Below are 144,179 nucleotides of genomic sequence, written 5' to 3' on the forward strand. Positions count from 1 at the left end.
CACAAGGGGCTACACACAGAGGAGATAAACAAGGACAGACAAACGGATTAAGTCGATTATATTGACCCCAGTGCGTAACTGGTACTTATTTAATCGACCCCGAAAGGATGAAAGGCAAAGTCGACCTCGGCGGAATTTGAACTCAGAACGTAGTGGCAGACGAAATACGGCTACGCATTTCGCCCGGTGTGCTAACGTTTCTGCCAGCTCACCACCTTATTTGATTTATACAGTTTCTACTGAACAGGTCACATGGATGAAACAGCTCAAAACATTCGCCAATAAATGCAGTGTTTATGAAATAAAAGTCAATTATACAGTCACTGTGGAAAAAAATTCTATATGCCACGTGATATGTACTCACTTTTAAATAGGATATATACAGCAATGAATATGCTTTAATATTTACCAATGAAGGAAATCTAAATGTCCCCGAAAATTTTTTAGATGTCTTCCCTTCAACAATGTGTTTTTATAAATAAATAGTTTGGATACTCATAAATGAATGTGACAGATAGAGAAAAATATCTTACAGTCTTATAGTTTCACCAATGCACAAAGGCAGGTATGTAAAAAATTAACTGTACATTAACAAATGAACAGGATGTGTATGTATGTATATATATATACACTCAACCAATATAAAATGTAAATTAACAAATGGTTATGGTGTATACATCAAAATTATGTGTTAGGGTAATCAATGAGCAAATGTGTATGAGTGTGTGTGTGTGTGTGTGTAATATATATATGGTTATGTTTACAAATGGAAGGAGTACTCAATACATAAAGTAGAGTATATATTTATTGAAAAACAGTCTGGATTCACTCTGTCATTACTCAGAGTTTCAGTTATACATGTGAAGTATGTGACTCTCTGATAAGCTGAGTAATAAGAGAGTGTATTTACTATTTTTCAATACATATATATATACACACACACACACATGCGTGCATGTGTGTGTGTATGTGTGTGTGTGTGTGTGTGCGTGTGTGTGCTTGTGTGCGTGTGTGTACATACACATAGATAAATATATGCATATAAATACATACTCTATACATGTTACAGTGTGTATAATTGTATGATACATGCAACCGGTGCCTTCTGCAACAAACAAAAATGGCAATCTATAAAATAACAGTGAACTATCAACAATGCTTTGTTCACAGATCAATGAACATACAAGTCAGTAAACACAGATTAATTAACACAAATCAATGAACACTTTCTATGTCCAATGGATGTGAATAACCTCCAATAAATAAGTCACCATTACGAAATGTCCAAATTCTCCTCATTCCATGTAGGGATCACGACAGTGATGGGTCCAGTCTTGAGGTCACCATAGTGATGGTTTCTATGGAGAGGTCATCATAGTGTAAAGGTCAGTGAAGTCTTATGAAAGCTGCACAATTTGCACAATTTTACAGAGAATCCTGTTGTTATAATTATTAAATTAGGCAATTTAATTACGAATAACCGATGTTTAATTTTGTTATTTTCTTTAATTTCATTATCATTATAATTATCCTCCTCCTTTTCTGCCTATTCTCGTTATAAGATTTAATGATCATGTTATCATAGTGTCATGGATCCGAGTGCCTACTGTCCCTTTTCTCTAACATTTCTGACCCTAACCCCTGGAGAATTCAAGGTACACAACCGTCACCCAATAACAACAACTACAATAACAACATAAAAAACCTGTCCCACATGTCCTTTGGATGGGATAGTGACTTAGAAAGCTGGTACCATGTCCTCACAGACAACATGTCTACGTTGGAAATGCAAAAGAAAGAATGAAGAATGGTGAACAGGGAAAGAGTGAAGATGGCTAAGTCTGGGAATGGTTCATGTTTTTCATTTGCTTTCCCCCATTACAGCAATTGGTGACATTACTATTCCATTTGGGGTACATTCTCGTACACATCTGGCAGTCATCCAGTATTTGTTCTGGACACATATTGCCAGCCATGTTTGAGTTCATGCAAGTGTTTTTCTGCGACCGAGACGACACATTCTCCGGAGGGCCGCGCTGACACATACCGTGACCAGTGGCTGGATTCATCGATAGATTCGAGGACATTGGTTGGTTGGACAGCTGTGAGCACTGACACTGACAAATCGCCACAGATGGTGAGGCCATGCACGGAGCCTGGCAAGGAAGCATGCAGTTAGACGAAGAACACGCAGACAACGATGACGAACGCTGACACTGGTTGTTAGCCGAAGTGTTCGACTGTTGAAACGTCGTCGACCGCTGTAAGTCCTCGCTACTATGGCTTCGTTCATGTTTTATCATGTGCACCCTCTGAGGAAACCCTTTGCCACAGACTGTACAAATGAACGGCTTCTCTCCAGAATGAGTTCTTTGGTGAATGGTCAAATGTGCCTTCTGGGCAAAGGATTTATGGCATGTGTCACAGCTGTAGATTTTCTCTCCTGTGTGTGTACGATGGTGGTTGTTCAGATGGCTCCTCTGTGAAAATGATTTGTTGCACGTAAAACAAGTATATGGTCGCTCCCCTACAGAAAGAAAGAGAAAGAAAACTCATAAATATTATGACAAAGTTCATACATAGATATGTGTGTGTGTGTGTTAAGACTAATCCTTCTGGTTGCATAAAGCACCCATGGCAGTGCCACATAAAAGCACCCAGCACACCCTGTAAAGTGGTTGGTGTTAGGAAGGGCACCCAGCCATAGAAACCATGCCAGATCAGACTGGAGTCTGGTGCAGCACCCTGGCTTGTCAGCTCTGGTAACACTGTCCAACCCATGGACAACAGACATTAAAAGATGAGCATAGTGATGATGATTACATATATATATATATATATTACGGAGATGTACTTGCATAGCAAGTGACTTGATCTGAGATTGTGTGCTGGAACGAAAACAATTGCAGTGTGGAAGGTGTTCATAAGCAAATTTAAGAAACACAGCACGAAGCTTTGTCAGTGAACAGGTTGCAGTCTCAAAGCAACGAAAATATTTTGACAAATTAAATTTAAATGTTGAAGTGAATCTAACGGTTTTGTGTGTTTCTGAAATGGCTTATAAACACCTTCCACGCTGCAATTGTTTATATATATATATACATGAGGTGCATTAAAAAAATAGCCAACTTGTTTTTTCCTGCCAAAACTAAGGCCACATGGGCAAAATTATTTGTGTGGAAGGTGATGTCACTCTTCATGTGTATGCATGAAAATTTTTGCGCCAGTAGGCTGCATCAGTTCCCAGCTGTTACACCCAGAGTACAGACATGTAGTATGCACTGGGTCGATATAATTGACTTTCCTCCAATCCCAAAATTGCAGGCCTTGGACCAAAATTTAAAACTGATATTAAAGGATATTTCACACACACACACAAAGATGTATGGAGAAAGAAGAGCAATACATTGGATCAATTCCTGGTAAATATTTTGTCAAGCCCTTGGAACTGACTTCAAAAGGATTTGAACCCCGAAATAGAATGACTCAACTTGACTAAATGAAATATCAGCTGAATAAACAAACATACCAACCCCTGTTGCGAGTGGATGTGGATCATGTATCTACACATGTTTATAGGGGCCAGGGTAAGAATTTGTTGAGGAACAGTTGCTCACCCATGCAGTCAAGTTTATCTTCCAACACCCCACCACCCCAACCACCACCACCATCATCATCACTACCACAGATGTTATCTCCAGGAAAAGGACCACCAACTGGGGCTGATACAGATTGACAATAATGTCACTGCAGGCAATGCTGTTAGAACATAAAAGGTCAGAACAGACACCACAAGGCACCTCCAACTCTTTAGGGGTCCCACCAATCTACTTTCATGGTCGATACTCTTTTATCAGCCCCAAAACAATAAAAGGCAAACTTGACCCCAGCAGGATTTGAACCCAGATAACAGTCAGAACAAATACCCTAACAACTCTGATGATCTGTCTTACATAAAGCATAAATCTCTAATAATTGGGTGCCCCTTATCAATTTGCTTGGGATGGGGACAGAAAAGGGTCTGTTTACTTACCTGTGTGTGTTCTGATGTGGTTGCGTAAGTGAGAACGTTGCGCAAATGCCTTGCAGCAGAATGTGCAATGGAATGGTCTCTCGCCTGTGTGCACTCGTTCGTGGTTGCTGAGGTGGTCCCGCTGTGCAAATGCTTTTGAACAGTAAGTGCAGTGATAGGGTTTTTCTCCCGAGTGAATCCTCGAATGAACTTTCAAGTGGACCTTTTGAGCAAAAGCTTTCGGACAAGAAGGGCACTGAAAGGGTCGGACCCCTGTGTGAGTCAGTTCGTGGTTTTTCAGGAACACTTTCTGAGAAAAGGTTTTCATGCAAAAACTGCAGGTGAAATGCTTCAAAGGAGCAGCGGAAGCAGAGATGTTCTGTCCGTCTCCGGTGCCAGAGGTTGCTGCTGCTGCTGCTGCTGCTGCCGCTGCAGCATGTTCATGGTTGCTAAGGTTTGCCTTCCGAGAGAAAGACTTACGACACACATCACATTTAAATGGTTTATCTGAACTACTAGTTCCAGTGCTACCGCTGCTACTAATACTACTAGTAAGACCACTAACAACACCACTAGTGATACCACCACCACCAACACCACCAATACCACCACCACCACCGCCGCCACCAATTGGAGTGGTACTGTCACTGTAGGCAACACTAGTTGACGTGTTTGACACTTGATGCTCCGCCGAGTCAATCGGTTGGTTCTGTGTGTTTGCAATATTTTTAGAATGTGTTTTACTTGCAGTGTGATGGTGGTGATGGTGACGATGGTGAGGGCTGGACTGGTAAAACGCTTGGTTATGGATATCAAATTGAAACTGGTTACCCATCGGATACATGGGTTGGATTGAGTACATGATGTCTGGTGGTGCTGACCGATGAGGCCGTCTCTAGAATTAATACTGCTGTGTATCTCGTTAGGCTTTTAAATTTGCAACAAACTATTTTCTTCAGGCTGGTCCTTCATTTCTTAAACACATCATCATCCTTGTCTAGCTAACATCCCTAATTAATTCTGTATAAATGTACTGCTTGCTTTCAAATTACTAAATTATAACATGACTCTAAATGATTACGGAGTTCAATATAATGCTCTGTTAATTAATCATAAAGCTATAATTATGAAGAATATTTTGGCCAAGGAGCTGCTGCTAAAATCATTAGTTTACAAGTCTGTTTCAAACTGTGTTTGCTTGGCTTAATCAAATGTTTAACGAAGACATGGTAACCCACCCCAGGAAAACCAGTTTCATTAAGCAACTACAAGAACAGGGAGAGAAATTTAACACAAATGCCTTGAAGATAAACTGTGAACTTCTCTGCACCACAAGTTACTGGTTATTATTAAGGGTCAAAGACAACAGATGCCTATATTATTGTAAGTTAAACAAGGAGAGATTGAAGCGGTGGAAATAGGGACTTGATAGGGAGCTGGTTCAATGACGAAAAGATGATACTGTAAATTATTTCTTCCAGAAAGCAGAAAATGTTATTTCGGGATCAGCGTTGGTGACATTTCTGACACATCTCTCTCTCTGTTGTTTAAGGCCATCATATCGGATTCACACTCCTTGTTATTCCTGTAAATATAAATTTAAGACATGACAGACAGATATAAAGCAAAAAAAAAAAAATTACAACAAAATCTAAAAAGAAAGTCACTTTTTTTCCATCTTGTGAACACATATATGTAAATCTCTGCCTGGTTTTCGTATGTAAAATGGATCTCTGTTGGAATTTCCAGTCTTGAGGGCTCACTTGTCCAATCAACTAAACTCATTGAATTACTAGGTAGCAGAGTATTCCACAGACATGTTTATCCCTAATGTAATACAGAGTCTCACAGTCACAACCTTATAATAACTTTCCGTTCCCCACAACATGCTCTGTTTTAGCTTCCATTACACATCCATCTTCCTCGCTGCCCTTCCCAGCATTACTACTTTCGTCCCACTCCTGGTCCTCAACATCATTAGTTGATCACAAATATGTGACCTATTTCCTTATTACCCACAATGGGCTAAACATAGAGGGGACAAACAAGGACAGACATAGATATTAAGTCGATTACATCGACCCCAGTGCGTAACTGGTACTTAATTTATTGACCCCGAAAGGATGAAAGGCAAAGTCGACCTCGGCGGAATTTGAACTCACAACGTAACGCAGAAGAAATACTACTAAGCATTTCGCCCGGCATGCTAACATTTCTGCCAGCTCGCCACCTTTTTGATCACAAATATTTATTTGATCACAAATATGTGACCTGCCTTTGTCATTCTGCTAAGATATCCATTTGTTCCAAGTCTGTTTCGGTGAGCCCCATATATCCTGCAATGTACCCATGATCTCTTTCATTCTCAGAGAGGGCCCTGTCCCTTCCATGACTCACACTGCATTGCCTTCTTTATTATCTGGTCACACAAACAGTGGCATCTACTGAATTCCATCACATCATGAGGTAGACAGAGTTTTTACAATAGCACCCTACAGCCAACTCCTGTAAAACTTGTGGCAGATCAAGCCAGTCTCACAGGGAACCTGTTGGCATCCTTTTCTAGTCTCTGTCCCCACCCCACCCCTTCACTTTATATATGTGTCACACCTTGGATCAGTGTCTTCCACTATAACCCCAGGCCAACCAAAGCCTTGTGAGAGAATTTGGCAGATTGAAATTGAAAGTCTGTTGTGTGTGTGCATGTGTGGTGAGGTGTGTGTGTGTGTGTGTGGTGTGTGTGTGTGTGTGTGTGTGTGTGTGCGTGTGTGTGTGTGTGTGTGTGTGTGTGTGTGTGTGTGTGTGTGTGCATGTGTGTGTGTTGACATCACACAGTTTTTAAAATAAGTGTCACTGTTAAACAGTTAGCATTGTTTCTTTTGTGACTTCTGCCAAACGTCACCGTAACTTAGCAGTTCGGCAAAAGAGACTGATAGATTAAGTACTAGGCTTACAAAGAATAAGTCCTGGGGGCGATTTCTTCGACTAAAGGTGGTGCTCCAGCATGGCCGCAGTCAAATGACTGAAACAAGTAAAAGAGTAACCATGGGAGAAATATAATCCAGGTTGGAAACAAATGGAGGTTGGTGACAGGAAGAGCATCCAGCTGCAGAAAATCTGCCAAAATAAACTCCATCCAACCCATACAAGTGTGGAAAAAGGGATAAGAACCCATTGATGATGGTCATTATGTGTGTGTGTGTATAAATAGATGTCATTGTCATTATTGAGGGAAATTGGAGAGACAAAAACTGTGCTGAACCTTGTTGGGTGGGTGAAGCTGTTAATCAACGCTGCAGACTTGCTACACTGTGAAGCTCTTTTCATTTGCAATTGCTCACACAAAGTTTATTGGCAAGAGCTCTAGGACCCACCAGTCGTACCAACAAGTTCGTCAATTGTTCAGAGACGATCCTACAAGATCAGTTCATGAATTTTTATGATGTTTTCATTCGTTTGGGAGGTTGACAGTCGCCCTGAATGAGGTTGGTCTCCAAGCAACAAGGGACCATTCTTAAAGCATGAAAAACCATCTGTAAACTTATGTTCTGCTCATGGCAGCGTTCTTGTAAAATGTTTGAAGCATGACAACTGTTTCCCCAGCAGAAAACAGAATTTCACAGAAGTGCACTGTTCCTTCATTTCAGCCATCACAAAAATCAACAAACTGGGGAGAAACACTGCAAAACAAAGATGCACCACATTGCAGTACGACTTCAACTGACAGCACCAGTTGGCAGACTGATGCCTGAGGATCACATCAAGTGAAGCGGAAGCCTGAACTACAACAGGCCGGTCCCACAGAAAACGTTTCCGGTTACTTTTGGGTAACCCCTCGTATATTGTATTCTTTACATGAAACCAAATGGTAAGACCAGCTGTGATGGATATTTAATATTATACATTTCAGATAATATATATGTTAGTTAATTTTTGGCTCAAAAAGCAAAAAGCAAGGCCATGTAGGGGGACATGGAGTTATGTACAGGGTGGTGTTCATGTAAAGAGTTCAGGCCACTTGTGGTCAAGGGAGACTTTGAACCAAGTGGTCGTCGGCATCTTATTCCACGGATCCGCAACCCGGACGGAGAAAGCCCCTCTCCTTCGATTGAGATGAAATCATCGCAGATAGAGCTTTTCGGAGTGACCCCACAGCCGACGCTCTGGAGCAGGAGTGAAGAACAGCTCCTTCGAGAGGTTACACTTTCCGCTTATGATGTTGTGAGCAAGAATGAGATCACCACGGCAGCGGCGTTTTTCTAGAGAATAAAGGTTGAGCGTCTTCAGCCTTTCTTCATAAGACAAATTCTTGAGACCAAGAACCATGCAGGTAGCCAGCTTCTGGACTCTTTCGAGATGCTGTATGTCTTTGAGGAGATAAGGAGAAGAGGCTTGAATCCCGTACTCCAATATGGGTCTCACCAGCATGACATAGAGCGGTAGGAATATGGCTGCTGCGGGCATTCCGAATGACCGTCGAATCAAAAACAGAACTCCGCATGCTTTTTTGGCAGCATGGACGCACTGTATATATGTATGTAGATAGGGTAAAGGGTAAAAACCCCTTTTGGTCATGAATGACCATGGGGTTGCACCTGGAAAGTCACCCTCCGAGGCACAAGTCCGGGCAAGGTTGTTTTTATGGAAGACCAGCAGTCACCCATGCATACCAGCCTCCCCTCTCCGCACCATTGATGTTATCCAAGGGAAAGGCAAAGGGGCCCCTGATACATCTTGGCACCTGTGACATCACAACTCATTTCTACAGCTGAGTGAACTGGAGCAACGTGAAATAAAGTGTCTTGCTCAAGAACATAACACACAGCCCAGTCCAAACTACCTCATGATTGTAAGCCCGACACTAACCACTGAGCCATGTGCTTTCATACACACACACACACACACACACACACATATATATTATATAGGTGTGAGTGTGTGTATATATATCATCATCACTTAACAGCCATATTCTATGCTGGCATGGGTTGGACATATAAGCATATACTTACACACACACACACTTTCTACACAACCTACATTTCCATCAATCTGCGTGTTTGTATCTTATAATTCAAGTAAACCATTCAGTAGTTAAAACACTTTGTGTCCTTTATTCCACCAAGATATCTCAGACCTTAGACGAGTATATCATCTCCCCCATGTCTGTATATCAAAACACCATGAGACATTAATTGTTGGGGTGCAATTTACCTACACAGTAAGGGATGCTATATATATATATATATATATATATATACACACACACATACACACACTCATAGACATTCACACATACATACAAACACGTTTGCATGCATATATTTACGTATGCGTGTGTATATGTATAAATAGATGCATGGACGGAAGTATGTGTATACATAAATCGGCCAAACACATATTAAGATCTAGGCAGATGCACACGGATTTATTTGCACGCACACGCTCAAACGCATATCTATCAATCTATCTATCTACCTGTCTGTCTATCTATCTATCTATATCTATATACATATATATGATACACTTGATAGATAGATAGATAGATAGATAGATAGATAGATAGATAGATAGATAGATAGATAGATAGATAGATAGATAGACAGACAGACAGACAGATAGATAGATATGATAGATCGATAGCCACTACATACAGTTTTTTCTCTCCTTGTTTTTTCTGTGTCCCTTTCTGTAGAAGAGCGTAGGCTCGAAACGTAAAAGACTTTTTCTATTCCTGAGCGTTATACTAATACATCTGTTTGTTTTGTACAACACCTGTCTTCGTCTTTTGTTGTTTTTTTTTTCGTAAACTCTCCCTAGATAGATAGATGGAGAGAGAGAGAGAGAGAGAGAGAGAGAGAGATGGAGAGAGAGACAGAGACAGAGGTGGGGAGATGGAGAAAAACAGAGTTACGATTCAAAAACCTCCAGTTGCAATTTACAAATTCTACTTTATGCAACGAGTTCTTTCTATCGTTTGTAAACACGAACGTTCATGAATTCTAAATTCCATAAAGACACACATATACATACATATTTATCCATCCATCCATCCACCTATCTATCTATCTATCTATCTATCTACACACACACACATTGTACGGTGTCTAATGATAAATGCAGTGTCAGAATGAAGACGGGAGAATCAATGTACGGTCCCTTTTGTATTGCTGTGCAGGTTACCTTGATCCAACTACACAGGGATGTGTGTGTGTGTATGTATGTGTGCATGAGCCGATCTGTCACTGTGTGTGTGTATATGAGTCTGTCACAGTTTGTGTAGCTGTACCGATGTGTATCATTGCATCCAAATTGTGTGTGTGTGTGTGTGTGTGTGTGTGTGTGTGTGTCCCCGATGTCGTTCAACCCCAGGCCTGTTCTAATCAATTTGACATATGATCAGCGATATTCCTACCATGACTATCTCGCTCTATTTCTAGGAAATGCTATATTTACAGACTCCATTACCCAATGTGGACTTCCTGTTAAAGAGATTTGGCTGCTATTTCTAGCTGCTCGAACAACCACTTACAACCCCACCACCACCACCACCTCTGTGGGTCGTGTATTAATGTTGTGCGTGTGTCTGTTTGTCAGTGTGTCTGTGTAAGTGTGCAATATCTGTATATATACTGATGCATCCAAATACGTGTGTGCCTGTCCCTAAATCATGCTTGTGTGTGTGTGTGTGTGTGTATGTGTGTGTGTGTGTGTGTGTGTGTGTGTGTTGTGTGTGTGTGCATTTTTTTTAAAAAAAGGGATTTCTGTGGGGAAGAGGTTTTACAAAATGGTTCTGGCTGGAATTAGCGAATTAGTTATTTTATGTTCGAAAGATCCAAGGGAGTCGGACAGACAGAGAGTGTCGGAAATAAATGAACACACACACACACACACACACACATATATGTATATATATATGTATATGTGTATATATGAATTGCAGGAGAAAGGATTGGGTTGGTTTACGAGAAGCCGTGCTGGGTTGATGTTCTAGACAAGGAGTAGGAGCCTTAATAAGAGTAGAAAGGACAACAGGTGAGTAAACATTAGGCTGGAGTACTTACGTAGAAGTGAAGCTGTGAGTTTGTGTTGATAAAGAGAACAACAGAAAGAAGACTGGTGAAGACATTCCAAAATCCCGATATCTGATAGCAAGGGAGATAATCAAAGAAACTGCAGGCGATCTCTAATTACCTCCCTTCGTTAATGTCTATTTCTTTTCTCTCCCTGTCTCTCTCTCTGTCTCTCTCTCTCTCCTACACACACAAAGTTTACCAAATAATGGCAGAGTCTAACAGCCTGCGAATCATCTCTTGTAGAGAATACCTTTCACCGTGATCAAGTCTTAAATGTCTTGACTGGTGCTCTAAAACTGCAATGCTGTTGCATCAATATAACAAGAAAGTTGCACCAAATTATGCTCCACAGAGCAAGCAAGAAAGGTTAATGCATCGATGGAAATCAAGTGAAGTTAAAACAATCCAAGCTTTTTCAATGACTATCAAGTGTCGGGAAATTTGAAGGAGAACCTCGTGTTCCCTCACCACATTGTAATAATGAGACTATACCTTGACATTTCGGCAGAGTCTGATTTCATAAAAAAGAAAGTTCTTATTGAAAGGGCATATGAAAGGAAGGGTCTGAAATATGAAGTGCTTAGTAGACCATGTGAAGCCTGAGAATGGCAATGCATGATGTTTTGAAGGAGTGCAAGAGATTGTGGATTTGTAGTTAGACCCGCAATGTAGTATCCAGCTTGCAACAGACAAAGGAAGCATCACAGAACGGTGATTCTTGAATTGGAGAAGGAATCCTAAAATACTTCATCCTGGATATGGCAAACGCCTGTGTGAGAGCAATTCCTCAGCCGAGAGTGGGAAACAAATCCTCCGTAAAATAAAACAGTTGTTAGGGTGGTTAGAACTGTTCCTAGTTTGAGGTGATGACTGCATGGACGACAAAGGGGGGAAATGTGCTACCATGTAGACCAGCGTTTTTCAAACTATGGGTCCCGACCGTTCAGTGGGTCACAAGATAAATAAAATGGATCACAACAAAAAAGTTTGAAAAACACTGATGTAGACCAGGGGTCACCAAACATTTTTCATGGCAGGGGCAGAAAACTGAGAGAATGATGAGTGAGGGTTGCATAACCATTTTGTTCAATACAGTGAAAGCACAATAAAATAAAAACAACCAACATATTCATTTACTAAGAAGTTATCAAAGAAGGCAACGTTAGTAATAAGGTAGTTCTATCACACCCAGTGCACACATATCCGAATCTCACAAACCAAGCAGCAAAAAAGGTTGGTGAGATTTATGAAACTGGTGTTTAGCTTTTACAATATCAGCAATATTTGCTTTGGAATTGCTGCATCCAGCCAAGAGAATTGCTTTCAAAGGTTCATCAGTTAATCTCATTCAATGTGCTGACTTCACATTCTTCATTTTTGAAAATGTTTGCTCACAGACATAAATTGTTCCAATCACTGATGCCATACCAGAGGCTAATGCAGTTACTTACACAAAAGGTACAGAGGATTGACAGACTGGATGAACTGACCTTACAGGCCAGATCCAACCCATGGGCTGTACTTTGGAGATCCCCCTGATGTAGACCAAAAGAACTTGGATATTTTCCAGTAGTATCAATAGTATTTGACACCACTGACAGGAATAATATGTTTGAAGGTGCAAAAATTATTATGATCTTTAAGCAATAGTTGGTTAAGGAAATGCCCCATAGTGGAAGCTATATCTGTCTATCTATCTGTCAGTCTGTATGTATGTATGTACGTCTATGTGTATGCATGTATGTATGTCTGTCTGTCTATCCATCTATCTATCTATTCCCAGTTCTTTTACTTTTCTGAGATGGCTTTATCTTTTATCTTCCACTTGTTTCAGTCACTGGGCTGTGGCCATGCTGGGGCACTGCCTTGAAGAATTTTAGTCAAATGAATTGACTCAACACTTTTTCTCTTTTAAGCCTGGTACTTATTTTATTGGGATCTTTTGCTGAACTGGTAAGTTACAGGGATGTAAACACACCAACAGCAGGTGTCAAGTGGTGGGGAACAAACAAACACACACACACATAGATGACAGGCTTCTTACAGTTTTCATACCAAATCCACTCAGAATGCTTTGGTTAGTCTGAAGCAAAAGTAGAAGACACTTGCCCAAGGTGCCATGCAACGGGACTGAGCCTAGAACCATGTGGTTGGGAAGCAAGCTTCTTACCACACAGCCACATTTGTCCCTGTGTCAGTCAAGTTTTTGGGGGGTTTTTCCCAGTTAAGTGAAACAATGTCTAGCTGAGTTTCTTTTAATGAAAAGAAATGTCAACAGACAAAGACTTATTTTAGCATTGAACTTGATAAAAATAAATGAAGAATATACAAGAAAACTTAACTCAGAACTTTTATCAAATTTACAAATGGTTGAGAGGAAATATTTAATAAGTTACATTGTATGCCATATCTAATACTTCAAAAAGATAATTCAATATGGCTTTCTGTAAATATTGAATGTGTCTTGTGTACTGTACAATTGCTCACCTTGTAAAGTCAGTGACCCATTTACAAGTATTTGTTAATTTTAAGCAATTTATAAATGCAGGCTGAACATGTTTCACTCTGAATAAGCAGAAATTATTTGCTCAGCAATACTTTAAAGAAACTAATTAAAATGCTTCTTGCCGGGGAACAAGAATTGGAGACATACATCAGATAAATAGCTTCTTTCAATGACTGGGTGTTTCATTTAAAAAAAATTAAATATTCAGGCTTGTGTATCAGGAATCACCTTTGATATATGCTCTGTGTGTGTGTGTGCTTGCACATGCATATGTAGCTTTTCAGCTTCAATACAACACTAAAATTTGTTCTACCGTTCGTATTCAAGTAGTATTTTCTGCACCTTGTTTGTAACTATGTACTCACATCTGCACACAAACAAACACACACACACACACAAACATACAAAACAAACACAGCAAGCCTGAAGTGCAAACAGGCACCCTAAATTTAGTACCATTTCTATTTCTTTTTCTCATACCTCTCTCATTCCTTTTCCTTCTCATAAATAAATGGTATGACCTGAAACATTGGATATACAGTTGTTTTCATTGTACACATTCTTCAATAGTTATTGTTGTTTTTTATATTCATCCTTTTTCCATCACATGTTAACTTTCTAACATCATGTTATTTATTTGTGTTCTTCTTACCTCATAACTTTCAAATCCCAGAATAAAATAATTCCACTTCCCTTTCTGATTACATTGGGAAACTGAAAAAGATTGGGCTTGATGTATACAGCCATAACTTGAACCATAGCTGAGACTGCAGCACTATACTTTCATGTACTGAAAACATGCATCTTGTGGCTGACTGAGAAATATAATATTTTGATATAAATTTCCAATATGTTCAATAAAAGCAAGAAATAATGCCTTAATACAGATACAAGAATAAATATTTATCAAAATAGTGTTTTCAAGCACAAATGATGTAAACATATTGCCACTTGTATTACATCAACTAACCAACGATAATTTTCCCTCATGTAATGTCCACTTACAATTTCCTGCATGAGACACCAGCAACTTCAGCATTTCAAGTGAAGAAAGAAATCTACATTACTCTCTCTGTATATGGGTCACCCTGACATTGACCTTAATAACAGATAAGAATGGAGAAAAAGTGGTGTATTGACCCATGTTCTTGACACTTACTATTCATTATTCTCCTTGTTATCTGAACAAATACACATTAGGGAGGGATTCTATGGAATGATTGAGGGAATTGTCAGATTTGAATGAATAAATGTTGCTTTGTGCAGTGAGAACTTTCTCTCCTGTTTGCACATCTACAGCAGACATAGAATGGTGATGATGGAGATGATGTTGCCCTCTCTCTCTCTCCCTCCCTCCACCCACCCACCCACCCACCCATCCATCCATCCATCCATCCATCCATCCATCCATCCATCCATCAATCTATCTATCTATCTATCTATCTATCTATCTATCTATCTATCTATCTATCTATCTATCTATCTGTCTGTCTGTCTGTCTATCTATCTATCTAACACACACACACACACACACAGCTCATCAGTAGATAGTACACAATCATTTTTGAAAGCTTTATTTCTAGAATCCAAATAATGTCATTTGATGCCTTTAAATACTTAATCTAGTGATTTAACATCCAGCAGACATGATTTTTTAATGATTTAATCCAACTGGGCAGATAAAATGGTATGATAATGGGTTTCTATTTACTTTCAAGATGCATATGTATGTGTGTGTATATATGTATGGATATACATGCATAAATATATATATCTACGTATATCATCATCATCATCATCGTTTAACATCCGTTTTCCATGCTGGCATGGGTTGGACGGTTCGACTGGGGTCTGGGAAGCCAGGAGGCTGCACCGGGCTCCAATCTGATCTGGCAGTGTTTCTACAGCTGGATGCCCTTCCTACCACCAATCACTCAAAGAGTGTAGCGGGTGCTTTTTATGTGCCACCGGCACAGGGGCCAGAGGAGCTGGCATCAACCACGATCAGATGGTGCTTTTTATGTGCCATGAGCACAGAAGCCAGTCAAAGTGGCACTGGCATCAGCCACGTTTGGATGGTACTTTTTACGTGCTACAGGCACAGGAGTCACAGCTACAATTTCCATTTGATTAGATTTTGATGTTGATGTTCTTGACTCAATAGGTCTCCTCAAGCACGGCATGTCACCCTACAATCAAAAGTACTTTATATATATATATATATATTATATATATATATATATATATATATATATAAAACAAAGAGAGATGACAAAGGTATAAATGTTTACCTTATGAACTTCATTAGCTTACAGTTGTTTCTGCTACAAGAGTAGGGGACACATAGTTGAGCGTCTGAATAATACCGTATAACTTCGTTGGAGCCTCGAATATGAAGTGTTAGATTTGAAGGCATGAGTTTGTTTCAAATACTGACTTTTAAATGAATTTTCCATTAGCTCTACCTTATTCTTTTCAGTACCACCTGTAGATTAATTTCAATTCTATACACGTAAAAAAAGCATTGGTGATGGTAGAAAGAGCTGTCTTCAAAAAAGTAAGGACCAATGAAGGCAGCTTTTCCAACAGCCCACCAGACCAAAACTTTTGGGTTGTACAATGGTCTTTCATGCAGTTCTCTTGGATTTCAAGAACCTGAAAACAACAATTCTTTTGATTCACCATTCCATTGAGATGAAAATGAGCTTCATCACTCATTAACAAAATGAGGTTGTCAGCATAGAGGAGCTCCCAGGGGCATCCAGTCTTGAATTCCTCTGTTATTGCCTAGAGGACTATGATAAATAGGAGGGGACTGAGGACTTAAACCTTGGTGGACCCCTACTTCTACCCAGAATTCTTCACTGTACTTGTTGCTAACCCTCACCTTACTGACAGCGTCCCTGTACATGACTTGCACAGCTCTCACTAACCATTCAATTATCCCTAGTTTCCTCATTGACCACCAGATAAGGGATCGGGCGACCCTGTCAAAGGCTTTTTCCATGTCAACAAAAGCCAGGTACAGAGGTTTATCTTTGGCTAGGTATTTCTCCTGCAGCTGTCTTACCAGAAATATAGCATCAGTGGTGCTTTTCCCTGGCATGAACCCAAACTGCATCTCATCTAAACTGACTTTCTCCCTAATTAGTTGGGCTATGACCCTCTCCATGACCTTCATTACCTGATCCAACAACTTGATACCTCTCTCTCACTATATATATATACATATATATATGTATATATATATATATATATATATATATATATATATATATATATATATATATATATATATAGTAATCATCATCATTGTTTAATGTCCGCTTTCCATGCTAGCATGTGTTGGACAATTTGACTGAGGGCTGGTGAACCAGATGGCTGCACCAGGCTTCAATCTTGATCTGGCAGAGTTTCTACAGCTGAATGCCATTCCTAACGCCAAACACCCCGAGAGTGGGGTCAGTCAGGCGGTACTGGCAACGACCATGCTCAAATCTCTTACACATGCCACCGGCACAGGTTCCAGTAAGGTGATGCTGGTAATGATTGCGCTCGAATGGTGCCTTTTATGTGCCACTGGCATGGAAGCCAGTTAGCCGCTCTGGCAATGATCACGCTTGGATGGTGCTCTTAGCCCCCTACTAGCACGGGACTTGAGTGCCAGTAAGGTGACGCTGGTATCGATCACACTTGAATTGTGCCTTTTATGTGTCACTGGCACAGAAGCCGGTTAGCCGCTCTGTCAATGATCACACTCGTATGGTGCTCTTTGCACCCTGCTAGCACAGACACCAGTCATCGAATTTGATTTTGATTTCACTCGCCTCAACAGGTCTTTGCAAGCAGAGTTTTAGTGTCCAAAGAAGGAAAAGGTATGCATAGGTGGACTGGTTACACTCCTGGTGTAGGCCACAGGTTTTGGTCTCATTTGGCTTGCCAGGTTTTCTCATGCACAGCATATTTCCAAAAGTCTCAGTCGCTAGTCAATTCTTTGGTAAGGCCTAATGTTCAAAGGCCGTGCTTCACCACTTCATCCCAGGTCTTCCTCCCTTCCACAGGTTCCCTCAACCGCTAGGGTGTAGCACTTTTTCACACACCTATCTTCATCGGTGAGAGCTAAAGTTCGAAGGTCGTGCTTCACCACCTCGTCCCAGGTTTTCCTGGGTCTACCTGTTCCACAGGTTCCCTCAACCGCTAGGGTGTAGCACTTTTTCACACACCTATCTTCATCCATTCTCACCACATGGCTATACCAGTGCAATCGTCTCTCTTGCACACCACATCTAATGCTTCTTAGGTCCAACATTTCTCTCAAGGTACTTACACTCTGTCAAGTATGTACACTGACATTACACATCCATCGGAGCATACTGGCTTCATTCCTTGCGAGCTTACGCATATCCTCAGCAGTCACGGCCCGTGGCTGTTCGTACACATGCGTCATACAGTCTGCCTTTTACTCTGAGTGAGAGGCCCTTTGTCATCAGCAGAGGTAAGAGCTCCCTGAACTTTTCCCAGGCTATTCTTATTCTAGCAGCTACACTTTCAGTGCACCCTCCCCCGATACTGACTTGGTCACCTAGTTAACGGAAGCTATCAACTACTTCTTGTTTTCTTCCCTGGAATGTGGCGGAAGTTGTTCTCTGCACATTTTCAGTGTTTAGGCTCCTGAGCATCTGCGACATACGAAAACTATCTTCCCAGTTAGCCTTCCTTTGATATTGCTGCACCTCTTATGTGTCCATAGCTTACACTGGGTACATCTTATAGAGTTTCTACCTATGCCTTTTCTACAGATCGAGCAGGGCCATCTGCCTGAAGGGATTTGTGGTTTGCCTGCCTTCCTACTTATTAGGACTTTGGTTTTAGCTATAATAATAATAATAATAAAAATAATAATAATAATAATAATCCAGAGATGGAATTTATAAACACTTTGATGCATCTCTACACATGTTTTCCACTCGTTTCTTCTGATCATAATCCCTATTCCAAAAAGGATTACAGTACAGTCCAATAAACTGCATGAACTATGATGCACCCAATGTCCAAGGATAATATGGATTGCATTATAATTATATCTCAGGAATACAGACTATGATCATAAGCAACATGTGACCTGTGGAAATGTGTGTAGTGATGCAGTGAAATGTTGACAAATTTCATCCATAGATTATTATCATTATTATAAGATTTATCCTACATTATATCGGCACAACTCTGTAAAACTGCTATTGCTGTTTGGTATCTTTTGGCTGTGGTTGACATAATTAAATAAGAGCTTTTATATGCAAACACAAAAACGTTTCCTGTAAAAGAACTTAGATGATATACAGTCGTGGACAATGATTTTGGCAAACACCATTTTTTTGCTATTTTGTGTGAAATGTCATGTGAATGTCAATGATTTAATATTATTTGAACAGGTTGTCTGTTATCCAATAAGATTTGCATGAAAGACTGTCGAAAACCAATAGCTGTTGCTAATAATCATCAGTTTACGGAATCGGTTATATTCCCTACAAGTGGAATTCCTCTTCATGATCTCAAGTTGGAATCGCATGCAAACTAATAATTAATAACCAGAACAGTAATTAAAGTTATGATGTCATGAGCCTTTTATGATTGATTTTTAATTAATGAATGCTTCTTTTCCTCACAAAAGCTTCAAATTTTCTTTTCTTTTATTGCAGAGATGGTATCGGGACAAGATAAATATCAGTCAATAATTTCTTCCCACCAAAATGGCCTCAAAACACAGGATATTGTGGCTGAAGGCATTGCACCTGAAATAACTGAAAGAAAGGATTACAAAACCTTTCAAAGAGACAGGATCCCTGACAGTGAAGAATGCCCCTGGTCATCGATGTCTGGCCCCTGACTGCCAAGACAGAGCTTTGGTGAGAAATTCATTAAGGAATTGAAGTGCCGGCAGCAAACAGCTTGCTAAAGGCTGGGAACCAGCTGGTGTCAGTGCTTCAGCTCAGACTGTTCAATGCTGACTTCTTGACAATGGTCTCGCTTCACGAAGTGCTGCATAGAAACCTATTTTATCCAAGAAAAACATGAAGAACAGACTTGCCTTTTGCAGAAAATATAAAAATTATTCTAGTGAACAATGGGACAAAGTGATTTTTTTCTGATGAATCACCTTTTCAATTTCTAGAACATCTAGAAAGGCTTGTCAGAAGGTGACAAGGGGAATACTATGATGAGGCTTGTATCGTGCCCACTGTCAAGCATCCAGAAACCATTCATGTGTGAAGTTGCTTTTCATCCAAGGACATTGAATCACTGTCAGTTTTGCCAAAAAACACTACTGTGAATTCCACGTGGTACCAACATATCCTTGACAACCATCTCCTTCCAACTATTGAGAAGCAGTCTGATGAAGAAAGTTGCATTTCCCAACAAGATGGAGCACCTTGCTGCACTGCTAAAAGGATTAAAAAGTATCTTGGAGATAAAGGTATTGAAAGTTTGGAGCTTTGGCTGGGGAATTCACCAGATTTAAATCCTATTTGTGGTCCATCCTTAAAACCTGAGTTGACAGAGAAAAACCAACAATTGTTGAATACTTGAAAGCTCTCGCACAGCAAGAATAGAGGTCTGTAAACAGATCATTGGTTTCCAGTATGCCCAAACGAATCATGGACATCTCAAAAAATAGGGGTCACCACTGCAAATACTGAGAGGAAGATGAATAACTATGTATCACACCTTATTATGGTTCAAATGGTTCGAGTGTGCTTTTATTCTTTGTTAATATGCTCAAACAAATCAACTTTTTGCCATAGACATATTTCTATACTTTTGGTGTCAAATAACACTTTTGCTAAAATCATTGGCCCACTTTGCTGTGCATATACAATGAGTTTTAAAATTCTAGCTCACTTCTGCTGTTTACAGCAGTGCTTGGAAGGAAGGTGTGTAGCGTGTGATTGTCACATTGACCATGACAAAGAAAGTTGAGCAGAGAATCTGCATCAAATTTTGCCAAAAGCTTGGCAAGACATGCTCAGAGGCCTACGCAAAGTTTTCATTGTTCTCGACACAAGGTAATCTTGTGCAACTGAAACCCGAGTGCCTTTCTGGTCACTGCTGAAAGTAGTTTTGGCACAAACTTGGCAGACACACGTCTCATACCCAAATCTTCAATGATAATGGACTGAACTGAACCGTAACTAATCTGTACATCCTCTGATAACTCATGAATGGTGATTCAATGACTTCCTTCACAGCCGCATGCACATCTGCAATGTTTTTCTCAGTTCTGCTGGTTGTGGGTCTCCCAGAACGTTTGTCAATATTGACATTTTTTCAGCCACCTTGGAAACGTCTGAACCACCTGTACACTTACGTGCGGTTCATACAACTCTTCTCCATACACTTTCTGCAACTTTGCATCAGCCTCTAAGCAGGTATCGCCATGACAACTTTCTGTCACGGTCAATGTGACGATCACATACTACACACCTTCCTTCCAAGCTCTGCTGTAAACAGTGGATATGAGCTAGAATGTTAAAACTTAGTGCACATGCATAGCAGAGTTCAAGGTCAACACATATCAATTCAGAATTCAATCTCATTTTAAGTGGTCCATTTCTGAAGCCACATACTTTATCCAGCATCATTTCCATTGAGGCTAATATTCCTGGAACTCTTTTGGGATGGTGAGCAGCTGTCTTGTTGCATTCTTTTAGATTTCCTTGATGTCATGAAATCTTTTCCCTTTCAAAGTTTGTTTTCAGGGCCATAGCCATTATTACCATTTCCTCGACACAGTATTGGAGATCCTGCACAGCTGAAACCTGATCTTATTTTGAGAACAACCACCCTTCACACTCGACTTTCAACCACTGCTATAAACAACAGGAGTGAGTGAGAATGTTTGAACTAAGCGTGCATGCAGGACAGTGTTCAAGGCGAATCTGTGCCGAGCAGTTTCACTTTGTGTATTTTAGCTCCGTTACCATAGCAACCTTTTTATTCTTTTACTCGTATCAGCCATTTGACTGTGGCCATGCTGGAGCACCACCTTCAGTCGAGTAAATCAACCCCAGGACTTATTCTTTGTAAGCCTAGTACTTATTCTTTCGTTCTCTTTTGTCAAACCGCTAAGTTATGGGGGACGTAAACACACCAGCATCAGTTGTCAAGTGATGTTAAACACACACTCACATATATATATATATATGTATATATATATATATATATATATATATACATACATACATATATACGACGGGCTTCTTTCAGTTTCCATCTACCAAATCCACTCACAAGGCTTTGGTCAGCCCAAGGCTATAGTAGAAGACACTTGCCCAAGGTACCATGCAGTGGGACTGAACCCAGAACCATGTGGTTGGGAAGCAAGCTACTTACCACACAGCCATTCCTGCACAACAGTCCCAATACTTTTTGATCATCAGACCTTGTATCAGCCTCCTCAGCTTCATTATCCTTTTACATCCACTTTCCCAGTCCTTTTGATGCTCGTATCCTTTCGGTTTGGCGTCTCCAGCTGGATGCCCTTCACATCACCAGCCCCCTTAGAGAGCACATTGAATGCACTGTCTCAGGACACCAGCACTAGAAAGCTTGTGAAATCCTTGGCAAGACAGCACCAAATGAACCTCACAACCCTACACCTTCTCTGCTAACTTCCCACCTTCTTCACAGTTTGTCCTGGGTGTACTTTTGGTGCACCAGTACCCAGGAGGTTGTAAAGTCCCTGATGGGGACAGGACTAAATATCACCTGGAAATGACTATAAAACACCAATTATAATGTAATGTAGAAAAGAAAAAAAATCCAAACAAACTGTAACCCTGGAGGTCCAACAGTTGTGAGCTTAAAGTGGTGGACTGTTAACAACAGTGTCATCACAAGTGCAAAACCTTATAACAACAGCTATGCCTCAGTCTACCTGGCTGTCAAACCAGGTTCCAGTCAAATGATTAACAAGAGGAAGGATACCCGGTTGTCAAGACAATTGCTTTGCCTTGGCTGGCATAAAACGAAACAAATAAAATGAAAATAAAAAATAAGCACAAAACACTGTTTTTTTTTTCTAGTGAGTCAGTTGATTAAACTGGTGCATTTTGAAAGCTATTTATTTACATCACCATGACAACATTGAATACAAGGCTTAACAGAATTCTGATTGAACAGAGATGTACAGCACAACATCCAAGCACTAAGATTGGTCAGCACATTTATTTTGGAGGGGGTGGGGGGAGACTGTTACTGTTGGGAGCGGGGAGCCTGGATTTTTTTTCAACAATATTTATGATTTAATTAACCAGGTACACTATATGTTCACTGATTCATAAAAACAATACTAGTAATTGCCATGCTGGAGCACTGCAGAGGAAAGGTGGAAGAATACAATTAAATGAACAATCCAGTCAGATTTTACAGATGGAAATGGACAAAAGTAGTGGAATTTCAAACCATTTCTTATAAATAATTAATTTCTGACAGACATTAAAGTAAAGATATTTTAGTTTATAAACCCCAGAAAGGTGAACAACAAAGTGGATTCCAACAGGATTTGAACTCAGAACTTAAAATAACTAAATACCACATGAAATTTTGGCCACAGTGCCACTAATTCTTATCTTTTATCCTTTATTTGTTTCAGTCTGTGGCCAGGCTGGGGCACCAGCTTGAAGAATTTTAGTCGAATGAATTAACCCCAGTACTTATTTTTGTTTTGTAAAACCTTGTACTTATTCTATTAGTTGCTTTTGCTGAACTGCTAAGTTAAAGGGGCATAAACACACCAACACCAGTTGTCAAGCGGTAGACACAGACACAAAGACACACACAATGGGCTTCTTCTAGTTTCCATTTCCCAAATCCACTCACAAGGCTTTGGTTGGCCTGAGGCTATAGTTGAAACAGTAGATGACACTTGCCCAAGGTGCCATGCAGTGGGACTGAACCCAGGACCAGGTGGTTGGGAAGCAAACTTCTTCAAATTATGTTATAAGAATTAACATAAAGTACGGCTGACACAAGACATATGTAATGTCTTCTTTTGTGTTCCAGCAACCTGGCTTTGAACCCTACAACAGCTCACTACAATTAGAAGAGGGGCTGGAGGGGGTAATTCAAAAACCCAGTCTTCAGTTACACAATAATTCTTATATTTTTGTGTGCATGTCTATCATCATCATCATCATCGTTTAACGTCCATTTTCCGCGCTAGCATGGGTTGGACGGTTCGACTGGGGTCTGGGAAGCCAGGAGGCTGCACCAGGCTCCAGTCTGATCTGGCAGTGTTTCTACAGCTGGATGCCCTTCCTAACGCCAACCACTCCGCGAGTGTAGTGGGTGCTTTTTACGTGCCACCTGCACAGGTGCCAGGGGGGTTCGGCATCAGCCACAATCGATTGGTGTTTTTAACGTTACACTGGCACGGAAGCCAGCCAAGGCGGCACTGGCATCAGCCATGTTCTGATGGTGCTTTTTATGTGCCACCGGCACTGGAGCCAGTCGAGGCAGCGCTGATATTGAATAATCTTTTTCTGGTTTGTAAACACACACAAATATATATACATGCATAAATATATTCACACACACACACACACACACACACACAAGGCAAGAAGACAGTAATTACACAGCTTTAGCTCAAATGCTTTGTGATATTCAATCTGGGTCTCTGTACACTGGGTTCAAATCTTGCCACGGTCAACTATGCTTTTACCCTTTCAGGGTCAATAAATATTATACCAGTTAGTATGAGGATCAATTCTTCTCCTCTTTCTTTCTTTCTCTACAAGAAATAAGTTTCTTCAGACCTGGAGAGAGATGGCCCTGACTAGCTTTAAAAAGACTCAAGACATACTGTATATGTATATAATTATATATACACATGCACACATATACATATGTATGTACCATACTTTAACATGTATAAAGAACCCTTTTTGTCAAAAATTAGGTTAAAAAAAATGGGAATTTCTTATACATGGATAGTATCATAATCCCTTACAAAACCTTTTTCCAAATTTTAAGCCCCCAAAAATTCCTTATACACGTTAAAATATGGTATACAATATACATACATGTGAGTGTGTGTATATGTGTGTATATATATATATATATATATATATATATATATATTTACACACACACACATACAGACACAACTCAAAGATATCCAGGATCTGAGCCCCACCTCCCCTACAAAGTAAACATGTTCCCCTTTTGACTCATGTCCCCACATTTATATAAATTTGCAACCAAAAATTGACAATGAAGAAGTGTTTTTGCTACATAAATTGGTGACTAGTGGAACCATGGAAATAAACTGAGGAACACAGTTCTAAAAGCTTGTGAAAACAGCCAAAGAAAGAAGAGATTCTACGCTACAAAGTTGGAAACACGTGAAATTCTTTAGTTCTTATTATTGGATCAAAATAGACAAATACGAAAATCTAACGACTGTCAGGACTGATGCTGAGACCTAAGTAATTATTCCATATTACAGAGTTTCTCAGAATTGCTGAAGAATTTTTTCTCATTCAGTATTTCATATATATATACATGGTCTGATCAATGAGTGTCCAGACTGTTGCCATAGTAACGAAGCTAAAACCAACAGAGTGAAGCCACTAGGCACAGATTGACCTTGAACTCTGCTGTGCACAGATTAACCTTGAACTCTGTTGGCTTTAGCTTCGTTACTATGGCAACAGTCTGGATACTCACTGATCAGACCTCATATATATATATATATATATATATATATATATATATATATATATACTGTAGATGAAGGTTTTTTGTTATGTTCAACAGACACAGATCTCATCAGTTGAAAACTTGCTAATGACATTCCAATGTACCCTTAGACAAGGCACTTCATTCTACTTAATCCATTTAAGCTAAATACTGAAAGTAGCCAACACTCCCATTTTGTATTTGAGTTGTTTGCATTATTATTATTATTATTATTATCTTCTGATGGCTACAGCAATCTGCTTGCCTCAGTAATAGGTGACCAGCCCTCTATTTGGATGAAGGAGATTCTACTAGTGAATATATCTACATGTACACTACGAGTAAACCATGACCACACTGTCAGGAAGGAAATGGATTGTCTAACGACTAAAAATGACGGATGTATAACAAGAAAACAATTCTACAGCAAACTGACTGATCAATGAAATCTTCATTATTAAATTAAGCTTGATATTCAGGACAAAGGTAGGTTCTTTTACCCTTCTAACCCTTTCATAGCCATATTTTTAATGAAGTATACCTGTATGTTTCAATTCATCTGGAAAATATTCAAGATGGAATGGTTTGATAAAATAGTTACCTTTATCGTTATTAAGCAGGTGTTTGGAACATAAAATGTTTAATACAAAATTAAAACAGGTAAATATGTATCCTTTAATATGGAGTGGGTTTGTATCATAGAAAGGGCAATTTCAGGTTGGTATGAAAAGGGTTAAAAGATGAAGAAAAGAAAGACATTAAGGAAGCTACAAACGGCTAATTACGTGGACTACAAATACCAGAATGGTTGGATGAGGTGAAAAGTATTTCAAAAATAATGATTTTACAGCTTAATCAGTTCTAGAAAGCAATTAGATCTGATTGTCATTTGGTATGAAATACAAAGGAAAAGAAAAGTCTGGTGAAGATTACTGCCCTAAATGCTGTTAAATCTAGCAATGTTAATCCAATTACAATCCCAGTAGATTACACACAGTCAATCTACATGTTAGTTTTCTGTTGCCTAGATACTCGACCATTTGGTTTCTTACAGACATAAATACTTGGTGACCGCCGGAAGGTGATCAATATGTTTCATCGACAACGAGATAGCAGTGTTGTTGTTCTGATTTTCTTTGTGCGTTTTGGAGTGACGTCGAAGGGAATCCTGCCGGGAGAATCTCTGCAAGCAAACCTCACACGCGTAGGGTTTCTCTCCGGAATGAGTGCGACTGTGAATCTGAAGTTTATTTCGCTGTGCAAATGTTTTGTAACAGATTTCACACTGAAATGGCTTCTCCCCCGTGTGGGTCCTCTGATGAACTTGCAGGGTGTCTTTGCGAGCAAATTTTTTCAAGCAGATTTCGCAGTGAAACCTCTTCTCCCCCGTGTGCATTCGCTGGTGTATTTTTAAATAATCTCGATGGGCAAACTGCTTCAGGCACATGGCACACTGGTAGGGTTTCTCACCTGTATGGGTTCTTTTGTGTTTCTCAAGAGCATTTCTTTGAAAAAAAGATTTCGGGCATGCATCGCAATGAAATGGTTTAACACCTGTATGAATTCGAGTATGAATTTGAAGCTTGTCTTTTTGTGAAAACTGCTTTAAACAAATCTGACACTGGAATGGCTTCTCTCCGGTATGGACACGCTTATGAATCTCGAGAGTATCACGGCGTGTGAACATTTTATCGCAAACGTCACAGTTATATTTCTTTTGCCGTACATGTGTCCCACGGTGTACTTGAAGTTTATCTCGCTTAGCAAAGTCCTTACCACAGACATCACAGTGGAAAGGTTTCTCCCCGGTATGTGTCCGGCGATGGATTACCAAAGTATCTTTACGTGCAAACTTCTGGATACAAATGTCACACTGATAGGGTTTTTCCCCGCTGTGAGAACGCTTGTGGATTCTTAGGTAATCCTTGTTTGTAAAAGGTTCCTGGCAAATATCACATTGGTAAAGTCTTGCAACAGCCATATGGACCCTTTTATGGGACTGAAGATATTGCTTCTGTGTAAAACTTTTGGGGCAAATATCGCATTTGTAGAGATATGGCACTAAGTGGGTTCGCTGATGGAGCTGTAGGTGAGCTTTGTTAGCAAAGCTACTGGAACATAAACTACATTTGTACAACTGACCCTCAGATTCGGTTTTGTTATGAAGTCTTCGATGGATCCGTAAGTAATATTTCTGCGCAAATTTCTTGAAGCAAACTTCACATTCAAACGGTTTCTCTCCACTGTGTCTCAATTGGTGGATTTGTAATGTGTCCCTGCGAGCAAATCTTTGCAAGCAGAAATCACATTCAAAGGGTCTTTCGCCAGTGTGTTTCCTCCGGTGTATAATCAAGTAGTGTCTCTGAGCAAAGGCTTCCTGGCAGATTTCACACTGGAAGGGCTTCAGACCTAAATGAGACCGCTTATGGATCTGTAAAGTGTCTCTACGAGCAAACTGCTTTGAACACATGTCGCAATGGTAGGGCCTCTCACCTGTGTGAGTACGTCGATGCATTTCTAAAATATATTTCTGAACAAAGTGTTTGCCACAAAAATCACAAAAATACCTTTCTCCAAGATGTGTGGCAATTTTTGAAGAATGGTTCTCATTATTCCCCTGGGTCAACATTACAGGCGAGTCTTTCTTCTGGCCCGTTAGGATATCATTGGTATCAATTGTCTGGAATTTATTGCTGTTACTGGGCCCAGTCATGGTAGTGTTGCTTGGTTTTGCAATCGAGGAAAGATAATATTGCAAATGCTTAGAATCGGCATCAGGAGGAAACACCAGTTCCCCTGTGTGTGGCAGTTTCACAGATGCTCTGACCCCTGCTGCCATTGGTAGTTCTGGGTCATACAGATTACTTAAGCAATAAGACTTTTCACTAATAAACACAGATCATTTAGGGGTCTGTCAATTGGTATCACTTAAAGGTATCCCTAATTTAACCTGACACTCTCTTACACTAACACAAAAAAGGGCCCCTTTCTTGCAATTTTTCAAAATCAAAATAATGTTTGTGTTCTTTTATACCTCATTAAATATTTCCAGATCCCTAAAAGAAACTTTTTTCAGTTATAAATAAATCATAAAACTCCGAGAGTTTCTACAGAAGTCTCAACCAAGACTTTAAACTAAAACATCAATGAACAGCAACAGTAAAACACCACTTGGCTACAACAACGACAACAACAACGACAACAACAACAGCAACAAAGTCTAAGGTGTACAAGTAGTAGTAGTAGTAGTAGTAGTAGTAGTAGTAGTAGTTATAGAAGTAGAAAGACTGTTCTCAGTGTTCACAATAAGACCTCAGTGGAGTCATAACCAGATGATGATAGTCTTATAGTAAGCATTCAGTTACGTTCAGTATTCTTCAACAGGGATCAATGGTGAGGCTTAAAATCATGAAAAGAAACACGGTTTCACTTGATTCCGGTTCTTCACCACAAACTGCCAACGTTAAGTTCTGGGGTGAAAAGAAACAAGTTTTCTGAAAAAGAAGAAAGAAAGAGAAGTGTTATGGTGAAGTTGTTGAGAATAAAAAAGGATCAACCGTTTGGCATTCAGATTGCTCTGGCAAATGTAAAACTTATTTCAGTCACACTATTTTCAATGAATCATGCATTGTTCAATGGTGGATTTGTATATTTTTAGAATGACATTATAGGGTAGGTCTGAGAGGTTAGATCTGATCAATTTTAACATAAAATGGGTAGGATATTTGGGCCAGATTAAATGTTAAAAGGTTATTTCCATTATTTACATTTGATGGCTATTTGTCCTCATCTTGTTGGCTGATATACCCTCCAGCCTTTATCAGGTGTCTTAGGGAAATTTTGAACCTGGGTTCTCATTCCTAAGGTATTTTTCAATGTTGTATTTTTCAATGTTATTATTATTATTATATTATCATTATTATTATTATTATCATTATCATTATCATTATTCAGGTCACTGCCTGGAATCGAACTTGAAATCTTGTGCTCTTAACCACTACACCATATGCCTGTAGGCAATTATGAAGTGAATTTTAGGGCTCATAAATCTAATATTCTCCTATCCTTTCTTAATACCGGTTCCCATATGCTGCTCATATCAGCACTCGGTCTGCTTAGGAGGTTGTTGTGTCCTAGCATATGTGCTGCTTCTTTTAGCTTTCGTAATTTTTTTTGAAAATACGAAAGCTAAAAGAAGCAGCACCTGATGAAAGCTGGAGGGTATATCAGCCGAAACGTGTTAACAACAAACAAGATGAGGACAAATATCCATCAAATGTAAATAATGCAAATAATGTACATAATTCCTCATCTCTTAAACTGTGTTAAAGTGTTAAATTTATAGATGGGTAGTGGTGGTGGTGGTGTATCTAAATGGGTGGAGATGTATGGAGTCAATGGAATCTTCTGTTGTGCATGACTGCTTCTTATTTTACTAAACTCTGAAGTGCTGAAAAATAAAACTGACGTTAGCAGGATTTGAACTCAAAGGGGTATATGGAGTTGTTCTCAAACACACTGCACCCTTTTACCTCTAGGTGACACATTGTCTTTTCAGGTTGTCTTGTCCACTGCTACTACTATGGTAGACTCTGCTAGTTTTACACCACCCTTCAACTCTCTCATCTCTCCTTCTGTCATCACCCATATTGAGTCCTCTACCCTAGGCCTCACACTAATCACTTTATTCAGTCTAGTCTTCCCAGGATATCATCCCTCTCGAATTTTTTCCATGCCCATCTTTTAGCTACAGCTATAAACTTACAAATGTTCAAGAGGGACATCAACTGTGTTGATGTCACTGGTGTTGGTGGGGCCGTGAAGGCCAATGGTAAGGACCCTTTCTCTAGAACAATCAAAAAGAAAATTACCAGGTGTTTTTGTCTGACCAACCATTATCATCATTTAACATCTGTTGACTTGGACAGTTTGACAGGAGCTGGTCAGCTGGAGAGCTGCCTGGGACCCATGTCAGTTTTGGCTGGATGCCCTTCCTAATGCCAACCACTTTACAGAGTGGCACTGGGTGCTTTTACATGGCACTGGAATGGATGCTTTTTACGTGGCACCAACACCCACAAGCAGAAAGGTTAGGAATACTCAGCTGGAGACGGATGCAAAGACAGCCAGATTTACTTGACATGTCTTCTCAAACACAGCAAACTGCCAAAAGTCTTGGTCCCTCGTCATCCTCCGTGTGAGGCCCAAAACCTGCAGATCCTTTCTCCCCACTTTGTCTCACATCTTCCTGGATCTACCCCTACCACACATTCCCTCCGCAATTAGAGCTCGGCACTCTGCAATACACACACACACACACACAGTAGTATATATTTCTTTACTACCCACAAGGGGCTAAACACGGAGGGGACAAACAAGGACAGACAAAGGGATTAAGTCGATTATATCAACGCCAGTGTGTAACTGGTACTCAATTTATCGACCCCTAAAGGATGAAAGGCAAAGTCGACCTTGGCGGAATTTGAACTCAGAACGTAACGGCAGACGAAATACAGCTACGCATTTCACCCGGCGTGCTAACGATTCTGCCAGCTCGCCGCCTTTTATACACAATAGTATAATTCAAATGAAGCATTGTGTGATGGAGTTGTTAAAATTGGTTTAAAAGCCAAAGGACAGCAAAATGGAAATAAAGAATAGCAGACCAATATAGGCGCAGGAGTGGCTGTGTGGTAAGTAGCTTGCTAACCAACCACATGGTTCCGGGTTCAGTTCCACTGCGTGGCATCTTGGGCAAGTGTCTTCTGCTATAGCCCCGGGCCGACCAATGCCTTGTGAGTGGATTTGGTAGACGGAAACTGAAAGAAGCCTGTCGTATATATGTATATATATATATGTATGTGTGTCTGTGTTTATCCCCCTAGCATTGCCTGACAACCAATGCTGGTGTGTTTACGTCCCCGTCACTTAGCGGTTCGGCAAAAGAGACCGATAGAATAAGTACTGGGCTTACAAAGAATAAGTTCCGGGGTTAATTTGCTCGACTAAAGGCGGTGCTCCAGCATGGCCACAGTCAAATGACTGAAACAAGTAAAAGAGTAAAAGAGAGAGAGACCTATCAAAGGGAAAACAACAGTTTACATTTTACTCTGTCTTTCAGTATTTGTGGGTTAAAACAAGGAAATGGAGGTTGATGACAAGCTGGTACTTTTTGATTTTTGCAGCATGCACTGAACGATGCAATTGTTATCATAGCCAATCAGCTTCACACAGGATTCTTTTTATAAACGAACCTTCTTAATCTTCAAATGACCAAAGCTCCATTCTGTTACCCTGAGGGTAGCAATAGAGTCTTGGGTGAGGCCTTTCTCCAGATAATTTCTACACTGCTCTGTCTAGGTGGGTGTTCCTTAATGAGGGTATGGTTTTCAGACAGGGCTTCTGATGTGGGAACCATCACATTTATTGACAACTAATATTGCAGACTTGACCCAACAATCACTGGGCCATATTGTTGATTGGGTAATTAGCCATTGTATACACATTGTTCCTGTCTGCTGAACAATTCCCAAACAAGGAATTTCCTCAAAACGAGAGCAGAATCTATGACCCGTGTGTTCAGTCCCTCTTTGTAAATGACCCCTATGGTGATTGTAGAGTGAAATCCCTAACAAGGGAAGTATAGTAAGGACCCTACTCTTTTACTTGTTTCAGTCATTTGACTGTGACCGTGCTGGAGCACCGCCTTTAGTCAACCAAATTGACCCCAGAACTTATTCTTTGTAAGCCCAGTACTTATTCTATCGGTCTATTTTGCCGAACTGCTAAGTTACGGGGATGTAAACACACCAGCATTGGTTGTCAAGCAATGTTGGGGAGACAAACACAGACACACACACATATATATATACACATATATACGACGGGCTTCTTTCAGTTTCCATCTACCAAATCCACTCACAAGGCATTGGTCGGCCTGAGGCTATAGCAGACGACACTTGCCCAAGGTGCCACGCAGTGGGACTGAACCCGGAACCATGTGGATCGTAAGCAAGCTACTTACCACACAGCCACTCCTACGCCTAGGACTGAAGAAGTGTTGTGTCTTTTTAGATTTAGAATGGAAGTCCTTACTGCACAGGGGACGGAAATAGAGGAGAATAATGGATTTGGTATGGGAGGGGGGCAAGAGAATGACTGAGATAAGAGCAGGAGTAAGTCGTCTTATAGTATGAAGAGGTGGACAGGTGGATGTTGAATGAATGGAAGTGGCAAGTGGCAAGTGAGAATCGTTGGTGTAAGAGATGGCTTGTTGTTGCCTGATGAGAGAAGTGGTGATGATGCACTCATCAACCTTAGCAGCCATGCACATCAATGAATTTGGCAAATATTTAGGCTTCAATACAAAGAACGGAACCAAGTTGCATCCCTGTTATCTCACCTCACTTTGTCTTTATAGATTCTTAACTTAAGGTGGTGAACTGGCAGAACTGTTAGCACACGAGGCAAAATGCTTAGCAGCAGTTTGTCTGTCTTTACGTTCTGAGTTCAATTCCCACCAAGGTTGATTTGCCCTTCATCTTTTCAAAGTCGATAAAATAAGGTCCAGTCGAGCACTGGGGTCGATGTAATCAACTTACCCATTCCCCCGAACCTGCAGACTTTGTCCCCTAGGAAGGGCATCCAGCCATAGAAACACTGCCAGATCAGACTGGGCCTGATGCAGCCTTCTGGCTTCCCAGACCCCAGTTGAACCGTCCAACCCATGCTAGCATGGAAAGTGGACGCTAAATGATGATGATGATGATGATAATGATTAAAACCTTTCTTTTCTCTCAGATCAAGTGTGAGACACAACATGTCTGATTCCTTTTCTTTCCTGCAAAATACAAACTCTGGTTCTTTACATGTCATAATATGCAGACATGTGCGTGTGCATTTTACTTACAACACATGAAGGCGCATTGCCTAGTGGTTAGAGTGTTGCATTCACAATCACAAGACCATGGTTTCAATTCCCAGACTGGGCGGCATATTGTGTTGTTGAGCAAAACACTTCTTTTCAAGTTGCTCCAGTCTACTCAGCTGTCAAAGGGTCACCCTGCAATGGAGTAGCCTTCTGATCAGAGGGAATGTTGGCTTGCCTGCCCAGCAACCATGGGAACATCATTCAAAAGCTACAACAATGCAAGGAAGTACATTGTGACCAGTGATGCATAACAACATCCAAAAAGTCTGGCCGATGGAGTGATTGATATCCAACATGGCAATGAAACAAAAAAGTGTTAACACAGCAGCGATTTATTAATCACCCTAGATGCCAAGAATGTGTCACATATGCAAATTAGTCAAATGAATTTATAGGACCATGATGACGGGGGGGGGGAGACTAAATTAGACATTTTGCCATTTGTCACTGATAAACAGAAGATTCTTTGCTTTCCCTACCAAAATGAACCATTCCCAGTTCTGTGTTTCTTATTTTTTTTTAATCAGCTAAAGACTCATTATTGATGAAATCCCAACTGGGGACTGAAACCAGTCCAGCTGACCCCCCCCTCTTTTTTATGTCCAAAAACATATTTTAGATAAATACAGGTTGTTTATATTTGTCAATTATAGTTTTGGTCAGAGATTTAGATAGATTCTTTGGTGTGTGGACTTCACTGAAACAAAACATTGACTCACCTGAAATATCTGTGTGTGCGTGTGTGTAAAAATTGAAAAATATGTGCACTAATTTTGACGAAGCTCTGTGTGTGTGTGTGTATCTAATGTGCAAGCGACCTATATATGTGTGTGTATATGTATACATGTTCATAAATGACTGTTTGTGAAGATATATACACAACTACGAGAGTGACCGGAGAAAGAGGGTTTGCAGGGACAGAAATCACAGCAAATTGTTTGTTTCATAGATTAAAAGTACAAATTCATTACAAGACCATTTCATTAAAAGCTACACCATTGCACCCCCCCCCCCTTCTCACAATGGAGACTTCACAACGAAAATTTACATTCATTGTGAAGAACAATTCCCTTTTTTAAACGAGAACAGAGCCAAAAAAAATAACCATTTCCGTATGAAATAGCAAACAGATGCACCACACTTGATAAAAAGATAGATCTGTGTATATAAATGCATGCGTGCGTATATATATAGATATATAGAGATAGATATATACACACACACACATATATGTCTATGGAAGTGATGAAGCGTATGTGAGGAAATGCCCATGTCAACGTATATATACGAAGCTAATTTATACGGTTTGATATCAACTACACCCATTATATAAATAAATATATATATATAGATATATGTAGATATAGATATAAGTATATTGAACGATGAGGTTCGGGGGTAGGGGGAAAAGAGACTGTGAGATCGATATGTTATGCTTATGTCTGCTATTGTAAGAGAACTGGATCATATCTTCACATACATACATAGATATTACATATATATAGATAGAGATAGATATGTATGTATCTATATATATACCTACATGGTTTATTGTATTATTTATTAAAGCCGAAGCAGGAGAAAACAAGGGAGAGAGAGAGAGAGAGAGACAGACAGAGACAGGGAGAGAGAGAGAGAGATGTGGTACAGCAGTAATCGTTGTCTCTTTGCCGCGAAGGAGAGACCGAGACATACTCAAATGGAAAATAGAACAAGAAACGAAATATCAACTCACCTGAACCTTATCGGGTTTTGTTTTTTATTTTGCAGACCAGCTGTCGGGGGCTTTTATTAGTATCTTTGGAGAGATTTTCATTGATAATGTGTTATTATTTTTTTTTTTCAGACTGTGTTATTGTTATTGTGTAAGATATTAGGGGGACATTTTTCCCTCGTTGATTTATGCGGGAAAACACAAGCCCCGCCCTTCAACGAATTATGCATTACACACACAATCACTTAATTATTATTATTATTTTTTAAAATTTATTTAGTTTTTCGGCGTTTTTTTTTTCTCTCTCGCTATACGTATATATATATCGATATAGAATTATAGACTTCTGAGAAAAGATTACTAATAATAATAATAATGTAACCAATATATAAATACAATATAAAATATATAATAAAATAAATAAAAAATTGCCCCAAGCTGCCAGCTGTGGACACACAGACAGAATATATTAGAGAGAGAGAGAGAGAAAGTGAGAGGCGGTGATTTACCTAATTGTAACGTCTCTACAATTATTTCCTCAGAGATTTTGGCTTCCTTTTGTATTTATACTATTTAATGCTACTAAGAAACAAAAACAAAAAAGAAAGAAAGAAAAAGAACGATGCCAAAAAAACAAAACAACAAAAAAAAGGCGGCTATTTTCATACGATTCCTCTTAATAAATCTTCTGAATATCGAATTCTCTCCAGGTTTTACAATGAAATCTCAATTCGTTTCCCTTTAATTTCAATTATATTTATTTAAATATTCTTCTATAGAAATACATTAAAATCTTATTCATCATTATTATTATTATCATTATTATTACTATCATTATCATCATCATCATTATTATTATCATTATCATTATTATTATTATCATCATCATTATTATTATTATCATCATCATTATTATTATTATCATCATCATTATTATTATTATCATCATCATTATTATTATCATCATCATCATTATTATCATTATTATTATTATTATTATCATTATCATCATCATTATTATTATTATCATCATTATCATCATCATTATTATTATCATCATCATCATCATTATCATCATCATTATTATCATTATCATCATCATCATTATTATTACCATTATCATCATCATCATCATAATCATCATTATTATCATTATCATCATCATTATCATTATCATCATCATTATTATTATCATCATTATTATCATTATTATTATTATTATTTCAGTTTTTAAGAATAGCCAATTACATTAAAAACAGTCATTGTTTGATTCATTTTATGTCTTGAACGTAAATTTGTCTTTTCCTCCTGCCTAATTAGTTTTAATTAGCTTTTCAATACTCTGCTCCTTGTATTTAATATATTAATACTAATTTCGATATTGCTTTTCATGTTAATGGCAATTCTAGATAATTTTCTCTATGATTATGTTAAGTTTTCCAGCCAAATCGTGTACAATATTGTAAATATATAAAATTTTTTCAAAATCATTTCAACAAATATGGTGGACCTTATGCTTCACTGAAGAGGTAAATTAAGACCGAAACATGTCTGCAGTTGTTTCCCATACTTGTCAAAATTATTAGAATAATATTACCTCTCCCTCAGAGTGAAAGGCAGATTGTATGATACCTGTGTACCCACAGCTATGTTACGAAACAGTGAAACATGGGCTTTGACTACAAAAGACTTGTGAAGGCTTGAAAGAAATGAAGCTACCATTCTCTGCTGTAAGGGTAATGTCAGTGTGCATGCATGGGAACAGTGTAAATGATTTAAGAGGAAAACTGGGTATAAGGGGTATCTGAATAGTGTGTGTAAGAGAGAAGACTGCACTGGTTTGGCCATGTGATGCGTTTGGATGAGGACAGCTGCATAAAGAAGTTCTTTCTCGCCCTTTTAAAGCCTAGCCAGGCTCATGGGCCCGGTTTCCCGGTTTCAATGGCGTATTTGTGTTCCCCAGCTGGACAGGACGCCAGTCCATCGCAGCGTTACTCATTTTTGCTTGCTGAGTGAACTGGAGCAACGTGAAATGAAGTGTTTTGCTCAAGAACACAACACGTTGCCCAGTCCAGGAATCAAAACCACAATCTTACGATCATGATGCTGACACCCTAACCACTAAGCCACGCGCCTCCATGTGTAAAGAAGTGGAGGGAACCTGTGGAAGGGGTAGATCCAGGAAGATATGGGATGAAGTGATGAGAAAGGATTTTCGAATGCTGGGAGATGTGGTGATTTGCTGTACCTGGATAAGACATGTCAAGCTCAGTAAAATCGCTGTCTTTCCCACATACAGGCTGGTCCTTTCAGGTGTCGGTGCCTCATACAAAAGTGCCCATGCTGGTGTGGCATTGACGCACCTGTGCCGGGACTACATAAGCACCTAGAACACTCTCTTAAGTGGTTGGCATTAGGAAGGGCATCCAGCTGTAGAAACAAAGCTACAACAGACAGTTGGAGTCTGGACAGCTGACCCCTGCTGACCAGCTCCATGTCACACCTTCCAACCCATGCCAGCATGGAAAGCAGATGCTGAACAATCATGATGATCATGATGATGATGAGCTAATATTGTATTTTTTTCGTTGCATAAAAGTTTTTAATTAGAATCTGGATGCTCATTACATTAATTATGTTAGCAGTAAATTAAATGTTTAAGTAAAGGACGGTGAGCCAATACTAGATCGTCTGTTGTTGCTTGACCTGTGAAGAATAGCAGCTAATTTTCCCCTTGAATTAAACTATATGATCTTTAAAGAGAGGTACACATTGGATGAAGTACTCCTAGATATAATGATTACAGATGAAATTACTGGATGGACATGGTTGGAACACAATTGATCATGAATCTGCTCAGTCAAGGTTAAACAACGACGACAACAAGAATAGGTGGAAGAGCAAATAGCCCGCAAACAGGCTGACTTGTCTATGATAAATAAAGTCAAAGTTTGTTATGATGCCTCAATATGCCCCAAAAAATCTGTTTTAATGTTCAAGCTGGCCTACTTTGGCCTCTCACACCTACCCTACAATGCCATTCTAAAAATAAACAATGAAATTGTTGAAATCTTGAAGTTACAAGGTTAATGCAAAACAATGTGATTAAATAAGCATTACATTTAACAGAAATCTGAATGTTAAAGAGTAATCATGGCTTTCCATCGGTTATGATGACAAGGGTTCCAGTTGATCCGATCAACGGAACAGCCTGCTCGTGAAATTAATGTGCAAGTGGCCTGAGCACTCCACAGACATGTGTACCCTTAACGTAGTTCTCAGGGAGATTCAGCGTGACACAGAGTGTGACAAGGCTGGCCCTTTGAAATACAGGTACAACAGAAACAGGAAGAAAGAGTGAGAGAAAGTTGTGCTGAAAGTGTACAGCAGGGATCGCCACTACCCCCTGCCGGAGCCTCGTGGAGCTTTAGGTGTTTTCTCTCAATAAACACTCACAATGCCCGGTCTGGAAATCAAAACTGCAATCCTACGACCGCAAGTCTGCTGCCCTAACCACTGGGCCATTGTGCCTCCACTAAAGGGTAATATAGGAAAGATGGACAAACAATCATAAATATCCGATAAAGTCACTTGCAGAGTTTATTCAGTGCTCTTTAGGTTCCAATCTCATCAAAGTTAATTTGCCTTTCATCCTTCCAGAGTCCATAAAATAAAGCACAACAAAGAACCAAAATTTATTTATACTGGGGTCCTTCTTACCAACAGACATATAAAGCTCCCAACATTGCCTCGACCTTTATTCTCTAGAAAAACGCCGCCGCCGTGGAGATCTCATTCTTGCTCACAACATCATAAGCGGAAAGTGTAACCTCTCGAAAGAGCTGTTCTTCACTCCTGCTCCAGAGCGTCAGCTGCGGGGTCACTCCGAAAAGCTCTATCTGCGACGATTTCATCTCAATCAAAGGAGAGGGCTTTCTCCGTCCAGGTTGCGGATCCATGGAATAAGCTGCCGGATGAGATAGTGAAGATGCCGACAACCGCTCGGTTCAAAGTCTCCTTTGACCACAAGTTGCCTGAATTCTTTACATGAACATCACCCTGTACGTAACTCCATGTCCCCCTAAATGGCCTTGCTTTTTGCTTTTTGAGCCAAAAAATTAACTAACATCACTGTCTCTCTTCCATTACTGCCTCCTCCATTTGCCTGTCACTCTAATCAGTTTGTTTCTTCCTATCATACTCTCATCTACTTCACTGTTTTCCATCTCCTGTCATCGTTCTCTTTTCTTCATCCTCTCAGTCATGTTGCTCTGAACAGTTTTGTGAGAAACAAGGCAACCCCACTAGAGCTGGTAGCACAACAAAATGTGCCCAGCATCCTCTGTAAAATGATTGGCCAGCAAGAGGAGAGTGAAGACAATGTAGGGTTGAGAAAACCCTTAGTTTCGTTAAGGACAACATCCTCAGTGCTAGAAAGGGTATCAAGTCATAGAAACCAAGGTTAAATGGGAGATATGTCAAGACGTAGCCCTCCTAACCATCTGGAAGGGCAGCAACTCAGGATAAGGACTGACTTGGACAAGAAGAAGGAGAAGAAGAAGAAGAAGAAGAAGAAGGAGAAGGAGAAGAAGAAGAAGGAAAAGAAGAAGTGGAAGAAGAAGAGAAAGAAGAAGAAGAATTGGAAGAAGAAGAAGAAGAAGAAGGAAAAGAAGAAGAGGAAGAAAGAAGAAGAAGAGGAAGAAGAAGGAGAAGAAGAAAAGGAAGAAGAAGAAGAAGAAGGAAAAGGAGAAGAGAAGAAGAAGAAGAAAAGGAAGAAGAAGAAGAAGAAGAGGAAGAAAAAGAAGAGGAAGAAGAAGAAGAAGAAAAAGAAGAGGAAGAAGAAGAAGAAAAGGAAGAAGAAGAAGAAAGGAAAAGAAGAAGAGGAAGAAGAAAAGGAAGAAGTATGGTGGTGGTGGTGACGGTGTGGTGGTAGTGGTGATGATGGTGATGGTGGTGGTGGTGGTAGTGGTGATGGTGGGTTGTGTGGTAGTGGTAGTGGTGATGGTGGTCTATTATTAATGGTAATAATTTTAATCCAAGAATAAAACTTTTGGCATTTAAGATTAAACATTTGTCTCAGTTTTGACTTTGATCAGAAATTATAATTTCAGTTGGTGTTGTTTAGTCCTAGGTTACCTCCAGCCAAGACATTCCATCCATGCCTATCTTGCTATTCATTTTTTTTTCTTTCAAACAGCTAAATTAGAATACCTGCTTTTTTAAAGATGACAGGTTTTGATTTGAGATAAGTTTGGTTGCTATTTTTAGCAAGTCAAGTGACTGTGCAACCAAGCACACGTTCTCTCATTGTTGACAATCAGATATTTATCGATGTTTCCATTCACACTTGTGTCAAACGATGATTTACCATGAAACTTAAACATCCCTTTGTATCAATGTAATCTTAGTCTTTTATTATAATTTAGAAACACTCCAACCATGGCCATCACATCTTATTTTGAAATATACATCTAAAACTATATTATACAGTCTTTCCTCTTATAAGATGGTAGGATGAGAATTTAGGAAGATTTGGCTGCTATTTCTAGTAGGCCTAGTAATCACATAGAGCTTCCCTTTTCAGTTTGCAAGATCTTTGTGTTAGTATGATATAAAGTCTGCCTCAAACCCATAAAGGTTTTGTCACTACTGGGTTTCCATAGTTTCGGTTTCATTTGTTTACTCTTTTACTCTTTTACTTGTATCAGTCATTTGACTGCGGCCATGCTGGAGCACCGCCTTTAGTCGAGCAAATCGACCCCAGGACTTATTCTTTGTAAGCCCAGTATTTATTCTATCGGTCTCTTTTGCCAAACCGCTAAGTGACAGGGACGTAAACACACCAGCATCGGTTGTCAAGCAATGCTAGGGGGACAAACACAGACACACAAACATATACACACACACTTATATATATATACATATATATGACAGGCTTCTTTCAGTTTCCGTCTACCAAATCCACTCAGAAGGCATTGGTCGGCCCGAGGCTATAGTAGAAGACTCTTGCCCAAGGTGCCACGCAATGGGACTGAACCCGGAACCATGTGGTTGGTTAGAAGCTACTTACCACACAGCCACTCCTGCGCCTATTTGCTTGTTTACTTTAGCTATTAATTAAGAGAGGAATCAGTACCCTTGCCCCTTGACCCTTGACCCTTTAGCATCCAGATGACTGTCAAATGGGATGCTTACTTATTCACATTGTTTGGGATTTACCATGCATTATCTTTTCTGATGATGTGACTGTTTATTTTAAGAATGACTTTGTAGGATAAGTGTGAGAGGCTGGATCTGGCCAGTTTGAACATAAAACAAGGAATATCTGGGCCTGACATGGCTGGTTCCCAATTTTCAATGGAGAAGGTCAAGAGGCCAACCAAAGACAAGGTGATGAGATGATCCAACCTACGACCTAGAGAGAGCTTAATAGATGGCCACAACTGGCCAGAGAGAGAGACAGCGGCAGAAGGAGTTCAGGGACGGGTTCCTCCTTCAGTAGCAATGAAGCCCTGGATATTATTATAAAGCTGGTTTAAATGCTGAAGGGCTAAGGGGGTCCCTGAGATTTTTGGGAGGAAAGGAACGGGGGATGGATGAGGTATCCTCAAATCAGAAACCAGAACTGAATGTTTGCAGCAGAGAGGATTCTACTCCAGCCACTCAAAGTGTCAGGTGGTGGAGTTAAATCTACCACTCAGGTGAGACCAGAAAGGATTTGAACTCAGAACACCAAGGGCTGGGACAAATCCCATAAAGCATCTGGTCTGGTGCTTTTTTACAGCCCTTGTTAATCTACTACTTTGGATTGATGCCTTATTTTTATTGACCCTGCAAAGATGAAAGGAAAAGTCGATCTTGGCAAGGTTTGAACTCAGAACATAAATTTTTTAACAAATATGGTAAGACATAGAAAATTACTATTTTTAAATCTCACAATGAGAGATATTCAGCAACAGTACTTTGGAGTAAAGATTGTTTGCCAACATAACATGGCAGTCCTGGTTTAGGACGAATGTTGCTGTAATTTAGCCCCAGGAGACAGTCTCCAGTTGGCTATACAACCCGATCTGTGTCCTTATATTTTTGAACAAGGGAATCTAGTACCCCCACTCAGCTCAAAACAAAATCTATGTATCACGATTTCCGGGTTATTTCCCTTCATCAGCACAGAATAATTGTTTGGCAAGAGGTGACGCTGCCAAATTCCTGTTCCAAATATATAGTTTTCAAAGTGACAACTAGTCACTGATATATAAAATAGAAAATTAGTATTTGTAAATCTCTCAATGAGAGATATTCAGCAACAGTACTTTGGAGTGAAGAGTGTTTGCCATCATAACATGGCAGTCCTGGTTTAGGACAAATGTTGCTGTAATTTAACCCCAGGAGATATAGTCTCCAGCTGGCTATGTGACATGATCTGTGTCCTTATATTTTCGAACAAGGGAATCTCGCACCCCCACTCAGCTCAAAACAATATCTATGTATCGCGATTTCCGGGTTATTTCCCTTCATCGGCACAGAATAATTGTTTGGCAAGAGGTGACGCTGCCAAATTCCTGTTCGAAATGTATAGTTTTCAAAGTGACATTTCTGTCTGATTTTCTAATGATGCATTACATAAATATTTCTAATTAACTATTTGATGTTAATTGGATATTTAATGCTAGGTATTCAATGTTCACTACATTGAATTTATTAACTCTCACTTAACTATTGGTGTTTTATGCAGATGGCATCACTGAGTAGTTAACTTCAACGATTTGATTCTTTTTCTTCTTTAAATAACTAAATATGTGTAAGGGGTCCTGAAAAGTTGTTGCTGTTGTTTAGCTCCAAGTCAACCCTGATTAAGCAGATCCTTGTTTATGATAAAACTAGCAGTATCACCCGACGTTGCTCGGGTTTATAAGGGAAATAACTATATAAGCATTTTTAGAGAGTTACTTCCCTTATATAACCCGAGCAAAAATCATTAAAAATGCGGAAAAATGATGGTAAATTTTTTTTTGAATCGTAGACTCATCGTAGACGTGCGCTAATACCCAGAAGGGCTCGATATGAATGACGACTATAAGATACCCGCTTTTGGTTAAACTGCACCGCAAAATGTGGGAGTAGTTAGGAATCTAAATCGGAGGAGACAGAGTCTCACACACACAACTTAAATGTTATATCATCATCATCATCATCATATAAAGATATATCCAGAGCTACATTATCTTGCATTTACACCTCCTTCACTTTTTACATTAGTTGAGAGTGATTTAAGGGAGATTTGACAGTTATTTCTAATAGATCAACCAACCAGATTTGACTCCACCTGAAGGACTTTTAAAGAGAGGTGCTTACCTTTGATCACATAGCACGAAGGGAGCAAAAGGTAAATGCTCCCTTCAGCAATCCCTCAGTGTAGCAGAGGTGGCATTGTTAGATGATCTGGTACCAATCTCCAACAGATGGGAATGTAGAATAAAGTGTTCTGTCTATAAACACAAAATATACCTACAATAATTATAAAGTGACCACTTGTAACACCAGTTGTCCAATACAGTAATCCCTCAACTATCGCAGGTGTTACGTTCCAAAGCCTCCCACAAAAATAATTAAAACCTAAAGAAATATAAAAACCCATCGGCTGCAGAAACCCACGATACACTGAGGATTCCATGATATAAAATTACACATATTATCCAGAAAAATCTGCAAAGTACTGAGTGCTTGATAGGTGAACCATGATATGGCGAGAGATTACTGCATCTTCTCTACACAGACCCTAAGCTTGATAGCCATTAAGTCCCATTGTCCTATAAATAGGACACTATATTAATGAGAACATTAATTAAGCTACATCACATTGTCTCCGAGTATTTCCATTTCTACTTGATGTAAAGGAGTTTTAATAATTAGTTTTTTCATTTTAACCTATTTTCAATCATCTGTAAAAATTTAGAATTAATATTCAGAAATTTAAGTACTCTGGGACTTAATGGGTTAATACCCATATTTAGGGTATCCATTAGTAGAGGTGGATTGTATATCTACACACACACACACATACCTGCAAATATGGGCAGGATATTTTGAGGAAGACTGGCAGCTGTCCGTGTATACAGGTCGCCCCTCTCTGCCAAAGTGATGTTTATCAATGGGGAAGGTCACTGACTTGGACTGACACAGCTTGGCACCAGTGTTGTCGTAGACATTGTGGTTAGAAAACAAACAGTTGGAATAGATATTGCAAGGCCTCTTCTCCAACCCTCCTCCTCCTCACCACCACCACCACAACCACCACCATCATCATCATCATTTAGCATCCGTTTTCCATGCAGGCATGGGTAGGACAGTTTGACAGGAGGTGGCAAGTGAGAGGGCCACACCAAGCCCCAGGTGTTTGCTTTGACATGGCTTCTACAGCTGGATGCCCTTCCTCACAACTTCACAGAATGCACTGGGAACTGTTTACCTGGTGCCACCACAGACGCCTTTTGTGTGACACCAACATCAACAAGGGTCACCAGGTAACTTGCAAGACAAAGACTTCTCAGTTGAGAGAGGAACTGTGACAAGTGGGCCATGTGCCAGATGAGAGGTTGGGGTATGAGAGAGGCACAGGGCTAGTCGTTTTACCAACCTGAAATTGGATGAAAGGAAAAAGTTGACTTCAGTAAGAATTGAACCTGGAGCACACAAAGCCACAACACTTTAATGACTTTAACAATTCCCTATTAAAGGGTTTTAAGGGGAGGTGCTCAGCTCTTGGCTGTAAAAGAACAAACCATATCATGTGGCTGGTGTGACTGGATAAGAAGTTTTCAAGCACAAAAAAGTGGCTTCAGGTTCAATCCTGTTGCACAGCAGCTTTGTTAAGTGTCTTTTACATTATCCTAAGTCAACCAAAGCCTTGTGAGTGGAATTTGGTAGATAGAAACTATGATGAATCCTGTCAGAGAGAGAGAGAGACAATCCTGTTCTTGAGTGACAGACGTAATGTGCTGCCTGGATTAACCCCTGGCTCTTGGCTGTCTTTAAACAAGTCCAGTCATTCGCAATCTTTTAGGTCATGTCTAACATCTCCTTCTCAACATGGCTTCCTCCACCCTCTCCCTCCCACTAGTTTTGAAACCAGGGATTTGGAGTTGAAACAAAAAAACTTTGACTCCGACTCCAGCTCTTCTACTATTGGCACCTCCGACTCCTCTTTGTAATTAAGTGATTGGGGTTTATTTTACCAACTCCGACTCCAACTCCACAGCTCTGTTTGGAACCCTGAAAAGGGGTCGTGGATATTATCAAACCATTAAAATAAAAATTATGCGTGACGAGTGTTTCGTCAACTTGTATTACTGAGTTCAAACCCTATCATGACTGACCATAGCATGGACAGAGATGACATTTACAAGGCTGGCTGAAATAAAGTAGGAATTGTTGATATACTTTATCCTCTTACAAGAGATCACAGAATGCTCCTTCAGTGGGCAGGAGAGTTTTGCAGTGGACAAACTAGTTTTATGGGATGCAGAATAATCTGACAGTTTTGAGAAAGCTCTGAAAAGTAGCAATACCTGACCTCCTGACACTAGCATAGCTAGTATGCCACCCAGGGTGGCCCTTCCGTTTGCCTGCCCCAGACCCCACAAAAAGCACATACTGCCTACAGCAGACCCAATAGTGCTGCCTGGAGCAGACCACACCACCCTTGCTACACTAGTGCCTCCTGAGCATCCAACCAATGAACCGGACCCTTAAACTCACAACCACATTAGATATTTCTAAACATTTAAAATATTCTTGAGAAACTGGGGCCAGTTGTGAACTAAAGACCTGTGATACAGGAGTAAGGGCCAATGCAGTGGTGTAGTGGGGGTATTGGGTGCTCACCCGCTTCATTAAATCTAACACACCTTTGACTACAGCAAACACATGTCTATATTGTGGCCACCCTGCTCAGTCTACATATACCCTACTATTCCACTAACAGTCTGTGACATGAATTAAGGGTCAGTGGTACTAGGGCAACAGCCAGTGAGAAACTAAGGCCAATGCTTGTGAATGAGGGGTCATTGTAATGAACTTAGGTTCAGGGACATGTGAACTAATGGTCCATGATTATAGACCAAGGGTCAAAGATTGTGGACTAAGGGTCAGAATTAAGGGATTGAACCCTGTATGCATCCAGGAATAAACTGGAGTTCTGTTGGTTATGGTATCGAGAGTTCCAGCTGATCCGATCAATGGAACAGCCTGTTTGTGAAATTAAAAAGCAAGTGGTTGAGCACTCCACAGACATGCACACCTTTAATGTAGTTCTTAGGGAAATTCAGCACGACACAGAATGTGACAAGACTGGCCCTTTTGAAATATGGGTACAACTCATTTTTACCAGTTGAGTGACTTGGACCAACGTGAGATAAAGTGCCTTGCTCAAGGACCAAATGTGCTGCCAGAAATCAAATTCACATCCTTATGGTCATGAGCTGAATATCTGTTTCTTTATTACCCACAAGGGGCTAAACATAGAGGAGACAAACAGATTAAGTTGATTACATGACCCCAGTGCGTAACTGGTACTTAATTTATTGACCCCGAAAGGATGAAAGGTAAAGTCGACCTGGGCGGAATTTTAACTCAGAACGTAACGGCAGACAAAATACGGCTACGCATTTCGCCCGGCGTGCTAACGATTCTGCCAGCTCACCGCTGAGTATCTTAATCATTAAGCAACATGCCTTCACCTGGAATAAGATGCACTGTGAAGGTGGGAAGCAAAAAGTGGGGAAAGGTGTTTAGTGCGAGGGGATTTGGTCAATGGTGGAATACTGAATATAAAAGGGAGCAATGGAAGAGAAAGGAAGTGAGGGGGTTGTTTTGTGAAGGTATGGCTGTCAGCCACATCAGTTTTCTTTGGATGCAGCCAAGAATGTTACGATTTGGCCACAGGTCAACTCCGATGAAAGGCATTCCATCTATGACCCACCCATCTTTTTAAGGCTTGTAGGAAATATCTTTTAATGTAAAATGTCACAAGACATTATTTCACCCAGGTACACATAGATACAGAAGCAAATGTGGGAGCTTCTGCATATCAACACAATCTGCTAGAAATAGCAGCCAAGTCTAGGAAAGGACAGGTTACATAATGTATTTCTATATACCTCTAAAAAGATGGGATGGTCATGGATGGCAAGCCTTTGATCATAGGTCTGTCAGTCTGGGTTGACCTGGACTAGAATAGCAATACCCAAACACACACCCATACACATAACATACAATGTGTTTCCATACATTTCACAAAGAACTGGTCAATCTAATTTAGAAGATCCCACAGCATGGCACCCAAGGTGCCATGCTGTGGGATCGAACTCAGAACTACAGAGTTGGAAATCACATGGATGTATTAATGCTAATAATCCTTTCTACTAGAAACAATGCCTGATATTTTGGGGGCGAAGGTGAATCGATTACATCGAACCCCAGTACTCAACTGGTACTTATTTTATCGGCCCCGAAAGGATGGGAGGCAAAGTCGACCTCGGCGGAATTTGAACTCAGAACGCCAAGACGGACGATAATCTTTCCTGCCATAGACACAAGGTCAGATATTTAGGAGGAAGGCGCTAGTCGATTACATTGACCCCAAATGATCAACTGGTACTTATTTTATCGGCCCCGAAAGGATGGGAGGCAAAGCAAACCTCAATAATTAACATTGATCGCAGAAATACGAAAAATAAACAAAGCATAAAAGAATTCTATGTGATACAATTTAATAATTCATGGTCTAACTCACATCAGCATGGTACGTGAACGTTAAGCGATGATGAAGAATTCAGAGATTAAATGTTATCAACACGATTCGTTACTTTGGCACAAATAAATCTTTAAAGAAAAGAGGAATGGGTCTGTGTAATGTGTGCTGCGGCTCTCTTGAACCCCTGAAACTTATTTCACAGCAACCTGTTGATCAGAGATTTATTACAATATCTCAGCAGCTGCACTCCAGCTTGTACAAATTTGCCTCAATATCTGCAAAATCCCAATTTATGATATACAACTTGTGTTATTAACCTATTTCCAAATAGCAGCTCGTTCTATCCATCAGCTCATTATCATGCAAGTGTGCGCCGATTCCCAGCCTTCCTTCCATCACATACTCCAACCTAATTTCACTTTACAACATTAACCAAAGCATTAAATAAATGCTAAAACGCGAAGAAAGATGAAGATATACAAGTTGTAACGATTTTCGTCCCAAGTAAATAATTAAACGGTGTGAATTAAAACCTAGGCGGGTCCAGTAATTAATTTTAAAAACATAATAAAGACATATTTTTGAAAGAATATTAAAAAAAAAATCTCTGGGAATTTGAATATTTCTATAAAATGTGATTATTATTGTAGATAATTAGATAACAGAAATGGTAGATATTTATTGCTGATTAGGTGTTATTTAGATAGTAAGGTGAGAGAATGTGAAGAGTAAAATGCGAGGATTATCTCAGAAGAATCCCTAAACCCCAAAAAGCTGACCTTTTCAGCTTTCTTTGTCTGGAAGAGAACAATAAGGGGAAACCGGTGTCAACGGTGTGGCTTCAACCATTTATACAAACCTCACTGGGATACCTTGGTTAATTATTTAGTTTATTAGTCATAAATTGCTTCGGAATAACCACGGAAATATATCTAAGTGCGATGTAGATGACTGAATTCGTTAATTAACGTTTGTTAATGAGATAATTAGGAGTGAATCGAGTCGTGGGTTGTCATTGCAGCGGTTGTCTCCCCTGTGTTTACATGGACGGCTTTCCTCGGTGATCTTCGAAAAACTTTGGTCTTCCCTCTCACAGGGAACACCTTCCGAAGCGACCGATTTCAAATATTACGGACAACATTTATGGTGCTTTCAGTGTTACAGCAAAATATTTCGCGAAAAAAGGTAAGCTACGGACCATTGCTATTGAAACAGTGTTTGAATGTAACGATAGATATCGCGGTTTATATAAATATATGTGTGTGTGTGTAGAACCAAGTGGAGATGTATATAGAGAGAGAGATGTGTGTATAGATACCTCTAGGAAGCCTTCCAGATCACATTGTCTGCATCCACATCAATTCCAAGTCCACTGGGAGATGTTGTTGGTGGTGTTTTCGAAGAATTTCGTTGGACGATCGGAGGAAAACAGAATAGAAGACAATTGTTATGGCTTTCCAACTAAATAGATCTGTTTCGTTTAAGGTCACAGTTACACATGTTTAGCTGCCTTTGTGTGATCAAAGAGCAAATGTGCGGGTTTCCTTACCGTTTCCTTTCAGAATAGCTCAACATTTTAGTTTGGTTCGTTAATTCCAAAGGAAAATCTTTCTCCAATTCTTTTGAATTCACGCTTACTTCCTCTCTCATTATCTCTCTCCCTCTCTCTTTCCCCCTTTATCACTCTCTATCTCTCTCCTCTACCTATCTTTCCTCACTCACTTTTCCATCCTCTCTCTCTCTCCCTTCCTTGCTATCTCCTCTCTATCTTTTTTGTTTTTCTCTCTCTCCTTTACTCTCCCTCGTCTCTCCTTTCGATTGCTTTCTCTCTCTCTCTCTCTCTCTTGCTATCTCTCCTCTCTTTCTCACTCCCTCGCTCTCCCCTCTCTCCACTGCTATCTCTCCTCTTTCTCTCCACCCTCTCTCACTCTTATGCTGTTTTTCTCCCCCTCTCTCTATATGTCTTCGTCTCTTTCCCTCCCCCTCTCTACTTTCTCCGATCTCAATTCGGAGGGAAACCAATTTTTAAAAAAATGACCTCATCCATACAAATAAGCCTCAACCACCGACAATCTATGGCTTTCCTTGTTGGATTCTTTTACTTTCGTTTCCACAAAAGCCATCAACACGTTTCTTTCATATATTATTTAATATTAAATGACAACATCGCTTCCAAATGCGCGGGCATTTGCCAACAGCCTCTCACTCACACCCTGGTCCACCTTTGTTATTGTTTAACCCGCACTTCGCCTTCATCGACCAGACCTTATCATTAAAGAAAATTCCACCCATGACCATCTCATCTGAGATTTCAGATATGCATCTAGGACTACATTATCCTATACGTCTTTACCATTAAAAAAAAATAGTTAGGGTGTGATTTTGAGGGAGATTTAGCTGCTATCTTTAGCAAGTCTGACGACCACAAATACAATCTACATACAAACCTATGAATTTGTGTTAAATCGCTTAAAATTGTGTCCAGATTGTCTCTGCATTGAAATTGCTGGTTTTTTAAAATTAAGTTTTAGTAAACTGAAAATCTGGAATCCTTTAAATCATTAAGTATTTCGGAATAGATGTCCCATTCTTCAGGGGCAGGGAAAAGAATGGTTTTATTTTCTTACACTTTTCTTTTAATATTCCTCTCTTTCATGCAATAGTAAATACGACCCTGGGAAGTATTTTTTCCGCTTAAATGAGAATAGTGTCTAACAGTCGGCATGATTGAATTTCTGTATTAAATTAAAGCATAGATTAGGATTTAAAACTATAGGCGAAAGTAAAGAATGCGTACACCCGGTGTTTAGGGTTAGGGTTTAGATTTAGGATTAGGGTTAGAGTGGTGTACATATTCTTTACCTCTGCCAAACTATAATAATGATTTCTTAATTTAGGCTTAATTTTTTTGTAGAAGGTGGGGGTAGTCGATTGTTCCAAGTACTCGACTGGTATTTTATAGTTCCCGAAGGAATGAAAAATAAGATTGAACTCAGAACATAGAGAAATTGAGGTAATGCCGCAAGACCCATTTTCCGACGTTCTAATATTTCTTCCAGAAAAGTTAGACAACAGAATCCGGGGAGGCTGACGTTTCGGGGCCTGTCTCTTAATCTGATTGTCTATAATATATGATAAATAGATTGGAAGATCGAAGGAAGTTTTTAAACATTTATGTTACTGTTTTTCTTTTGAGATTTTCTGTATTTTTTGCTTCGTTTAATTTTGAAAAATTTGGTAACATAACTGTCATTCTTTGGCTGGTATTTGGAACATAAATTAACGAAGAGTTTGGTGAAAAGTTTTAATTTAAATCACTAAATCACCTGAAAACGGTAAGTTTGTACCTTAGGACCAGAATCGGTCTTGGCATCAAAAGGAGAATTTCTTTTCTTTTTACTCTCTCAACAGAAGGAGCTGCCCTAAAATATCAGATGTCTCCACCCCATGCCATGATGAACTTCGTCGAAAATAAAAGTTTGGTTAGTTCTGGAATTCATTGGAATGGAGACAATGACAGCTTTGGGAGTTAATTAAACAGGTTGTTTGTCGTCGTGTGGTTAGTGACATTTAGAGATGGAATTGCCGGGGCAAGTCTCTTCAAATTCTGTCATTTTATTCACCAATCTGTTGAACAACAGAGCCTCTAAGTGGTTGGTGGAGCTGGTAGAAATAGCAGCCATATCTCCCTCAAATTACACCCTATAATCTTGAGAAAAGAAATAAAGGTTTTCATTGAATAATGTAACCCTAAGTTCAAGGTGTCTGCAAAACAGAAATGGTGGTGATAGTCACGGCTGGAATGCTTTTTGATCATACGTTTGTTTATTCGCGGTTGACCTGGGGTTAAACAGCAGTAACAAGAAGTGATTGTTATCTGACTAATCAGAATTTAGAACTAAACACTGACTTGTTGTTCATAGAATGGTGTCGGTGGTGGTGGTGGTGGTGGCGGGGTTGAGATGGTAGTGGTGTTAGTGGCGAAGGCGGTGGCGGCGACGTCTGGGAGACAACGTTGAAGACGTTGATCTAAACTTTTTAAGGCAAAATTTTTTTTGTTTAAGATGAGAAATGCAGGTTGCAAGAAGACAGGCATTTTCTTTGTGAATTTATATGATTTTCCACTGAGAAGTCCAATGGGGGGTGGTCTTGGAAGACCGGCAACAGAGAGCTTCACTAAATTACCACCAAGGGGCACACTGTTACCTGATGTTCCCATACAGATGCCACCTGTTTTTTTGTTTGGTTTTCATCTCAACTAATTACCTTGCCTCTCAAGTCTTTCTCGCCTCACATCAGCCCTATTAACCCCCTAATGTTTACAGGTGACATGTTTTCGCCCAATTTCCATCCATGTAATGGATAATCTATGCAGCCATCATTGCAAGTTGGGCTCCTGTCCAAGCGTGTTGTGACCGCAAGCAATGTGTTCGTGTTTAACCCTTTAGCGTTCAGATTATTCTGTCAAATGTAAGGCTTATTTATTCACATTGTTCCAAATTTATCCTTCATTATCTCATAGCTTCCAAGATTTTGGTGATGTCATCATCATCATCATCCTCATCATCGTTCCACATCTGCTTTCCATGCTAGCATGGGTTGGACGATTTGACTGAGGGCTGGCGAACGAGATGGCTGCACCAGACTCCAATCTTGATCTGGCAGAGTTTGATGTGATTGTGTATTTTAAGAATGACATTGTAGGGCACGTGTGAGAGGCCAGATCTGTCTAGTCTGAACATAAAACAGGTAGAGTATTTGAGCCAGTGTCTGTGGCCAGTTTAAATGCTAAAGACTCAATGCCTTTCAGATTAGATTTTCATGTGACGGGGTATTTCCCGCAGTGTTTGTAGCAGTGACTCAAATCTGAACCGCTAGGTAACTGGTTGTGCATCATGATCAAGCCACAATAATTTTACATGTTTAATCTATTAAGCAACCAGTCAGCATCAAGCCAGCACATGATTCAGTCTTCTAGAATTTTTTCCTTGTACCCTGGGATGTAGCCAGCCCACTTATGCATACCTTCCCTTCTTTGGACACAAAACTCTGCTTGCGAAGACTTGTTGGGGAAAGTGAAATCGAAATCGATCAAAAAATCAATGGAAATTGTAGTTGTGATACCAGTGCCGGTGGTATGTAAAAAGCACCAACCGATCGTGGCCATTGCCAGCCTCGCCTGGCACCTGTGCCAGTGGCACGTAAAAAGCACCCACTACACTCACGGAGTGGTTGGCGTTAGGAAGGGCATCCAGCTGTAGAAACATTGCCAGATCAGACTGAAGCCTGGTGCAGACCCCGGTCGAACTGTCCAACCCATGCTAGCATGGAAAACAGACATTAAACAATGATGATGATGATGATAAAAAGGCTGTAATTGCAGGATGCTGAGGCAGATCTGTGTTGTGTCCACCGTGATAATGGGCCGACCACAGATTGCTGTATCAGTAAGCTTGCCATAAACTCCAAGCGGTAGGTCTTTCCTGGTATAATTATTGCTGTTATTATTTGTAAAAGACCAACACAGTTAAACTCTTTACAAAATAATAAAATCTTCTGTTCAATATTCGCAGTTGTTCTCCATTTACTTCTCACAGAAACACTTTTCCTTTCATTAACTCAGGCAGTCATCACCTCAGACCAGCCAACAAAACACCGCTCGTGATGCTTCGTGATGGGGGTAAATAGGATGTCTTAAATTTGCATCATTTGACCATGTTAACTTCATCTGGGTGAACTGGGTATAATAGGGGTGAAATACAAACCTTGGTTTTGAAACCAGAAACACGAAGAGAGGTTAAAAGGAATGACTGAGCAAATGTTTTAAAACAATCTTAATGTTTGCTGAACAAAGATGCCACACTATATTTCATCCACACATCAACGTCATCGTCATCATCATTTACCATCCACTTTGCTGAGGTTCACTTGGGTCAGGCAGAATCCACTGAGGAGATTTTCTATGGTCAGATGCCCTTGCTGTTGTCAGCCCTCATCTGTTTCCAAGTAAGGAAATGTTTTCACAGGAGATTGGAAACAAAGGACATTGCTTCTATGGCAGTGATGCTCATTCACAACTATTACACATTGTCGAAGCAAGGAGGTACTAACACATACACACACAGTCACACACACACATATATATATATAAAGCTGAAGTTGTCTGTGTGTGACAGGTTTGGTAGCCTTCAACTAACACTATCTCCTCCAAGACCCTGCGGCGCAAGTTGACCAAAATTGAGAGTATGATAGAAGAAGGCTTGCTCTTCATTTTGTAGAAGAAAAAATTCAAATTGGACCATGTTAAGACCAAAAATTATTTACATCAAAAAGGTGCTTTTTTTCTATGAAAATTCCAATTTTTTACGATTTTTTGACTGCTGTGTCACCAGTTTTCGGTGTATTTCAACCAGAAAAATGTTCACTTAAAGAGAATGACAAGCTTTTTACTTTTCAAAAATTCCAATTCTAAAGGGTTGAAAAGAAAACAAGCCTGAGCAACGCTGGGCTATACTGCTAGTTCATATATAAATCCCACAGGCAGTTTTGCAAACTAATAGGTACATGCTATTTCAACTTTACATGTTTATACTTCGAGATATTCCAAAAACGAATTACTGTATTTTAATGTGTATAAGGAACCCTTTTTTGTCTTCTCCATAAAATTTGGTCAGTGGAAACTGTTAAGAAACCTGTCAAAGAGATTAGGCGATAAACGTAATCCTTCAGCTGGACTTTAGGTACCTTTAACAGGGTCCACCAGACCTCTGGTATGAAGATAACTTCTCCCCAACAGTCTCAGGAATCCTGAAAGAAAAGTCTTGGAGTAACGGCTGCTATCATTCCTCCTCTCACTAATTCTTTATCTCATTTTTACCATTTCCACTGTTCTTGATCTTCTTTTACCCAAATCCATTTCACTCTTTTGATACCACCCTGCCTGAGCACCCCCCCCACTCCCTTGCTTCTAGGATACAAACTTTGCTTTAAAGAGATCTAAGTTAAACATTATTCTCACAATTGAAACAAAGGCAGTGTATTTCAAGAAGAATATGGTAACAAAAGGGCCAATCACTCCTGCTTCTGATCCATCTATTAATGCCCCTCCCCTCCAACACTGCGGACTCAATGTTTACATCAGTGGTTGTCAACCGTTTTTTTACTATCAACACCTTTCATTCCTATTTCACTCTACTGTCCCCAAGCCCACCCCCATGTTAAAATATCCTATTATATTTTTATAATTAAATGTGAAAAAACATTCGAGCGAGGTCGTTGCCAGTGCAAGTGGCATGTAAAAAACACCATTTGAGCGTGGCCGTTTCCAGTACCACCTGACTGGCCCTCATGCCGGTGGTACGTAAAAGCACTCACTACACTCTCGGAGTGGTTGGCGTTAGGAAGGGCATCCAGCTGTAGAAACTCTGCCAGATCAAGATTGGAGCCTGGTGCAGCCATCTGGTTTGCCAGTCCTCAGTCAAAATCGTCCAACCCATGCTAGCATGGAAAGCGGATGTTAAACGATGATGATGACGATGACGACGACCATCATCATCATCATCATCTAAGAAATTGTATAAAAAATTGTGAAAATATATTGTATATTATAGAAGTATAAGCAATTTCCTGTACATAAATGTTAACAAAATCCTAAATGGACCCCTAAAGGTCATAAGGACCCTGGTCAAGAACCATTGGCCTTGGTTTTCTTTCTAATGTCGCCATCCCTTATGATTTGTCTTCTTTGTTCTGATACTTTCGTTATTTTTCTTTTACAGATAACTGCTGCTGTTTGAGAGATACACAAAGTTGTCTGCAACACAAGAAGGAACCGTCACTCGTGTGATGCAATTCTCCTCTTGATAACATTTCCCTCAAATACATTTTCACCAAATCTAAATCCTACAACACCTTCTCTTACCACTCAGCTATTTTCCATTGATGAATGCGATAACGAGATCTCCAGCCTAATCACTGTAAATGAAGCCTCTCTTGCGTTACACTTGACTATTTCTCTCAGCTGTGTCACCCAAACAAATGCGATGATAGAAATGAAGAATCTACCACACCCACCGCACTTGCAGACTGCCACAGTCTCTACACAGAAATTACGTTTCTAATAACACTTCTGCCCTTTTAGGACATATTTTGTTTTTGTTTGTGTTTTCCACTGCGGTTACCATAGCAATGGAGGACAACCTGACAGCCCAGCAAATGGTTGGGAAGTCGACGTCGGACAACAACATTTGCAGTGACAAGGGCTTTGCGTCGATGGAATCGTTAACGACAACACCGATATCGACCGTTGTGCACACGCAGCTGCAGCAGCCCGAGAACAACATCAACAGTGCATCGATGAAGCAGAAACGCTCTGAGCCGCAGACATTACAGCAGGCAGTGGTTGAGCTTGTCGAGGTGGAAGAAAAGAAAGTTTTTGGCAATGACTGTTTTGATTTCAGCACCGGTTCTGAAAATAACGATCATCATCACCATCACCATCATCACCACCACAGCAACAACAGTAACAACAACAGCAACAACCATCATCATCATCACATTCATGGTCATCACAACCATCAGTACGAACATCACTCTCACATGAAACCTCTTTATGGCCAGCCATCGGTGAAGACTGGCAGACGGTCCCAGACAGGGGAGAGGCCTTTCCGATGCGAGATGTGTGGTTACGCCTTCTCACGCAACGACCATCTAGTACGACACATGAGCAGCCACCATGGGGAGAAGCTCTTTAAATGTGACATTTGCGGCAAGGCACTGTCCCGGCGGGATCATCTGAAGGTCCACAAGAGAATTCACTCTGGAGAACGCCCTTACAAGTGTACCATCTGTGGATTTGCCTTTTCTCGCCATGACCACCTGGTCAAGCACAACCAGCCAAATAAAGGTCGTCGGAAACTGAGTTGCGTACCTCAAGTTTCCCAGTTGAAAGTTGAACCCGAGACACAGTTAGAACTTGCGGTACCCGTGAGTACAGAGGTGCTACCCGTGAGTACAGAGGTGCTACCAGTACCTGTGAGCACAGAGGTCCTACAGCAACCTACAATTTGTCAAGTTGATCTCAACCAACCACAACAAATAGCAACGACCAGTGTTGACAACAACAATATTATCAGCCACAACAACACCATTAATGCTGGACTGGTTCAGCAAAAACAACAACAACAACAACAACAAGATGAACAGCAGCAGCAGCAACAGCAACAACTCTATTCAGCCATTGCTACGACAAATACCGGGGCCCAGACTGTACAAATGTATTCAATGGCTCAGATCTTTCCAACCACCATACAGATGTCACCGACCGCAGCCCAAATATTCCCAACGACCATACAAATGAACGCTGCAACAGCACAGATATTCCCCACCCTGCAAATGTACCCCATCAGCACACCAGTAAATATTGCTACCGCGCCTGTCTACACGACAAAGCAATTGGCAGAAGTGATGGTCACCCCTCATGTTGATACTGCTGGCCAGCAATGAGCCATGGAACTCTCCCACCATCATTTTGTTCTTCTCGTCTTTAGCTGTCAGTTTGAAAAAAAAGAAAAAAACTGGAAACAAACTATTTCCATCTCACCTTTTATTAGTGAACAATTCGGCTAAATTCCTTCCAACACTCTTAAACTATTTAAATCTCTTCTTTAAAAAGACAAACATATTTTCTGTTTCTTATCATTATCATACATATAGATGTGTGTAACGTATGTATGGGAGTATGTCTGCGTGTGTGTGTGTTTGTGTGTAATACACACATGTTTCACATTCTCATCACTTATAATTCTAGTCTCTAAACATATACGATTCTCTGCCACACAATTAGACCTTTATTTAGTATTCTATTTTTTAAATATTTCTATTTTCTGCTAAAGTTTCCTGTCCACAACATATAAATAATTACACCCAATAGTAAGTATATTTCTAACCTAGAGCACTTGTGAAACTCTACGTTGCATTAGAAATTGTTTTACTGTTTACATTCACACTTAATCAAAAATGCACCAATAGATGAACACAGGTATGGGTGTTTGTGTGTGCATGTGTTTATGAGTATATGAGTGTATATGTGTTCATATATAAATATATGTGTGTGGATACATATATCATGTATGTGTGTGTGTACATATGTAAGTATGTGTGTGTGTGTGTGTGTATATATATATATATAATATATATATATATATATATATATATATATATATATATATATCCTTCCTTACTATCCCTTGACCACTTAGCCATTGGAGTATTCATTGACAACGTTGCAACCAGATTTTGTCACTTCTTTTGGTCTTTTGCTGCCTTCTGTCAGTCAGCAAAACTGAGGCCTGGCCAGTCTGTCTGCGATGTTACCCTGGGCATTGACTGGTGAGGCATGGATCCCAGTCTGATTGTCAGCATCATGAATGTATGATGGGCAAGTTAACTTGGTGGCACCCAGGCTGTCAGCCACAACCATATGCCTCTACCTGAGACATGTCTTGGCCCTGAACACTAGGCCATTGATCTGAGCAAGTCCCTTTCTTGTGGTCAGGTGTTAATACTGGTGTTTAGCCTATTAAACTCATCCATAGCTCAAGGCTATCAGGCAGATAATAATAGAGATTGTTTTGCCAAATATATATGTGTGTATGTATGTATATATTTATATATACATATATATATGTGTGTTTGTATTTCTAAATATGTGTGGATATATGTGAGTGTGATGGTGCAAGTCCGTGTAGTTAGGGTAATGGGTTCATGATCATAAGGTATTAGGTTCAATTCCTGAACCAGGCAGTTCATTGTGCCCTTGAGCAAGGTACTTCATTTCACGCTACTCCGATCTCTGCCAGGATGAGTGCTAGTGGTACAGTTCTCTCTCTCTCTCTTTCTCTCTCTCTCCCTCCCCTTCCAGCTGTCACATCCTTGGATTTTCTGCTGAATCAAAGGTGGAAGAACCAAGGAGCTGTCTGTGTTTGATCCTGACTACACACACACTTAATGCAGTTGACAAAGCCATGGCCCATGCTACCAGGCCGAACTTGCTTGTCAGTGGATGCTGTTTTTCTTTTGTGATGTATGTATGCATGTGTATACATATATATATTTACAGCTATATCTATACATACATACATACATACACATATATATATAATAGAGGGTATGAGACATTTTGGCATCACTGATTTGATGCTGACTTATTTGACATCAGACTTTTTAATGATTCCCTCATTCTCTGTTTCTCTCTCTCTCTTCTCCCTTTCTTCCCCCTCTCTCTGTCTCTCTCTCTTCTCTCTTTCTTCCCCACTCTCTCTGTCTCTTTCTTCCCCACTCTGTCTCTCTCTGTCTCTCCCTCTTTGTTTATGTCTATGGGCATATTTCTCTCTGTGTATCAGGAGAGGAAAAGAGTTGATGTCAGTCATATTCTATTAATAAATTGTGATGCCTCGCTCTCTCTCTCCCCCTCCCTCTCTACCTTCTCTCTCCTTTTCCCTCTCTCACTCTCTCCATGTGTGCTTGTGTTTGAGTGTTTGCATCTACCACCGAAAAGCAGTCCCCAAAACAAGCCAAATGGCCATCTCGGCTGTGCCAGATGATCAGCAGTCAAACAGCTGCGCCAAGTTGTCTCGTTCCGTATAATAGAAGGGTCCAAATCAAAAAGAAAAACTCAATGAAATTACCAAAACCAAAAAAGCATCTTTGTTCTGCCCTAACTCTGTCACTGATGTGGGTTGTGGGAGTAAAAAATACGGGATTCAACAGAAGTGCGGGAAAATCTTTCTTGTTTGCAGAAATGTTGTTTCATTAAGATAACAGTAAAAACTCTCTCTTGAAGATAAAAACCTTGTTGAAGGACAAAAGCAAATTGTTGGGAACTGTATCTGGGAACTTTAAATGGTCTTTATGGTTCAATAACCAAACTTTTCTCACTGGCTGCACACATATATATATATATTCTTTTATTCTTTTACTTGTTTCAGTCATTTGACTGCAGCCATGCTGGAGCACCACTTTTAGTCGAGCAAATCGACCCAGGACTTATTCTTTGTAAGCCTAGTACTTATTCTACCGGTCTCTTTTGCTGAACTGCTAAGTTACGGGGACATAAACACACCAGCATTGGTTGTCAAGCGAAGGTGGGGGGACAAACAAACATGCAAACATATACACACACACACATACACATATATATATACATGCATATATATATATATATATATATATATATATATGACAGGCTTCTTTCAGTTTCTGTCTACCAAATCCACTCAAGGCTTTGCTGGGCCTGAGGCTATAGCAGAAGACACTTGCCCAAGGTGCCACACAGTGGGACTGAACCCAGAACCATGTGGTTGGCAAGCAAGCTACTTACCACACAGCCACTCCTGCATCTATGTATCATTCTTAAACAAAAATGTTGTTGACAGTGACCTCAAAGTTTCAACCAGTTAAGCCATTGTCAGACTGTAATGCATAAAAGTTAATCTTTGATTTATATAGTCTCTGTTAGGTTTACACCTTCCTTAGGTATATGGGTTTGAATGGAATGGTAATTAGGTTGTTGGGGTGGATTGTTATGGAGAGGTGTTTTGAAGGAAATTTTATTAATTAAATTTGGGGTTATGTTGTTCATTAATTCATGTATGTAGAACTTTGTGAGTAAGTGTGTATGTTTAGGTATGTCCCTTTTGTTAGGAAGGTAAAAGACGGGTCTGTAATTTAGTTATTTTTGCTTTTATTGGATTTAATCCTTTGCAGTCCAGCAATGGCTTAACTGACCAAAACTTCAAAGTCACCGTCAATAATATTCTTGTTTAAAAATGATAAATCTTTACTCAACAAATGTATAAAGTGACCCATCAGATTAATGTAAAATTGTTTTTATTACAACTGGACATGAAAACAAACATTAATATATGTGTGTGTATATATATATATATATATATATATTATATATATATAAAACCCCAATATATATTATGTATATATATATATATATATATATATATATATATATATATATATATATATAATAATTAATATTTGAGGAATAAAATCCAAAACTTACAAGGAAAAAAATTCAATTTAGAAATACTAAATCAAATTTCACACAATATAATATATATATAAAAAATTAGAAAAAAGCCACTTTTTATCAATTCGAAATGAACAATTAAATTACACCATCTAGTAAATTACATATGATAGAAATATTAAAATTAATTTAATATTTCTATTATATGTAATTTACTAGATGGTGTAATTTAATTGTTCATTTTGAATTGATAAAAGGTGGTTTTTTTCTAATTTTCTATAAATATATATATATATATATATATATATATATATATATATATATATATATATATATATATATATATATATATATATATATATATAGATATATATATATATATATGTATATATATATATTATATATATATATATTATATATATATATATGTATGTAAATGAGCCACATGTGTTGGATGTCTTGACATGCATGAGATGAAAGAGGTTTAGCTTCTAGAATACATTGTTTCACGAAGACCATCACTTCATCAACAATTTCATGGGATGGGATTGTCATTAGGAATAATTAATTTTCATAATTAAACTTTAAAAAAAAGAATCGAAGAAAAACGCATAAATTAAACTACAATTTATGATTTATTTCAGTAATTTCTATCTGAAAGTAAAAAAGAAAATGAATTAAAAACTACTTTTGGTCCACTGTGTGTGTATATATATATATATCTGTGTGTATATATGTGTATATTCTTTTATATGTGTGTTTGTGTGTATTCTTTTTCATATATGTGTGTTTGTATGTATTCTTTAATCGTTTTACCTGTTTCAGTTACTGGACTCGCCATGCTGGAGCATCACCCTGAAGGGTTTTTTGCTGATCACATTGACTCCAGTACTAATTTCCAAGTGTGATGCTTACTTTATTGGTGTCTGTTTGCCAAACTGTTAAGTTATAGGACATCAACAAAGAGCACCACTGTGGAAGTGCTGTTAACATAAACACAGATATTAAGAAACACACACAGACACACAGAGGGGTCAGGGCTAATCACAGGAAGGACATTTGGCTGCAAAAAACATCAATGCTTCAATAATGTGTATTATTTATCTAACCCGTGGTAGTGTGGAAAAAGGAACATTGCCGCAGAATCTGCCAAAACTAGACACCAATAATAAGCCTTGTCTAAGCCTCATTAGATTACACACGTGAAGTATATCAAACAATACCAAATGAGCAATCCCTTCAGACTATGAATCCACAAGTACTTTACACTTTACAAGAATAAAGGACATCAAAGAATGCCATGACTAAGATGTAAAGAATTCGCAGTTGGGCAGAACAGGTGTGCATTCCTCAACATCATCCTCATCACTATATAACACTTCTTCTTTCATGCTGGCATGGGTCGGAGAGTTTGATAGGATCTGATGGGCAGTAAGTAAATTACATTGACCCCAATATTCAACTGGTACTTATTTTATTGACCTCGAAAGGATGAAAGGCAGAGTTGATCATCATCATCGTTTAACGTCCGTTCTCCGCACTAGCACGGGTTGGACGGTTCGACCAGGGTCTGGGAAGCCAGGGGCTGCACCAGGCTCCAGTCTGATCTGGCAGTGTTTCTACAGCTGGATGCCCTTCCTAACGCCAACCACTCCGTGAGTGTAGTGGGTGCTTTTTACGTGCCAGGGGAGTCTGGCATCAGCCACGATCGGTTGGTGCTTTTAACGTGCCACCAGCGGAAATTAATCTCAGAAAGTGAAAATGGACGAAATGCCGCTAAGCATTTTGCGTGAAGTGCTAAGGATTCTGCCAGCTTAATATCGGTTTTAAATTTTTGGCTCAAGGCCAGGATTTGGGGGTGGGTGGGGGGTAAGTCAATTACATTGACCCCAGTACTCAACTGGAGCCTATTCTATCAACCTTGGAAAGATGAAAGGCATCACTCTTGGCAGAATTTGATCTCAAAGTGTAAAGACAGATGAGATGCTGCTAAGCATTTTGTCCAGCTTGCCACATAAATAATAATAATAATAATCATTATCATCATCATTTAACGTTTGCTTTCCATGCTGGCATGGGTTGGATGGTTTGACTGACATCTGGAGAGCCAGCGGCTACACCAAGCTCCAATCTAATCTGGCAAGGTTTCCATAGAGTGTAGCAGGTGCTTTTTATGTGCCACCAGCACAGGAGCCAGTCAGGTGGGCCTGGCATCGATCACATTCAGATGGTGCTTTTTATGTGCCAGTCAGGGGGTCACTGGCCACAGCTACGATATTGGTTTTACTTGACTTGGTTTCAAATTTTGGCACAAGGCTAGCAATTTTGCAGGAGGAGGTAATTCACTTATTGTGACCTCAGTACACAACTGGTACTTATTTTTATTGATTTCAGAAGGATGAAAGGCAATGTCAACCACAACAGAATTTGAACTCAGAGTGTAAAACCAGACAAAATGTTGCTAAGCATTTTGCCCTTCATGCTAATGACTCTGCTATCTTGTGCCACCTTAATGCCACATTTTATTCAGTGCCACAGAGTGTTGTCTCTCCTTCCAGGTGTAGATTGCTACCTGACTCTCCTGTCTTCACTCTAAAGAATTAAGTCTTCAAATATTGAACTTCTCTCAGCAGTTCTCTTGGTGCACAAGAGCAATCCATTTTTGTGGAGAGCCTTTAGATTACTCCCAATGCCTTAGTGATGTTGATGCTGTGAAGGGACCATAACTAGGACCAGTCATTCTGAAGGCTGACACCAAGAATCTTCTCAAAGTCCAACAATTCTTCACTTGTTTTCTCGGGATCGTTCCACTTCCAGGCTTTGGTATTTTAGTTATTTGGAAATGGGGTTTCTTTTACTGTTTTCAGTGGCCATGCTGGGGCACCACCTTGAAGAATTCTAGTTGAATAAATAGACCCCAATACTTTTGATTTTTTAAACTCTGGTACTTATTGTACTTTTCTTTTTTTGCCAAACTGCTAAGTTACAGGATGTAAACACACCAGCACCAGTTGTCAAGCAGTCGTTGGGGACAAACAATGATACGCACACAGGTGTATCATCATCATCATCATCATTTAATGCTTGTTTTCCATGCTGGTCTGGTTTGATAGGAGCTGCTGGGCTCCAGTTCTCTGTTTTCCACAGCTGGATGCCCTCCCTAACACCAACCACTCGACAGAGGGTACTGGCTGCTTTTATGCAGCACTGGCACAGGTGCCTTTTATGATGGGCTTCTTTCAGTTTCTGTCTTTCAAATCCACTCACAAAGTCTTCGTTGGCTTGAAGCTATAGCAGAAGACACTTGCCCAAGGTGCCACGCAGTGGGACTGAACTCGGAACCATGTGGTTGGGAAGCAAGCTTCTTGTTACACAGCCACATCATTATTAGAATTCTCTGATGGTATTTGGGTTGCAGTTTTCTTCCCTGGTTCGTCGTTTAACGTCTGCTTTCCATGCTAGCATGGGTTGGACGGTTTGACTGAGGACTGGCGAACCAGATGGCTGCACCAGACTCCAATCTTGATTTGGCAGTGTTTCTGCAGCTGGGTGCCCTTCCTAATGCCAACCACCCCGAGAGTGTAGTGGGTTATACAGAATATTTAAAAAATATTCCTGCATTGATTTGCAAATTGTCTTCACCAGGAATAGCATTGGGGTCTTTCTGGAGTTTTTGACAACACCCAAGTCTTTGCTTATCTTTTATCTTTTACTTGTTTCAGTCATTAGACTGTGGCCATGCTGGGGCACCACCTTAAAGGGTTTTAGTCAAACAAATCAATCTCAGGACTTTTTTTTTTAAACCTGGTACTTATTCTATTGGTTTCTCTTGCTGAACCACTAAGTCATGGTGACATAAACAAACCAACACCAGTTGACAAGCAGTGGTGGTGGACAAACATAGACACAAAGATATATACACATATATGATGGGCTTCTCCCAGTTTCCATCTACCAAATCCACTCAAAGGATTTGGTTGACCCAAGGCTATAGTAGAAGACACTTGCCCAAGGTTCCATGCATCAGGTCTGAATCTAAAACCATGTATTTGGGAAGCAAACTGCTTGCCACGCAGCTAGTATTTCAGTATCAACATAGTTATGGTGAGGGTGGCTGTACTAATAACTGGGAGGCACAAGAGTGGCTGTGTGGTAAGTAGCTTGCTTACCAACCACATGGTTCTGGGTTCAGTCCCTCTGCGTGGCACCTTGGGCAAGTGTCTTCTACTATATCCTCAGGTGAACCAAAGCCTTGTGAGTAGATTTGGTAGATGGAAACTGAAAGAAACCCGTCATATATATGTATGTGTTTGTTCCCCCAACATCGCTTGACAACCGATGCTGGTGTGTTTATGTCCCTGTAACTTAGTGGTTCGGCAAAAGAGACTAATAGAATAAGTAGTAATCTTTACAAAGAATAAGTCCTGGGGGGCGATTTGCTCGTCTAAAGGCGGTGCTCCAGCATGGCCACAGTCAAATGACTGAAACAAGTAAAAGAGTATACATTTGGGAAAAGTCTATTGTAAAACTAACGTTTCCAAGACCTTCCCTATGGCTACTTCACTCTGGATTCATAAACTCTTCAAGAGGACATCGTTGGCTGCAACAGCTTGATTTCTGGCCCCACAAGAGGGCCATTTATGTATGTATCACTGCTTCAATGTCCATTTTCCTATGCCCACATGGATCGAGCAGAATTTTGTTCAGGCGGATTTTCTACAGCTGGGTGCCCTTCCTGTCACCAATCCTCACTTTTTAGGCAAGGAAATATTTCCCCATAACCAGACAAAACATTGGAAATGAAGGAGACACCACTTGCATGGCAGTGACACTCATTTACAGCTATCACATGATATCAAGGCAAGGAGACGATACCAAATCCATTCAGGTGTGAGTGAACAAATGAAAATATCACTCAACACATTGAGCAGGAATTACACATTTTTTATAAGTTTAACTCAACTTCCCATAACTTAAAGTTTTTGTGATTGTGTAGGACATGACCATCTCATCAGATGCTAAGAGCAGAGTTGGTGCTTTGAGAGAAATTTAAGATGACCTCTGTTGGTCAGCTCAAGTCACATGGCATTAATGTTATCAAAGCTACCCCAACTGTTTTCTTTATTAGATTCATATATTCTAATAAGATGTTGACAGGTTGCTTGCAGCATAGTGTGTTCAGCAACATTAGTGCCCTGTATTGAGTACCACACATGGTGGAGTGAGTTGCTGATGCAAGTTAGAAGATCAGTCATGATTCGTTAACTGCAACAGTCTTTACATGAGGTATTTGATGATGATGTTGAGTTACTATTGAGGCTGGTTGACCAACATGGCTGGGCTGTAGTTTATATGGGTGGAGGGGGCAGAGATTAAATACCCTGCCCTCATATGTGGGATAGCTAGGCCTAGTGTGGTATATCTGGGTTGTTAGCTGCCTGTAGCTTGAAGTTCATCGTCAGGGCTTACCTTTGGTGGCAATAATAAGATAATTCATTCTTCCTTTGATGGTTGGTGGAATATGTGTTGTCTCTCTTGCAGACAGAATTGGCAATTGCAAGCTCTAGATGATTATAAGGGTGGGGCACAACAATGACACTCTATTTGATGTTGGGGAATTCATTTCAATGGTCAGAGTATTCAGATGAAGCAGTACAGTGAAGTGGGAGTCTTCACAATCCCAGCATCAGGAGTGCATATGCTGTGTATACCTTCCCTTAAAGTTATTGGATGTCATGCACATCCAGTGTCTTGTGATGCCATTGGATGGTGTGAAGGAGGCTCCATAGACTATAGCTTTTGAGAGGCAGGGTCCTTCGAGTAGACAGTTGGTAGAATTTTAGTACTTGTGATTCAGGGTCAGTAGTTTGTGTTTATTGTCGTATGTGATGTATAAGCAGGAGTAAGTGATCTTGACGTTGTGGGGATTGAAGGGTTTATAACATCTACAGGGTCTAAGAAAATGCTTTTTCATTAGCATCAGGCAGCCCCTAGCTATGTTAGTTGAAATTTCTAGGTTGACTGGAAGATTGCATTAGATTATTATTTTCTTTCTGATTCTCTGAGTTGACCAACAGACGCCTAAACATCTAGAAGCTATCTTGAATTTCTTTATAAGTCCCACTCTGCCCCTTGTATCTGATGAGATGGACAGTCCTAAGTGTCCAAGTCCTGTGGAGCTGAGTCAAAACTATTACCAAAAGTATATGTACAGTACATATAGTTTATTTAAGCTAAATCCAGATTAAGAGGTCAGTGGATCAGCCTAAATAAACCTTTACACTTTATTCTGGTATTGAATACTACTTTCTCCTTATTTTCAAAATCTTACTTTAAACATTTCTGCATTTTCATGGATTTATTTTTCAGACCCTTTTGAACTTCCCTCTTAGTACATTTGGCTTATTTTATATTATTCTTTATTGCCCACAGGGGGATAAACATAGAGGGGACAAACAAGGAGAGACAAAGGGATTAAGTTGATTGCATTGACCCTAGTACATAACTGGTACTTATTTAATCAACCCCAAAAAGATGAAAGGCAAAGTCAACCTCAGCGGAATTTGAACTCAGAACGTAACAACAGGCGAAATACCACTAAACATTTTGCCCGGTGTGCTAACGATTCTGCCAGCTCGCAGCCTTAGTACATTTGGTTTATTGCCATAATGACCTACAGGTCACCTGATACAGTGTCATAGCAAACAAGCTATCTTATGTAATGTTTGATGGAGATGGAGGTCACCTGTACTCCGGACTCAATGGGAGGGAAATCCTACTGTGTACTGCCCTGTGTCCTAGGGGTCATCTGAGGCATTAACAATCCACAATAATGTAGATGCCACATGAACCAAGAGCTCACCATGGAGATGCACAATATGGCGATCCTGAGGATTTATGAAACTGATTTAAACATTGATAATAAGAGGGATGCAGAGAACGGATGTGTGGGTGCATATTTAATTAATTAGTTCATCATTGTCGACAATGACGAAGGCCATCACATGGGAGAAAACATCCAGCCGTGGCCAATCAGTCTGATGTGTACACGAAAGGTTCTGCTGCAGGCGGAGCACTGGTTACCTGTTGGGACTGAAAGCAGGAGTTGGCAGTGGACTTGTGCAGTCTGCGCCTTCTTTGTGCCCTTACAATTCTGTTCATAAGAGGTGGCACCTCTGCTGGAGCAGCTTCACCAGGCAGGGTGGGGTCTTGTGCTTGTGCTTCCCAAGTGTCGGGGTTGATCTCAGAACATTTCAGTGATGCTTTGACTGTGTCCTCAAAGCACTTTTTCTCTCTGCTTTGCCTGCACTTGCCATCTAGGGCGCCACGAACAAGGTGGCCCATGCTCTCTTCACAGAGAAGAGAATGGAAAAGAGACACACAAGACTGCAACAATAACAAACGCAACAATGACAATGGTTCTTTGTTTTAATGGTTACTTTATTATTAATTTTTTGATTATTTTAAACAGTTTTTAGTGGAACAATGGTGAATGAGACAGACACAGGGCCTGAGATGGATCGAGACTGTATACATATATATATGTGTGTATGTATGTATATATGTATGTGTGTGTGTAGTAGCGAGTGGGAGAGTAAGTTTCCAGCTGTGTGTATATATACATATATACACACACAGACACACATCTGTGCAAGCACACACATATATGTAAATTAGTGTATATAATTATATATATATATATATATACACATATGTAAAAAGATATGTGTGGTGTGTGTGTATATATGTAAAGCTATGTCATTAATTTACTGAAATTGATTAAAAAGTGGACTACCTTTCAGGTGTAGTACTTAATACAAAATATAAGTGTAGAGTACCATAGCTTTGTTATTTAAGAGCTTGCACTACAACTCCTAAATCATAATGCAAACTTTTAAATAATTATATATATATATATATATACACATATGTAAAAAGATATGTGTGGTGTGTGTGTATATATGTAAAGCTATGTCATTAATTTACTGAAATTGATTAAAAAGTGGACTACCTTTCAGGTGTAGTACTTAATACAAAATATAAGTGTAGAGTACCATAGCTTTGTTATTTAAGAGCTTGCACTACAACTCCTAAATCATAATGCAAACTTTTAAATAATTATATATATATATATATATACACACATACACAAATAAATGGTGTACGTATGTGTGTGTACATATGCACATATATATTGTTAAATTAGTTCCACACACACATAACTGAAGGTGTATGTTATTGATAACAGGATTTACTACAATCAACAAAAGTACTCAATGCTAGGAATGCAGAGCTAAAGTAATCATTCATGGACTTCTCACTCTGATGGGAATCATTTTAAAATGAAACAAGTGGTTTGAAGAACAAAGGTATTATATACATGTATACATACACATGAACATATACATACATATATAATTCAAGTGTGTGTGTGTGTGTAGGTGTGAGGAGACAGAGAAACAGAAAGTGCATAGTTGTGTATACATATGTATGTAAACATAAAGATGTATCAGTCGATAGCCACATGATCTTTTTCTTTCTCCATCAGAAAGCCGGCTCTGTTATTACACTAGACAAGGCCCAAATCTATTTTTATGGAGGACTGGAAGTTGAACAACCAGATGGTGTAGGCCATTGGGATAGCGAGGAATATGGCACATGTTAATGTTAAACACCCACACGCCCAGAGTTTGGTGATGCGAACGGTGATAACGTGAAAGAATACATGTATAAAAACATTGTACACACACACACACATTTGCTGATATCATACAATATGTTTAATGTATCTGACCCATGGATAAACCACACAGGCCTCTACACTTACTGTGGATATATATCTTATTAATCATATTGTTTGTGGTTTCAATATTCATTTATAACATGCTGTGATGGCAAAATAGATACAGACATTCATACATATATATATATATATGTATATATATATATCCCACCGCTGCCACAATATAATTTTTATAGGCGCAGGACTGGCTGTGTGGTAAGTAGCTTGCTTATGAACCACATGGTTCCGGGTTCAGTATCTTCTGCTATAGCTTTGGGCCGACCAAAGCCTTGTGAGTGGATTTGGTAGACTGAAACTGAAAGAAGCCTGTCGTATATATGTATATATATATATATGCATGTGTGTGTATATGTTTGTGTGTCTGTTTGTCCCTCTAGCATTGCTTGACAACCGATGCTGGTGTGTTTACGTCCCCGTCACTTAGCGGTTCGGCAAAAGAGACCGATAGAATAAGTACTGGGCTTACAAAGAATAAGTCCCGGGGTCGATTTGCTCGACCAAAGGCGGTGCTCCAGCATGGCCGCAGTCAAATGACTGAAACAAGTAAGAGAATATATATGTATGTATGTATATATAAGTACAGTGTCAATCCGTTGTATGCGTTGTGGATAAATATACAGAGTCATGGATGTGTGTGTTTTTCAGCAGTGTGAAATATCAATGAAGCCAGTCCACAGGTTCTTCACCCACAGCTGACAAAAAGAGGACCCCCATGGGGCCTAATTTCACAGCGGGATGAAATATATAGAATTATTCAGATTTTAGTCAATGCTGCATGATGTCATGTAGAGATATGTACACCTGGTCCTTATACACACTGTATGATGCAACACAGACAGATATATATAAACACCTGCTCTCTATATACTGTATGAGTAAAAATACATCCATATATTTACACTAGTCTCAATATACTATTTTATGTAATATAGGCATATATATACATACATATATATATACATACCTGATCTTTGTACTGTATATAAGTGTGGACAGTAATAAGAAGTCAGCTGTATTAGGTTCAATCCCTGTGTAAGGATCCCATCAGTGACTGTGTGCCCCCTTTTTAACAGTCTCCGTTAGAACTACGAATAAACCCAGTCTTATTAGGGGCTTCAGTATATTGGAGAGATCTAATTTGCATATAATACTTCATCAACAGCTCCACTGATTAATGAATCATCAGTGAATTAACAGGGCTTTTGTTTCATTAGAATACTATACTAGATAACAATCATTTCTATGTATATGTGTATGTGTGTGTATGTATGTATGTGATGGTGCGTGGCTAAGTGGTTAGGGCATTCGGCTCATGATCGTAAGTTCATGAGTTCGATTCCCGGTGACGTGTTGTGTCCTTGGGCAAGGCACTTTATTTCACGTTGCTCAAGTCCATTCACCTGACAAAAATGAGTTGCTCCTATATTTCAAAGGGTCGGCCTTGTCACACTTTGAGAACTACATTAAGGGTACACGTGTCTGTGGAATGCTCAGCCACTTGCACATTAATTTCATGAGCAGGCTGTTCCGTTGATCATATCAGCTGGGACCCTCGTCGTCGTAAACCGACGGAGTGCTCCTTTTTCCTTTATTTTTTTATGTATGTACGTACGTATGTAGTAAACATGAATTAAACTTACAAAAGCTGATGACACACAGCATTTGTTGAGTTGCTACACAGAAACTCAGAGTCCTGAATCTAAGTGTTCCACACATGTGTCATTTTATGTGTGTGTGCAGAAAGAGAGGGAGAGAGAGAAGCAATAAATAAAAACAAAGATGGGCCCAATGCAGGGGTCTCTTGCAATATTTGTGTATGTGATTGAATATATTTTTATTAGGGAACAGCAGAGGTTACGGAATGCCTCAAAGGCTGAGGGTTTCACGTAACAGAACTTACCAAACTGGTATCAAATTAATTCCAATAATGTGAAACCAGTTTGCTCAGTTCCAGTGCACGAAACTCTAAGCCTTTGAGTCACACTGTAACATCTGCAGATTAATAAAATAAATATATATATATACTCATGTGTTTGAGTTCTATTTATTCTATTTTCCTGTTTATAGTATCAATAAATATGTATATGATATATATATATATATATATATATACATACATATATATGAAATACATAGGTATATACACACACACATATCATTGTATGATATATACATACATATATATATGTGTGTTTATATATATATATATATATATACACATATATCATTATATATGATATATATACATATCAGGTATATATATATATATACAATATATGCATGCATATGTTTGTATATGTGTGCATATTTGTACATAAATTCAATATGTACATATGCATACATACTTGTATATATATATATATATATATATATATATATATATATATATATATATATATATATATACATGCATCAATATAGAACCAATATATATATATAGAGAGAGAGATTTATATATCTTTATTTATATGGAAATAGTAATTCAGGTAAACTTTTAACTGTATCCATCTATACATGTGTATGTATAAGTATATACAGGGTGTATTGTTGTGCCTGTACACATCCATGAGTATGTGTGTGTGTGTGTGTGCAGTGGTGCTATTATTTGCTGACTTCTGGCAAACCCTATATCTTGTAGATCACTTCACCAAACCACATATGCCCACCCCCACATTATAATGTCAGCATTAGCTAAATCCATGGTACACCAATAATAATGATGATGATGACAACAAAGATGATGATGATGATGATGATGATAGTGCTGGTGTCTGACTACTACAGACATTGTCATTGATAATGATGATGATGGTGATGGTGATGGCAATAATGTTTTGCTTTGACCGATGGCTTCTCTGTCAATTGATCCTATGTCCTGTAGAAAGAATATGCTGCTATACAACACAGCAGGGTACATCATATAAACAGACTACATGGTTGACAAATGTTGTTGTTCTTGTTATATTATCATTGAGAGAGCAGTGTTAAGAGTGGAGCTGAGCTGGGCTGGGCTGGTCTTGCATGGGGGGAGGATATCATCGTTTTTATTTACCTTATTTTCCCATTTTTATTTTCACTTTTAAATCCCAAAACAAATAAATACAATGTGTTTGTATACGACATTATGTGTGTGTGTGTGTGTGTGTGTGTGTGTGTTTCTCCTCCATGAGTATGGTGAGCTAGGTCAAGCGTGTGTGTCCATACAGACAAATATTACAGTATCGTTTGAGCAGATAACAAAACTCAGTCAATGTGAAAGGTCATTTTCCATTGATATAGTTAACTCACTATAATACACATACACAACTATACCTACCACATACAGTACAGAACCATGCTATGAACACACCTATATGTATGTATGTATACACACAAACATATATATATGTATATACATACATATATGTGTGTATATATATTGATCTAAAACATGAATATTATTGACAGTGCCTTTGAAGTTTCGACCAGTTAGGCCATCATTGGATGGGCCAAAACTTCAAAGTCACTGGCAATAATATCCATGTTTAAGAATAATAAATTTTTACTTTTAGGAGTAATCCATCAGATAAATGGAAACTTGTTTTTATTATAACAGAACACAAAACAAACAACACACACACATTCATATACATATATATATATTATATATTTATGTGATGTTTAATGAATATAAACTATGTTATTATATATACACCTATAATTCTAAGGAAATTAATTCCTCCAAAATACTAGGTATTGAACCAGTATTTCCTTGGATGAAACCATCCCTTCACAAGGTCAACACAACCTCTAATTGAATATATATATATATATATATATATATATATATATTATTTCTTCTTTTTAAACTGATAAGCCTACCCTCATCTATACTATGGCTGAGACTGTCTTCAAATCTCTAATCAGCACTGTGTGTGTATATATATGTGTATGCGTCCAACGCCTGTACTCACTCCCACTTCACATGACCAGTAGGGGGTCACCCTAATCAGAAACCCCACATCTATATTTCAATCATATTCACTGGGTTTAAGATGTAGAACATAGAAATTTCTATTTTGTAAGTTTGCTTCTCACATGTTAGGGATTCTTGAAATCCCTACAGAATTTATTGCACCACTAACTCTGTGTGTGTGTGTGTGTGTGTGATTGTCAAGGGATATTAATTTGGTCTTCAGAGCCTGACCCTTACTGTATATATGTATCACAACTTCCCAATGAACAGGAACATGAAACTCTGAGTAGCAGTTTTTTTGTGATGGTTTTGCAGCTTTAATAAAAAAAAACATGCTGCTCTACCTTTGGTATTTGAGTACTATTCTTTCCCCACCTTGTTTCACAATTATGTGTTTACTCATGTGTGTGTGTGTGGTGTGTGTGTGTGTGTGTGCGTGTGTATGTAACAACTGCTGCTATTACTTTACATAACCCCTAAATGATCCCTTAGAAATATCTGGTTTGTCTCAGATAAAAATAAAGCCAGTGATAGAAAGGGATTTTTTTTTAGTCAGAAAGGCAGTGATGTGGCCCTTAGAACTTCTTGTGGCTAGTATGAGGAAAGAGGTTAAAGGTCAAATGAGGAGGGGAGGAATTGAGAAGTTGTGGCAAGGATGCCTCTCTTCAAAACATCCAGGAAATGGTGCAATTCATAAAAGGTTCCCAGATTTCATTTACTATTTATCTTACACACACAAATATGCCCTATGATAATCCTTTCCACTATAGGGCACAAGGCCTGAAATTTTGGGGGAGGATGATAGTTGATTACATAGGCCCCCCCCCCCAATATTCAACCGGTACATATTTTATTGACCCCAAAATGATGAAAGGCAAAAGTTGGCCTCAGCGGAATTTGAACTCAGAATGTAAAGCTGGAAGCAACACTGCTAAGCATTATGTCCAGCATGCTGCCTTAATATGCTCTTAACATACTTTGTAGTAGTAGTAGTAGTAGTAGTAGTAGTAGTAATAGTTTCTAACTTTGGCACAAACCCATACAATGTTCTAGGGGTAGAGGAAAGCCCTAAATTATTAAACTGACCTCATTGTATGACTGGTACTTACATATTTTATCCCTCCCCTCTCCCCCCTCCCCCACATACTTGGAAGGAGGAGAATTAAAGTTCAGTTTCTCAACCTCCATGCAATTTGAATTCAGAAAATAAAAGGATGGAGGTAAATACCACAAGGTGTTTTATCTGATGCTCTACTGATTCTATCATTGACCAATAGCACTAATAATATAACAATAAGGATACTAATATTGATCCCATAATCATAAGCTCAAGAGGAGGGCAGGGAATATAGTGAACCCCTAAGTTGTACTAGGAGCTGTTTGATCAACCCCTGGAGGATTGAAAGGCAAACCAGAAGGTAGAAGGATGAAATGGCATTTATGTCAAGGTTTTATTGATTCATGTATTAAGGTTAACCTATAATAATAATAATAATAATAATAATAATAATAATTTCTAACATCGACACAAGGCCACAGATTTATAGGGGTGATTATAGTCAATTACATGGACCACAGCAACTGACAGGAATTTATTTTAAGGACCCCAGAAGTATGAAATGGAAAACTGATCCCTAATATGATTTGAACCCAGATCATAAGAGACTGAAACTAAAATAGTTTAATGTAATTAAACTAGATACTGGATCATTTCTGGCAAATATTAAATGGTGGTGGTCATGATGATGATGATGATATCAGACTGACTTGCTAAGCATAAAGTTTTGGATTTATGAGAGAAGGAAAAGGAGTCCTTAAAGCACAATGCCCTGTATTTCTAAAGGAGAAGAGGTTTAGGTTATATGAAGGTTATGCCTCCCTTGAGGGTGTTAGCAAATACAATTGAAGTGGTTACAACAGCCAGTGGATTCAGATCACTGAGATAGTACCTCTTGTATGGTGCTTACCATACTAAACAGGTGGAACTAATAAGAACTGACAAAAATAATATAAAATCTTTTAGATTGGATTTTCAATTAATAATCCCATTTTCGTCTCAGATGTTTTAGAGGAATATTAATTTGACCTTGATACTTAACTCATTGAACCTGGAAGCACAAAGCTAACTTCACCATGATTTGAACTAAAAATATACAGAACGGTACCTAAGTAACAGATATTTTGTGCAAAGCCCTAAAGAGTCTGCCAAATCAACCGGTCACTACTGCAATATTGAGGGATTTTAGTACTTGTAGATCTTAGTCTAGGACCATAACTGTGGAGGAGTATAGCCCAGGGAAGAACATCAACTGGCAACACAGATCCATGGAAAGATCCATGCAAGGAATATCATTGCAAAAGCATATCCACAACAAGAGAATTCAAGAGCAAAGCAGAGCAGAGTGAGAAATGTGATCAGAGAACACCAAAAGCCTAAGTTCTATTGGACTGGACATGTCACAAGATTCACAGACACCAGGTGGAGCCATGCAGTTGCTGAATGGTATCCAAAAAATTAGAAAAGGCCACTCAGAAGGCATCCACAATGATGGGAAGACAATTTAGTTAAACAAGTTAGGCCAAGATGGGAAACAAGGGTGAAATCAAGACAGAATTATAAGCACATTGTGGCCCATGGTGTATAACAATATCCAATAGTCTAGTCAATACAACTCTGTGTGTGTGTGTGTATTGCTATTTATACTATAAAGTATTGTTGATCCATTTCAACAGATTTTACCAATTAGTCTCACACACAAGAAATGCTAAGATTGGGTTTCCTAAAACTCTTGTGTATGAAATGAATTGTTAAAACCAGCAGAAATGGCTCTAAAATACTGTAACTGTATGAATATTTATATACCCACTCTAGTGACCAATATACTAGTGCTTGTTTTTTTGTGTATATATACATGCACACACACACAAGTATATACATATAAAAGACTAGATTAACTGGGGAATGCAACCATGAATTTACAAGGATCAACTGGTGATGGGCTTTAAGTTTGGACCCTGCTTTAGAATTAGCTGGAATTCAATACCAACCTGAAAACCTTTTACTAGCCTTGTGCATTAACAAAGAGCTTGAGAAGTATTTTGCCCAGATTGATAATCCCAAAATTTTGGGGGAGGGGGCCAGTTAATTAGATAGACCCCAGTATGCAACTGGTGCTTAATTTATCGACCCTGAAAGGATGAAAAGCAAAGTCGACCTCGGGAGAATTTGAACTCAGAACGTAAAGACAGATGAAATACCGCTAAGCATTTCGCCCAGCGTGCTAACGATTCTGCCAGCTCACCACCTTAGTGATAATCCCCTATTAATAACTTTCTCTGTGTGTGTGTGTTTGTACTAATACAGAATTAATTCCTGTGGTGCATTAAAAGCCGCGTAATTCTCCATCCTGCACCAAATTGTTATATTTAAGCTATTTAATTCCATTTAGTTGATTGGTTGATGCCTCTCACTTGCAATGGCATCTTCATATTTTGACAATAACAAACTGCAATTAAGGTGGCAAATCCAAAGACACAGTCTTCAGCAATGCAATACAGCACAAAGTATTTAGTGTTGGACACCACTGTTTTTGAAACTTCATTAGCAGTACTAATTATGATAATTAAAAAAAGACACACCATGAATAGAGTTGTGTGTGTGTGTGTGCGAGCATAGGGATGAGTTAAGAAATCAATGTTTGATGATTGGCAGGGTGAGTTATGATGGTCCTGTGGGTAAACTACTGATCTTCTAACTCAGAGGTTGTGAGTTCCTTCCCATTACCAACATAATTAGCTTTTTGTTTGTTTTTTTACTCTGGGTAGCACAGTTAACTCTTAGACAGAACTTAGTCAGTGAGAAGAAGTTAACATGTGGAAGACTAGCAACCTATCCCAGAAGACAGATCTGTTTTACATTCCCTCCATACTGTAGACAAGAAATATTTAACCGCAACACTCAAGTGTCCCCTAGCAGGGTTTGGGTGAGAGAGTTTACATCAAGGACATTAGGACACCTCACAGAAGGGGGGGGAGTGTCAGTGTGTGAAGAAATGAAGGACCCTAATCCAATCAGATCCACGTCTGTCCCACCCACCAATGATAACCCCACACATTGTTCCCCACTAACTATTTGCTAAGTGACTGACAAGAACAGAATGAAGGGTCCACATCTACCCTATCCTCCCAGCTGATTTATGTTACTCAGAGGAGCAAGTGACAATTGCAACCAGTCAAAACTGGTTCACTCCCTACTGATGATAGATGCCAATGGTGATGATACTGATGGTGATGATGATGATGGCAGGGGAAAATTTGTTGTTTTTTTAATGTTAATATTTTTTTAATTTACAAATAAATTATAACTTTTGCTTGAAATAATTTTCAAAAATGCTTCCATTTTTTTTTGTAAGTATATTTTTTTATATTTTATTTCATTTCTTCCCCACCCAGGGAGGTAGGCAAAGTGGGGTATGTTAAGGGTGGTGTTTAACCAATGAGGATATACCAGGATGTTAACAAGAAATATTTAATTAATTAGGATTGTCCACATCATTCCTATTTACAGCTAAACGGATTTTCTATAGGACCGAAGGGGCCTAAAGTGAAACTAAACTACAAAACAACCGGGTCACTAGTTTGTCAAATGTTGACCTTTGACAGAATTTTACAGAACTAATTCAGAAGAATCGAGTGAAAAACTCTCTAAGAAAAATTGATGGAAGAATGAGTGAAAGATAAACTTGTTTTTAGAAACAGTTTTGGGTCAGAAGAGACATCAATTCCATTTGTTATTATTTCGTAATAACCATTCAGACCCACCGAGAGACTAATGTTTGCGGTGAGTAACATGCAATAATAAAACTGCCCCTGACCCAGGGGGTTGCTTCCCTGTAGAAGCCATAAACTTCTCACACGACTACCAATTAACCATTAATATATAGTCTGCCATAAAATGGTATTTAATGGGGTGTACTCTTTAACATTTTTACATGAATTAGCAGCAGTTGTAGCCCCAGCCCCTAAACCAGCCCCTAAAGTAGAACCGACAGCTCCACTCGTACTGCTTTTTCTTAGTTGCTTATGTGTTCGTCTGTGTCGTTGTAGTTTGCCCGTCTGGGAGAAAGCTTTACCACACACCTCACAATGGAACGGTTTCTCTCCAGTGTGAGTCCGTCGGTGGATTTGTAACGTGTCCCGGCGGGCAAACCTCTGGATACACAGATCACACGGGTATGGTTTTAGCCCTGTGTGGGTTCGTTGGTGTAGCTGGAGGCGGTCCCGCTGGGCAAATCGGCGCATGCAAACTCCACACTCGTATGGTTTCTCACCAGAATGTACCCTGTGGTGGATCTGTAGCTTATCCTTGCGGGAAAATTGCCGAGGACAAAGGGAACAACAAAACGGTTTTTCCCCAGAATGAGTTCTTTGGTGCATCTGCAGTTTATCTCTTCGTGCAAACTTCTTTGGACAAACGCTGCATTGAAACGGTTTCTCCCCTGTATGGGTTCGGGTATGAATTTGCAGGTGGTCTTTACGAGCAAATTGCTTCGGACAAAGTTGACACTGGAAAGGTTTCTCTCCGGAATGAGTGAGTTTATGGGTTTGAAGAGTATTTCGTTGGGCGAAACATTTGGAACATATATCACAAGAATATGGCTTCTCCCCCGTATGTGTCCTGCGATGCATTCGTAGCTTGTCCCTCTGCGCAAACTGTTTACAGCAGAAATCACAAGGAAATGGTTTCTCGCCGGTGTGAGAACGCCTGTGGATTTGCAGTTTGTCGTTTCTGGCAAACTTTTTTTGGCAAAACTCACAGGTGAACGGTTTCTCACCTGAGTGAATACGTTGGTGGATTTTCAAGTTGTCACGTCGAGCAAACTGCTTGGAACAAGTGTCACAGTGGAATGGTTTCTCTCCTGTGTGGGATCTCTTGTGAATCTGAAGAGTGTGTCTCTGAGCAAACTGCTTCGGACAATCTGTACAATGGAAAGGCTTCACGCATTTTACATTCTTCTCCTCGCTGTTGTTGTTGTTGTTGTTGTTGTTGATGCTGATGCTTTTATTGATGTCATTGTTGCTGTTGGTACTATTGTTGCTGCTGTTGTTGTTGTTGTTGCTGATTTTGCTGCTGTTGTTACTGCTGCCGGTGCTGCTGCTGTTATTGTTATTATTATTATTATTGTTATTATTGATATTGTTGCTGTTGCTGCTGTTGGTGGTGGGGGTGCTGCTGCAGGCGGGAGGTGTAGGGGTAGGAGTGGGGGTGATACAGTTTGGGGTGGCATTGTTCGCTCTGCAGCTACTACCGCCACCACCACCACCTCCTCCACCACCACAGCAACTGTTATTGCTGTTGGTGCTATTATGAACGTGATGATGATGATGATAGCTAATACTATGATTACCGTGGGGATGGTGATGGTGGTGGTGGTGGTGGTGGAGGTGGTTGGGAGGAAGCAGTGTCTTGGGGGAGGGGCTGTGGCTCACAAACGGTTTGGCAGCTTCTGGTTGTTGTTGTTGTTGTTGTTGTTGTTGAGGTTGTGTTTGTTGTTGCTGTTGTTGTTGTTGTTGCCGTTGCTGTTGTTGTTGTTGCTGCTGTTGTTGTTGTTGTTGTTGCTGCTGCTGCTGCTGCTGCTGACAAGCTGATTCGGTGGAACTGCTCCTTGGCGACAGCAGAGACGGTTTTTCAATGGAGAGCGGTTCCAGGACCTGACCGTGATGACTCTGGTTTGAAATGTGCTGGTCGTGGGCCTGCCTCAGGACTGACCCTTGGAGGGGACTCTGGGGAGGATGCGGCGTGGTCATGTGAACGGGACTCTGTTGACAACGCTGGTCGTTCAAAGACAGGGAAGCGGCAGCCGCTTGCAGATAACAGTTCTGGGATGCATATTGCTTGGCGTAGATGTTGCTGCATGGCACAATCATTGGTCGGTCATGCGAGACGGCAGCCTGGAAATAGCAGCTCTGTGCAAACTGCTTGCTGCACATGTCCATAGAGAATTGCTTTTCAGCTGCATGTGACATCCGGCCGTGCGTGGGCAGAGCGTAATGAGGCTGGAACTGTTGGCTGGGGACATTGCAATGGATCGTCTTCTCACTCATGTATCCGTCCATTTTCAAGCTTTAACCTGGTTTTAATTAAACCATACAAGAAATTTTGCACTCTGGTCTTGTGGTCAATATCGGCTCGATATGTAAAAGATTAATTGGTTTGAAGGGGATAAACTGCGTGTAATAAATTAAATGATTGTATAGATCCAGTGGGTGTAGAGATTAATCAGGAAAATATTACATGTGAGATATCGTACCTGCTGTTATAGCAACAGAGCTCACAGTGACTGTCATGGTTGGACACTGATAAAATGAGGTTTGATTCAAGATTAATCACAAGCGTGTATGTGTATGTCTGTGCATATACATATACAAGTTAAGTTATTCAATGAATGTGTGTATATGTATACATGTGGGTGTGTGTGCTTTATGTAGTTTAATATATATTTATGTTCATATACATGTAATATATATATTGTGTCACTTAATATAGATATATATACATATAGATGTATGCTGAATGTCTGAATTAAAGATGCAAGCTATCTGAGTTTTTTTGAAAATTGATGTTTTAACAGAGATGGTTCACTATTTTCTTCCAAAGACAGTGTGTGTGTGTGTATATGTGAGTGTGTTTGGTGAAAGTCTCTCAGCACTTTTTTTTTATTCAATATTCTTCAGGCAGAGACTTTCTTTGCTCCTTTTGCAGCCTGATTTTACAACTGGAAGATTTCGCTGATCCCACATTAATTAATCCATCAATCATGTAAGAGTAATTAATAAATTTGATGGGTTTTTCTTTGCACATCACAATCACGAGTCTGGCAATATTTTATTGTTGTCTTCCACCAGTAAATATCTTGAAATCAAATTGCTAATTTCAGAAATCAAATAATTACTTAAAAAAAAAAAATGAATAAATGTAACGAAGAATAGAGACTATGTAAAGTCAATGATGGTGCTTGATAATAATAAACACGGAGGTTGTAGAACAGTTGATGGGCGCATAGTGACCATATTTTATCGAATATAATTACTTCGGTGTCTCTCAAACACATCAGATATGGAGTCCATCTTGCGAATGTCTTTGTCTGCAAAATAAAAGGTGGGAAATAAGCATTATATATAGATAAATGTTATATAATAACATATAGATAAATGTTATATAATACGCATGGCATATAAATAAACATCATCATCATCGTTTAACGTCTGTTTTCCATGCTAGCATGGGTTGGATGGTTTGACTGGGGTCTGGGAAGCCAGGAGGCTGCACCAGGCTCCAGTCTGATTTGGCAGTGTTTCTACAGCTGGATGCCCTTCCTAATGCCAATCACTCCGTGAGTGTAGCGGGTGCTTTTTATGTGGCACCAGCACAGGGGCCAGAGGAGGCTGGCAAACGGCCATGATCGGTTGGTGCTTTTTATGCGTCACTGACACAGATGTTAGTAAGGCGGCGCTGGCATCAGCCATGTTCGGATGGTGTTTTTACGTGCCACTGGCACGGGTATCTTAACTACAATTTCCATTTGATTTTTATTTTGATGTTGGTGTTGACAAATAAACATTATGTTAGTTAGTTAGTTAATTTTTTGGCTCAAAAAGCAAAAAGCAAGGCCATGTAGGGGGACATGGAGTTATGTACAGGGTGGTGTTCATGTAAAGAGTTCAAGCCACTTGAAATATTCTTTTCTACTCTAGGCACAAGGCCTGAAATTTTTGGGAAGGTGGCCAGTCATTTAGATCAACCCCAGTACGCAACTGGTACTTAATTTATCGACCCTGAAAGGATGAAAGGCAAAGTTGACCTTGGTGGAATTTGAACTCAGAACGTAAAGACAGGTGAAATACTGCTAAGCATTTCGCCCAGCGTGCTAATGATTCTGCCAGCTCACTGCCTTCACATGTACCATTGATAAACGTATAACAATGAACACTGTCTATTAATAAACATTACATATTAATAAATATCATATGCAAATAAGAATTACATGTAAATATACATTGTATATAAATAAATATAGGAATAAACATGTATGTAAATAAGCATCATACATTGATTTCACATTTTGGCACAAGGCCAGCAAGTTTTGGAGGAGGGGATAAGGCAGTTACATTGACCCCAGTACATGACTGGTACTTATTTTATTGATCCCGAAAGGATGAAAGGTGAAGTAGACTTTGGTAGAATTTGAATGCAGAATGTAAAGATGCATGAAACACCAGTGGACATTTCCCCTGGGGTGCCAGCAGCCCTGCCAGATCAATGCCTTGAATAAACATTTTGTGTATTTTTTATATTACTTCTTCTATTAGGAAATGAGACATGAGACAGGAGTGGCTGTGTGGGAAGAAGCTTGCTTCCCAACCACATGGTTCCGGGTTCAGTCCCACTGCATGGCACCTTGGGCAAATGTCTTCTGCTATAGCCTCTGGCTGACCAAAGCCTTACAAGTGGATTTGGTAGATGGAAACTGAAAGAAGCCCGTTATATATATATGTATGTAAGTGTTTGATGTTTGTGTCTGTGTTTGTCCCCTCTTGCCAACCGATGTTGGAGTGTTTACGTCCCTGTCACTTAGCAGTTCGGCAAAAAAGAGACCGATAGAATAAGTACTAGGCTTACAAAAAATAAGTCCTAGGGTCGATTTATTTGACTAAAAGCAGTGCTCCAGCATGACCACATTCAAACGACTGAAACGAGTAAAAGAGTATTTCTAAATCCCACAATGAGAGATATTCAGCAACAGTACTTTGGAGTAAAGATTGTTTGCCAACATAACATGGCAGTCCTGGTTTAGGATGAATGTTGCTGTAATTTAGCCCCAGGAGACATCGTCTCCAGCTGGCTATATGACATGATCTGTGTCCTTATATTTTCTAGCACCCCCACTATTCAAAACAAAATCTGTGTATCATGATTTTCAGGTTATTTCCAGGATGTCTCCTGGGGCTTAAATTACAGCAACATTCGTCCTAAACCAGGACTGCCATGTTGTGTTGGCAAACAATCTTTATGTCTTCTATATTTATATACAAAAAGACAGTAAAAAGGCATTAACATATTAATGTAGTGAGCCAAGATATTTTAATTAATTTAACTGCAGCCTTAATCATTAGAAAAAAAATCATTATCTTAATAATTAATTGTAGTAAGTAGGCCTAGTCTATAATTAAATTAATTAGAATTAATTAGGAAAACAATGCAAGGAGGAAATGTTTATCATTGGTAATGAGGTGACAACTCTTAACATATTTCACTCTTGCTAGACCTCATCAGGAAAGTATATTCTAATATTACTGCCAGATCTCAGATGCCAAGAGAAGATATATTATGAGAGAAAGAGAGAGTGAGGGAGAGAGAAAGAGAGAGAGGAGGCTTTTATTGAATGGATGGTGAGTGATGTGGTAACATGAAAGAATAACTTCAAAAGTTTTCATGTGCACCACACACAAACACATATATATATATAGTTAATCCAAACAAGAAAACACAAGAAAACACAACAACGCGAGGACGTGGAACAAATATAGTATTATTGGACGCTCAAGAAAGAAGGGAAGAAGGAGGGTTTAACGTTTCGAGCGGAGCTCTTCGTCAGACACATAGGAGAAGGAAAGATCCAGAGAAGGGAAGACAGAGGAAAAAAAATCGCCAACGGTACACACGAGGTCACATACTCATGTATCTTATGTGTATATACATATATACATAGATTGATAGATAGATATGAATACATATATACTTCTGTATATGCATGCGTCCGTGTGTGTGTGTGTGTGTGTGTGTAATAGTCGTAAATAAATGTCACGATACAAGTTGTCATTTTTCCATTGTTCCATGGAACCATGTCCAGTTGTAAGGAAATATTAGAAAACCTGCCTCAATGAATTTCATCTGACCCATGCAAGTAGGTAAAAGTGAATGTTAAAATGATCGTGAGTATACATATATATATTATATATATATATATATATATATATATATATATTAATAAATGAAATAAAACATATGCATATATATAAACATATATGTACGTACCTACCTCTACATGTACATATACACGCATATATGAGTACAGGACACCAAGGGGACGTCGAACACAAAGAGAAACGAAAACATAGACACAAACCAAAGGAACAGGACATTTTTTTTAAAAACAACAAAAAATGGAGTACAGGACAGTTAACACAACGAAAAAAAACCCTTCTTCAGTCGCTAAGGTTTCATCTACTCTACGTTTCGAAGGATAAAAGCGAGACGTATCTTCGACAAGAAACTTTCCTTCCTGCGAAAAGCAAATCAATTAAAATTCTGAGATATATATATATGGGTAACAACCTCCTCATAACATGCATATCAAAGCTCCTATACAGTTATTGGCTACCATTTGCCATCATACAGCAGGATTACTCCTTTTACTGGACATACATGCAAGACTACAAACCCCAAGATGGGGAGCAACAACATTATGCTAGAAGAATTAAGGAGTAGAGAGTAGTAAAACATGAGACAAAAGGGTCTGAGCAGAACGGGTTGGCTGCTGAAGAAGGGAAACATGACTATAGACATGTAGAAGAGAGGGTGTGCGTTGGTGGAGAGGCAAAGGGATAAAAAAAAATGTGGTGATGAGATATCAGGGGTACCAGAGTGAGTGGGGGAGTAGGGGATGTCTGATAGTGTAGAGCAGCAGAATAGTGTGTGTGTGTGTCTGTGTGTGTAGTTAGATATATACAGCAGTCTCTGCTTCAATTTGAACCTGGATTCTTTTTCCTATTAGAAGGTTTTAGCAAATAACAAATCGTTCAAATGTAACCAATGACACCCAAATGACGCCCATCAAATTCTTGGACTGACAACGACCAAACATTGTTGACTGAAAATCAGTGAAGCATCAACTGATCTAAACTCAGCTTATAAAATGCGTAGCAAGGAATAAGCAAATGGGAAGAAGAATAGGGTCACAAATGGAGCTGGACAAACAGACAGACACAGAGATGCACTCATGCATTAAGTTAACTTCAATATCAGTTGTTTTCCAGCAATTAAATGGGTCAGCCTAGACATTATGCAATACCTTATGTCCAAACAAAGCTGATCACAAGATTCTCTTATAGAATCAGGCCACAAGGTTAATCTAATTCTTCTGACCTTATTTTGTAATTTTCTTCCTGGGAACAGCCATGTTCCATTTTCACTTTTTATGAATAAAACAGATGAACTTAAACAACAAACTGCTTTTGTTTTCCTATGGAGCTGTTCATTTTTGTTAAATCAATTCTTTTCTCAATCATACATGGAGATACACATACATATACATATTCATACACACACCCATATATGTACATACGTATACATAATATTGACAGGAAGTCTTGTGGTATCTTTTGAACTTATTAATAATACGTTACATTGAAATCGAGAGGTTAAGTTTCGGGGTTTCAAGAGCAGGTGATAGCTACAAAACACATATTGAACACAAAAAGGGACAGCAAGAGCCTTCAACCCCTTCCCCAGAAGCAACTGGAAATGTCGATTACATCCCATTTCAGTGGAAGATAATACACATGTGACCATCAGCTACCCCCAAAAATGACATTAAGGTAATACCTTCCAATACATCATCATCATGTTGTTAATACCTTGATGTTGGAAAACTGTCCCCCACCTTCGATGGACAAATACAAAAGCTATTTCTGGCATGGAGTACATACATTCATTTCAAGATAACAAATTTTGGAGGGACATTCCCCTCTAAACATAACAGGCTTCTCATATTGTTTGGGTCAGAAAAGAACAATTATGTGTTATTATACAAGACATTTGCCCTACAGATACGAACATTTTTTCTCAATCAGGGAGAAAGAGAGCATTTATGGAGAACTGCATCAAAAACTACAGCTCCCTACCCAGGTCATCAATTTACATTTCCATCTGCAATTATTGGTGCAGTTGGTTATCTTACTAAATGTCTATGTGGTAAAATTGAAAAGCTGAGCTTTGCAGACAAAGACTGTGAACCACCAGTGCAGTCATTGCCATATTGTACCTGATTGATCAGTTCAGGTGTGAGATTGATGCTGGCCTGCAACCTTCTGTGGTTAATCTCACTTCTGCTCACTCTCCATTCCTTTCTGCATAGCTGTATGGTTACACAGATGATGAAAGATATTCTTTTCTACTCCAGGTACAAGGCCTGAAATTTTGGGCGAGGGAGCCAGTTGGTTAGATCAACCCCAGTACACAACTGGTACTTAATTTATCAACCCCAAAAGGACGAAAGGCAAAGTCGACTTCAGTGGAATTTGAACTCAGAATGTAAAGACAGACGAAATACTGTTAAGCATTTCGCCTGGCATGTGCTAACATTTCTGCCAGTTTGCCGCTCTGATGATGAAAGATATTAAACAAGAGAAGCCTTGCCTAATTTTTTTTTCACTAAAGGGCTAACTCTTTAGGGAATTCAGGTGAGCAACCAATCCCTCTGAGAATATTCCACAAATATTCTGTTGACAATGTCTCAAAACACTAAGATACATCCCCAAAAGACCCCCAAATACAATAAACAGCTTCTAGTTAAAATCATGGACTGGTCTGTCTCACATTTGGCTCCCATCACTGCATGAAGGAGGAGAGCATCTTTCAGGTCAGCTCACCTGACCATGATGTCATCAATAAGATGTGGGATGCATCGATGGGGTTAGTGCTTGGTTGTTGGATGTGTCCAGGGGGTCTAGTGATGGTCCTTCTGCAGGGAAATGATGTTTGTTAAAGTGAAATTGAACTCTACACACAGAGAAAGAAGTATGATGTCATTGCTGATAGTTTTTCCAGTGCCATGGTCCCTGATCCCTTGTTCTCAGGGGTTTAAAAAAAAAAAATTATTCCTCCCTACTCTCACATTGAAATCATTCATTATGACAACTTTGTCTTGTTTAGGTATTTCAGTCAGTTCTGCCTGGTCTAATATCTGATAGCAATGGTCTTTCTTCTGACTATCAGCTCACCATGTTGCTACACAGACACTCAATATTGTAATACGACAGACAATCTGAAATCCCTTTTGTCTGATGAATCCTTCTTGACTTTACTCCCTAATTTTGTCAGTTATGTTACTGCTGTCCCTTGCCCTACCATACTCCTCCATATCACTTTAAAAAATAAAATGCTCTCAAAAGGATACTTTTGATATTATTAGCATAAAAATATTAAAACCAAATTTGATGAAATTATAAGATGGGTAAAAATTGGAAAAAAGCAAATCAAATATCAATCAATTTTTTTTAAAAAGGGCAAAGGGCAACGTTTTGGAATCTGATATTTAATTAAGCATATCTTGAATTTTCAAAATTAATTAACCTTTGGCTGTTACTATGTGCCCTTTTTTCACAAAATTACATTTGTGGAAAACACTTGTAAAATTTGAAAAAATTTTGCCAGGGATAAATTTCCCAACATCAACAAAATTCATGTATCAGGTCATCCAATAAATAATGTTTTTTTAATACTTCTTTTGTTTTTCAAAATTAAGAGAAACAAGGTTCATTTTTAAATCTAAAATATACTCTCCTTAATTTTCGGCAATGCTCTTCCATCTATCTGGTAGACTTGCAAGGCTCTTCTTCCAAAATTCACTTGCCCGTCATGAAAAATATTCCTTCAATGCTGTTCTGACCTCATCTACATAATTCATACTTTTTCCATCCAAATGATTTTGAAGACTGCGGAATGAATGATAATCAGATGGAGCAATGCCCTGCGAATATGGTGCATGGACCATCGTTTCCCATTCAAGCTGCTCCAGCCTTTGGAATGTCATCTTCACTTTATGTGGCTGAGCATTATCCTGATGGAAGAACACCTCTTGTCTTGTAACCAAAGATGGTTGTTTTACTTCTAACGCTGACTTAAGCTGCTCACAGTTGATCTCCTTCATTATCGTTTAGTTTGGGTTTAAAAGTTCAAAGTGGACTAAACCTTTCATATCCCACCAAACACATAACAACACCTTACGTGAGTGAAGACCTTCTTTAGCCTGGGGTGCCGGTGTTTCTCCTTTCCCTGCTCACTGTCTTTGGCGCTTGACATTTTTATAGAGAACCTATTTCTTGTCACCAGTCACTATTCGGTCCAAATGAATTTCATTCGTGAGATGTGACAGCAAAGAAGAGCACACATTCACTCTCTGTGCGCGATTAGACTCAGAAAGTTTGTGAGGAACCCATTGACCTAATTTGCTGACTTTTCCGATGGCACAAGTGTTGATGAATGGTTGAATGACCAAATACAAGCTTCTCTGCTAGTTCCTCAACAATTACCATGGGATTTTGTTCCACCAGGGTTTGCAGGACATCTTTCTCAAGTTCTACAGATCTTCCAGGATGAGGCTAATCTTCTAGGCTGTAATTTCCAGCTTGGAATTTCTGGAACCACCATTGACCCTGGCTCATGCCTATTGTCCAATCCCCATATACTACATTAATGTTCCTCACACTTTTTATTGTGTTGTTGCCTTTATTGAACTCATAAAGCAAAATATGCCGAATATGCTCCTTTGTCACTTCCAATATAGTTTTGAAAGACTAACTGTTAAAATCGAACTGCACTCTTCAAAACTTGCACTAAGAATAAGTACAAGGTAAAATTACTACCTGCTTTTATAGCAAATTGATGCAGGTAGTTTATCCCGTCCCCCTCCGACTTTTAGTTCATGCAATTGAAAAAACTGCATTATTTATGGGATGACCCAAGACTTGATATTCTTTCTGTAGTTGTAAAATCACCTGAATTTTGATAAAATCCATATTTTAGCCCCTTTTCTTCACTTGGATACAAAATAATATTTTCAAACCAGTTTTATTCATTTTGGTGATTTTTGACGGGTAAAATCTTGACCCTGTTCAAACACCATTTATTTGGACCCACGTCCCAAATTCAAAATGTCGTAAAATTCCTTAAAAATCAAGCTTTTCATCAACTCTTTTTCATGTTAAATCAGACATTTATTGTAGTTTCCAGAAATTACAACAAAACATGCATTTGGGCACCTTCAGTTTTTTAAAATGTCCAGCCCTGGGTCCACTGTGAATGGTATACAATGTAAGTGGTATGGTGGTATGTACAATTTACAGTGGTATATCAGTGGTATGTACAATGTACAGTGATATGCTGATGGTATGTATAACATACGGCAGTATGGCTGAGGTAGATGGTAGTGTACACCGTGCAGTGGTATGGTGATGGTATGTACAACATACAATGACACTGAACTGATTAGAAAATGGAAGAGCCAGGAAATTGATTATTGATTTGTATAAATTATTGTTTGAATGGTAAAACAGTGTGGAATATTCTCACAGCTTATCATCAATGACGACATTGTGGCTACAGTTGGGCTGTGTCTGTGTGTGTGGTGCTCAGTGTGTGTGTGTGTGTGTGTGTTGTATATATGTGTGTACGTGTATTGTACACAAGTGTGTGTGTAGTGCTTAGTGTGTATGTGAGTGTGTGTGTATGTGTGTTGTACACAAGTGTGTGTGTGGTGTGTGTAGTGCTTAGTGTGTGTGCATGTGTATGTGTGTTGTATATGTGTGTGTACGTGTGTTCTATACAAGTGTGTGTGAGTGGTATGTGTAGTGCTTAGTGTGTGAGTGTATGCAAATGTATGTGTTCTATACAAGTGTGTGTGTGTGTGGTGTGTGTATGTGTGTGTTGTATACATGTGTGTATATATGTGTGTGTTCTATACAAATGTGCATATGTGTGTGGTGATATGTCTGCTGCTTAGTGAATGTGTGGTAGTGTGTGTGTGTTGTATACATGTGTATACATATATGTGTGTGTGTGTGTGTGTTAGAATTCTACTCCTCCCGCCTTCCCCTCCCACTACCCTGTTTGACATAACTACAACCATCAACCACCATGCCAGTGGTCACACGATCTGCAAGAAACAGCAGCTAAACTTCCCTCAAATCACACCTCACTTTCTTACAAGTGCAGAAGCACAGTGGTCATGGATATACACTGCTACCTGAGATGTAAGACAGGATGGTCATGGCTTGAACTGCTTTGATCACAGTTTTACTGGAGTGGGGGAGCACTGACCTGGGGCTAAACAACACCCACCCCAGCCATTACCTAGTGTAATCACCACCACATTCTACTACAACAGTCACCCACCACCACCGCCACTAAACCACAACATCACCACCACCACCACCACCACCTCTAATACTACAACTACTATCTCCACAACTATCTCCAAACCTACTACAGCCAAACCACAATCACAACCACCACCACCAACTACAACAACCTCTCTACCACCACCACCAACTACAACAACCTCTACCACCACCACCACCACCGCCGCCGCCGCCGCCGCCGCCGCCATATCCAATGAGGGGAGATATTAAAATGTAGTTGATATAGCTGAGAGCGTTTTGAAAAATTCTGAATGTTTCTATTGATTTTTGTGATTGTAATTAGAATAGGGAGGGGGAGGGGGAGATGAGGAAAAGTGAGTGTGTGTGTGTATTACTGTGTGTGTGTGTGTGTGTGTGTGGAGAGAGGTCGATGTGTGTATGTGTGTACGAAGGGGCTGATATATCTGTTACTATGTGTAAGGTGTGTGTGTGTGTGTCTGTGTGTTTGTGTATATATATTACTGTGTGTATGTGTAGAGAGGTTGCTGTATGTGTGCATATGTATGCGTTCATGTTACTCTGTGTGTGTGTGTGTGTGTGTGTGTGTGGTGTGTGAAGAGGTTGAGGAGTCTGTCACCGTATGCGTGTGCGTGTTTCTTGGTGTGTGTGTGTGTGTAAAGAGGTTGCTATGTATATATTTGTTCCTGTGTGAAACGGAAATATGATGTATGAGAGGGGGGGAGGGAGAGAGAAGGAGAGAGGGAGAGGTGGAGAGAGGGAGAGAGAGAGAGAGAAGGAAAGAGACTGAGGTGCGTGTGCATGTGTCTACTACACTGTGTGTGTGTGTGTGTGTGTGTGTGTGTGTTTTACCTTAAATGTGTATGTGCTATGATACACACACACACATACTCACATACCAATTAGAATGTGAAATGGGGAGGGAGAAAACTGTGTGTGTGTGTGTGTGTGTGTGTGTCTGTGTGTGTGCATGCTATATATATTATAAACATGCGCATAGCAATTAAAGAGCATGTGTAGGAGAAGGATCCATGTTTGTGTAAGTGTGTATGCCTCTCTGTGTGTGTGTTACTGTGAGTGTGTATTAGTGTGTATGTGTGTGTGTGTGTGTGTGTGTAAGAGTCTGTGGAGGATCAGGATAGACATGTGTTACTGTGAGTGTGTGAGAGTGTATGTACACACAAAATGTATTATAAACACCCACTTGGCAATTAATCTGTCATAAGAAGTACAAGAGGGAAGGAACCAGTGTGTAGCTGTACACACCTGATATACTACACATGCACACACAAACACACACACATTTAGTTTTTACAAAAAGGAGAACGAACTCAATACAGAAATCAGAGTGTGTGTGTGCATATATATATATTATTACTATTATTACTATTATTATTACTTTTATTATTATTATTATGAGCTGAGAATAACATTTTCAGTTAATCAATAAATTTATATACACAAATACAAACTACATACACATATAGATAGATAGATAGATAGATAGATAGATAGATAGATAGATAGATAGATAGATGGATGGATGGATGGATGGATGGATGGATGGATGGATGGATGGATGGATGGATGGATGGATGGATGGATGGATGGATGGATGGATGGATGGATTAGAGAGAAGTGGAAAAAGAGGAAATCACTTGTATTTAATCATGTGCATATATGTTTATACAATATGTATGTATGTACGTATTTATGTATGTATGTATATATGTTGGTATGAATGTATGTTTGTGTGTATGAACATGACATAAAGGCATTGTTATGTACAGAATGCCTATGAAATTTCTTTCACTGAATTATTTAGAGTAGAAGTTATTAGAATTATTTAACCATTAATACATAAACTTACAAAACCACACTGACAGAAGCACATACACTCATACACACACACACATGGATAATATGTACATATATCAACATATACACACACATGGCTGATGGGGGGGGGGTGAACAATGAACATGTATGGACATATACACATTCAGGGATACTATGAACATGTAGACATATACACACACATAAATGCTTATACATATAAATGTGAGCAATATGGATGAGATAAAACTGTAGGTGAGCATGAATATATTCCTGATATACCTAAATAAGTGTACTGTTACACTTTTGTTTATCATCAGTATCTCACTGTCTGTATGTATGTATGTATGTATATACATATGCATGCATGCATGTACATAGTTCAAATTTACAGAAAACAAAAGACGAAGACAGGTGTAGGAACAACAAGCAGGTGTATTAGTTTGACACTCAGGAACAAGAATGGAAAAAGTGTTTTACGTTTCGAGCCTATGCTCTTCAACAGAAAGGATCAAGAGGGAAAAAAACGGAGAGAGAATGAAAAAAATGCCTACAAAGTCAGAAAACAATACAGCTCCCATGACTTTCGGAAACATTTTTTCACGCTCAGAGTTGCTGAAGCATGGAATAAACTGCCTGCGTCAGTTGTTGACTGCCATGACACTGCATCTTTTAAGGCCCTCATGCTTTCCGAAATCCGCCGAAACTACACCTGATTATATACACACTTTAGATGAGTTGTAGTGCACCTGAGCACTGTACACAATTATTATTATTATTATTATTATTATTAAAATAGAAAGAAAAAAAAGTGTGCAGGGTTCAATGGTCCAACATGGCAAGATATTGGTGTTAATGTTTGTTTTTATGTTCAGTTGTAATAAAAACAATTTCACATTAATCTAATGGCTCCCTCTATACTTTTGTAGAGCACAAATTTATTATTCTTAAACAAGACTATTATTGACAGTTTCAGCCAGTTAAGCCATTATCAGACTGCCAATGGCTTAACTGGCCGAAACTTCAAAGTCACTGTCAACAATATATTTGTTTAACCCTTTCGTTACTGTATTTATTTTGAGATGATCTGTGTTTCTTTTAATTACTTTAAATATAGCAAAGAATTTAGCAAAATAACTTAGTTATCATTCAGCTGGTTTTAGGAACATAAATTGCGACCAAGGTTTGGTGGAAGATTTTAATTCAAAACTTATGAAAACAAGACATTTGTACTCAGAGCCAGAGCTGGTTTCAGCCAGGTTGGTATCAAAAGGGTTAAGAGTATGTATGTGTATATGTATGTATATATATATATATATATATATATATATATATATATATATATATATATACATACGTATGTATGTAATGCATGTATGTATACATACAGAGGAAGAGAGATAGAGATACAGACAAGTTTGAGGATCAAACAGAGAGAAAAAGAAGTCAGTAGAAGAGAGTGTGCGTACACACACACACACACACACACATGTATGTATATATTATCTGAATAAATACAAAACTGACTCAAGGACTGAGAATTTCATGCTTGTATATATCTGTGCACGTGTGCCATACATACAGCTGTACCATGTAAATAGCACATAACCAGTTTAGCTGAGTCCAGTTTGTAAAGACAATCAAAAGCAATGAGATACTTACCTCTCTATTAACAGACGATGGCTCTATATAATCTCTGATGAGGGTCTAAACAGACTAGAAACTAGACAGATTAATTTCACTTCTCCTGTCCCTGGAGGAATGAAAATTCTGGTTTCACAATTTTGCTACCTTTTCACGACAAGTCTACAACAGTATGTTTATCAAAGAAAAGCCATATTTTACAATTTTCCATTTCAAAGACATATTTATAGACACACCGGAAAGAAGAGTGTGTCTGGCCTGGCATTGAGGGTGTGTGGCTCATGATTGCTAGATTATGGATGCAATTCCTTCACCAAGCAGTGCTTTGTGTCCTTAAGCAAGGCACTACAGTTCATGTTATTCCAACATGCTCAGATATAAAAGTGTACCAGCTGGGTGCTGGCATAGCCCTTTCTTCCCCTGGCCGTCACATTCTGGATGTGCCACGGGGTCAAGAGTGAAGGAACCCAAAATGGCACCTAAAACAATCAATAACAGTATGATATATTTTACAAAGCCCTTTTCAGACACAAGTAATGGCTGGTTGATCATAGTGTCTAAGGAGTATGATGGAGAGTATGATGGCCAAACTCTCTGTCATACTCTGGTGAAATTCATTCACAAGGTGATCAACCTGACTCCATTCCAAGGCTGGTACATAAAAGCTGGAGGATAACTGAAGATGTGGCTGCTGGAGGTAAAGGCAGATGTAGAAGCATGATCAGGCCCCTGTATTTATGGTCTTTGGCAATGGAACCAGAAGTGGGTATTAATTAAAGCCTTGACTGCAGTTGACCATCGAATGTGGTCAGCATTCATAGGAGACACAGTGAACTCATTGGTCGGGGCCTGCTCAACCCACTGTGGGTGAATGCCACTACAAGCACAAATAAGTCCTTTCTGAGGAACAGCTTTTTTCTCAAACATGTGACAGTGAAAACAAACGTGCTCCAATTTAAATCATTTTTATCAAAAATTTTTCTTTATTATTTCTTAGAGCTTTCTGTTTAGCATGGACCAATCATATTGCTAAGTCCAGAAATATTTCAACACCGTCTAAGCCACATCTGAATGACATGACAGTCATGGTATACTGTTGCTGCATGTTGTACTAAGCAGTAAATGACCATGGGAATGAAAACGAAATTGATAAAATCATCATTGCATCATTTGTAATTTCTTTAACTGTAAAATAAACTCTGAAAGTAAAAGAAACTCTTAACTCTTGGATACTTTCAGACTTCCTTCCAGTGTTTGCTGCAGCTGGGAACATGCGTGTTCAAGTGTAGGCAAGCCAGCTCTTATCAACCCATCCAACCCATCTCAGCAAGGAGAACAGGTGTTAAATGATGGTGATGGTTTCATATATATATAATCTTCAATCTTTCCCTTTCCTGTGGTTCACAAACTTCATATTAGGGGCGTTGAGGCAGGTTTTTCTAGGGTTTGCATGCCTTTCCTTAACCCTCAATCGTTTCCTAGCAACGTAATATTTCCCTCAGGTCAGGCATGTTTACCATGGAAGACTGAAAATGAACAACACTGCTTGTATGATGGTGATGTTCATTTACAACCATCACTTGATGTTTAGACAAGGGTACACACAAATACACACTGAGGCTTCTTTCAGTTTCTATTGACCAAATCTATTCAAAAGGCTTTCATTAGTCCATGGCTAGAATAGTAGGGGCTGCACAGTTGGATCGAACTCTAAGCCACATAGAAAGTAAGCATTTTAACCACAGAGCCATACCTGTACCTTATATATATATATATATATATATTATATATATATATATATATATATATATATAATTCCACTTGACATGCCAGTGCTACTTGACTGGCACCTGTGTCAGTGGTACATAAAAATCACCATTCAAGCATGGCTGATGCCAGTTCCAGTGGCACGTAACAAAAACCATTCGAGCATGGTCAATGCCAGTGCTGCCTAACTGGCTCCTATGCCAGTGTCATGTAAAAAGAATTATTGAGCATGGTTGATGCCACTGCTGCCTCGCCTGGCCCTCATGCTGGTGGCACATAAAAAAGCACCCACTACACTCTCAGAGTGGTTGGCATTAGGAAGGGCATCCAGCTGTAGAAACTTTGCCTGATCAGATTGGAGCCTGGCGCAGCCTCCTGATTTGCCAGTGCTGTCAAACCATCCATGATGATGATGATATATATATATATATATATAAGAAAGGGCATCCAGCTATAGAATCCATGCCAGAACACACAATAGAGCCTGTTCCAGCCCCTAGCCTTACCAGCTCTGGTTAAACTGTCCAATCCATGCCAGTATGGAAAATGGACATTAAATAATAATGACGATGATGATGATGATATATACATACGAATGATGTGTTGGCCATATCTTTGGGAGGCAAAATTAGTGATGTGTCCCTTTTAGATTAATTAATCATGTATTTTAATTATGAAATTATATAATGATGTTTTATGCCATTGAAACATTGTAAAAAAAACAATATAAATAGATAGGTAAATAGACAGGCAGATAGATAGATAGACAGTTATATACATAGGTATACATACACACACACACACACACACACACACACACATATAGGAGACCAAAGTGTATGTATGCCACCATATGTATATAAGAAAGAATACAAAAAATGGGACAAGAATGCAAGACATCCAGACAGCTAGATGATACAAAAGAGGGACAACAAAATATCTAGACAGATGATACGAAAGAGGGACAAGAGCTGAAAATGCAAAGATAACTTGGAACTCGACCGAAGAAAGAAAACTTCAAATGACCCGTCCCTTTTTTCTTGTCCCTCTTTCGTATCATCTGTCTGGATGTTTTGCGTTCTTGTCCCATTCTTTTGTATTTCTTTTTATATATACAAATATATATATACATACACACACACATACACCATACACACCATACACACACCATACACACATACATAAATGCACATATGAATGTGTGTGTTTGAACACAAATATATGGTTTCAGTAAGATCATAGAATCGTGTTTTTATACATTTTCTGTCACCAACAAAGACAAAGCATTTTACTCTTCACTATTATTCATAAAACTTGGGAATTTGAGTCCATCTTTTTAAAATTATTTAATTTTGCTGTTCTTCAGCAGGTGTTCCTGGTTAAAATTAAACCCTGCAATAATCAATCCTATTTTAATTAAATTGGTTTCAAATTTTGGTACAAGGCCAGCAAAGGATAAAAAGCAAAGCTGAGCTTGGTGGAATTTGAACTCAGAACGTAGATGGATGAAATACTGCTTAGCATTTTGCCCAGTGTGCTAACAATTCTGCCAGCTTTCTGCCTTACTACAGTAGAACCTCACAGTACGAGTGGTCCCGTAGTATGAGTAATCTGCTGGAGTAGCCGTGTCTTGAAGTACAAGCAGAAATCTGCAGTACAAACACAAATCATCCCATGTTTAAGGTAATTCAGTTAATAAAACCAGTTTACTCTTACTCTTTTACTTGTTTCAGTCATTTGACTGCGGCCATGCTGGAGCACCGCCTCTAGTCGAGCAAATCGACCCCGGGACTTATTCTTTGTAAGCCCAGTACTTATTCTATCGGTCCCTTTTGCCGAACCGCTAAGTGACGGGGACGTAAACACACCAGCATCGGTTGTCAAGCAATGCTAGGGGAACAAACACACACACACACACACATATATATATATACATATATACGACAGGCTTCTTTCAGTTTCCGTCTACCAAATCCACTCACAAGGCATTGGTCGGCCTGGGGCTATAGCAGAAGACACTTGCCCGAGATGCCACGCAGTGGGACTGAACCCGGAACCATGTGGTTGGTTAGCAAGCTACTTACCACACAGCGACTCCTGTGCCTTACATATTTCTTTTGCATTCTCTTTTTTTTATAATTGTCGTTTTACTCATAACTACACCTTTTCTGTTTTAAAACCCATAAAAATTTATTTTTGAATGGCTTTTCGGGGCTTGAACTGATTAATTATATTTTAGTTAATTTCAATTGGGAAAATTAATTTGTAAAACAAATAAATCATAAGACAAGCTCCATCAGGGAACGAATTAAACCTGTACTGCGAGGTATAACTGTATCAACAACAAAATTCAGTGCAATTTTATTTTAAAAACTCCATTTTGTCTGCTTGTTCTGAAATATTTTCCATTAGTTTTGTTGGTTCATTAAGTTTCCTTAAAACTCCTTCCAAAACACACGAGATACTCAGCCACATATGTTGTGTGAATTAATATTTACATAAATATTCCTATTGTTATCAGTGAATAGAAACAGACCCAAGGAGGAACTGTTTCTGTCTTCTCTATTCACACTTGAAGCAAAACATTTTTACTATTTTTACATCCCTCAATTAATTACCCCAAAAATTTAATTTCATAAATCAATATAGATAACAGGGGAGGGGGGAGGGGAGTTTGGTCTTTTGCTGGAAATGTTTGTCATTTGTGAGGTTTTACTTGTGTAAACAGAATGGGAGAGAGAGAGAGAGAGGGAGAGAGAGGGAGAGCGAGAGAGGGAGAGCGAGAGAGGGAGAGAGAGAGGAGGGAGAGAGAGAGAGAGACAAAGAAGTGTTTGTTATGTGTTTGAAAGGGAAAAGTGTGAGGGCGATAAAGAGAATCAGTGAAAGGGGGAGAGAGAAAAGAGAGAGGGGAGAGGAGAGGGATATAAAATCAAGTGAGAGAGAAGGGGAGTGTTATAAAGAAAAAGAAAAGAAGACATGTTTTATTAGAGATTATCTCCACTCAATATATGTAAATGTGTGTGTGTGTGTGTGTGTGTGTAGAAGTGCACATACATATACATGAAAATTTATGTACAAAGAGTAAATGATTGTGGCACTACACGTGTGGAAATACATACACACACAGAACACGTGCTCTGATTTAAAATTTGAATGGCCATTGTTAACCAAGAAAACAAGGAAGGAAAGACAAATGTAAACTTTATAAATATGTGTGTGTGTGTGTGTGTAGATTAATCTCTCCATTTTTTTCCACCCAACCTTTTCTGTTGAAGAGTATAGGCTCGAAACATCAAAGACTTTTCCATTCTTCTTGAGTGTCAAACTAATACACCTGTTTGTCATTCCCTCACCTGTCTTAGTCTTTTGTTTTCTGTAAATTTGAACTATATATATATATATATATAATATATATATATATATATATATATATATATATATAGTTAATCCAAACAAGAAAGCACAAAAGAACACAACAACGCAAGGACGTATATATATACAAGGCTAGTTTTTGTATGTGGCAAATGCTCAGGAACAATAAACACTGAAAATGCGCAGAGACCAACTTCCGCCACATTCCAGGGAGAAAAACTAGAAATAGTTGATAGCTTCCGTTACCTAGGTGACCAAGTCAGTAGCGGGGGTGAGTGTGCTGAAAGTGTAACTGCTAGAGTAAGAATAGCCTGGCCAAAGTTCAGAGAGCTCTTACCTCTGCTGGTGACAAAAGGCCTCTCGCTCAGAGTAAAAGGTAGACTGTATGACGCATGTGTACGAACAGCCATGCTACATGGCAGTGAAACATGGGCCGTGACTGCTGAGGATATGCGTAAGCTCGCAAGAAATGAAGCCAGTATGCTCCGATGGATGTGTAATGTCAGTGTTCATACTCGACAGAGTGTAAGTACCTTGAGAGAAAAGTTGGACATAAGAAGCATCAGTTGTGGTGTGCAAGAGAGACGTTTGCGCTGGTATGGTCATGTGGCAAGAATGGATGAAGATAGTTGTGTGAAAAAGTGCCACACACTAGCAGTTGAGGGAACCTGTGGAACAGGTAGACCCAGGAAAACCTGGGACGAGGTGGTGAAGCACGACCTTCGAACTTTAGCTCTCACCGAGGAAATGACTAGAGACCGAGACCTTTGGAAGTATGCTGTGCGTGAGAAGACCCAGCAGGACAAGTGAGACCATAACCCGTGGCCCCTACCTGGGATGTAGCCAGTCCACTTATGCATACCTTTCCTTCTTGGGACACAAAACTCTACTTGTGAAGACTTGTTGAGGCAAGTGAAAATTAAAATCGAAATCAATCAACATCAATGGAAATTGTAGCTGTGATACCGGTGCCGGTGGCACGTAAGCGAACCATCCGAACATGACTGTTGCCAGCACCGCCCCGACGGGCCTCCGTGCCGGTGGCACGTAATAAGCACCATCCGATCGTGGCTGTTTGCCAGCCTCGTCTGGCACGTAAAAAGCACCCACTACACTCACAGAGTGGTTGGCGTTAGGAAGGGCATCCAGCCGTAGAAACACTGCCAGATCAGACTGGGCCTGGTGCAGCCTTCTGGCTTCCCAGACCCCAGTTGAACCGTCCAACCCATGCTAGCATGGAAAGCGGATGCTAAACGATGATGATGATGATGATGATGATGAATAGTCTGAAGCATGTCATGGGTGGCCATGACAAAATATAAGATATTAGGGTGATATGGGATGTGTCTTATTCTTAGTTTATCACCTCAATGATGGTCAACCACTGTGCCATTGTCTAATGGCCCACAGGTGTGCCATGTATGGCATAGTCTTGTCCCTTTGCATTACCATCATCTTTATCTTCTTCCCAGCTGCTCCCACTGATCCTTATATAATGTTGGGTAGCCATGTATCCCCTTTATAGCAAGACCCCTGTGTTTGCCCCTCTGCCATAGTTTAGCTTTTCAGCACCTGGCATAATGCCACCTCTCTCTCTCTCTCTCTCAAATACTCCCACTTGGTCCCTTTTTTTCCTTTCTCTCTTCTATTCCCTGCTCTTTTCTATCTTACAAAGTTACATGGCAACCTCACTAGTAGAAGTGGCATGAAAAAAAAAAAAAGCACCCAGTACACTCAGTAAAGGGGTTGGCATTTGGAAGGGCAACCAGCCATAGAAACCATGCCAAAGCTGACCATGGTGCTTGATGTGGATCTGCAGCTCACAGGATCCTGTCAAACTACGCAACCCATTCTAGCATAGAAAGCAGATGTGAGATGATGATGATGACAAGAAAATGTCAGGTTATTTTGAAAGCTGGACACACCATGATGGAATTAGCTGAATAACTTCTTCCTTATTTTAAGAATTAAGTGAAACAAAGGCAGCGCACTTCAAGAAGTTTGGTAAGAAAAGGGTTCAAGTATCCTTGAGTATCATAAAACTCACTGAATGTGGGAGGTTGTTTCCTCTGATAAGTGCATCAGGTAAGTCACTGTTACACACACACACACACACAAACTATACCTATTGGTAATACAGAGTTGTATTTTTTGTGTAATTCAATATCTTTTAATAGCAACAGCCCCCACCATAGCTTTTGATCATTAGTGATGGTCATATATGGCCAGCATTTTAATGTAATATGTAATTACTAATCATTACAGCCACCATAAACCAATGAAAAAAATCATTGTGTGGTCACTCAGCCTGCTAGAAATAACAGCCAAATCTTTCTCAACTAACACTCGATGGTCTTGAAAACAGAAGATAGAGGACAATGTAGTGCTATATATATATTTGCATGTATGTATAAAGGATGGTCATAGCAGGTACATCTTTGGTCATAAGTTCACTAAATATGAACTGACCTGGGAGAAAACAAACATCATCTACTATAATCCCCACCACTAACAGCTACAGTTCACACCACTAACTACAACTGCCTCTACTACAACTGCGGCCACCAATACTAATCGTTACAATCACCAATAACGAAACGAATATAACCACCGTTTGTAATCATTATCTTCACCAATACTGATTAATACAGGTATCAATATCTCCTATACACACCAATACTAATTATTATATCAAGTAATAATTTTTATAGCCATAATAATATTAAATATTACGGCTTCGAATGTCTCCGAAAGAAATTATGTTGCTAAGCAACTGTTATTGCAAATGGATTTCTATTTTGTTTCTTTGCAACTGGGTTTTAATGTCTCCCCCTAACCTGTAATAATTGAACCAAACAATAATTTAAACGCTGGGTTAATATTTCTATCTAACCTGTAACAACTCTAGGCTAATGCTTCTGCTTTAACCTGTAATGACCTCGACAAACAATTTAAACCTTGGGTTAAAGATCCCAAAGCTGTAATAACTCACCAATGATTTAAATATTGAGTACTTGGGTTGATTTATATCAACTGACACCAGTGTGTCAGTGTGTCACAGACCTCTTCTAGCAAGAGGCTACAACAAAGAATTCTCAAATTTTCTGGAGGCGATTGTGGGCTAATGATGACTAAAGGTGACTAATGGCCACAATATTCTTTTCTACTCCAGGTACAAGGCGCCGAAATTTTTGGGGAGGGGGGGGGGGCAGTCGATAAGATCGACCCCAGTACGCAACTCATATTTATATTTATCAACTCCAAAAGAATGAAAGGCAAAGTCGACCTCAGCGGAATTTGAACTCAGAACATACAGACAGATGAAACACTGCTAAGCATTTCGCCTGGCATGCTAACATTTCTGCCAGCTTGCCACCTTCTAATGGCCACAATATTGCAGTAAGAAGGAGAGACCCGAGGTATTAGGGAAGTTGAAAGATTCTATGTGAGATGTAAGTCAACAGGAGAAGATTCTTACATCAGTAAACTTATGTTTAGAATAGTCTATAACAATATAATCATCATCATCATCATCATCATCGTTTAACATCTGCCTTCTCTGCTGGCTTGGCTTGGATGGTTTAACTGGAACTGGTGAATCCGAAAACCATACCAAGCTCCGTTGTCTGCTTTGGCATGGCTTCGACAGCTGGACAACTTTCCTAATGCCAACCACTTTACAGAGTGTGGACTGGGTGCCTTTCTATGTGGCACCAGCACTAGTGGGGTCACCAAGTAACTTGCAAAACAAAGACCCCCTTCAACTGAGTCATATTGAAAGAAGTGGTTTTGTGCCAGGAGATGAGAGGTTAGAGTAGGAGGAATAGAGGGACAGAAACAGGTTTCTTGTAATAAAGGAGATACAGTTGGGGGGAGAAAGGGGAGGAGAAAGAGAGAGGGGAGAGAGGGAGAGGAGAGAGAGGAGGAGGAGAAAAAGAGAGGCGAGAGAAAAGATAGTAAAGATGTGATGGGGGGGATACAGTGATATTATAGGGAGTTTATTAACAAATTGCTGCTCAACTAGAGAAAAGAATCTTCTAGATTAACTGAACTGGCACAATGACACAACCACATTCTTTCATTGAGAATTGAATGACACAAAGTTAACAAATTTTATAAATGAAGGCTGCCACTTCATTAATCTCAACAATTAAATATAAATTTTTTGTTGGGGAAGTAAGTAAAAGAATTGTAATTTTCAGGTAAGGAAACATGTGAAGAGAGAATTGATGGAAATGTTTTCCATCAATTTCCTGGCACTCCGTTGGTTCCAATGATGGGGTTTCCGTTGATTAAAATCAGTGGAACAGCCTGGTTGGGAAATTAACATGCAAGTGGTTGAGTGCTCCATAGAGACGCATACCTGTTTTTTTATTACCCACAAGGGGCTAAACATGGAGAGGACAAACAAGGACAGACAAACGGATTAAGTCGATTACATCAACCCCAGTGCGTAACTGGTACTTATTTAATCGACCCGGAAAGGATGACAAGCAAAGTCGACCTCGGCGGAATTTGAACTCAGAATGTAGCGGCAGACGAATTACCATAAAGCATTTCGCCTGGCGTGCTAACGTTTCTGCCAGCTCACCGCCTTAATGCAGTTCTCAGGAAGGTGGAGGTCCAACATAACAGAGAACGTGAAGGGGCTGGCCCTTTGGAATTACAACTCATTTTTAGAATGAGATGGAGCCAAGTGAAGTCAACTGCCTTGCTCAAGGATACAATGCACTACTGGGAACCAAACTCTCGACCTTGCTGTCATGAGCTGGAAACCCCTAACCATTAAGCCATAGAGCTACAATGATGACAATTGCAGGATGGATTGTCAACCTCCTACATGTATCCTGAGCAAATATTCCACATCACATAACTCAGTTAAATATCAATAAAGGAACTGCAGGCTTTAATTATTTCTTGCTTTTTTTTTTATTGATGATATATTCTGGGGAGAGTTAATGACTTCTGGGTGTCTCATTTGCCTACAGATTGTAATTAGGATTCATTAAGCAAACATTGAAATTTAATCATTTAAATTTAATGTCAAAAACATTGAAAAATGAAAAAACATTGGAATAAATGATTCCATTTGTTGAAATTATTTTACAGAATGAATCCTTTTGATGTGTTTTTGTTACAAGCCAGAATTATCAAATACGATAATATATTAACTACACTTAATCACTTCAGTAATTATATAATCGTTAGCAGCAGGCCACATTTCTAGCAGTAACAGTCAGTCGCCCACTGACGCTACATCGAAGAGGCCAGGGAACAGAAGAAAGAAGACATGCACCAAACACCAGAGCTGAAGACACCACCGAAAGGATGGGGGGGCACCATATCAAAACGATAGAGGAGTAGGGGCTGAAACCGGACGTGGTTCCTCCTGATGATGTCTTGAGCAAACTGGATCCTATAAAGGAGCTGTTGTGGTAGCAGACCACAAAACACGGTTGAAATTCCTCATTATTTCCCCTTCGGATTTTTCTTCAATCCAAAGAGGGTATTTCCCTCACACAAGAGAGACAAATGCTTGCAGAGCAGACTCCACTAAAAGCATTCAACAGTATGGTGGTAGCGCTGTAGCATGGCTACAGGGGCACCTACTCTGGAGAGGAAATTCTTTGGGGCACAAAATTTCAGAAGTGACAAAAATAAAATAGTAATGATCCTTTCTACAATAGGTACAAGGCTTGAAATTTGGTGGGAAAAGGATTTGTCAATTACATCAATCCTAGTGCTTAATTAGTACCGATTTCTTCAACCCTGAAAGAATGAAAGGCAAAGTTGACCTTGGCAGAATTTGAACTCAGAACATAAAGGCAGATGAAGCACTGCTAAGCAGTTTGTCTGGCGAGCTAATGATTCTGCCAGCTCACCACCTTAATAATAATAATAATAATAATAATAATAATAACAATAACAACAACAACAACAACAACAACAACAACAACAACAACAACAACAATCCTTTCTACTAAAGTCACAAGCGCTGAAATTTCGGGGGAGGGGTCCAGTCAACCCCAGTACACAACTGGTATTTAATTTATCAACACCAAAAGGATGAACGGCAAAGTCGACCTTGACGAAATTTGAACTCAGAACGTAGCGGCAGAAGAAATACCTATTTCTTTACTACCCACAAGGGGCTAAACACAGAGGACAAACGGATTAAGTCGATTACATCGATTCCAGTGTGTAACTGGTACTTATTTAATCGACCCTGAAAGGATGAAATGCAAAGTTGACCTTGGCGGAATTTGAACTCAGAACGTAATTGCAGATGAAATACTTATAAGCATATCGCCTGGCGTGCTAACGTTTCTGCCAGCTCTCCGCCTTATAATGATAATAATGATAATAATAATAATGAGTTCAAATTTTTGACACAAGGGCAGCTTGGGGGAGGGGATTATGCTGATTACATCAATTCCAGTGCGTAACTGGTATTTATTTAATTGACCCCGAAAGGATGAAAGGCAAAGTCGACCTCAGCAGAATTTGAACTCAGAACATAGCAACAGGCGAAATACCGCTAAGCATTTTGTCCAGCGTGCTAATGATTCTGCCAGCTTCACCACTTTAAATAATAATAATGATGTTGATGTTGATGATGATGACAATGACAATGATGATTTTTGTACAAGGCCAGCAATTTCGAGGGAAGAGTTAAGTCAATTACATTGACCCCAGTGCTCAACTGGTACTTATTTTTAGCAACCCTGAAAGGATGAAAGGCAAAGTCGACCTCGGTGGAATTTGAACTCAGAGCATAAAGTCAGGCGAAATGCTGCTAAGCATTTTGTCTGGTCTGCTAACGTTGCTGCCAGCTCACCACTTTTGCTCTTATTGCAATCTTGCTTTATTCCAGACCCTGGCAACCCACATTTCACCACTGGGTTGTGGTAGGGATAAACTGAGGGTCAGATTAAGCCTACTGTTCAGCAAGGTGACTTGTGTGTGTGTTTAAGGTTATGGGAAAGATGTTCCAAATGAGAAAAGGCAAGACCAAATCAGGCTTCAGGGAGTTACAAAGGTTTCTCTCTACAATTTATGTATTGGTAACTGAAATTGTAACTGGAGGAGTTCTAATATTTGCCCCACAGCAATATCTTACCTCCACAATACTAGAAGAGTGAAGGGACCTGACATATTGCGTGTGTGTGTGTGTATGTGTGTGTGTGTGTGTGTGCCCTTGTCTTCACATCACATGATGGCTATAAAATAAGCATCACCATCGTACATACAAGTAGTATCGTTCATTTCCAATGTTTCCTGAAAATATATCCAGCCATGGAGCAATATTACCTGACTTAGAAAGAGGTGAAGGTTGGTGACAGGAAAGGCATTTGGCCAGAGAAGATCTGTGGAGGCACATGGCTTAGTGGTTAGGGTGTTGGACTCATGCTCCAAAGATTATAGTTTCGATTCCTGGACTGGGCAATGTGTTGTATTCTTGGACAAAACACTTCATTTCACATTGCTCCAGTCCACTCAACAGGCAAAAATGAGTCATCCTGCGACAGACTGGCATCCCATCCAGAGGTAGGTTATACGCACAGCAGAAACCAGGAAACTGACCCCTATCGGTCTACATGACTTGTGAAGGATCTTTATCCTATCTATAGAAAATCTGTCTCAACAAATTCCATCAGACTCATGCAAGCATAGAAAAGTGGATGTTAAAACGATGACGATGACAATGATGATGATTCTATTTGTTAAATCATATCCTAACAATACAATTAAGATAAGCTTTTGACCCAATTGGTCAGTGTTGGTCTGTATCAATGTGTACTGACTGAGAAATCATGGTTTTGTGCTTTGCAATGAAGGAGAGTCTATTATTTGAGAGACAAGGTTGAATATGCCAACAAACCTGTCCGCATTTCTTATTCAGTAAAGAGTCTTACCAGAGATGCTAGCCACTACTTCAACATGGATCTCTTTAGGAGAGTTATCCACAATGAGGGGTGAAAGTGTCTACTGGTTTCAGAACCTGGTCTTCTTCAAGGAAGAAGAGGGAATATATCAAAATCTTGTCAACCAGGTCATAAAATTTGAAGGAGGAGAAATCCACATGGTCCAATGATAAGCTAGAAAGAATAGTCAACTCTCACTCAAATCACAACCTACCATCTTAAAAAAAGGGAAGGACGCATTGATTAAGATAACCCTGTGATTAAAAATAAAAAGATGAGATGGTCATGGACAGAAAGTCTTTAATCCTTAATACCTTGGATCAGGACAATCCTGGAGTTAAACATCAACATCTCTAATTATTGGTTTCACATTTTGGCACAAGGCCAACAATTTCGTGGAGGGGCTAAGTTCATTAGATCGGCCCCAGTGCACAACTGGTATTTATTTTATCAACCCTGAAAAGATGCAAGGCAAAGTTGACCCCAGCAGCATTTGAACTCAGATCAACATCTCTTCAATTTGTAGAAGGCCATCAATTAACACAATGAGTTAACCAAGTTGTTGTTGTTTAACCTCCAGGTCAGTCTTCATTGAGCAGCAGACCAGGATCAAATACCTTCCAACCATGACCAACCCATTTTGCTTTCAGGCCAAGTCTATGTAAGACTACATTATCCAAAGTGTTCCTTTTTAAAAATATCAGCTTTGTTTTGAAGGAGATTTAGCTACTATTCCTACCATGTCAAAGAACTATCTAAAGGTCCCCCTATGCGGCTTATGAACCTCATACACCCTTCAACATTAGAATTCAGTACTGAATGCAAAGATGAAAATATCAGAAATACAAGTCTGGTCGGGATTCACAGTTCCTAGGGAAGTTCTGCCAGTGAAAACAGAAAACTGAATCTAACAAAGACGGAGGTTTTCTTCTGAAAATCTCAAAGACATCCTTACAATAAATTCCAGACTGAAACTACCCAATCTGATCTTGGCAAACATTGTCTAAGGGCCATAAACAGGAAACTGCAGGTTTAATGCAACATGCCTGGGTTTAGACAGATATTGCTATATTTATGTGTGTTGCGTGTGCTGGCAGAATCGTTAGCATGCCGGGAGAAATGCGTAGCTGTATTTCGTCTGTCGTTACATTCTGAGTTCAAATTCCGCCGAGGTCGACTTTGCCTTTCATACTTTCGGGGTCGATAAATTAAGTACCAGTTTCGCACTGGGGTCGATGTAATCGACTTAATACCTTTGTCTGTCTTTGTTTGTCCTCTCTGTGTTTAGCCCCTTGTGGGTAATAAAGAAATATATGTGAATGTGTGTGTGTTTCTATATTCATACAGGCACAGCAGTGGCTGTGTGGCAAGAAGCTTGCTTCCCAACCACACGGTTCCAGGTTCAGTCCCACTGCTTGGCACCTTGGGCAGGTGTCTTCTACTTATAGCCTCTGGCCGACCAGACCAGAGCCTTGCGAGTGGATTTGGTAGCTGGAAACTGTAAGAAGCCTGTCATATACATATATGTATGTATGTATTTGTGTCTGTGTTTGCCCCCTCCCCACCATCGCTTGACAACCAATGTTAGTGTCACTTAACGGTTTGTCAAAAAGAGACTGATGGAATAAGTACTAGGATTACAAAGAATAAGTTCTGGAATTGATTTGTTTGACTAAAGGTGGTGCTCCAGCATGATCACAGTCAAAATGACTGAGACAAGTAAAAGAATAAAAGAGTATAGGCACTGGCATGGCTTACAGATGCAGTCATGGCTATGTGGTTAAGAAGTTTAGCTTCCAAGCACAGAGTTTTGGGGGTTCAATCCCACTGCCCAGCACCCTGAGCATGTGTCTCCTACTACAGCCCTCAACCAACCAATCTTTGGGGTTAGACTTAACAGACAGAAAAAATGCTTGTGGTGGGTGTTAGTGTTTATGTCTCTTGTCCTGATGTCACATGGCAGTTGTAAATGAGTGTCACTGTCGTACAAGTGGGGTTATCCGTTAGAAATATGTCTGATCGTGGGGAAAATATTATCATGTTTGGAAATAAGTGAAGGTTGGTGACAGGAAGGGCATCCAGAAAATCTGCCTCAATTGACTCCATCCGACCCATGCAAGCATGGAAAAGTGGATGTTAATCAATGATGCCACTGCCGATGATGATGATGATGATGATAGACATGTATTTAGTCTCCCTGCAAAAATATAATCAATAGCTAAAGGTGAGGAATTGGCCAATAATTGTTCCATTTTTCTTGAAACCCATCAAGGTTGCTGCTTCTCTCATCTCCCAATTACCAAAGTTACAAAGGACACACACACACACACACACACATACAAACACATGCATACACACACACACACACACACACATACATACAAACAGATGCATATATACGCACACACACACACACACACACACACACTTATGCTTATGCGTGATTCCTTGACTGTTGCTGTTGTAATGATGTCAATGAATCCAGAGGAGCTGGAATGAAAATGAGATGACAGATGATAGATGGGAGATAAAGATGAAAAGAGAAGATATACAGTGAGATAAAAGAGATGAGAGATGTGGTGCTACTCCCTGTAGCAGTTCTCCATCTGTCTAGGACATCCGACAATGAAGATATAATCACTGGCAACATGGCTTCTCCACTACGACTCCCACCCCACCTCCTCTTTCCTTCCTTCCTCATCATTGATGCTAGGGAATCGATAGACAAACTGCTGCCACCGCTGCTGCCGCCGCTGCTGCCACCGCTGCTGCCGCCGCTGCTGCTGCTGCTGCTGCTGCCTCTCTACACTTTAACATATTTCAAATTTAAATACACACACACACACGCATACAGCATATGCACAGACGCTCACTGCACACACACTTCGTATACTTACACACTACATATACACATATTACACACACACACACACACGCATGTGCACATGCATATTGCCAAAATCATCAAGCAGTACTAGACACACACACACACACACATACACACACAACACACACACACAACACACACACACATACACACACAACACACACACACAACACACACACACATACACACACATACAACACACACACAACAAACACACACACACAACACACACACACAACACACACACACAACACACACACACACAACACACACACACATACACACACATACAACACACACACAACAAACACACACACACCAACACACACACACACAACACACACACAACACACACACAACAAACACACACACACAACACACACACAACAAACACACACACACAACACACACACACACACACAACACACACATACAACACACACACACAACAAACACACACACACAACAAACACACACACGCAACAAACACACACACACACAACACACACACAACACACACACACAACAAACACACACACACACAACACACACACAAATCTAGCATTTGCATCAACATGCATGCACACACACACAATTGAAAAATTTTGCCTGCCTCGACTCACATCCAAACACACACACACTCACAGCCAAGAATAACTTTTGCAACATACACATACAAGTACTCACACACACACAACAACAAGAAAAAGGAGAGACAATTTCTTTCTGTGGCACATGAAAGGCGTAGGGGAGGGGAGGGGCACAAGAGTTGTTTGATCAGAGTTCAAGAGGTAATTACTGGAATTTGTTTAATTAATCAACCAGGTGAGACGAATGAGTGAAGTGAACTCTGGATGGATTCAAACTCACAATATTGAGAACGGCGAGCTGGCAGAATCGTTAGCATGCCGGGCGAAATGCATAGCCGTATTTCGTCTGCCGTTACGTTCTGAGTTCAAATTCCACCGAGGTCGACTGTGCCTTTCATCATTCCGGGGTCGATAAATTAAGTACCAGTTACGCACTGGGGTCGATGTAATCGACTTAATCCCTTTGTCTGTCTTTGTCTATCTCCTCTGTGTTTAGCCCCTTGTGGGTAGTAAAGAAATAAATATTGAGAAATCAGACATAAATTTACTGAAATATCTTCCAACTCCATCCAATTATTTGCTGTCACCATAGCACCAGACTAGATTTCTCTCAGTCCTTTGGTCTATGTTGGTTATGTATATGGGAGAGCTGTGACTGCTGAACACCATCATGGGACACTGCCGTCAAACACTGTCTCTTCATGTATAGACAAAAGGCTATATGCACTTAGCTCTTGTTACATAGAGAAAATGCTATTTGCACAACCCTTCTTATTTAGACAAAATGCTATATGCACTGACAAAGGGCTATGTGCACTGACAAAGGGCTATGTGCACTGACAAAGGGCTATGTGCACTGACAAAGGGCTATGTGCACTGCCCTTGTTGGACCAAATACAAAAGCTAACACAAAAAGCTTTTGGTCCAATATTCCCACGTCTGTCTTAGTTTGATTAAAATTCTACTACTACTACTGCTGCTGCTGCTGCTACTACTACTACTAGCAGCAGTAGTAGTAGTAGTAGGTCAGCCCCATGATCAACGGTCTATATTATCTGTGTCCCTCCTTTTCTGAAGACAGTGTCATATGACGGAAGTTTTTGTTGCTATTTCTTGCAAGCAAAGAATCTGAGTAAAGTTTCTTGCTCAAGCAATCAGTTGTAAAGTGGAGAGAGAAGACTGTACCAGTTACGGGCTGGGGCTCATTTTTATAGTTGGATAGACTGAAGCAAAGTGAAACAATGTGCCTTGCTCAAGGAAACAATACATTACATGGGCCAGGAATTGAACCAATGAGCTGATAATTACATACTCAACACTCTAACCACCAGACCAATGATTTTCAACTGGGGTCCATATAAGATTTTGTTAAAATTCATGTGCAATAAATTGCTCCATACTTCTACAACACATTTTTAAATACAATTCCTAACAATATTTAATTATAAAAATATAGTAGGATCTTTTTTTTATATACCACTGAATGGCTTTGGAGGTCCAGCAGAGTAAAAGAGGAAGATAAGGGGTTTACAGACAAAAAATGGGTGAGAACCCCAACACCAGACCAACCACATCCCTTCACCTGGGGATGGGCCAAGTAAAAGAAATCATTCATTAATGCTGTTACATCACCAAACACTGAATTTTTGGAGCTGATTGTGCCATATTCCAGACATCATCATCATCATCATCATTTAACGTCCGTTTTCTATGCTGGCATGGGTTGGACAGTTTGACTGGGGACTGGCAAGCCAGGAAGTCACACCAGGCTCCAATCCGAACTGGCAGTGTTTCTACAGCTGGAAGCCCTTCCTAACGCCAACCACTCCAAGAGTGTAGTGGGTGCCTTTTTATGTGCCACCAGCATGAGGGCCAGTCAGGCGGCACCTTAATCGGCCATGTTTGGATGGTGCTTTTTACATGCCACTGGCACAGGAACCAATTGGGGCGGAGAGGTTGGCATTGACCACATTCATATAGTGCTTTTTACGTGCCACCGGCATGAGGAGCCAGTCAGGCAGCACTGGCAATGACCCACGCATGCATGGTGCTTTTTATGTGCCACCAGCATGGGGGCCAGTCAGGCGGCACCTTAATCGGCCATGTTTGGATGGTGCTTTTTACGTGCCACTGGCACAGGGGCCAGTTGGGGCGGAGAGGTTGGCATCGACCACATTCATATAGTGCTTTTTACGTGCCACCGGCATGAGGAGCCAGTCAGGCAGCACTGGCAATGACCCACGCATGCATGGTGCTTATTGTGTGCCACCAGCACGTGTGCCAGTCAGGTGGCACTGGCATCAGCCACAACTACAAATTTCCATTTGATTGTGATTTGATTTGATTTTCATTTTCATTTTACTTGACTCCATGGGTCTCCTCAAGCATGGAATGTTGCCCGACAATTCAAAGGACTTTTTAAATGGGGCTGATTATGTGACACTGGTGTGGGCTACGGCTGGGATCTCACTTTACTTGCCGGATCTTCTCAATCAATGTCTACCGATTCCCTCCCTGCTCCAATCCCTTTATTGTATTCCCTCTCTCTCTCTCTTTTTTTTCTTAATCTTTTACTGCCATTGGGCCCGATAGATTAAAAGAGAATATTTATTATGCCAAGATACAAAGACATTACAAGCCACAGATGCCAACATCCACAAGCTACTAATTTCATTTTACATCCAAATAAGGCGACAACCACTAAAACTGAACATTTGAGAAATAAACATAATCATTAGTTTAAGAAATAACGAGCAATTAATCTGGGTAAATTTCAAGATCTTTGCAAGCTTTTCTTCTCATGTAAGATGAGTGAAGTTGTGACACAGAAAAGAGAAAATGGCTTCTACAAAGACTTATTGTTGGAAAAGTCAGTGAAAGAACTGCTGCTCCTTCATCTGTTGCCCATGACAAGTTTATTGGAAGTGACCAGTGGCCAGTGGTGTAGTAGGAAGTAGCAATTAATGCCAGTTAATCACCAACCGTTAACAGTCGACCAGCAAACACATCACAACATCTGTTGTAAGATAGGAAACCACTGCCACAGTCAGTCTGACATTAATGGTCAAACAGTGACAAAAGAAGAAAGAAATAAGAAGAAAGGACGGTGATGGGGGGAAGGACACATACTACCACCAGTGGTTGGTGACTGCACAACCATTGTTTGTACTGACTGGTTCTTTTTGTTGATGCAGTAGTAGTAGTAGTAGTAGTAGTAGTAGTAGTAGTTGTTGTTGTAGTAGTAGTAGTTGTAGTAGTAGTAGTAGTAGTAGTAGTAGTAGTAGTAGTAGTAGTAGTTGTTGTTGTTGTCATTGTCTGTTGTCGCTATGGTTGTCATTGATCTTGTGGATATTTAGCCTAGTATCAACAACCCTGACTAAATTAGACCAATGATCAAAGACATTCCAGCTGTGGCCATCCCCACCCTCTGTCCAGGAATATAGAGAAGTACACAACCTAATCTTCCTTCTTTCCATCAACATAAAGGATGCAGTTTCAAGGAGATTTGGCTGCTATTTCTGAGCAACCAAACAACCATACAAAGCTTCCTTTGTTGACATTTCTCTTGTTATTTAACCCCAAGCCAGCCTGGATCCAGCAGAACTCTGATCGAAGGTATTCCGGCCATGATCAGTTATAGGAATAAGTGGTCATATATCATGTCTTTATGTCTCCTAACTGGACCCTATTTTTTAATTACTGATTATAGGGGCGAAGTGGTCTTTTGAAGTATGCTTTCATGGTTCCTACATGCTCCCCTAGTATTGACATAAGGAGGAAGGTAGTCATATCTTCATAGCCCCTAAATGGCTCCCATTTGGTCCCTAATTAGTATTCACTAGTTATAAGGAGAAGGTGCTCATCTGATGTATGTCCTATTGACCCCTACTCAGTTATAAAAGGAAGGTCGTATGATATAATATGTGTTTGTGGCCCCTAAATAAAACACTAAGGACAGTTTTATCAGTGGCATTTATTGTTAGTACAATTGCAGTGCTGAAAATTGGTTCTTTGGATTAGCATTGGGCCATTTCTTATTTCTTTACTGCCCACAGAGGGGACAAACAAGGACAGACCTCAGTGGAATTTGAACTCAGAACATAGCGGCAGACGAAATACCTATTTCTTTACTACCCACAAGGGGCTAAACACAGAGGAGACAAACAAGGACAGACAGACGGATTAAGTCGATTATATCGACCCCAGTGCATAACTGGTACTTATTTAATCGACTCCGAAAGGATGAAAGGCAAAGTTGACCTCAGCGGAATTTGAACTCAGAACGTAGTGGCAGACGAAATACTGCTAAGCATTTCGGCCAGCGTCCTAATGTTTCTGCCAGCTTGCCGCCTTGGACCATTTCTAGTAAACAAAATCCTGCAAATTTCTCTCCAAGCCTTCCTTGATTGCAATTACAATTTGTACAAGGTTTTGTTTTGCTTTTACCAAAATATAAAAACATAAGTGAGAGATGTCAAATGTTTGAGCCAAAAGGTGATCGGTTCTTAACAGCTGTTGGGGATCAATAAAGAACAGAGGCTTTACTAGAACAATATTGATGCCACATCATTGGACTATGTTGTCTAATGTATTCTTCCTTGGTTCAGTCACTGGATGGCAGCCATGATGCAGCACCACCTTGAAGGATTTCAGCTGAACAAATCAACCCCTGTACTTATGCCTGAAAGCCATAGAAATTCACAGACAATCATTTCTGACTCTTTCCAGAGGTATGGCAAGGAGCTGAATCCTGCTGCCACACATATGGCCCTCCAGCAGGAGCAGCAGCAGCCCTCCCTCCCCCAGCCAGGGTTTCACCACAATCTCCATCAGCCTCACTTTGCCATTTGAAGTGAGCCTAAAGCCTAGTTCCAAGATGTGGGGGTTGCATGACAGCCCTCTCACTGGACACCCACCCAAAGACCCTCACAGTCCAGTTCCCTTAATTTATTAAGTCTGGTCTGTACTTTTTTGTCTCTTTTGCCAAACTGCTAACTTAAAGGGAACATAAATAAACCAACACCAGCTGTTAAGTAGTGGTGAGGATGGAGTGGGTATTGCAAACACAGACACAAAGATACATACAGGCATGTGTGTACGTATTGGCTGACACGGAGGACTGGAAGCCATCAGAATATTGGGGAAGAGTTACCTGTATCAGGATGATTTGCACCAGGTGTCAAAATGCTGGCATCCTGACTGCTGCCCAATACTCTGTGGAGGCTGTAAAGGCTGTAAGAGATGGCATGGACATTATGGGAACTGGACTGTGAGGGTCTTTGGGTGGGGGTCCAGTGGGAGGGCTGTCATGCAACCCCTACATCTTGGAACTGGGCTTTAGGCTCACTTCAAAAGGCAAAGTGAAGCTGATGGAGATTGTGGTGAAACCCTGGCTGGAGAGGGAGGGCTGCTGCTGCTGGAGGGTCATATGTGTGGCAGAAGGATTCAGCTCCTTGCCATACCTCTGGAAAGAGTCAGAACTGATTGTCTGTGAATTTCTATGGCTTTCAGGCTTTCTAATTCCCCTGATTGTAATCCTATGGGTTCCTGGGTGAGGGGCACAATTGAGAAAGACACCAACTGCTCTGCCTGCAACAGCAAGGCTGAGCTGGTGGCCAAGATCAAAGATCTCCCAGGGGCACAGTAAAGAACATATACACCCGGTTCCTTAGACATCCTGAGGCCATGGTAGAAGCTGAGGGTGGCTTCAGAGTAAATTGTTATCACCGAACTGTAATCGAGTTGGCATTTTGGGGTTTCTTAAAAAAAATTTTTATTTTTGGATGAGATATAGCTTTTTTCTTTTCCTTTTATACAAACTGTCAAATTTAACCTGAACACCCTGTATATACACACACACACACAATGGCTTCCACACAGTTTCCACCTACTAAATTCACTTGCAAGGCATTGGTCAGCCCTGGGACTATAGCAGAAGAAACTTGCCCAAGGTGTCAAGCTTTGGGACTGAACCCCAAATCACATGGCTACAAAGTGAACCTCTTAACCACACAGCCATTCCTGCATTCTGTAATGTGAGGGAAACTTGGCTGCTATTTTTAATTGGTTGCATGTTTTAAGACATAAATGTAGGACACAAAAGATAACAAAGTCATTCATATACACCCTGTGTAAATAAAAAAAACAATCATGAGAAATGCTCTTTATAGGTCTGCTAAATGGATACTGACCTAGGGCTAAACAAACATGACCCTTTAGAGGAGTCCTTCCTAGACACAGGTCTGTAAATCTTGTCTTCCGGCCGTGAAAGGCCTGTTTAATACAATGCAAGTCAAGAGAACTGACAGCTGTACAGGATGGTTTGGTCTTGACAATCAACTGACCTAAATCGCAGATTAATGATCGGAATGAATTGGGCCAAAGATTGAAAGAAAAATGGTCACCATCTGTTGAATATTGCTGACAACTGCTTCAGTGCTGTTAGGGGAGAGACGGGGGGAGGGGAGATTTGTCTAGAAATCACATCCAAGCAAAACATTATAATGTTGAGTCATCAAAAACATGCAGTAATTATGATTTCGTGAATGTCTCTTTGTATTTTCACTTCATAAAGTTAAAATATGCTATTTCACTAATTTAACATTTTCACTACTTATCAACGCTTGTGTGTGTGTGTTTGTAATAATAATAATAATAATGTTAGTGAGAAGAAATGAGGGAACTGTCCCTTTATTTATATACAGGTACAGAAAAATCTTCAAATATTCCAAGGAAAGAACAAAAAAAGAATTTTAAAAAATAAAGTAAAATAAGTAGAATATTTACATTAAGATATTTAATAACCTTATTGTTATTACCAATATACTATTCTGTACGCTACTAAAAATGCATTATTCCTATATATACATATATATATATATATTATATATATATATATATATATATATATATAATCACAACACTCATTTTCATTACTTCCTCTTCCATTCATCTCTCTCTCACCAATTTCTCTTCCTCTTCCATACTGCTTGTACTATTTTTTTATTCCATCTCCTTACCAACAACCAGCATCTAGTTGCCCATTAATCTCTCTTCTATTACTTCTTGCTCCTGTCACTCTATTCCCGCACCCTGTCTTAACTTCCCTTCTATTACCTTTTTGCCCCAGTTCTTTCTCTTTCATCACTCTTTCTTACACTCACCATCTTGGTCAAGCTGACCTTATGAAATGAAGACAGTGTAAAAAAGACTTTTTAGTCTTACCAGGGCCAAGACAATCTTTCCACTGCTGCCATAAGAAGCATCTAGTATGCTCTGTAAAATGGTAGAACTCAGAGTAGATAAGGCTATAGATTGTAGCATGTAAATATTAAGTTAAGAACTCCTTTGGATAGAAAACTTGTAAAATGTCTGTCATATTCTCAGATGTGTGTTTGAGTCCCATGAACTGCTTTCATCTTTCTCCATCCAAAAGGTTCTTTAACACAATATTTACCATGTTACTATTCATAGCTTCATCCACTTCAAGTTAAAAACAGATTATTTCATGTTTCTTGAAGTTTCTAAATTCTTATGACGTAACCAATTAAACAGAAGACCCCTTTCGATTTAAACAGAGGTAAAGACCCCCTTCAGTCATGAATGACCATCGAATTGTACCAAGAAAGTTACCCTCCGAGGCATAAATTTGGACAAGGTTGTTTATGGAAGACCAGCAGTCACCCATGCATACCGGCCTCCCCTCTCCATGCCACTGATATTATCCAATGGAAGGGAAAAGGGGCCGATACGGCTTGGCACCAGTGACATCACAACTCATTTCTACAGCTGAGTGAACTGGAGCAACGTGAAATAAAGTGTCTTGCTCAAGAACACAACTCAGAGCCTGGTCCAGGGATTGAACACACTACCTTGTGATTGTGAGCCTGATACTCTAACCACTGAGCCATGTGCCTTCACATATGTATATATATGAATGTGTATGCGTATACGTGTATGTGTGTGTGTGTGTTGACTCAAAGGAGACTGTAATGAAGCCAAAATTAACTTCAATGCATCACAGTCTAATGATGGTTTAACTAGCTGAAACTTCAAAGTTACTGTCATTATTCTTGTTGAAGAATGATAAATCAGCAGTGGTGCCCCAGCATGGCCACGGCCTTTGGGCTAAAACATTTTTAAGGATTTTTAAGGATTTGTACTCAACAGAAGTGAAGTACAGAGTAACCCATCAAATTAATGTAAAATTGTTTTTATTATGATTGAACGTAAAAACAAATATTAATTTTTATATATAAATATATTCTTTTATTTATTTCAGTCATTTGACTGCGGCCATGCTGGAGCACTGCCTTTAGTCGAACAAATCATCCCCAGGACTTAATCTTTGTAAGCCTAGCCTAGTACTTATTCTATCAGTCTCTTTTGCCGAACTGCTAAGTTACAGGGACGTAAACACACAAACATCGATTGTCAAGTGATGGTGGGGAGGCAAACACAAACATATATATATATGTATATAATGGGAAGGTTTACGAAAATAAACAAAAGACAAAGGCAAGTTTACGAAAATAAACAAAAGACGAAGGCAGGAGGAGTACAAACAAACAAATGTATTAGTATGGCGCTCAGGAATAGAAATAGAACAAGTCTTTTACGTTTCGAGCCTACGCTCTTCAACAGAAAGATACACAGAAAAAAACAAGGAGAGAAAAAAATGCGTGTGTATGTGTATATATATATACATACGACAAGCTTCTTTCATTTCTGTCTACCAAATCCACTCACAAGACTTTGGTTGGCTCGAAGCTACAGTAGAAGACACTTGCCCAAGGTGCCACACAGTGGGACTGAACCTAGAACTATGTGGGGTTGGTAAGCAAGCTACTTACCACACAGCCACTCCTACGCCTATGCATATATATATATATATATATATATATATTGATAAAAATGGTAAGACAACAGAAGAATGAAAGAGACCTCAATATTATGTAAATAGAGGAATTTTTCTGTAAATATAATATGTGACAATTATTCGGTAGCCATGATAAAACTCCGAGTTTCGGATGCTGAGGTGGAAATATATATATAAGTATATATGCATACGTGTGCGTTATGTATGTGTGGTAGACAGAAGACCGGCTGTTATTCATGGTGCAAACACCAATCAATTGAACAATGGTGTAAAATAACAGTGCATAAAGAGAGAGACAGGTGTAGGTATGGCTAGAAGAACTGAAGTAATGAGCAATGGATGAGGATGATCGTGTTGCTAGGTGAGACATTCAAAAGGTGATCACTAAACTCATCTGTCAATTTTATTTCTGGTTGGTTCCTCCAATAGATAACAAACTACCAAATGATGCAACTGATGATGATGATGATGATGACGATGCTGGCAAAATGGTTGGCAACATGGAGGAGTTAGGTCTGTATAGGGTGGTGATGATTTTGGGTGAAGGGGAAGGCAAAGGGTCCAGGTTAGGGTATGGAGTGAGATGCAAGGGTTAAGGAGCAGAGTGTTATGCAAATTATATTCACACCTGAAGAAAGGATAAAATGTACAGGTAAGTAATGGGAAATAGGAAGCAGAGTGAGCCTGGAGGAGAGAGATGTCACATGGGATGATGCATGAGGGAGGTGGGGCAGGTGAGAGAAAAAGGAAGGTGGTAGGGTAGAGGTATGAGGTAGGATGTTCAATAAACAAAGGGGTGGGGTCTTGAAGGCAGGAGGTGTCAATGGTTTGTTGAAAGAACTTGTGTTTGAAGCAGTAAATATTTGATTTGAATATCAAAGTGGAAGTCATGGTAAGACAGGTGGTGGAGGTGAGAGAATTGTAAGAGGAGGACAACAGATTTGGGATGAGTGGAGTGGGATGAGATGAAACAAAAGTAGGAGTGAGTGGGGGGGGGAGTCAGTCGGTTTGCAAAAGACAGAAGCAGAAAGGGTGGAGAAGTGAATGGAGATACAGATGTTCATAAAGTTAACAGAAGGTGGAGGAGATGGGGATGGAGATATTAAGGGCAGAGTGGAAGGAATTGAACTGTTCATCGGTAAAAGAGGTGGCACCAATACAGGCATCATTAGTCACCCCCACCTTAATCCTAAACCCTTTATTAAACTGCCCATCTCTTTAATGTACCCCACTTAGTTGAAGGGGCTCTTATTTTTGCAGGCTGCATGGCAACCTCACTGGTGCTGGTGCCATGAAAAAAGCACTGTAAAATGTTTAGTATTAAGAAGGGCATCAAGCCATAGACACCATGCCAAAGCAGACGTGATGCAGTCTTCAGATCCACAGGGGTCCTATCAAACCATCCAACCCAGACTAGCATGGGACATGGACATTAAATGATGATGATGGTGTGTGTGAGTGTGTGTAAATATACATATATATATATATATATATATATATATCATCATCGTTTAACATCCGTTTTCCATGCTAGCATGGGTTGGATGGTTCGACCAGGGTCTGGGAAACCAGGAGGCTGCACCAGGCTCCAGTCTGATCTGGCAGTGTTTCTACAGCTGGATGCCCTTCCTAATGCCAACCATTCCGTGAGTATAGTGGGTGCTTCATACATGCCATTGGCACAGGTGACAGGGGAGGCTGGCAACGACCACGATCAGTTGATGCTTTTTACATGCCACCGGCACGAAAGCCAGTCAAGGTGGCACTGGCATCGGCCACGTTCGGATGGTGCTTTTTACATGCCACTGGCACAGGAGCCAGAGGATGCTGGAAATGGCCACGATCGGATTGGTGTTTTTTACGTGCCACCGGCACGGAAACCAGTCAAGGTGGCACTGGCATCGGCCACGTTCGGATGGTGCTTCTTATGTGCGACCGGCACAGGTATCACAACTACAATTTCTATTTGATTTATATATATATATATATATTTGAGTAGTTGAATGAATTATCTTATTAAGGATAATTCAAATTAACCGATACCTGGGTAGCAAATTCACATCAGAAAAAACACGGTTGAAGTTACGTGCCTAGGGCAGAGACTACGTGCTTCCGTGTGGAAATTTGTGTGTTTAAAGAAAGAATGGAGCTGAACGACGAATTAACAAAATTCCTTTATTTTCGACATATGTTTCGAAGGTTGCATATTAGGAATATGCAGCCTTAGAAATATATGTCGAAAATAAAGGAATTTTGTTAATTCGTCGTTCAGCTCCATTCTTTCATATATTTATATTTTTAAAATATATATATATATGTATATATGGTTATATATATATATATGTTTATATATATAGTTGTGTGTATATGTATATTCCTACATAATGAATGCACGCACACACACATGAATATATGTGTGTGTGTGTGTGTGTATAGTACCCAGTATACTCTGTGATGCGTATGGTGAGAGGAAGGACATCCAGCCGTAGAAAACAGACCCAAAATGACATGTAGCAGAGACTGTCTCCAAACACACCGATTCCCTGTAAGAACTGAATGAGATCATAATGACCCAACCAAATATGTGCCAGCACGGGAAGCTGATGTAGCATAATGAGCATCACACACACACACACACGTGTTTGTAGATATTTTCGATTATGTAATTATAAGAATATATTTAATATATAACTTAGGTTTTGTCCATTATTGGCCCCAGGCAATGCATACCTTAATAGTACTGCCTGCAATAATCTTTTGAGTCAAGTTTTAGAACACCAAAGCCCACAGAAATAAGATGTCACTGTTCACCAAAATGTATGTGAGTGTTTGTGGTCTGTCAGGTATTTCTAAGAGGAATTTGTCCAGGTATCACTTGAATATCATGGGGTCTTTTCCTTCCTTGATTTTCTTCTGAGTAATGCTGAGCAAAGCAGGACAAGTCAAAAGTAAGGAAGGTGGGTCACAACACTGTCGTATGATGTCACAGTGACTTCTGTAGAAGGTGAGGGGTTGGGCTCAGAGCGTTTGGTACAGAGGCCTCCTAGCCTTAGGGGACTTGTCAGCTCTATGTCAGCATTGTCTGGACAATGCTGATGGAATAATTTCCCCATTTTGTACAAATGATGAGTGTTGGTAGCAATGTTGGAGAGACTTTCAGCTTTTGCAGGATGTCTCATTTACTTTTTTATATGATATGTGTGTGTATGTGTGTGTGCATGTGTGTGTGTGTATGTATATATATATATATATATATATATATATAATATATATATATATATATATGTATGTATATATTTATATATGTATATGTATGTATGTATATATATATATATGTATGTATATAAATATATATATTACATATATATATATATACACATATATATATGTATATATATATATATGTACATACATGTATATATGTACGTATATATATATATACGTATATATACATATATATATGTATATATATATATATATATATATATATATATATGTATGTATATATACATACATATATATATATGTATATATATATATGTGTGTGTGTATATATATAAGAGCATTGTAGTACCAAAGAAGGAAAAGAAAAGGGAAAATAATATATATATATATATACTATAGCACTCCTTCAGTTATGATGATGAGGGTTCCAGTTGATCCGATTAACGGAACAGCCTGCTCATGGAATTAACGTGCAAGTGGCTGAGCACTCCACAGACACATGTACCCTTAATATAGTTCTTGGGGAGATTCAGCATGACACAGAGTGTGACAAAGCTGGCCCTTTGAAATACAGGTACAACAGAAACAGGAAGAAAGAGGGAGAGAAAGTTGTGGTGAAAGAGTACAGCAGGGTTCACCACCATCCCCTGCCAGATCAATAAATACTCACGCCTGGTCTGGGAATTGAAACTGCGATCCTATGACCACTGGGCCATTGCACCTCCACACATATATATATATATATTTGCTTGACTAAATGCGGTGCTCCAGCATGACCACAGTCAAATGACTGAAACAAGTAAAAAACTAAGAGTATACACACACACACATATATATATGTGTGTGTGTGTGTGTGCATGTGTGTATATACCAGCCATGCTTTCACTGCTATCTACACAGAAGAGTTTGTACCTCTCTTACTTACCCATGAGGAGTTTTGTAGAGGCCCTGCCTCCATCTTACCTCTTGCACCCAGTACACACCCACATGCCCCTGCTCTAGCATTTCAACTGTCTCGCAAGACCAGTCTTCCATTGAGGCAACATTAATCATGGCAGCCAAAAGGATGTGAACTTTGGAAGAGGGAGCGAGGGATATGGAGTATTGTTTTAAGTTTCTGAAAAGGTGTTTGCAAGCAATGGCCAAGGGGCAGTGAGTACTTGGACATGTCCTGTAAAACAGGAAATCATTCCTCAAAGAATTACAAACTTTTACTCAATCCAGCAAACCTTCAAGAACATAGGGGAGAGGAACAGTGATGGTAAGGGTATGTGTGCACATGCCTCATGTTCATCATCATCATCATCGTTTAACGTCCGCTTTCCATGCTGGCATGGGTTGGACGGTTCGACCGGGGTCTGGGAAGCCAGGAGGCTGCACCAGACTCCAGTCTGATCTGGCAGAGTTTCTACAGCTGGATGCCCTTCCTAACGCCAACCACTCCGCGAGTGTAGTGGGTGCTTTTTACGTGCCACCTGCACAGGTGCCAGGGGAGTCCGGCATCGGTCACAATCGGTTGTATATGTGGAGGATCAATGGCCCAGTAGTGAGGGTAGTGGACTTGCAGTTGTAGGATCGCAATTTCAATTCCCAGACCAAGCATTGTGAGTGTTTATTGAGCAAAAACATCTAAAGCTCCACGAGGCTCCGGCAGGGGGTGGCGGCGAACCCTGCTGTATTCTTTCACTACAACTTTCTCTCACTCTTTCTGTTGTACCTGTATTTCAAAGGGCAAGCTTTGTCACACTCTGTGTCAACGTTGAATCTCCCCAAGAACTACATTAAGGGTACATGTGTCTGTGGAGTGCTCAGGCCACTTGCACGTTAATTTCACAAGCAGGCTATTCTGTTAATCGGATCAACTGGAACCCTCATCATCATAACCGACGGAGTGCCACGATACATGTATATGGACATATATGGTGGTGGTGGTGGTGGTGGTAGTAGTAGTAGTAGTAGTATAGTAGTAGTAGTAGTAGTAGTAGTAGTAGTAATAGTAGTAGTATGGAGATGAGTTGTAACAGTGCATTGCTGCACTCCCCATTTGTTGGTGATTCCCTACACCTGGAGGACAACACCTTTGCACCACTCAGGTAACAACCCTGCAACCTAAGGGTCTGTTTCAAGCATTCATTGCTGGTGAAGGTTTTATGAGGTTGGAGTGCAAATCCTACCTCAACTTCTTTGGTTGCCTGATACAACACACAGGTTCTGTTCCTTGGCATGCTGACCCACCACACTGCATTAGAGCAACATGAAATGTCATGTTTTTTGTTAAGAATACAACATGATGCCCACTCTGGGAATCAAACCCGTGATCTGTGGATCACGAGTGCAACATCCTAGCCACTAGGCCATATATATATGCATCTTCATGTAGACACATCTTTATATATAAAAGAGAGGTTGTGTGTCTGTCTCCTACGATTTAGATTCCTAACTACTCCCACATTTTGCGGTGCAGTTTAACCAAATCCGGGTATCTTATAGTCGTGATTCATATCGAGCCCTTCTGGGTATTAGCGCACGTCTACGATGAGTCTACGATTTAAAAAAAAATTTACCATCATTTTTTCCCATTTTAATGCATTTTTTCACTATTATATAAGGGAAGTAACTCTCTAAAAATGTCTACGATGAGTCAACGATTTAAAAAAAATTTACTATCATTTTTTTCCCATTTATAATGCATTTTTTTGCTATTTTTTGGCTATAACTCTCTAAAAATGCTTATATAGTTATTTCCCTTACAAACCCGAACAACGCCGGGCGATACTGCTAGTCACTAATAAAAACCTGCACACACACATATATATAAACAAGGTGTGATGAGTAAATTGTCGCTATTTTATATTTTTAATTTTGTGCATGCACATTGTTTGTTTTTGATTTTGTCGATGGCACAGTATAGTGGGGTCAGTTGGGTACCGTCTGTGAGAAAAACAGCACCATGACACAATTCACTCAGCTAGAAATTTGGAAATGATATGCTGTACTGCTTAGCATTTGTGCCAGAAGCACCAACTATGAAGATTTCAGAGTATCTGGGTGTCTAGCTGAAGACAATGCAATCTGAAGAGATGTGCCAAGAGTGATAAAAATCAAACAACCAGTCAACATCATGGTGTTTGGAGTGATCACTAGTGATAGTGAGATTATACTTCCAAGAGGGCGGCTGCTGGAAGACCCTATGCCTAGCAACAGGACTCTGCACCATGCCACACAAGCAGAACCCAGTCATGGCTGTCAGACAATTTCTGTAACCACACCACATGATCTCAGACTCAACATGGAGACCTACATCAAGTGCCTAGTGGAGGTAGTGCTGCCCTGGGTCAAGAGGGCGGCTGCTGGAAGACCCTATGCCTAGCAACAGGACTCTGCACCATGCCACACAAGCAGAACCCAGTCATGGCTGTCAGACAATTTCTGTAACCACACCACCCCACCCCCTAACATCTGGCCACCTAACTCCCCAGACTGCAACTCCCTTGATTATTATGTGTGGGGGTGCAGTTGAGCAAGAGACCAACAAAACTCCTTGTAACATCAAAGATGAACTGAAGGCAAGGATTATGGCAGCATTCACCAACTTAAAAAAGGAGACCATTCAGAAGAGCTGCAGGAGATTCCAAAGTCATCTTGAGGCCATGGTTGAAGCCAATGGCAATTTTATTGAATAAATTTACTCTTTAGTATTCAAGATACTCTAATGTAATTTTGGTAAATATATCTGTTAAAACGAGATGTTAGTGTTATTTTCATTTTTGTGTAATTTAGACGACAATATATTCACCACATCATATATATGTAGGTGCAGGTGTGGCTGTGTGGTAAGAAACTTACTTCCCAACCACATGTTTCTGGGTTCAGTCCCATTGTGTCTTTTACTATAGCCTCAGGCTGAGCAAAGCCTAGTGAATGGAGGTGGTAAATGGAAAGTGAAAGAAGCCCGTCATATATGTGTGTGTGTGTGTGTAAGTATACATACATATATATATATATATATATAATATATATATATATTCCTCACTGGAATATATGTGTGTATGTGTGAGTGTGTGTGTACAAAAGAGGCCTTCCCTACAATTCATCTTCTAACACCACAAACTACATGGTTAGTAAGTGAACTTCTTAACCACACAAACACAATATATGTTGATTATATATATATATATATATACTAAGCAATAAGGGTTTAGCAACGAGTTGCCTTACCACATACCGAATTTAGAAATAGCAGTCAAAGGGTTATAGCTATTTCTTCTACTAAAAAGTAGAAGAAATAGTAGAAGAAATAGCTATAACCCTTTGACTGCTATTTCTAAATTCGGTATGTGGTAAGGCAACTCGTTGCTAAACCCTTATTGCTTAGTATTACTTAAATTTTCCTCGAATGAGGCTTTTACATGCCGAAGACTACTTGGTGTAATTGATAATTTTTCCAAATTAATTAATTTCACCCTTCATTATTACGGATAACCATATATATATATATATATATATATATATAATCATTTTTTTTAATGTCCGTGTTTTCCGTGCTAGCATAGGTTGGATGGTTCGACCGGGGTCTGCAAAGCCAGGGGGCTGCACCAGGCTCCAGTCTGATCTGGCAATGTTTCTACAGCTGGACGCCCTTCCTAATGCCAACCACTCTGTGAGTGTAGTGGGTTTTTTTTTATGTGCCACCAGCACATGGGCCAGAGGAGGCTGGCATCGTCCACAATTGGTTGGTGCTTTTTACATGCCACCAGCACGGATGCCAATCAAGGCAGCACTACAGATATATATATAAAGTTCTTTTAATGGTACTTAAACTGAGATTTTGTTTTGTGACAAGTCTTATACTACTGTAATCTTCAGCCAACAACAACAACACACACACACACACTTAATGACAGCAACACCTTCTGAAAATAAGAGATGGTCCAACTCATGCCACCGTGCAAGAAGGGCATCAAAAGATGATCCTCATCGGCATGATGTAACATATGTTTATAATATTATACAATACACAGAGTATTGGGGCTAAATTAGAAAATATTTTATATCTCCTTTTTTTCAGGAAAAGATTGATGTATTTGGTGAGCAGTCAATGGTGTTGGAGAGCATAAAGATTAAAGCTGTAGCTGAGTAAAAGGTAGCTGACATGAAGGACTAGGAGCCATCTGAATATTGGGAAAGAGTGACCTGTATCAAGATGATGATTCACACTTGATACGAAAGTGCTGATGTCATGACTGGTGCTCAATGTTCTATGAAGGCTGTGAGACGTGAGGTGGACACCTGCAATGAAGACTACAAAGCTGTGGCCAGTAGGAAAGGACACAGCAGGGCTTCTGTGTCCACATGCTGGAATTCATCCTCACATCTTTGAATAGGGCCTTAGGCTCAATTGAAAGGGTTATCTGAAGCTGCTGGAAACAGTCGTCAAACCGTGGCAAGAGAACCTTGCTGCTTGAATGCCACATGTGTGGCAGTAGGGTTCAATTCCTTGCCATACTTTCAGAAAGAGTCAGAAATGGCATTTGGAGAATTTCTACAATTCCACCAGACCCAATTTCAAGCTTCTGAATTCTTCTCAATTATAATCCCATGGATTACTATGTGTGGAGCATGGTTCAGAAAGATACTGGCCGCTCAGCCTGTAGCACTAAGGCCAAGCTTGTGGTCAAGATCAAGGAGATGTTTGAAGATCTTCCAAGGGACACAGTGAGGAAACCATGCACCAGGTTCTGAAGCCATGGCAGAAGGTGAGGGCAGCTACTTTGTGTAAACTGTTATCTCCCAGCCATAATCTAGTTTTGATATTCTTTGAAAATTCTTTTTATCATGTTTTTACTTTTAGATAAAATATTGTGTTTTCTATTCCTTTTGTGCAAACTGTGAAATTTAGCCTAAACAGCCTTGTACTGGTGGCACGTAAAGAGAACCATCCAAACGTGGCCGATACCAGTGCCACGTTGACTGGCTTCCGTGCTGGTGGCATGTAAAATGCACCAACCGATCGTGGCCATTGCCAGCCTCCCCTGGCACCTGTGCCAGTGGCACGTAAGAAGCACCCACTACACTCATGGAGTGGTTGGCGTTAAGAAGGACACACAGCTGTAGAAACACTGCCAGATCAGACTGGAGCCTGGTGCAGCCTCCTGGCTTCCCAGACCTCAGTTGAACTGTCCAACCCATGCTAGCATGGAAAACGGATGTTAAACGATGATGATGATGATTATATGTATGTAAAACTCCCAGCTAACTCACCCTGTCCAATCCCCTGTATCAATCCACTAACATTCACCTCCTTCTATGTTAAGGGTAAGTCCAGGCATATCCAGACTATTTTCTCTCTCTCTCTCTCTCTCTCATTCTCTCTGACACCTGTTTCTGTCCTATCATAGTCTAGCCTGTCATCACCTGCACACTGACACCCACCCCAATATCACTCCCTCTCTCTCTCTCAGCTGAGGAGTCCTTGCCTTGTAAGGTATTTGGTGACCTCACCAGCACTGGGTGCCATATAAAAAAAAACACTCAGCACAAAGCTGACTATAAAACTTGGTGCAGTCCTCTGGCCTGACAGTTCCTAACAAACTGTCCAACCCATGCCAGTGTGGAAAACGGACGTTAAACTTTGATGAATATATATATATATATATATGTATGTATGTATACTACATAAATATATACATATATATATATATGTATGTATGTATACTACATAAATATATACATATATATATATATGTATGTATGTATACTACATAATATATACATATATATATATGTATGTATGTATACTACATAAATATATACATATATATATATATGTATGTATGTATACTACATAAAATATACATATATATATATATATATATATATATATATATATATAAATTTATATACATATTTACATATGTATACGTACATAAGTACATATACATACACACACATAAATATGGTTACCTCTATGATATACATTACATATATGTGTTGTATTATATAAAATACATTGGATATATTGTTATAAATGTAATATATTTCATATATGATATATGTAATATCATGTTCATATATATATATATATATATATATATATATATATATATGAATATAAACATATATGTATATAAGCATATATATAAAATGGATATCATATACATACTGATAACTTATACATGCATATGTGTGTGTGTGTGTGTGTGTGTGTGTGTGTGTGTGTTAAACGTATGTTGAATCCCTTATTACAAGTGCAAACGATGAGTATTTAAATCTTTTTCTTTCTTTTTTCATCATTATAGACACATACACATGAGAGCATTTAATATCAGATACACAAACACTGCAATGTAGTGCTGACATATGCATGAAATATCTTACATTCACATATACATACAGTGGTTGTATCAACACATTATACTTACAAACACACACATATACACACACTCACACACATGTATGTATATACGTTTGTCATGCATTTAATATACATATATATATATATATATTTTCACATCTGCGGATGTATAATGCCTGAGAACAATTATAAAGTGATTTAAAGGCCTGTTTCTGTCTAGGTGTGTCGTGTTACTATGTGTATACATATTTGTATGTGTATATGTACATGTGTATGTATACATGTGTTTGAGTAATATTAGCATGTGTTTATTATTGTTGTTGTTGTTGTTATTTGGCCTTCGGCCAACAGCTTATCAAAACCGTTCCAGGAGTGAAAATGCACTATTATTTCCAGGTTAATATACACACAGGATTTATATTATCCCATTATTCTGCATCTGTCCGTCCTTACTTAAGGCTGCAGGTTGTGATTTTGACGGGCCTTTAGCTGCTATTTCTGTCGATCGCACGACCACATAGGGGACAGACAGTGGTTAGACGAAGAGTGTGTGTGAACTGGTGAAGAGTTTAGCTGTAGGGGTACTTTATAGAGGAGCAGAGGAGCGAGAATTTGCAGACAGGACAGGCCACTGGGACTATTACAAGCTGGAATTGACGTGTAAATTGATAACATCACACACACACACACACATACATACATACACATATATTTACACACAGACATTAGACGTACATCGTTTACATATGTGTGTGTAACACGTAAATATTCGTACATATAGACGTTTTTTTAGATCACACACACACACACACACATATATAATATATACACACAGACACACACTGAGATTACACATGTATATGTGTATACTGATAGCGGGAGACGGCGGGTGGCGGGAGTGAGGGGTGTGCGTCTGACTGTGAGAGGTGGGAGGGGAGGAGCAAGGGTCAGTGTGAAGTACACATGACACAACATACACACACACATACATATACACATACATACATATACACATACATAACACAATCGCGCACAGATTGAACTAAAAACAAGAAGAAGAAAAAAAACAAATACATTGAAGATAACAAAACGACACAGACACAACACAACATAATATATATATATACATACATATATATATATATATATATATGTACACACACAAATAGAAACATAGATATACAATACATATATATATATATACACACATTCATAGAGGGAGGCCCGACACAGACACACACTCATAAACACAGTGACACATACACTCACACTTGCAGCACCACACACTGTGACACACACATACAGAGCCCCGCCACACACATCCACAGCACACACATTATACTAAGTGGAAAAGCTTGCTTACCCACACGTCTCTAAAACAGAAGTGTCCCTGGTGGTTCCCCGCCTCCAACTTGGCACCTTTCACTGACAAGGCCACCCCACCACTCTACTCACACAGCACTCCGAGGTCGGCCAGCTTATTCAGGAGCAATTCTCAGCAAGTCTCCATGTCATCTCCACACACACTCTCTCTCTCTCTCTCTCTCACAGACAGCAGACACACACACACTCACACACTCTCATACATCTCCACAGACGGCTGCTGTGTGTCCGTCTTCCATCTCTAAAGTGCTTTGTACGTCTTCTCTGGAGATCTTAAGATAAACCTGGCGGCGGCGGCGGCGGAGACGACGGCGGCGGAGGCGATGAAGAAGCAGGAGGAGGAGGAGGAGACGGTAGATAGGCAGATAGAGACAGAGTAATAGTTAGAGATGGAGAGAGACAGACAAACAGACAGAGAAGTAGATAGACATATAGATAGATAGAGACCGTAAAAGAAGGGGGAGGAAGGTGAATAGGAGAAAGTTAGATAATAAAGAGGGGAAGGGGGAGATAGAGAGAGAGATAGAAAGAAGTAGAGACGGTGAAGGAACGGGGAGGAATGTGAAGAAGAGAAAGTTAGATAAGAGAGAGATAAAGAGAGGAAGGGAGAGATAGAGAAAGATAGACACGTAGTGGTGGTGAGGGGGTGTAGGTATGTGGAGGAGAGGAAGTCAGATAATAGAGAGATAAAGAGGGGAGGGAGAGATCTGTATGGAAGTCGAAGCTATATATATGTGTATATATATATGTATATATATATGTATATATACACACACACACACAGATGTACATAAATCGAACCAAAAGAGCCTCTACGTGGTCGACCGACCTGTTAGAAACTGCAGCCAAATCTCCCTCAATCAACCCCTACCCCATTGCCTTAACCAAGAATGGACATATTAGATAATGTATAGTTCCAATTGCCCTCCCACCAAAGAAAAAATGACGGGATGGTCGTGGTTGGAATAGCTTTGATCATAGACTTACTGGATCGGGGTGACCTGGGGCTAAAAAAAAACTATACATGTGTGTGTATGTGCATGTGTGCATGCTATAGAAGAGGAGGAGGAGGAGGAGAGGGACGACTGACAGGTAGATAGATAGATAGATAGATAGATAGATAGAGACAAAGTAATAGAGGTGGAGAGAGGGGATGTAGTGTGAGAGAGAGAGAGGAGAGTGAAGGTGTGAGGTATGTACGGTAGAGGTGGAGGCTGCTTGCTCGGCAACAGAGGCAGCAGCAGCGATGATGGCCCAGATGAGGTGAAACTGGTGGTGGGGGGAGGATGGTGGAGAAGTTTGGTGAGCGATTGCTCATGTCTGGGGCAGCAGCAGCAACAACAACAACAACACTATCATCGTCAAACGAAGGCAGACAAACTGAAGCAGTTATACCGTGGATGAGAATAAACATAGAAACACACAAGCTAAGCATTACAAACAAACTAAAGTCGGGCGTAAATAGATATTCACCCTCCATCTTTCCTTTCCACCTCCCTCCATTCACTTCTCTCTTCCTGTTTAAAACCTCTCACTACCACCACTACCTCCCTCTTTCTATCTCTTACACTTTTCATTTATTTCTTCTACTCTCTCTCTCTCTCCCTCCCACCTTCTCTCACGCTTTTCCTCTTTCTTATTCCCTTTTCCTTTTACTCTCATTCAGACACCTCTCTATCTTTAAGTTCTATTTTCTTTCTTTCTTTTCTACATCTTCCTCTTTCTCACCCTCTTCGTCACAAACACGTACACATACGCACTCTCTCTCTCTCTCTCTGCATTCTCTTCTCTTCTTTCTCTTTTTCCTCTTCCTTTTTCTCACTATCGTTCAACCTCCTCGCTTTCTCACTCTCTATTTCCATTCATTTCTCCTTTCTCTTCCTTCCTCACTATATCACCTTCTCTCTTTCTGCTTCTTCATTTCTCTCCTATATTCTTCCTCTTCATTTTACTCTTTTCCCCGTATTTCTAAATTCACTCTCTCTCATACTCTCTACTTTTCTCCAAGGGGGTAGTGGTGGGGTTTCATTCCTCTAACCCTTCTGCTCCCTACTTTCGTTTTCTTCATCTTTTCTTTTCGCCTTTTTTCTCTTACCCTTTTCTTTCTTTACTCTTCATTTCCTTCTTGCTCTCCTTTTCTTCTTTCTCTTTCCATTTCCGATTTTCCTCTTCCTCCTCCCAATAATTTTTCCTCCTTCTCTTAGCACCTCTCTTCCTTCTCACTATTTTCCTCTCCCCTCTCCTCTCTCCATCACTACCTCTCTAATTCTCTCCTCCCACCCACCCACCCCCGCCGAAAACGGTTTCCCTTTTACACTTTCTTTCCCTCTCCTCTTTTTCCCCACTTCCTCCTACCTTCTTTGATTCTCTTCCTCTTCCTCATAATCCCTTTTCCTTGTCCTCACTCATCTATCCTCCTTCCACTCCTCTCTCTATATATAAGACGTTACCGTCTGCTAACATTACACGCTGTTTGCTTTTCCTCCTCCTACTCTCTATAAGTTCTTCCTCTTTTTCCTCTATTTCTATATCCCTTTCACTACTACTCTCACTCTGACTCCGCCCTCTTGGATTTTGATTCTCTTTACTTTCTTTTCCTTTTTCTTTTCCTTTCTCTCTCATCAGTTGTCGTGACGTACTTACTCCTTTTTTAGCCTCTTACTACTACTCACACATTCCCTACACTCTTTCGCTTTACTTTCTCTTCCTTTTCCTCTCCGTCTCTATCTTCCTCTTTTCTTCTTTACTATAGATCTAATGAGAGGAAGAGGATAAGAGAAAACAGAGAAAAGGAGGGAGATGAGATGGGAGGAGGGGTTGCCATAAAGAAATTAAAAGGAGAGATCGGGAGAGTAAGAATGTGTGTGAGAGAGAGAGAGAGAGAGACTTATTGTCCTCCCCCCTCCCTCGTTTTTTACTCTTCCTCCTCTTTTTGTCTCCTTTTACTTTCCCCCTTCTTATTTCGCCACCTTGCATCTAACACGTTTACTCTATTTCTTTCCCTCCCTTCTTCACCTCTTCCCTTTACTTTCTCTCATAGTTACTACCTTTCCCTCTCTACTTAATCCCCACCCTCCTTTCTTTTTCCCTTCTCCATCTCCCTCTTCTCTTTCTCCCTCTCTATCATACCGCTAGCTCTATTCGTCTTCTCCCTCTCCTCTCTCCCCTATTTTATTCAACCTGCTCCCTCTCTCTCTTACCCTCTCTTTCACTCCTTTCTCACAACCACTTACTCAATATTCATCCTACCTCTCTCATTCTCCATACACTCACTCTTTCTCTCCCTCCACCCCCTACTCTTCCCCCTCTCACACTTTCTATCCCGTTACATTCAACGTCCCCCCCCTCCATCAACATGTCAGCCACGTCTCTGCACATTTACACAGTCAGGTCTACCAAAGTACATGCGCACACATATACATATATAAACACACACACACACAGTTATATACATACATACATACACACACAAACATGGTATCTACCAACAACCACGCGACCCTTCTTCCTCCAACAGGCATATGTCTACATTTTCCACACAGATACATGTATTCCAACACACACCACTTTCTACCAACTGACAATCATACTACTTCCACACACGTAGACACATACCTCCCATTAAACTCTCATATCCTACACACACCTCTTTCTACCTACAAACATGTGTGCATTTTGTATACATATTTTTCACACACATTTCCGCAGCATACATACACATATTTCCACATTCATAAGTATGCGTCTTTAACAATAACACACACACACACACATCTTCTGTATGTACATACACATACAGCCACCCATCAACCCACACCCTTCACACACGCACACATAAACACACACACACACACATACAGGATCATGCTAGAAGAATATTGTACACCCACCAAAGATGGTAAATTTTCTTTATAATATATTCAGTTCTTGCAGCAATACCACAATATAATCTTCACAATTTGCTTCAATCTGACAATACACATTTAGAAATAAATATAAAGTCAAGTTGAAGATGTATTATGGATAGAAATAATCTAAAGTTTGTCTGTGCATGCATGTGTGTGTGTGTGTGTGTGTGGTTCTCCTCTGCTTTTCATTATTTAAATTCCTCCTTTAAGGAAAGAGTTGATTTCTAACAAAGACACAACGCTCCATTGTTGGAATGTAGATAATGAAAACTATGTCGCATTTGAAACTTGAGAAAAGTCTTGCATATTTGCACTGTTCCGCTTATAGATTCTATTTGTAATATATGAATGTATGTATATATATATATACACATATATGTAGCAAATAAGAAAATGGAGAGGATTATTCTAAAGCATTAGAAAGTATTAGAAGAAAACATACACATACAGTAAGTATATGTTACACACATGTGAGTTAATATTACAGAAAAGAGCAAAAAATCAGTTCCTTACAGCCGTTTCTGCCAACCTCACAGAAATATATATACATATGTGACCACGTGTGTACCGTTGGCGATTTTTTTCCTCTGTCTTCCCTTCTCTGAATCTTTCTGACGAAGAGCTCCACTCGAAACGTTAAACCCTCCTTCTTTCCTGAGCATCCAATAATACTATATTTGTTCCACGTCCTCGCGTTGTTGTGTTTTTTTGTGCTTTCTTGTTTGGATTAACTTTATATATATATATATTATATATATATATATACAAGAGTATTATTGTAGTAGATTATCTCAGTAACCATGGGAGCTATGAAAAAATATGACATCACCCCTTCCTTTCTTATTCATTTATCACCCCATCCTTTCTCATTCATAAACACAAGAGTATTATTATAGTAGATTATCTCAGTAACCATGGAAGCTGTGAAAAAATACAAAGCCCAGCAACACCACCAGATCATTCTACACATCTGTGTAATTTTTCATGCAGTTCCACCCAGCCGTTTGACCGTGAATCCCAAGACAAGAAAGAATCGCCCGTGTCAAATTTATATGTATAGATATATATATATATCATTATCATCATCATCATTGTTTAACATTCATTTTCCATGCTGGCATGGGTTGGACATTTTGATAGGAGCTGGTCAGCCAAGGAGATTCCAATTGTCTGTTTTGGCATAATTTCAACAGTCGGATGCCCTTCCTAACACCAGCTGCTTAACAGAGTGCACTGGGTGCTTTTTACATGTCACCAGCACAGGTGCATTTACATAGCACTGTTACAAGTGCACACTATGTAGAACTGAGCATGAGTGCATTTTATGTGCAACCGGCTCCTGCAAAGGACATGTCTGTACGTATAGATAACTGCAATTTTACTTGGATTATGCATGTGTGTGTGTGTGTGTAAACTCTTTAACTAGTTTCATCTTGAGCTACAGCAATGCTGGAGCACCAGTTTTACATATATATATATATATAATCATCATCATCATCGTTTAATGTCTGCTTTCCATGCTAGCATGGGTTGGGCGTATGACTGAGGGCTGACAAACCAGATGGCTGCACCAGGCTCTAGTCTTGATCTGGCAGAGTTTCTACACCTGGATGCCCTTCCTAAAGCCAACCACTCCAAGTGTAGTTGGCTTTTACGTGCTACATACACACACATATATATATACGAAAGAGCGCTGAAAAGTTCCTGAATTTAAGGGTATCATGAGAGGTGTGGCTGGAAGCCCAACCTTCTGAGTTCTTTTACAGGGCTCAGAAAAACTGAAGGACCACTGCAATAAATGTGTGAACCTGAGAGGGGAATATGTTGAATAAAATCATTATCAACTGATCTGTTTGTATTTTCTTTTACTAAAAACCAGGAATTTTTCAGAACCCCTCAAATATGATATGTACTTATTTATATTGAGCTTTAATAATGACAATTTAGAATTATACTGAAGAGTTACTCAATATTTTTGGTAGAGTGTGTGTTTATTACACTTTTAAAAGTAGAAGAGTGACAGACACCTTTTTGAAATTTCAGCCAAAGCTGAAACTTTGAAGCCTTTGTCATCCCATTACTTGTAAAAATATAACACACACATACTTTACTGTAACTTGGGTGACTGGCCCCTGTTGCCCTCCTTCTTCCTGTCACATCTTCTCTTTCATCTTTCTCTCTCCACCTGAGGAAGCCAAGTTTCCCTTGTAAAGCAAGACACCTTTTCTATCCCTCAATACCACTCTTCCCATCTCAGTTGAGGGGTCTTTGTCTTGCAAGTTGCTTGGTGACCTCACTAGTGCTGGTGCCACATAAAAAGCACCCAATCCACACTCTGTCAAGTGGCTGCCATCAGGAATGGCTTCCAACCATAGAAACTGTGCCAAAGCCGACAGCAGAGCTTGGTGCAATGTGGATCATCATCATCTAACGTCCGTTTTCCATGCTAGCATGGGTTGGACAGTTTGACCAGGGTCTGGGAAGCCAGGAGGCTGCAAGAGGCTCCAGTCTGATCTGGCAGTGTTTCTACATCTGGATGCCCTTCCTAATGCCAACCACTCCATGAATGTAGTGGGTGCTTTTTACATGTCACCGGCACAGGGGCCAGATGAGGCTGGCAAACGGCCACAATTGGTTGGTGCTTTTTACGTGTCACCGACACAGACACCAGTCAGGTGGCGCTGGCTTCGGCCACGTTCGGATGGTGCTTTTTATGTGCCACCGGCTTGGGTATCACAACTACAATTTCCATTTGATTTTTATTTTGATGTTGATGAAAAAAAAAAAAAATATTATTATCTGATATTCAGACTGGATCCTGGGGCAGTTCTCCAGCTTACCAGTTCCAGTCAAACAGTCTAACCCGTACCAATGTGGGAAGCAGATGCTAAATGATGATGATATTAACAAAGGCAGCGAGCTGGCGGAACCGTTAGCACGCCGGGCGAAATGCGTAACCGTATTTCGTCTGTCTTTACGTTCTGAGTTCAAATTCCACCGAGGTCGACTTTGCCTTTCATCCTTTCGGGGGTCGATAAATTAAGTACCTGTTACGCACTGGGGTCAATGCAATCGACTTAATCCGTTTGTCTGTCCTTGTTTGTCCCCTCTCTGTTTAGCCCCTTGTGGACAATAAAGAAACATATATTAACACTGACTGACTTCATTGCACTGGCTGAAGTGTGGACGAGAGAATTATCAAGTTGATATATAATATTGTACACTTGTAGAAATTCAAATTAACATATTTAAAAAGAATATTTACTGGTATTTATTAGTCAATGATGCCATCACTATTTCAGTCAGTTTGAGAATAAACTCTTTTATTGCTTACCTGTATGTAACGACACTTCGTTTGATGATACAAACTTTCTGTTTTAGTGATTCCAGTCAAAACCCTTCATCCATCCAGATTCCATGTTCAATACCAGCTTAATAATGACCAAATTATTTTACTAATTATTCATTATTTTCAAAATTAATTGAAATTAAAGCAGTTCAACAGAAATATGGTAACAGAAAGGTTAACGAGATCTAAATTAAAATCTTTCATCCAAATTTTAGGTTAATTTATGTTCTCAATGCCAGCTTAATAACGACCAAGTTATTTTATTAAACTCTTTATTTTCAATATTAATTAAAATTAATCAATGTATTTCAACAGAAATACGGTAACAAAAGGGTTTTAAAACAATAATTATGAAAGAGGAAAAGACAACCTTATTTTAATGATAAACTCATCCGTGAATTAACTGATTGTCTAGGGTGATGCGTGTGATGGTGAGGAGATGTTGTTTGGTGTAAAAAGTGATCGTACAGTAATAAGCACATGTTGTGTGGGATTTAATGCAGTAACATTGACATCATGTGTTGAGGTACATCTCATCCAACAGTACCACAAACTCTACCCTAACCGATTGAAACTCCACCAGTTCTATGCAGACTAACATTGACATCATGTGTTGAGGTACATCTCATCCAACAGTACCACAAACTCTACCCTAACCGATTGAAACTCCACCAGTTCTATGCAGACTAACATTGACATCATGTGTTGAGGTACATCTCATCCAACAGTACCACAAACTCTACCCTAACCGATTGAAACTCCACCAGTTCTATGCAGACTAACATTGACATCATGTGTTGAGGTACATCTCATCCAACAGTACCACAAACTCTACCCTAACCGATTGAAACTCCACCAGTTCTATGCAGACTAACATTGACAAGAGAATTGCTTTATTATCCGGGGAAGATGGGTTATTAATACTGTCATTATTCCATCTGTATCCCTCATAGAAACATGGACCACTTCACAGCCAGATGGTTTTGGTTTGGCCATGGCTACATGGGTTTCAATTTTTACCTCACTGTCCCGTTATGGTAGAGCTCCATAGTTTTATATTTCAACCCACTCTTATAAGGTGGTGAGCTGGCAGTTGTTAGCGTGGTGGGTAAAGTATTTAGCAGCATTTCGTCTGTCCTTAAATTCCGAGTTCAAATTCTGTTGAGGTCAACTTTGCCTTTTTTCCTTTCTCGATCGATAAAATAAGTATCATTTGAGCACTGAGGTTGATGCAATTGATTTACGCCCTCCTCTGAAATTGCTGGCCTTGTGCCAAAATGTGAAACCAATATTTCAACCCACATTACAATTATGGCCACATGGAGCAGCTACATGATTTCCATTTTGCCCAAATGTACTAGCATGGCTAGAAACATTACAACTCCAGGATTTTGACTAGAGTCCCGCACCATGGGTACCTTGGGCAGATGTCCTCTACTACAGTCTCAGGTTTACCAAAACCTCAAAGAAATTGCACAGAAACCCATTGGATGGACAGTTTCTGTTCATATAAGGGTTACTTAATCTGATAGTTTGATTTAACAGCATAATCTGGCCAGAGGGGTGCCTTTAGCAGAGTCCACTCTGCTGCAAGTATTCTGTCCAGATGTCCAGTCTAAAAACCCTTCCTCTTTTCTCCTACCAGTCTCAGAGTTCCTGTAAAGGGCCGTGGGTGTTGCCTTTTCTCCTCCTACTAAGATCTATGACAAAACCCTCTGAGTAGCACCTGCAGTTTTTGCGTGGGGCAAAGCATCTCAGCTGTTTATTTCACCTTTTAGTAATATAAACTCAGGCATGTAAAAAGCACCATTCAAGCGTGGTCAATGCCAGTGCTGCCTGACTGGTCCTGTGCGAATGGCACATGAAAAGCACCTTTCCATTGTGGTTGATTCCAGTACCACCTGATTGGCCCCCATGCCGGTGGTACATAAAAAGCACCCACTACACTCTTGGAGTGGTTGGCATTAGGAAGGGTATCCAGCTGTAGAAACATTGCCTGATCAGATTGGAGCCTGATGCAGCCTCCTGGCTTGCCAGCCCTCAGTCAAACCGTCCAACCCATGCCAGCATGGAAAGCGGATGTTAAATGATGATGATAAGGTGCACCAGTTATTTTATTTCTATGTGAGGTGCATCAGCAAGCTTCTCCTTGATCTCCAGTCTCCCATTGGATTCAAAAACATTCAGAAAACCTGACCAATAGGTAATAACAGCCAAATGAACTTCCTATCACACACTACAGGCTTATGAAAATGAAGAGCACATCTTTGATACTCTGTATCTGAAAAGGAGACAGAATGGTCATGGCTGGAACTACACATCTTGGATCAACAGCGCTGGGGGGCATCGAGGGAAGCGGGGCACCACAGGAAAATGATTTAGAACAAAAAAGAAATCATTTTAAACTTGCTAAAATAATATTCAAAATGGTTTCTATGATTGGAAATATAATTTTGAAGTGTTCATGGTACCGTAGTGCAGATCTGATCAGATGGCAATTAAAAACCATTTAAAATATAAATGAAATAAAATTATTCAAAAATGAACATTATTTTCTATCTTATTTTTAGTTTCGTTTCATTACGAAAAATAAAAATTCATGTTATGGTTTATTATTGTTTATATTTTGAGTTACATATATATTGGGTTGCGGGCACCAAATCTTTTAAGTGCCTAGGACCCCTCAATGCAGCCCTATTGATCAAAGTTGACTCGGGGTAAATAACAACAAATCCATAATGATGTAGTTTGACAGCAAACACGACCAGCTGTAACAATGAAACCAAAGAGCGGAACAAGAGATTTATTTGCAACAATCAGTTGAGGATCAATACAAGTTTTACATCAAACAGTTTTCGGTTCCTCTTTACATTCACTTCCAATGTTTATAGATTTAGTTCTTAATTATTTTTTATTTTATTTTATTCGTCATTTATTTAAGGTTTTTTTTTGGTTTTTTTTTTCCAGTTTGATTTTTGTTAAAATTCATTCTCTTTAACGATGATGTTCTGTTGATTATTTTTTCTCACTCTTTTATTTATTCACCTCAGACTTTTACAGATTCCGACATTAAATTTAAAAAAAAAAAATTATTTTACATATTCTTACCTCTGCCTCCCTTGAGGTCTACCTGTCGTTAAGAGAAGACCTCGTCAAGAAAGGAAGGAAATGGAGAAAGAATTAACAGATGTTATTGCCAGGATAAATGACACTGAGTGAATCCAAATATTCAGTCTTCAGACAACACAGCAGTGCTAAGAAAAATCTTTAAAAAAAATTAATTTAATTCCATTTACAATGAAGATCTGTGATGAGTCAGGACTAAAAACAACAGTTTATATAGTTATATCATTACAAGCCAGTCCCGTGATGGGATGCCAACTGTTTGCTTGTGCTTTTGTTTAGCCAGGGTGATGGACTAACTCAGGGGAAAGTTTCTACAACAACTCAGCTTCATCTCACTAACAGACACCAGAGAGATGAAATCAGTAACAGCAGCTGCTGCCAGTAAGGATTGAACCAGCAGTACTAGAGTTCAAAAAAAAGCCTTTCAAACTAAACCTACATTAACATTTGTAGGTTGAGGAGTGTGGAGATTTACAGTTTATAACAATATACACAATCTGAATGTATGTGTGTGTGTGTTAAGATATGATTGGTTGTTAGAATAATAGAGACAATAAAATGAGTAAAAGGACTCAATACTAGTTAATAGAGTCAATGCAATTTATTACTATCTTTGTTGGTGGAAGATCTATGATCTGTTTTCATCCTTTGATAAGGAGCTAACTCACTGGAACAGATCAGAAGTCTGTCAACAAAGATAACAATACACAATATATATATATATAATATATATATATATATATATATATATATATATGTATATTTACACACACTCAGACACACATAAAGAGAGAAAGAAGGACAGAGACAGACAAACATTAAAATCTATTGGTAATGCATGTGTGTCTATTTCTATATGATTATAGAAAGATGCATTTAACCCGGCTGAAAACGGCTCTGGCTCTGAGTACAAATGTCTTGTTTTCATAAGTTTTGAATTAAAATCTTCCACCAAACCTTAGTCACAATTTATGTTCCTAACACTAGCTGAATGATCACGAAGTTATTTTACTTAATTCTTTGTTATATTTAAAGTAATTGAAAGAAACACAGAGCATCTCAACAGAAATACAGTAACGAAAGGGTTAAGCTTGTGTATATCCAGGGGCCAGCTGAGATGGTTGACATCTCTTGTTTACGGTGACTTTTTCATATTCTGGTTTTAAATATAATAAAAACAGTTTTTGTCTTAACTCTATGAGACTCGACTACAAAACAAGAGAATCCAAAGAGCCAGTCTTCAGAGAGAGAGACTAACAATAATCTCTAGATAAATGTGTGTGTGTCACCGGAAACGAATTGACAATGTCTATAATGTACAGCCATGAAGGTGAAGAATGAGTAGGGGACAATGAAAAAAGAAGAGTCTGAGAGGATGGATGGGGGGGGGGGATTAAGAGAATTGATGAGAGAGAAAGTGAGAAAAATCTAACAATGTGTGAGGTCAACAGATTACACGGCATACATAAATCCAAATACAGACCCATACACATGCCACATATATAGACTCATATATACATCTGTCAAAAGACTAATTCCAAAACAAATGTTTACAAACACGGATACAAATGTATATGCATAAAACAAGAGTCCCATAACCTCTTAATGTATTACTAGATCACTGATGAAGGTCAAGGGAGTTTACATGTAAGTTGTTGTGTTGGATCTTACATATTTGTCACTTTCTCTTTTACTACTAACTAAAAAAGAAATTAGCTACACATCCTTTCCTCTACTGCAAGGAGTGAGGCTAGGTTAAAAGATAAAGAAGAAAAGGAGAAACTGAGAGAAAAAAACAGTGTGGGAGAATAAAGAAAAGAGGCAATGAATTGAGGAAAGATGTAAAAAAAAGTGAATAAACTTTTACTTAGTCACAGTGTTTTCAATTCTAATTATCTTCATGTATATAAATATATAGGAATTTGTAACACATTACATTTTCATTTTTAAAAATGCCAAAATACCAGCAACTGAACATTTTCAGAAAGTGAAACAATACTAATACTTTCAATATATATACATACACACACACTTATGTACATATATGTATACACACACACATATATATTACTTTCCTAATTTTGTGCATAGCCCTATGCCTATTAGTATTAAATGCATTGGTTGGAACTGCTGACTTTTCTGGGTCCAAATATTTTCTTGTGTTTCATTATTAAAAATATAGAACTT

General features: G+C 39.5%; 4 protein-coding genes and 1 long non-coding RNA gene across 6 annotated transcripts; 1 reads left to right on the top strand and 4 right to left on the bottom strand.

Annotated features, from left to right (window-relative positions):
- Nucleotides 1-788: 788 nt before the first annotated feature.
- On the bottom strand, nucleotides 789-11,194 carry LOC115218837 (zinc finger protein 28 homolog). Its single transcript, XM_029788783.2, has 3 exons — nucleotides 11,077-11,194; nucleotides 4,034-5,597; nucleotides 789-2,527 (listed from the first exon to the last, which is right to left on the bottom strand). Exons 2-3 carry the CDS (start codon nucleotides 4,872-4,874, stop codon nucleotides 1,836-1,838), a joined length of 1,533 nt encoding a protein of 510 aa, XP_029644643.1. The 5' UTR covers nucleotides 4,875-5,597; nucleotides 11,077-11,194; the 3' UTR covers nucleotides 789-1,835.
- Nucleotides 11,195-25,398: 14,204 nt separating this feature from the next.
- Nucleotides 25,399-49,410, bottom strand: LOC115218833 (zinc finger protein 431-like). 2 transcript variants are annotated; one of them, XM_029788777.2, is made up of 2 exons: nucleotides 49,050-49,410; nucleotides 25,399-28,827 (listed from the first exon to the last, which is right to left on the bottom strand). In XM_029788777.2, the coding sequence occupies exon 2, from the start codon at nucleotides 28,170-28,172 to the stop codon at nucleotides 26,382-26,384; it is 1,791 nt and encodes a 596-aa protein (XP_029644637.1). In that variant the 5' UTR covers nucleotides 28,173-28,827; nucleotides 49,050-49,410; the 3' UTR covers nucleotides 25,399-26,381. The 2 variants fall into 2 exon arrangements, with proteins under 2 accessions (XP_029644637.1, XP_029644636.1); XM_029788776.2 differs by lacking the exon at nucleotides 49,050-49,410 and adding an exon at nucleotides 34,999-35,560.
- LOC115218844 (B lymphocyte-induced maturation protein 1 homolog) lies at nucleotides 48,478-57,571 on the top strand. Its single transcript, XM_029788791.2, has 2 exons — nucleotides 48,478-48,916; nucleotides 55,510-57,571. The coding sequence occupies exon 2, from the start codon at nucleotides 55,919-55,921 to the stop codon at nucleotides 57,233-57,235; it is 1,317 nt and encodes a 438-aa protein (XP_029644651.1). The 5' UTR covers nucleotides 48,478-48,916; nucleotides 55,510-55,918; the 3' UTR covers nucleotides 57,236-57,571.
- A 10,621-nt stretch (nucleotides 57,572-68,192) lies between these two features.
- LOC118766100 lies at nucleotides 68,193-69,809 on the bottom strand. The gene is made up of 2 exons (XR_005002026.1): nucleotides 68,612-69,809; nucleotides 68,193-68,568 (listed from the first exon to the last, which is right to left on the bottom strand). It is a non-coding gene; the product is annotated as an uncharacterized LOC118766100 (long non-coding RNA).
- Nucleotides 69,810-77,868: 8,059 nt separating this feature from the next.
- LOC115218855 (zinc finger protein 2 homolog) lies at nucleotides 77,869-131,987 on the bottom strand. Its single transcript, XM_036509327.1, has 2 exons — nucleotides 131,590-131,987; nucleotides 77,869-81,675 (listed from the first exon to the last, which is right to left on the bottom strand). Exon 2 carries the CDS (start codon nucleotides 80,645-80,647, stop codon nucleotides 78,464-78,466), a length of 2,184 nt encoding a protein of 727 aa, XP_036365220.1. The 5' UTR covers nucleotides 80,648-81,675; nucleotides 131,590-131,987; the 3' UTR covers nucleotides 77,869-78,463.
- Between the last annotated feature and the right edge of the window lie 12,192 nt (nucleotides 131,988-144,179).

This window comes from Octopus sinensis, linkage group LG14 (assembly GCF_006345805.1).
Source record: "Octopus sinensis linkage group LG14, ASM634580v1, whole genome shotgun sequence".
Taxonomy (NCBI): domain Eukaryota; kingdom Metazoa; phylum Mollusca; class Cephalopoda; order Octopoda; family Octopodidae; genus Octopus; species Octopus sinensis.

Excerpts from the sequence above, each read along its gene's own strand:
- LOC115218855 (XM_036509327.1), bottom strand. The coding sequence starts at position 80,647 with ATGGACGGATACATGAGTGAGAAGACGATCCATTGCAATGTCCCCAGC.
- LOC115218844 (XM_029788791.2), top strand. The coding sequence starts at position 55,919 with ATGGAGGACAACCTGACAGCCCAGCAAATGGTTGGGAAGTCGACGTCG.
- LOC115218837 (XM_029788783.2), bottom strand. The coding sequence starts at position 4,874 with ATGTACTCAATCCAACCCATGTATCCGATGGGTAACCAGTTTCAATTT. Across the intron at positions 2,528-4,033 it reads CCACATCAGAACACACACAG|GGGAGCGACCATATACTTGT; the intron begins GTAAGTAAACAG and ends TTCTTTCTGTAG.
- LOC115218833 (XM_029788777.2), bottom strand. The coding sequence starts at position 28,172 with ATGGCAGCAGGGGTCAGAGCATCTGTGAAACTGCCACACACAGGGGAA.